This window comes from Manis javanica, chromosome Y (genome assembly GCF_040802235.1).
Source record: "Manis javanica isolate MJ-LG chromosome Y, MJ_LKY, whole genome shotgun sequence".
NCBI lineage: Eukaryota > Metazoa > Chordata > Mammalia > Pholidota > Manidae > Manis > Manis javanica.
In genome coordinates, this window is record NC_133175.1 from 2,631,427 (window position 1) to 2,753,322 (window position 121,896).

A 121,896-nucleotide genomic window follows, 5' to 3' on the forward strand; every position below is an offset into this window, starting at 1 on the left:
GTTTTTTTTCCATTCAGTGACTCTATGTCTTTGATTGGTACATTCAGTCCATTTCCATTTATGGTGATTACCAAAAGGTATGTATTTATTGCCATTGCAGGCTTTAGATCCATGGTTACCAAAGGTTCAAGATTAAGTTTTTTACTGTCTAAAACTCTAACTTAATTCACTTAATATGCTATTTCAAACACTATCTAAAGGTTCCTTTTTCTCCTTTTTCTTCCTTCTCCTTTCTTTATTTATTACGTATCATATTCTGTACTCTTTGTCTATCCTTTGATTGTCTTTGGGTATAGTTCATTTAATTTTGCATTTGCTTAGTAATTAACTGTTCTACTTTCTTTACTGTCATTTTATTACCTCTGGTGACAGCTATTAAATCTTAGGAACACTCCCATCTATAGCAGTCCCTCCAAAATACTCTATAGAGATAGTTTGTGGTAGTAAAATTATCTCTGCTTTTGTTTATCTGGAAATTGGATAATCTCACCTTCAAATTTAAATGATAATCTTACCAGATAAAGTATTCTTGTTTTGAGGCCCTTCTGTTTCACTGCATTAAATACATCATGTCACTCCCTTCTAGCCTGTAAGGATTCTCCTGAGAAGTTTGATGTTAGCCTGATGGGCTTTCCTTTTTTGTGATCTTATTTCTTTTTCTAGCTGCTTTTAATAGTCAGTCTGTCCTTATCCTTGATCTTTGCCATTTTAATTACTATATGTCTTGGTCTTGTCTTCCTCAGGTCCCTTGTGTTGGGATATCTGTGGATCTCCATGGCATGAGAGTCTATCTTCTTCCCCAGATTGGGGAAGTTTTCAGCAATTACCTCCTCAAAGTCACTTTCTATCCCTTTTTCTCTCTCTTCTTCTTCTGGTACCCTTATAATGCAAATATTGTTCTGTTTGGATTGGTCACACAATTCTTTCAATATTCTTTCATTCTTAGAGATCCTTTTTCTCTGTGCCTCAGCTTCTTTGTATTCGTCTTCTCTAATTTCTATTTCATTTATTGTCTCCTCCACCATATTTAATCTGCTTTTAATATCCTCCATTGTGTTTCTCAATGATTAGGTCTCCAACAGGAATTCATTCATGAGGTTTTGAGTATTTTTCTGTACCTCCATGAGCATGTTAATGACTTTTGTCTTTTTTTGTCTTTTTTTTTTACTTCTATTGCAGTTATGGTTGATTTGTTGTCTTTATAGTTTGAAGAAAAGGCAATGCTTCTTAGATATTTCATGTACTTATCAAAAACATTTTCAACTCTTGTCATAGAAACCTGTAAGCAACTGAGCAGCTTCTGTCTCAATCTGTTTATCGTCCTCTATGTGCACTAGATAATCCTTAGCTTTCATTAGCCAAAAAGCAGCAATATTTTTGTTGTGCAGCTTCAAATATGTCTTTCCTAAAAGAAACAACTTCTTGCTGTAGAAGTCTGGATCCACTTGCTCTGCCCTGTGAAAGTAGCCTAAGGCCTCTTCATAGGTGGAACTAGGAATAGGTTCAAAAAGAATTTTAGCAATTCTTCATTGATATCAAAGCATTTCAGCAAATGTGTAACACCAAATATCCATGAGGTGTATTGAGGTAACATCTTTAGGGTTCAGTCAAAAAACTATGAATTACAATAGCAAAGTATAAGAGCTATGTTTGAAGATGGGAAACTTTAAGTCACCTTAATGAAATTAACCATTTTTGTATATACAGATTCTATTGTCAGGAAAAATTAAGAAAGATCAAAAAGCAAAAAATATATTAATGGAAATTCTGACAAGTTTACTCACCAGGGTCATCTCTACCTTTCACAGTCTTTGAATTGTTTCATACTTCTATCTTATGGGTAACTGAAAGCACTACAAACTATTTTTCCATATGCAAATGAAAGACATTTGAATTCCCTTTTCCTCTGTGGAAAAAGCCAGTTTTGAATCTATTTGTAAATTCATTCCATAAGACATTTCTGCTCTTTGAATTTGTCTTGAAACAAAATACGGATCTTAGACCTTTCTGAGATTATCTAAGGATTCAAGTTATATTTCAGTTAACTTTTCTTCAACTTTTTACCTTCCGGGAAGATTACTTATATGCATTTACAGTTAATACTTAACTGTAAATAGTTATGTAATAGTGCATAATTGTAAATAATAAAAATTGAAATAAGTTACATACATCTAAATATGTAAAAATGGTCATGAGAGTAAATAAAATTGTATGTTGCTGAATTTCTCTTATAATAAGGTGGAACTGGCATGAGATAGAATTGCAAAGTCAACTCTTCAGGAACTTGTCCAGGGTCAAAATGCCAGTGGTGTACAGTGTATTTTATGTACTCAAACTGAAGTTGGGGAATGACCTGGATCAAGGAGATAAGACGTGGTCTTGCACTTCAAGAAGACTCATAAATGAAAAGGAAAGAAAGTATTAAAGGGCCAGGCACCCAACTCTGGTCAGGATACTGGTGGTTGAGCATAAATTTCATGGACATACACACACAGTGATTATTTTTCTAAATAAGTGAAGTTGGCAATTTCTCTTCTCAAAGCAATTAATTCATTTCACAATATTTCCTCAAATGAAATTATATTTTTAATGTAACAGTGTATTATTAGTGTATAGGATATGTATATACATATGGACTTTTCCAGTTTGGTAGGATTTACAGGAATTTTAAGTAGATGTTTATAAAATATATATTCTACAGGCTTTCAGCAATTTTATATAAATATACACAGACGCATTTAGCAATTTCCAATATACAGAATGACAATGAGAAAACTGTAGCTAGAATAGACCCAAAGGTAAATAGCTAGTATGGATACTTTGAGAATACTGAAAGAATGCTATGTTGGCCTTCAGCCATGCAATTTAATTTTGATAAGAACAGTTACTGAAAATAATATGTGTGAGTTTGGTATAGGAACCAGAGTCACTTAATGTCTCTGAACATTTGAAGAAACCACTAGAAAAATCATAAGCAAGAAGTTTGATCGCCTGTTTATTATTCCTTGACTCACATTCAATACTCTTGGCCAAAATAGAATTGCTTAATATGATATCCTTGTTTAAAAAATCTCCATTTGGGAAAATAGGCCCAGCAGCAAATGAAACAATGGTCAACTGAAGTCCAAATCAGGGTTTTTTGGTGATGTTGTTTTTCCATCTCCAACAATTTACTATTGAGCTCTCAATCATTAAAGGGAGGGATTACATTTTATGTACGTGAAATTTTGGCAACCAATACAATGTTATTTTCAGGACCACTTAGAAGGACCTTTAGAACAAAAGGTTTCCAAAGTGGATGTGTACAAGGTGTTCCATAAGACATAGGAAGTAAAACAAGAAATTTTCTTTAGATTTTCAATTGATTTTATTGTTTGCGCAGATTTACTGAGAAAACTTACATATATAGTGAAATTCACCTGCTTAAAGTATGAAGTCAATGAATTTTTTAGTATATTCACATTTGTGCAACCATCACCAGAATCTATTTTACATACTCCAAAATGTTAATACTCCAAAAAGAAACCCCATACCCATTAGCAGTTACCCCCAAACCACCCTTCCACCTTTGTCCCATCTCCAGGAAACCACTAATCTACTCTATTGATTACCTGTATGGGACATTTCATAAATGCAATCATATAATATGTGGTCCTTTATGATGGACTATATCACTTACATACAGTTTTCAAGGTTTATCCACATTTTATCCTCTATCAATATTTTGGGGGTTTTTTAAGCCAAAAAATAAATAGTTATTCCATAGATGCCACATTTTATTTATCCATTCATCTTTGGATGAAAATTTGGGTTGTTTCCACTTTTTACCTAGTATGAATAATGTTGCTATGAACATTTATGTAGTTCTTGTTTGGACATCTTTTCAGTTCTCTTGGGTATATACCTAGGAGTGAAATTGTGGATTGTAGGTTATATACTTAACATTTTAAGGAACTGCCAGACTGTTTTGCATGGCAGCTGCATCATTTTACATTTCTTTCAGCAATGTATAAAGGTTCCATTTTCTCTTTCTTGCCAACATGTTATTTTCTGTTTGTTTGATTACAGTTACCTAGTTGTGTGCAGTGGTATCACATTGTGATTTTGATTTATATTTCACTAAAGACATTGTGCACATATTCATGTATTTATTTGCTTTTTGTTTGCTTTTTTTGGAGATATGTCTATTTAAATCCTTTGCCCATTTTCAAATTGGGCTATCTTTTTATTGTTGAATTGTAAGAATTCTTTATATATTCTTGATACCTGTCCCTTCTATTTGTATTTATTTTTATCTTGTTTTATAAGTTCCAATTGTTTAATATGTTTTATAATGAAAATAATAGTACCATAATAAGTGTGTATTATTATAACTAAATTTGGGGAACTACAAAGTATTTTTAATCTTGGAGTCCTGGAATTAAAAGTCCATAAAGTACTGTGTTAAGGCAAAATAATTTTTTTTCCTCCTGCCTCTTTGGGATTTTCCAGAAGGGAAAGCAGAGTTTGCTAAAGAGAAACTTTAGCTTTTACATCTTCTAGTCACTGTCCTATTAATCTGTGCCTGGTAAATACAAAATATTTTAGGTTATACTAGATGATGAACACTTATAGCTTAGAAACCCTAAATATAAGAACTGAAGAAGGGTAACTAAAATGTCAGTGCTACTACATAATGACTTCTCTAGTAAATATCAGTCCAGGTAAACATGATTATATTGATTCTACATATTAGGAGATGAAAAACCATGTTAAGTAACATAGATAAGGTCATACAACTCATGAATAGTTAAGGCAGGAATCTGAATTCAAGTTGACTCCAAAGTCCATTGTTTTCTATGTGACACTGCCTATCAGTCAAATTACAGGAGAGATTTCTGCAATGAGTGGGAAATTGGATATACGACTTCCCTTCCACTTCTGATCTATGACAACATTTTGATGTAAAGAATCATTCAGGTCTGTGTCAGTGGTGATTATCATAGCTAATAAACATTTAGGGGCAAGAACCATCTTATCATACTTCCCATGAATAATAGCCAATACAGCGATGTGTTTAAGTGGAATTAATAACTGTCTACAATGGTAAGCCAACATTAACTTAAAGCTAAAACACATATAATTACTATTTATGGAGTTTTTAATCATTACTTATAGAATAATAAATTTTATTTATACTTATTGAATTTAGAATGTGACTTTGTATTTACTGTATAAATTGTACTTGTACTTACTCAAAATAGATTCCATAAAAATAAATGTGACAAGGAGGATTCAAGATGGCAGCATGAGAGGTGAGATGGAGAATTTCTCCCAAAACCACAGTTTGAAAATGTAGTTAATTGGCACAACTAACCCAAAAACTGCAACAAGGAAGAAGGCTGAAGCAGACTGCATACAAACCTCATGAACAGAAAAGACCTCATGGAACAGGGTAACATACAAAAGCCTTAATAAGGCAGGACGCAGGACCCAAGCCCTTCCCTGACCCCAGCTCACTGGCAGGAGGAGGAGAAATGGAGCAGGGTAGGGGGTGGAAGCCTAGAACTGTTGAACACCTAGCCCTGGAGGTCTGCTTTGGGAGCAGAAACCTACACTGTGTGATGCTCTGGACATTGGGGAGCTCAGGTGGAGTGCTTGAGAGACAGATTCTGGCCATTTATGGAGGAGGAGATCCACACCTGGCCACTCTGGGACAAGGAAAAGGCAGGCGGACTGAGAGGCTTCCTAGCAGAGAGAGGGCTGCTGAAGGAGCTTGCTGTGCAGGGGAGGGGTGAGCTGGACATGGTTGTCTGGGTGCACTCTGCCCAGCTGGTTGAGAAGTTCAGTTGCCCCATCCCCCTGGTGGCCTACTCAGCTCCGAGGTCCCCCACTGTGATATGCAGCGTGCTGGGCCTTCCTCCTAACCTGCCGACACCAGTTCACACACCTGCAGTCACTGTGCTGGCATCAGGCCAGCCAGAGGGAGGCCCTCCTACAACAGCTAGAGACACAAAGCACAGAGGCTTACACCTGTGTGCTTGGCCCACTGGCTCCGACACCGGAGACAGGCACTGCATATGGGAATCAGAAAACAGATGTTTTCTCCCTGCAGGCACCAGCTCCACACCCTTTTGATCCCCAACCTCACTCTAGGGGCTGAGAAGCTCCAGAATCTGGAGCTTCTGGGCACTAGTGGGCACCACACAGAAACATGAAATGTCAAAAGAACTCAGACCAAAATCTCACAAACACCAGAAAAGGGGTCAAATGAAACTGAAGTCACCAATTGGCCTGAAAGAGAGTTCAAAATGAAAACCATAAACATGCTTATGGAGATACAGAAAAATATTCAAGAACTCAGGAATGAATTTAACTCAGAGATTCAATAATAAAGAAATTCCATATCTGAAATGAAACATCCAATGGAGGGATTTAAAAGCAGATTAGATGTAGTAGAAGAGACAATAAATGGAACAGAAATTAAAGAAGAATACAAAGAAGCTGAGGCAAAGAGAGAAAAAAGAATCTCTAAGAATGAAAGAATATTGAGAGAACTATGTAACCAATCCAAACATTGGAACAATATTCATATTATAGGGGTACCAGAAGAAGAAAAAGAGAAAGGGATAGAAAGTGTCATTGAGGAGGAACTTGCTGAAAACTTCCCCAATCTGGGGAAGGAGATAGTATTTCAAGCCATGTAGGTGCACAGATCACCCAACACAAGGGACCCAAGGAACACAACATCAAGACATATAATAATTAAAATGACAAAGATTAAGTGTAAAGACAGACTTTTAAAAACAGCTAGAGAGAGAAAAAATATCACATACAAAGGAAAACCCATCAGACTATCATCAGACTTCTCAACAGAAACCTTTTGGGCCAGAAGGGAGTGGCATGATATATTTAATACAATGAAGCAGAAGGGCCTCCAAAACGGCCTCCAACCAAGAATACTATATCGGGCAAGGTTATCATTTATATTTGAAGGAGGCATTAAAAATTTTCAGAGAAGAAAAAGTTGAGAGAATTTGCCACCCACAAAACCACCCAACAGTGCATTTTGGAGGGACTCCTACTGATGGAAGTATTCCTAATGCTAAACAGATGTCACTCGAGAGATAGACAAAGAGTACAGAATATGGTTTATAACATACAAAGAATAGAGGAGGAAAAAAAAGAACTTTAAGGTTGTGTTTGTAATAGCACACAAAGTGAATTAAATTAGACTTAGATAATAAGGGAATTACCCTTGAACCTTTGGTAAACACGAGTGTAAAGCCTGCAATGACAATAAGTACATACCTATTGATGATTACCCTAAATATAAATGGCCTGAATGCACCAATCAAAATACATAAAGTCATTGAATGGATTAAAAAACAGGACCCATCTACATGCTGCCTACAAGAGACTCACTTTAAACCCAAAGGCATACACAGACTGAAAGTAAAGGGATGAAAAAAGATATTTCATGCAACTACTAGGGAGAAAAATACAGGAGTTGCATTACTTGTATCAGACAAAATAGACTTCAAAACAAAGTCACAAGAGACAAAGAAGGACACTACATAATTGTCCCGACCTGCAGGACTATCAACAGGGGTCGATGACCTGGAGGAGAGAATTGAAAAAAAAAATGGGGCAAGGGACACAAAGAACGACCAGCAAGACAGGATGTCTGATCAAGCTGGCACAGTTTATTGTTTGCAGGCTCAATTTATACAGGTTAGCAAATAAGGGGTGGGTCAGGAGATATTTGGACCTTAGGTGGCGCTGACGGGGAGGTGTAGAGGGGTGATTGGGTCTTGGTTGGTGCCGGCGGGAACGGAGGACCCGGAAGAGAAGCAGGGAGTTCGCCATTTTGGGGGTGGGGGCCTTTGGGAGGGAGGTTTTAAGGGAGGGGCTTTCCCCTGGGCAGAAGGTATTTCTTTATTAACAAAGGACAGAAAAAGCACATGCTGCGAGGTAGCCTAACCACTAGCTCTAACTTAGAAATGCACATGTTGCTAGTAAGCTAACCACTAGCTCTAACCTAGAAAAGCACATGTTGTGAGGTAACCTAGCCACTAGCTCTAACCTAGGAGTTCACTAAATGCGTTTCTTGGTAATAGGGGAAAACTTGTTTCTAACACGTGGATGGATTCATTGTTGCTGACTTTACAGGAAAGACTTTACTCAAACGTTGCTGTTGTCTAAAGGCTTTTGTGACCGAGTCTGCCTAAAGGCCCACAGGTTTGCTCCCAACACATAATGATAAAGGGGTCAACCCAACAAGAGGATATAACTATTATAAATATCTATGCACCCAACACAGGATCATCTAAATAGGTGAAACAAGTACTAAGAGAATTAAAGGGGGAAATAAAATGCAATACATTAATTTTGGGAGACTTCAACACACCACTCACTCCAAAGGACAGATCAACCAGACAGAAAAATAAGTAAAGAGACAGGCATTGAACAACATATTAGAACAGATGGACCTAACAGACATCAACAGAACACTTCATCCAAAAGCAACAGGATATACATTCTTCTCAAGTGCACATGGAACATTTTCAAGAATAGATCATATAGTAGGCCACAAAAAGAACCTCAGTAAATTCAAAAAGATTGAAATTGTACCAACCAGCTTCTCAGATCACAAAAGTACGAAACTAGAAATAAATTACACAAAGAGAATGAAAAAGCCCACAAACATACACGACACGCTCCTACATAATCAATGGATCAATGACAAAATAAAAACAGACATCAAGCAATATATGGAGACAAATTACAATGATAATTCAACAACACAAAGTCTGTGGGAGATACAACAAAGGCTGTGCTAAGAGGGAAATATATTGCAACACAGGCCTACCTCAGAAAATAACAATCCCAAATGAGTAGTCTAAACTCACAATTAATGAAACTAGGAAAAGAAGAACAAATGAAGCCCAAATTCAGTAAAAGGAGGGACATAAAAAAGACTAAAGCATAAATAAATTATATTGAGAAGAATAAAACAATAGAAAGAATCAATGAAAGCAGAAGCTGGTTCTTCAAGAAAATAAACAAAATAGATAAACTCCTAGACAGACTTATCAAGAAAAAAAGAGAGTCTACACACATAAACAGAATCAGAAATGAGAAAGGAAAAATCACTATGGACAAGACAGAAATACAAAGAATTATGAGAGAATACTATGAAAAACTATATGGAAACAAATTTGATAACCTAGAAGAAATGGACAACTTTCTAGAAAAATAAAACCTTCCATGGCTGACCGAGGAAGAAACAGAACATCTGAATAGAACAATTACCAACAAAGAAATTGAATTGGTAATGAAAAAACTAAGAACAAAACCCCTGTACCAGATGGTTTCACTGCTGAATTTTATCAAACACTTAGTGAAGACCTAATACCCATCCTCCTTAAAGTTTTCCAAAAAAGGGAAGAGGAGGGAATACTCCCAAACTCATTCTAATATCAAACTCACTCTAATATCAAAACCAGGCAAGGACACCACAAAAAAGAAAATTACAGACCAATATCCCTGATGAATATAGATGCAAAAATACTCAATAAAATATTGCAAACCGATTTCAAAAATACATCAAAAAGATCATCCATCATGAACAAGTGGGATTCATCCCAGGGATGAAAGTATAGTACAGCATTCGAAAATCCATCAACATCATCTACCACATCAACAAAGAGAAGGACAAAAACTACAAGACATCTCCACAGATGCTAAAAAAGCATTTGACAAAATTCAGCATCCACTCATGATAAAAACTCTCAACAAAATGGGTATAGAGGGCAGTACCTGAACATAATAAAGTCAATATATGACAAACCCACAGGAAACATTATACCTAATAGCGAGAATCTGAAAGCTTTTTCTTTAAGATCATGAATAAGACAAGGATGCCCTCTCTTCCTACTTTTATTCAACATTGTTTTGGTGGTCCTAGCCATGGCAATCAGACAACACAAAGGAATAAAAGGCATCCAGATTGGCAAGGAAGAAGTCAAACTGTCCCTGTTTGGAGATGACATGATATTGCACATAAAAAACCATAAAGAATCCACTCCAAAACTACTAGATCTAGTATCTGAATTCAGCAAAGTTGCAGGATACAAAATTAATACACAGAAATCTGTTGCATTCCTATACACTAATGATGAACAAACAGAGAGAGAAATCAGGTAAACAATTCCATTCATGGTTGCATTAAAAAGAATAAAATACCTAGGAATAAACCTAACCAAGCATGTGAAAGACCTATACCCTGTAAACTACAGTACACTCTTAAGATAAATTAAAGAGGACACTAATAAATGGAAATTCATCCAATGCTTTTGGCTAGGAAGAATTAATATAGATCAAAATGGCCATCCTGCCTAAGGCAATCTACAGATTCAATGCAATCCCTAACAAAATACCTACAGCATTCTTCAGAGAACTAGAGCAAATAGTTCTAAAATTCATATGGAACCACAAAATACCCTAAATGTCCAAAGCAATCCTGGGAAGGAAGAATAAAGCCTGGGGAATTATACTCCCTGACTTCAAGATCTACTACAAAGCACAGTAATCAAGACAATTTGGTACTGGCACAAGAACAGTCCCATAGACCAGTGGAACAGAATAGAGAGTCCAGATATAAACCCAAGCATATATGGTCAGTTAATATATGAAAAAGGAGCCATGGATATAAAATTGGGAAATGGCAGCCTCTTCAACAGCTGGTGTTGGCAAAACTGGACAGCTACAGGGGAGAGAATGTAACTGGATTATTGTATAACTCCATACACAAAAGCAAACTCAAAATGGATCAAACACCTGAATGTAAGTCATGAAGCCATAAAATTCTTAGAAAAAGATATAGGTAAAAATCTCTTGGACATAATCATGAGCAGATTCTTCATGAACATATCTCCCCAGGCAAGGGAAATGAAAGCAAAAATGAACAATTGGGACCATATCAAACTGAAAAGCTTATGTACAGCAAAGGACGCTATCAGTAGAACAAAAAGGCATCCTACAGTATGGGAGAATATATTCATAAATGACATATCTGATAAGGGGTTGACATTCAAATTATATAAAGAGGTCACACACCTCAACAAACAAAAAGCAAATAAGCCAATTAAAATATGGGCCAACAATCTGAACAGACAGTTCTCCAAAGAAGAAATTCAAATGGCCAAAAGGCACATGAAAAGATGGTCCACATCACTAATCATCAGAGAAATGCAAGTTAAAACCACAATGAGATATCACCTCACACCAGTTAGGATGGGCACCATCCAAAAGACAAACAACAAAAAATGTTGGCAAGGATGTGGAGAAAGGGGAACCCTCCTAATTTGCTGGTGGAAATGTAAATTAGTTCAACCATTGTGTAAAGCAGTATGGAGGTTCCTCAAAAAACTAAAAATAGAAATACCATTTTACCCAGGAGTTCCACTCCTAGGAATTTACCCTAAGAATGCAGCAGCCCTGTTTGAAAAAAACATATGCACTCCTATGTTTATTGTAACACTATTTACAATACCCAAGAAATGGAAGCAACCTAAGTGTCCATCAGTAGATGAATGGATAAAGAAGATGTGGTACATATACACAATGGAATATTATTCAGTCTTAAGAAGAAAACAAATCCTACCATTTGCAACAACATGGATGGAGCTGGAGCGTATCATGCTCAGTGAAATAAGCCAGGCAGAGAAAGACAAGTATCAAGTGATTTCACTCATCTGTGGAGTATAACAACAAAGAAAAAACTGAAGGAACAAAACAGCAGCAGACTCACAGAACCCAAGAATGGACTAACAGTTACCAAAGGGTAGGGAACTGGGGAGGATGGGAGGGAAGGAAGGGATAAGGGGGAAAACTGGGCATTACAATTAGCAGACATAATGTAACGGGGGTTGGGGAACATGGGTAAGGCAGTATATAAAGAGAAGACAAGTAATGATTCTATACCATCTTACTATGCTGATGGACAGTGACTGTAATGGGGTATGTGGGGGGGTACTTGATAATAGGGGGAGCCTAGTAATCCTTATGTTGTTCAAGTAACTGTATATTAACGTTATCAAAATAAAGTTTAAAAATTAAATAAATAAAATAAATATGACATATTTTCATTCTAATGAGAAACTCATACTAAATGCCTAAGTGAGCGAGATGAATGAATTACAGCATGAAGATAAATTCATTTCTGCCAACTAATCTTTACAAATTACCACACAAATAATTAGCCACTATTATCAGTATGAATAAAATGGCTTTATTATGTCTGTTTAAATCATAACATGTAAACCTAGCCAATAGTTTAGGGGCTTAGATTATAGCACAACACAAATTAAATCATGAACAATAAATCTATTTCATACAGACATCAAACTAAAAGATAGTGAGCAATCGTACATTATTCTTTATGAAATAGAGTAAGTTCATTTAATTTTGCCCAATATCATAAAACATATTTTAAAACACTTCCTAATTTAGTAAAGCAAAGTCAAGTGAATTATTTTATATACTCAGGTGTTTTTATTTGTTCCCAATGTAGTCATCTTTCCCTTAACCTCCATCATTTTAATGCACTGACTAGTGCTTGCCTTCTTTGGCAAATGTATTGAGAAATATATAATAGTTGGTGTTTTATAATATATAAGATTTCTGTTGGGAATTAATTCTTTACAGATGAAGGTGTTTTTTTCCATTGAGAGATTTAAAACATAATTAGAAAATAGATGGTCTAAATCACGGTGGGAAGATTTTACTTTAATTGGTATTCATTTGTTAGAGAAGCCCATGGAGAAAAGTAGGAGCTGCTTTTTGATGAGGTTAAATTGTTAACTGTGAAATCAACTAAATCACATTCTCACTTAAATATCTGAAATGACTGTCCATTTAATTCCTTTTCTAAAAAGACCTACTAATCTGACTTTAACTGAACAATCCCTTTGGTCACAAAATTCTGAAACCCTTCAGATGAAAATACAGGTTGAATTAAATTTGGAAGGACAGTGTACTCTTTGAAATATTCTTAAATTTACTTTTAGAAAATCACATATTTTACAAATATTTCAAAATGAAATAGAATGTCTCATATTCTGAGGTTTTCTTAGCAGAAAGATTTAGATTTAGACTAATGTCAAAAGAGCCAAGGTTGAAGCTTGCTAGTGGCAGTAAGATTATGCTTGAACTCATTTGTTAAGATAAAAATAATGGCATCTTTAGTCTAGCTGTTTCCTGTCTTTCCATGGCAGGATGAAACCTTATTTCAAGTTAACTCAGATGATATTTACTGAGTACAATTTACATGGTAACCTGAAATTTTTAGGGTAGTAAAGGTAAGAATCAGTCTGCTTGTCTATATGAACCATCCAAATGTCCTGGAAAACCCAAAATATCATCATCCAAACTGTATGTTTTAGACCACATGTTACATACACATGCAAGTAACAAAGAAACTTTTTGCCACAACATGTTTATTATATAAACATACGGTTTTCAACAATTTTTTCCATTGTCAATACTGGATTAACTTTTATTGACCAAAAGTTAAGAACAAGTGCTAATAAAATGCAAGTTACTTATCCCAGGTTAAGGAACATTCCAAATAGCTAAGTAACTGGCAAATATTATCCACATAGATGAAAAAAATGGTACATTATAGGTAAGTGATTTGGTACTTAAAGATAATAAATTTAGCAGAAGAATTCATAATATTTTACATTTATATAATTTTACACAGGCCTTCATTCACCTCTCAGGTTAGCCATCCCTGCATTCTTCCCTAAGCAATCACAACTTCCCGGCTTACCTGAGCTTTCACATTCACATTTTAGTCTTGATTCAATTCATTTCAACAAATATTTGTTGATTATATACTATTTGCAAGGCACTGTGCTAAGTGAAGATACAAAGATGAATGAGATGTTCTCAGTATGCTTAAATCTAGTAAATAAAAGAAGATCATAATACCATAGTATAATATTAGAAGACAGACACAAATAAATATGTGAACACAAAAGAGGGGGAGCAATTTCCATCACAACAGAATCAGAGCAGTATCAGAAAAATTATCCAAAATTTAGAAATAGAGCAAAAAGAGTGGGACCATATATTTTTTCAATGCCAAAAGAAACTGAAGGAAACCAAGGAATGTCTAGGGAATTGATTAGAAAATATTTCTGGTAAAGGTCCAGATAGTAAATATTTTCAGTTTTGTGGGCCATAGAGTCTCACGGGTACTCAACTCTGCCACTGTAGGATGAAAGCAGCCACACACCATATTTAAACAAATGAGAGTGGCCAGATTGGGCCCACAATTTGTAATTGCCAACCCCTGCTCTAGGGGAGCTAGGATAAGAACTCTTTCAACTCAGTGTTTACTATTTCTTTAAAGTTCAAATTTAGGGAAATTGCATGCTAACTTGTAGATTTTTGTCTGCTCTAAACACAAATAATTTCTGTCGGTAGATAGAAAACTCCAAAATTTTAGGTCCTGTTGAACATTACCCTGTTCCTCTCTTATTGTCCTATGAATACTATCTTTTAAAATGTTTTTTAATCCAGTCATGACATCTTAATGGTTCCTTCATTAATTAATGAGCTAGATAAAATAGTTGATATGTGCTCATTTTATATTTGCCCGGGTGTTATAATATTACTTGTACAGAACTTATAATTTGACTGTTTTGGAGGATCCATGGAGGTGCTCAGATTGACTCACCTGACAGAACCAAGTCAACCATTATGGGAGAAATGCACTTCCTAGATTGTTTAAGCCCAAGGACATTTTTCTTGTTTGTCAACGGGAATTTGAAACAGCAACAGAAGTTGAACTTTGGTTATTCTGTTCTTTTAGGTTTTATTTTCTCCTCTCTATTGATTTTTGTGTTTTTGTTTCTTGTTTACACATGACAAAAAGTTATTCCTCCTTGGTGACAGTAATGATTTTGTTTTTATTGTCTGACTATTTCGGGATTTATATTGGATGGGTGATGACAGCTCTCCTTTGTCTGGTGAGAAACAGAGAATCCTGTTTGTTTAGGTTTTTTGTATGTCTATTTGGGAATATAAAATCGATTAGGAACTTTGTGCCCAATATGAAAGTCTTTAATTATCTACACCTATGAGTTTTTGTGTTTAAGTGTTTACTCTTGACCTGTGGGGGAAGTTGTAGAAGTGAAGCTATCAACTCTCCATTTATCTGTGTTTCTGTAAATTGAAAGACCTTTCTTTCTTTATCATGTGGATATGAAATAGTCTCCTACCTATGAAGGGTAATAATAAACTAGATTATGATATCTCTTTAAGGAGGTTAATTATAATTTATTTATAAATTAGCACTTTACAAATCTAATATTTCTATAAATGACAGAAAATTTTTAAATGAACTTCTAATACTTTATATATGCTATATAAATATAGAATCCTTACAGAAATGGTTAGCTAAGGAATATTTTAAAAGTTCATGTTTGCATAATTAATTCTTGGAACAATTTAGATTGGTTTGATTGTTTAGATTTAAGAAAGAAAAAGTAGCTGTAGGTCTTTAAAGTGCACGTTTTATTTTTATAAATTTTTGTCTTCTATGAAAAGATTTACTTAATGTGAATTTCTTAAACTTATATAAAATGTTCATAAAACTCCATTTATAGATTCAGAAATCATATCACTGGTTGTCTGGGCTTAGTGGGTAGAGAAAACTCCTATATTATTTTTAAGGTTTTGGAAAGTGTAAATTTCATTATTATCCTGACAAACTTTTTACATCAACTGTAATTATTTTTTGTAGCTTGAAAATAATTTTCAAGATCCCTATGTAAATTAAACACTTGGATTAATAACAAATCTAATTAATAAATAATCTTTGATTGCTAGATAATTTCTAAGTGAAATGAAATACTGAAAAAATAATTAAACGTAATTTCAAACTAACATACATTTGCTTATTTTTTTATAAGTTTCAGGATGGCTATGTTTTTGATCATGTTAATGGATATGATTATTTTTTGACACTTTGAAGTATAAGAGATTTATGTGACTACAGAAAGTTGTATACTCAAAAGCGTTGCTTTTCTGTTTAACTGTAGTGCATAACAGTTCTCAATTACTTATCTCCTAGTTTTCTGTGAAAAAGAAGTTAATTACTTTGCTTAAAAGTGATGATTAATATGACTATTAATATATAATTAATAGAACAAGAATAACAGAGAAATCAACCAGGGTATATAAGATAATACTTGTGTTTTTGTTTATCAAAGTAAAAAGAGACTTGTTTTTTCTTTAAAGCATCTGATTATTCCAGAATGTAAAAGATGGCAGGGAGAGACAAAGCCTTAATTGTTACACAAAATTGTGTATTTTCAGAAGGAGAATTTTCTTTTCTCTTGGTTATAATGCTGAATCTAAAAAGATGCAATGATATGTGTTAAAATTTTGCTCAGTTTTGGCTCTGTTTTGATGTATTTATTCATAAGAGAAAAAGAGCTTGTGCAATTTTACTGCTAATATTATATTAATGCAAAACTAGTCTATAATTATAAATTGTAGAGGGATAAACTGTAGTCACATAGATCAGTAGAATAGAAACTAGAAACCAGAAATAGATTCCTACAAATATGTCCAATAATTTTTGACAAAGGAGCAAAAGCAATTCAATGGAGGAAGAACAGTCTTTTCAAAAATGGTGATGGACAAATTGGATATCCATTGGCAAAAAAATGAACTTTGACTTAAACTTTATATGGAAATTATCTCAAAATAGATAGTGTACATAAACACAAAATGTAAAACTACAAAATTTATAGAAGGGAATATGGGAAAAAAATCTTTGGGACCAGGTAAGACTAGGCAAATTCTTAGATTTGTCACCAAATAGCACAATGGATAAAATTAAAAATTGATAACTTGGACCTTGTTGAAATGAAAAACTTTCTATTTGTCAAAGATTCTATTAACAGGATGAAAAACAAATTCCAGGCTGGGGTAAAAAATTTGAAAATATGTATCTGATGTGTATATAGACCTTTCATCTAAAGTATACAAATAAGTTTCAAACTCATCATTACAAAAACAAACAACCCAATTAGAAAGTGGACAAATGACATGCACAGACATTTCATCTGAAGATATAGAGATGGCAATAAACACATAAAAGGATGTTCAATGTCATTAGACATTAGAAAAATACAAATTAAAACTACAATGAGATACCTCTATATGACTATCAGATTGACTAAAATAAAAATAATAATAACACCAAATGTTGGCAATGATATAGAGAAACTGAATCACTCAAACATTGCTGGCAGGAATGTAAAATGATAGTCACTCTGGAAAATAGTTTGGCAGTTCTTTTCAAATCTAATAGTGGACTTAATATATGTTCTAGCAATTGTACTTTTGACATTTTTCCAGAGAAATGAAGATTTATGTTCATGAAGGCACTTGTCCATAAATATTCATAGCAGTTTATTCATAATTGTCAAAACCTGAAAACTACCTAAATGTTCCTCAATCATTTATATACCATAATATAGCCCTATTGTCAAGTGTACAATTCAATGATTTCTAGTCCATTTATAGAATTGTGCAACCATCACCAAATCCAGTTTTTAAATATTTCCATCATACCTAAAAATGCTCTTGGGTCCTTTTATAGTCAATCTCCACTCCCCCCACCAAGCCACGTTACCAGTGTGACATACTTTGACTATATAAATGGACTTTTCTGAATATTTTACATAAATGGAATAATGCAATATGGGGCTTTGTGTCTGGATTCCTTCACTTAGCATGTTTTTGAGGTTCATCCATGTTGTAGCATGCATCATTATTTCACTCTTTTTATTGCCAAACAGTATTCCATTGTATGGATATATCACCTTTTTATTTTATCCACTCACAAACAAAGCGCTTTTGAATTGCTCCCCGTTTGTTTTTGTTTTTGTTTTTGTTTTTTGCTATTATGAATAATGCTGTTATAAATATTTACATACAAGTCTTTGTGTGGCATATATTTTCATTTCACTTGGGCAGACTCCTAAGAGTGGAATTGCTGGATCATATGATAAGGTTATATTAAACTTTCTGGAGAACTACCAAATTGTTTTTCAAAAGAGGCCATACCATTTTACCTTCGCATAAAAAATGTATGAAGATTGTCTTCCACACCCTCACCAATACTGTTATTGTTTGCCTCTTCGGGTACAGCCATTTTAGTGGGTATGAAGAGGTATCTCATTGTGGTTTTAACTAGCATCTCCATGACGATTATGTTGAACACCCTTTTCATGTGCTCATTGGCCATTTATTTGTAAGGCTTCTTTGCAGAAATGTCTATTCAGATCTTTTGCCCATTTTTTATTTGTAGTTTTATCATTGAGTGGTAAGAGTACCTTATATATTCTAGATTAAGTCCCTTAACAGTTAAATACTTGCAAGTATTTTCTCCCATTTTGTGGATTGTCTTTAATTTTTTGGTGGTATCCTTTGAAACACAATGGTTTTTCATTTTAATATAGAACAGTTATTTTTATTGTTGCTGGTGCTTTTTGTATCATATCTAAGAAAGCTTTGGCTAAAGGTTAGAAGTATTTTCTCCTTTATTTTAGTTCAGAATTTTTATAGTTTTAATTTTAATGCTTAATTCTATTATCTGTTTAGACTTATTTTTTGTTCATAATGTCATGTAAAGAACTAAACTAACTTTTGGCATAATATGGATAGTCATTTGACACAGAATCATTTGTTGCAAAGTCTATATTACTCTTATTGAATTGTCTTAGAGCCTTGGGGAAAAATCATTTGATCATAAGAATTTATTTCTGGACTCCCAACTCTTTTCCATTATTCTACATGTTTGTCCTTCTACCACTACCACAATGTCTCAATGTGCTTTATTATAAGATTTGAAACAGAATACTAAGAATCTCCAACTTTGTTATTATTTTTCTAATTTATTTTGGCTATTCTAGGACCTCTGCATTTCCATATAAATTTTAGGATTACCTTGGCAATTTGAGAAAGCTTGTAATCTTAACAATATTGAGGCTCCCAATCCATTAACATGGAGTGTCTCCTCCATTTATTTAGATCTTTTAAATTCATCTTAGTAGTGTTCTGTAGTTTTCAGTATACAAGTTTTGTAATTCTTTTGTTAAATTTGTTCCTAACTATTTTATTTTTGATGTTGTTAGGAATGCTTTCCACATAGTTTTCTTAAGTGCATTTTTGGATTGTTCATTGCTAGTATATAGAAATAAATTGATATTTGTATATGGATCTTGTATCTTGTAACCTTACTAAATTCACTTAATATGATTAGTAGTGGTGTGTGCATTTGTGTGCATTCCTTAGAATTTTCTAAGTATAAGATCATGACTGCAAATTAAGATAGTCTTTGCTTCTTCCCTTCTAATCTGAATGGCTTTAAAATAATTTTGTTGTTGCTGTTGCACTGTAGACTTTTCAGTGTGATGTTGAATAGATGTGATGACAGTGGACATTCTTGTCTTGTTTCTGATCTTAGAGGGAAAGTATTCTGTTTTTTATGATTACATACAATAGTAGTTAAAGGCTATTCATAGATTCTCTTTGTCAGGCTAGGAAAGTTACCTTCTGATCTAGATTTTAGAGTGTTTTTATCATGACAGGGTGTTTAATTTCATCAAGTGCTTTTTCTGTGTCTATTGAAGTGATATGTGTTTTTTTCCTCTTTATTCTAGTAATATGGTATATCTACCAACTTGCAATACTGGAACAAATCTAACTTTCTCATGCTTTATAATCCATTTTATATGTTGCTATATTCAGTGTGCTAATACATTTTAAGATTTCTTTCATTATATTAATGAGGAATATTAGTCTTTGGTTTTCTTTTTTCTTCTGATATATTTATATATTTATTTGGAGAATAATATTGGCCTCATAGAAGAAGTTGGAAAGCATTACTCCTTTTTTTGGTGAATATTGGACATTTTAGATAACACAATTGTAACAACTTTGGATTCTGATTTTTCCTTCTGAAGGTTGTTACTGTTTTTTGTTGTTGTTTGCTTGTTTCTTTACTAACTTGCAAGAGCTAAGTTCATGACCTCTGTTTCCACTATAATGAGTTCCTGTGGATTTCTCTGCTCATATTTTCCCCCTTCCTTTTCTTCTTCTTTTTTTTTATTAAATTATCATTGATATTATTTTGGTTTCAAATAAACAACACAGTGGTTCAACAGTTACCCATATTATTAAATCTTCATCCCCTCTAGTGTAGTCACTATCTATCAGTGTAATAAGATGTTACCGACACATTAACAGTATTCTCTGTCCTGTGCTACCGTCCCCATGACCAGCCTATATTGTGATTGCGAATAATAGTGCACCTTAATCCCCTCCCCACTCCCCCTTTGTAACCACTAGTCCCTTCTCTGTGTCTATGAGTCTACTGCTGCTTTGTTCCTTCTGTTTTGCTTTATTTTTATACTCCATGTGTAAGTAAAATAATTTGGTATTTGCCTTTCTCTGCCTAGCTAATTTCATTATCATAATACCTCTAGATCCATCCATGTTGTTCCAAATGGTAGAATTTGTTTTCTTTTTATAGCGGAATAATACTCCATTGTGTCTATGTCCCACATTTTCTTTATCCATTCATTTACTGCTGGACACCTAGGTTGCTTCCATATCTTGGGTATTTCAAATAGTGCAGCAATAAACACAGGGGTGAATATGTCTTTTCAAATTAGGAATCTTGTTTTTTGGGGGTAAATTCCTAGGAATGGAATTATTGGGTCAATTGGTATTTCTATTATTAGTTTTTTGAGGAACTTTCATATTACTTTCCACAATGGTTGCACCTATCTGCATTCCTACCAACAGTATAGAAGGGTTCCTTCTTCTCCACAACCTTGCCAACACTTGTTATTCCTTGTCTTTTGGATAGTGGCCATCCTAACTGGTGTGAGGTGATATCTCATTGTGGGTTTAATATGCATTTCCCTGATTAGCGATGTGGAACATCTTTTCATGTTCCTCTTGGCCACTTGTATTTCTTCTTTGGAGAATGCCTGTTCAGGTCCTCTGCCCATTTTTTATTTCGGTTATTTGGTTTTTGAGTGTTAAGGTGTATGAATTATTTATATATTTTGGATGCTAATCCCTTATCACATGAGTTATTTATGAATATCTTCTCCCACACTGCAGGATCCCTTTCTGTTCTGCTGATGGTGTCCCTTTCTGTACAGATTTTTGTTTAATGTAGTCCCACTTGTTCAGTTTTTATTTTATTTCCTTTGCCCGAGGAGATGAGTTCAGGAAAACTTGCTCATGTTTATATTCAAGAGATTTGTGCCTGTTTTCTTCTAAGAGCTTCACGGTTTCATGACTCACACTCAGGTCTTTGATCCATTCTGAGTTTACGTTTGTGTATGGGGTTAGACAATGATCCAGTTTCATTCTCTTGCATATAGCTGTCCAGTTCAGCCAACATCAGCTGTTGAAGAGGCTGTCATTTCCCCATTGTATATGCATGGCTACTTTAGCATATATTAATTGAGCATATATGCTTGAGTTTATATCTGGGCTCTCTATTCTGTTCCATTGATCTATGGGTCTGTTCTTCTGCCAGTACCAAATTGTCTTGATTACTGTGGCTTTGTAGTAGAGTTTGAAGTCTGGGAGTGTAATCCCCACAGCTTTAGTCTTAATTCTCAGGATTGCTTTGGCTATTCACGGTCTTTTGTGGTTCCACATGAATTTTAGAACTATTTGTTCTGGTTCATTGAAGAATGATGTTGGTATTTAGATAGGGATCACTTGCTTTTATTCTTAAAGACTATCTTTCTATGGATTGCTTCTGTGTCTGCATAGGTTAGTGTTTAGTGAAAGATTGCTCCAAGGTTTTGCTCAAACACCTCTAGCCAGTAATCATCCATTATTTGCTGATGGGTTGGTGTGTGGACTGGGGAACACATTCAAACTTCAAGTCCGTTCTAGCTTTTACTTTCCGTTGATGTGTCTTGCTTCTCTGTGCATTTATATAGGCATTGAACTCCAGCTATGTGTGGGCATGTGCATAGTGTACGTGGATTGTTTATTGAGTCCCATGGCTGTCTTACTTTCTGAGTTTCACTGTAACAGCTCCTGTTAGTTCCTTGCCTGCCCCAAAGAGTCTTGAAACCTCAGGCTAGAAGCCATATATGTCCACTTGCCACTGAGATCACCACTTTAATCAACAGTACTGTACATCAAGAAAGTTTCTTGCAACAGCAGCAGCAGCAGCAACAAAACACTGGTGTTTATTTTACAGTCTGTCTCACCTTGCTTGAAACACTGTGCTAACAGCAGGTGGTAGTGGTGGTGGGAAGTGGGAAAGTTGAAGTTAGTCCATTGTATTAGTCAGGATTCTTCAGAGAAACAGAAGAATAAAACATAGCTATATAGAAAGAGACTTACTATGAGTGATTGACTCATGTGATTATGAAGGCTGAGATGTCCAACCAACTTCTGCCTGCAAGCTTGAGGTCCAGTCAAACTTTGGGCATAGTTCCAGCCTAAATATGAAGGTCTAAGCACCGGAGGAGTTAATGGTGTAACTCCCACTCTGAGTCCTAAGGACAGAACCAGGAGCATCAATGTCGGGGGCAGAAAATGGATGTCCCAGGAGAAGCTGAGCAAATTTGCCCTTTTTCTGTTTTTCTGGCTCTCAACAGATTGGATGATATCCACTCACATTAGTAAAGGGATCTTCATTACTCAGTTTACTGATTCAAATAACAATCTCCTCCAGCAATGTCCTCAAAGACACATCCAGCAATAATGTTTCACCAACTATCTGGGCATCCTTTAGCTCAATCAAGTTGACACATAAAATTAACCACTACACCCAGGCAAGAACACCATGAGACTTGCTCTGTTCTGACCCAAAGTTCAGAAGTTCCCCATTCATTGTATCCTTGGGTCAATTTCTAGAGGGTTGAAGTGGATATTTTTGACAATTTGTTCAGCTATTTAGTTGCTATGTATACAGGCATAAATTCCCCAAACTCAGGAATTTATTTACTCAAATACAGTAGGATTTCCTCCATCAAGGTCAAAGACACTTTTCCAAATGAGGAAGACATCAATTCTTGTCCACCATTAAAGTAGGAAATAATAGTAGGTTTTTTCTACTATTTTACAATACACCCTTTGGCACAAACATATAGAATGCAAGTAATATTTATAGAATATGGACATCAATTGTGATGCACACTTTGCTGAGATGACTTGAACTTGAAGACATGCAGGCAAATCTAGATGTCAGAAGAAAAGAACAGAAGGTCATATGTCTGGGGGATGATAAAGAGAAATTAGAAAAGAAAGGGATAGAGGATAATATGGACAGGGTCTAATAATCATTCTGAAGGTCTTTTATACCTACATCAATTTTTCGATTATTTTGTAAATCTTTCAAAAGCAAAAGCAGTCTTTATGTGTTGTAAAATGTTTTAAGATAATATCAGAATTACACATGTATTAAATTCAAATAATAGTCACCAGCTCCATTGGTGTGGATAGTACTGCAAGTGAGATTTCTTAGTACTATGTAACAGGGAAGCCAAATTCTAACTCTGTGATGTGGTATGTGTCTCCAACTCCCCAGTCTAGATGATGGGGCACTGAGACACTGACAAGTAACAAAATTTCAGACACACAAGAGTCAGATTTTCTGATTGTGCTCTATGTAAACGATATCTAAAAGCAGACATGTTAGGACCAAAAATTGATGAGCTGACAAAATTCAGTGTACTTTGTCATGTAATGAGGAACGTTTAGGTACAGCTATCCTATTTCAAAAACACCCAGGAATACTTAAATATACTAAAAATCATTGTATTGTGCAGTTGAAATGGATGAATTTTAAGATATATAAAATATGCCTCAACAAAGTTATTAAAAATACTGAGGAGACTGAGGGAGAAAAACATATTGTTAAAATATAGATTTTGGAAAATATACAGATGCAAAATTAAGTCAATTAGAGTTGAAAAAGGCAATCTGTTAGGTATTATAGATGTATAATTCAAACAGATGTCTTACACAGCTGTGCTTTATTGTATGTGGAACATGCCACTTTAGAAATGGATTTATTAATGAAATATCATTCACAATTAGAACTCTAGCTATTCAAGAATTAAAATTTTGACAAACCCATTTTTTTCTTTTTCTGGAAAATTTGCCATCATACGTATTTTCAGAAATTTGCAGCTCTTGTGACCACCTCATCAATGACTTTCACCATAGCCAGAGATTTATTTCTATGGAAAAACACAGAAGTATTTGTTAAGTATATGCAATAACTTCCACCTAATTAGTACCTCAGGGTAGGCTGTTTGTAAACAGAAAACAGTAAGGGAGAAGTTAAATATCCCTAGCAGTACTCTTTGCATACTGTAAGGTTTAAAAATACAGAAGACAGTTTGCATTTTAAACAATAAACCAGCTAGCTACCAGATTGCCATTAAGTATCAGAAATCCAACTAGAACAAGTTGTGTTTCATGAAGAAAAAATACTGTCTACAGCTTCATACACTGGAAAAATGAATATGGTTCCTTTTAGCTCCAAATTGGAAATGTGCTTAGAGCACAACATGGACTTAGATATTACTATTTTTATTTTCAGTATTAAAAAAAGAATGTTACTAAAAATATCTCATGCTGGATATGTCTCAACTATTTACATCTCCCACCTTCCAACAGCCAATGCGAAGTGACTACCTAGTATCCATTTACTGAGGTCAATAAAGAAATCAGCCATTAATTAGGGAACATCTGGCTCAGGGAACCTGTAAAGGGTTGCAGAGGATTGCACATCATGTTTCACATACATGTGAGGTTGCCATCTGGTGGATTTTGTCTAAATAAAAGCTAACATTTATAGGCATAAGCAGAGCAATCCTTTTGTAGGTAGGCATGACACTTTTAGAAAACATGTAGTTTAACATTTATTTTATCTGCAGGGGGTTGAGCTTGTTCTCCTTGGTTTGTGTCCCTGCCACAACAAAAAATTGGAGGGCAGAGACACAGTAGTGAACCAGAATGAAAGTTTTATTCAAATATACTCCAAGAGAGGAGCAGACCAGAGTCAAGGTAGACAAACACAGGTTTACTTGAATAAAGCAGAGAGGAAGGAAAAACAGAGGGAGGATAAGGAAGCTCATTGAACTCCTACCTGGCATAGGGCATAATCCCCTTCCAACTCCTAAAGCCAGTATCACCTGGCATCCAGAGTCTGCTTGAATGTGCACTATGGGGAAACTAAGTCCCTACCAGTCCAGAAATTGGGGGAGCCTCAGAGCACTGGATGGAATGAGATTATGCTCTGAGAACTTCGCAAAGGCAAAGAAATATTTTTAGACATGCTACTTTGGAGCATGATCATATAGCCACAGTTCAGTCAAGGCCACTCAGGCAATAGGAACTTGCAAACCCAGAAGAGGGCCCTCAACAGCCCCTCCCTACTTATCTGAAGAAAGACAGCGTGACACCCTCATAGAATGGCTAGTGTGGGCAACTTCAGAGAGGAGAGAAGTGCTTAACTATTTAGACTCTGGAGTTTTATAGTGCTTTTTGGGTAGAAGTCAGTATGAGGCATGATGTATACAGGTGGTTTATAATTCCCTTGAACTTTTGTCTTAAGAATAGGTTTATTTATGTGGAAGCAACCTAAGTGTCTAACAATAGATGAAAGGATAAAGAACAGTGGTACATTTACACAATGGAATATTATTTAGCCACAAAAATAAAGGAAATCCTGCCGTTTGCAACAACATGGATGGATCTAGAAGGTATTATGCTCATGAAATAAGCCAGTCAGAGAAAGACAAACACCATATGATTTCATTTATTTGTGGAATATAAAAACAGATTAAAAGCAAAGGAATCAAACAGCAATAGACTCAGAGACACTGAGAAGTGACTAGTGGTTACCAAGGGGAGGGGAGATAATAGGGCACAAAGTAAGTTGATCACAGGGACTGTTGGACCACCGTGATATATATTTGAAACCAACATAAGATTTTATATTAACAATACCTTTAAAAAAATAATAGGGTTATTTAGGTGACTGTGTTAGCCTAGATCTCAGCATTCTTTGTCCAGGTAGGTTTATTTACACTTTGAGATCTGTCCCCTGCCCTAGTTACAAAGTAACTTGATTAAGGGGCTGTAGGAAGAGGAAAAAAACAGCATATAGGTTAAGTTAAAGAATAAACTGGGCCTTTTCACAGTCGAAGTAGGTTTTACAATGGTATAATCTAATTGATACAATGGAGGCATGGGCTGTGCTCTGATACTTTTCTTTATCTGGGGAACATCCCAGAATTCCAAGTTATTCCTGGCTTTTGGAACTTCTACTAATTAACTCATTAATTCTGTGAGTCCTTTCTGGCCGTCTGGCTGTATCTGGTTAGCTCTTTGGGTCCCTTTTGGTGGGCTCCACTGGCTTTATTCTTCTTCCACCACTCATGTCTATTTTTCTGCCTGATATATCCATTTTACGATTTACACTGGTTAGGTACCTGTTTTTTGTAACTTAAGTATTAGTAAAAAATTACCAGGAAAGCAAGTACACTAAAGTTTGTAATTTAAAAGATAGTAAATGTGGGATGATGTGGGTAAAACTGCAGTATTTCCAGAATTTCTTGCCTGGCCTTGGTTCATCTCCATATCAATAGGTGTTTCCAAGGGGTGAAGAGAAGTAGTCCATCTCCATATCAATAGGTAATTATAAGGGCAAGCAAGGGCATATCTGGACCTGAGGTTGGGTGGGGTCCCTTTTTGCAGTAGGGTCACAAGAGACAGGGGTGAGCAGAAGTGGATGACTGCTTGTAAGCAAAAAATGGGATTCTCCCACTTTATTTCTCCCTTTGACAGATTTTTGTTTCAAAGGTATTTTTTCCTGGGATTTTCCCCCCAGCATTACAGATGAGAAAGATATTCCATGCAGATGGTAACCAAAAGAGAACAGGAGTCGCTATACTTCTATCAGATAAAGTAAACTTTCAGTCCCAAGAAACAAAAAGATCGCTATATAGTGATAAAGGGGTCAGTTCAGAAATAGCAATAAAATAATAGTAGGGGACTTTAGTATGCCACTTTCAACATATATAGAATATCCCATCCAACAGCACCAGAATATACATTCTTCTCGAGCATATGCAGAACATTCTCCAGGATAGACTATATGTTGGGTCACAAAGCAAAACCTAACAAATTTAAGAAGCCTGAAATCATAAGTTATCTTTTCCGACTACAAAGGTACAAAATAAGAAACTAATAACAGTAGTAGATTTTTAACATATCTCAGTTAATCTGAGAAGTCTCTTTTAGAAATGTACATACTTTGTTGCCTTTAGACATTCTTCATGTTCAACATGTATGTCTTTTTCCCCCACTGGAGACCTATCTTTTTTTCCGCTCGATAAATTTCCATTAACAACACCAAATTTTTGTGAAATAAGCTATATCAAAGACAGTTTAAATGAAATTGAGCAAGCAAATACTTATTTACATATACATAAAAATGTCAATAAAAATCTAACACAAATATTGTTACAAATGTGGTAACTACTCCTGGGGACACAATATCACAGTTGCAAATGGCGATGTTATGACAATGGTATTTGTGACTTGAGATAAGGTTTCCTTGACAGTAAGATGATGCAAACAGTTTTGTATATAGAAGTGAGGATAATGTACTCTGGAAAAGCTAGATGACAGGAAGAGATTCTGGTGATGATGCAAATGCTAATGCTGAAAATACATGAGAAGAATTAAACTTATTTCCTGAAATATGAGGGGGGAAAGCAATACAGCTAAATTAATTTATTTATATAATATAGGTTTAGTTATTTTACTAAGTAAAGTTTTAAATGCCATAAGTAGATATTTTAATCATTCATCTATATGCCTAAACATTTCTATAATCCAGTTGACAAGAAAAACTGTTTTCTATCTTACTGATGTCTTCTTATGGTTCATGATTTTTCACACACTCTGATGACTATGTAATCTGTATCTCCAGCCTAACCTTTTCTCTTGAAATCCAGACTAGATATAGACATTTCCACTAGCATGCTGCACAAGAGAGACAGTAGAGCCAAATGGTTAAGAGAGCAGAGTAGGAATTTAAAAAGACGGTTCAATTCCTAACTCCATCATTTACCAGCTGTGTAACATTGAACAAGTTAGTTTCTCCAAGCCCCAGTTTCTTCATCTGTAAAATGGGGATAAAAATAGTACTGACCTCATAGGATTATTGTGAAAATTAAATAAAATATACTTAATGCATTTGGTTGAATGGAATACAGTAAACAATAAGTTATAAGAAACATATTAAAAGAAACATATACACATATCTCTTTGAAACCAGTAATTTTTCCCCTAGTGTGCTAAGAGTGGCAGCTCTTTTTCTAGACTTTCTGTACCTGATCTGGTTTTAATGTTTGCACCTGTTGTCAAAGGACAGCATGCATGACTATATTATACAAAGAACACATATATTTGGAATGTTACCTATATAATTCATTCTATTTATATTGCAAGTTGACAAAACAAAAATAAAAATATTTTGTATGATTTCCGTGAGTCACACATAGTAGTTACTTTGCCTATGTCTTATAGTCAACACTAGAATATGAGCTTATTGATAAAATGAGCAGCATCTTAGACATTTTTATATCCTTTTTCCACAATGCCTATTACAAAGATGTTCTTGTCCTAATCCTTGAACCTGTGAATATGTTACCTTACATGGTAAAAGGGATCCCGCAGATTAGATTAAGTTAAGGATCTTGAGATGTGGTGATTATTCTGGGTTTTCTGGTTAGGCTAATGTAACCAAAAGGGTTCTTATAACAGGGAGTCAGGAAGATCAACGTTAGAAAAAGGAGATGTAAAAGTGGAAGTGGGAGTTGTAGTGATAGTCTCTAAAGATGCAAGAAGGAGCCAGAGCCAAGGAGTACAGGTGGCAATAGAAACTAAAAGGCAAGGAAAATGATTCTCCCCTACAGCTTGTAGAGGGAACTAGCTTTAGGAACACCTTGGCTTTAGTGTATTGAAAGTAAATTCAGATTTCTAATTGAAAGAGAATAAATTTGTGTTGTCTTGAGTCACTAAGTTTGACATACGTTATTATAGTAACAGTAGGAAACTAATACACCAACCTAGAATTCTGTATCAGTTGAACTAAGAATCAAATGAGATATTAGAGCAGGATATTTTCAGACATGCCAAATCTCAGAAAATTGCCATCTTTGTCATAAAGGTATCAGAGGTATTTGTCCACCAAAATGAGGAAGTTAAAACAAAAATGAGAGAAAAGTAGGGTCCAGAAAATAGGATCAAACACAAGAGACAGGCAAAAGACATTTTCAGGATAAGGGTGAGACGATAACCCAGGAAGATAGCTATGCAGAAAGACTAAACCAGTTCAGATTGGAACGGAAGTATAAAAATTCCCATCGCAAATATCTTTTTAAAAAATTAAATTATAGATAATCTGATGTATTTGAACATACAGGAAGATGTATATGTTGGATTCTCCCAGAGGAGGACGCCGCCCCAAATCACTCACCAAAGGCGTCTCTTGATGCAACAAGCAAGAGGAATTTATTCAGGAACCAGCTAGCTGGGGTCCAAGTTAGCCCAACGCAGCGGGTCTCAACAAGGACCCTGAGCAGCTAAAGCTAGAGGTTTTTATAGCATTTTCTAAGAGGACAGTATTGTTCTACAAGCACGTACACATGATTCATCGGCTGGCATCACATCTTGGGGGTGTTCAGTGAGATAAGATTACTCTCAGAATGCTAGGGTGGGTTTCAGCAAGATAAGCTTGGTATGCATGACTATCCGACCAAGGTTAGCAGTCTGAAGGCCGCAGCTGCCCACTACCTGGTGTTCATGATTAACTGATTTGAGGTTAGCTAACTGAAGGTCACTACATTTAACACTGGCTGACTAATTTGTTTTTCAAGATTCTAATAATTTTCTTTCTCCTAGGCTAGAGGGTGGTGTTTAACCCTTTAAGATGGCTGTACTTATGCACTTATGCTAACTTTTGATTTTTCAGATCCTACATATATAGTACTTGGGAAGACCTGTTATGGGATGAGCAAGTGATAGATTCATTTAAGAAAATCCTGAGCAAATAAAAATTAAATAAAATGTGGCAAAGCAAAATTTTTATAGACAGAAAATAGAATAATATACTCTATATGGTTAAACTCTGACTGTTTACAAATTCATAGAAATACATTCACTGAATATTGATTTCACTAAAAATTGTGGGAGAAGTGTGTGTTTATTGGTGCGTGAGAGAGCCAAATTGCCACCTTTCATGATAGAGATTAAATAGACATTATCTAAAAAACTAAAAGTAATCAAGAAATAGCATATATATAAGCATGTTACATAGAAATATGGTAGTAAATACTATAGGGAACAGCTAAAATTGTTGAAAGTCGTTACTTTTCAGAAATCAGAATCAGGAAAGGAGATGGATAGGATAAGAGGACTGTTCTTTTTTCCTGTACTGTTTTTTAAAAATCTATGTACACGGTATTAATAAAAATTAAAATTTTAATTTAAAAATGAATAATTCCTATGAACAATATATTTTTCTGCTTAATTTCTTCTGTGATGTATTGTGTGCATGTTCTAATGTAGATATTAATTTTTGAAACAGGTAAAAATCCTCATATTTTATTAACATTAGTACATTTGCCACTAAGTTTTTAAATATTTTAAATATTTAAAAAAATGTTAGTATATTTGCCACTAAGTTTTTGAGGAAAAGAAATAAAAATCCTTACTATGACTTCTAGGTCTTGTTGAATTCTCTAGTCTCACTGCATGCCACTGGTTCTTTTGTGTATTATGCTCTATATACACTGTCCTTCTTAATTTGTTTAAACAAATTAAGCACGTTTCCTAATGACGTGCTTGTAATGTATTCACTTTGCTTGGAAGACTGTTCTCCCAGTCTTCTGGTCGGTTCCTTATCATTCAAGCCTCAGCTTAAATGTCATTTCTGTAGAGAAGCTTTTTCCAATCATTGAATTTAAAGAAGGTCCCCATGCCAAATCCACACTTCCTGTTATTTTTTGTGGCATTTCCTCCTTTTTATTGCACTTTATCACAATTTTTAAACACATATGTATGTATCTGTTTTTGTTTTCACTAGACTCTAAATTGTCTAGTTTGTGTTTAAAAGAGGGACTCATATAAAAGTGCTCAATGAACATTTGTAATGAGTCTGTTTTTAAGTGATGTATCTATGTCTCTGACATTTATAAACAATGGCATATTCTGTAGGTTTTGCATATGGCAGCAAAAATTAGTCAAAAAGGGTTAAATGAAAAGAAAATAATACAATTCAGACCTTTTGAAAACTTGAATTTTTTAACCTTAAAAATAAAAAGTCCCTTATTTTACCAGCAAAAAGGGTTTTATACAGGAATAGCATAGAATTGCAATTCAGGACCTGCAAGCAACAGCAAAAGCATACGCAAGTCCAGACAACAGAGGGGAATATTCTTTTATAGAGGAAAGGGCGGACTTGGGAGGGGCTGTTATAAACAAAAAGTTCACTGGAGTAAACTGGGAGCTCTAAGTATGGTGGCTTCTCACTGTGAATTGTGACAGTCTCTAATTGGCTAGGATGTCGTTGGGCAGTAAAGTAGTAGCTAAAGCAGTATTGTCTTGCAAGGTCCCTTTCTTCTCTTCAGACTGGGTCTGTAATTATAGACAAGTGATGGGCCCAGGAGCTCCCCCTGCTGGCCTCCCAACACCGTATCAGTAAGGTTTCCCTTTAATTTTCACCAAGTTCTTTAAAAAAAATCCAAGTCTTAACACCTTTGGCCTCATGTAATCATTATCTCTCTTTTATACAATAGATGATAAGCAATTTCTGGAATTACGTTTTACTCTGTAAAGTCTCCTTTAATCAAACATTTTATCATTTATTTATACTTAAACTGATGATGATAATTTTATACATCAGAGGATTAACAATATCACTAATCAATAGAAGAGGCATATATTCATATAATCAGGATCACATAAATGTCTTTTCCTTCTTCCTAAAATAACTGCTAATGAGATGTATAACAGTCTTGTAGTCATTATAACAAAATTAAATGCTACTTTTGTTCCAGTTTCATGCAAACATATATATATGCTAAGTCATGGTGCTCAGTGTATTTCTTACCGTGGGTGTCTCTCAAACCCTGGCTCTTTATTTCCAAAGCCTGAAGAAAATATTTATCTGGGGTATCTCAGATGTTAAGAATAGAGTATTTACCCGAATTCAAAAAAAAAGAATTAGATGCTTCATTTAGGTGACTTGTTGCACACTAAATTGGATTTCATAGTTACTATTTTTATTATTTTTATTTTGGTATCATTACTCTACAATGACATGAAGAACACTATGTTTACTAGGCTCTCCCCTCACCAAGTCCTCCGCACAAACCCTATTACAGTCACTGTCCATCAGCATAGCAAGATGCTGTAGAATCACCACTCGTCCCATCCATGATGTACAGCCCTCCCTGTGCCCACACACACCATACATGCTAATCGCAATGCCTCCTTTCTTTTTCTCCGCCCTTATCCCTCCCTTCCCACCCATTCTCCCCAGTTCCCTACCCTTTGGTAACAGACCATTCTTGGGTTCTGTGAGTCCGTTGCTGTTTTGTTCCTTCAGTTTTTTCTGTATTGCTATACTCCAAAGATGAGTGAAATCGCTTGATACTTGTCTTTCTCTGCCTGGCTTATTTCACTGAGCATAATACCCTCTAGCTCCATCCATGTTGTTGCAAATGGTAGGATTTGTTTCCTTATGTCTGAAAAATATTCAATTGTGTATATGTACCATCTCTTCTTTATCCATTCATCTACTGATGGACACTTAGGTTGTTTCCATTTCTTGGCTATTGTCAATAGTGCTGTTCTAAACATAGGGGTGCATCTGTCTTTTTCATACTGGGCTGCTGCATTCCTAGGGTAGATTCCTAGAAGTGAAATTCCTGGGTCAAATGGAATTTCTATTTTGAGCATTTTGAGGAACCTCCATACTGCTTTCCACATGGTTGAACTAATTTACATTCCCATCAGCAGTGTAGAACGGGTCCCCTTTCTCCACAACATTGCCAACATTTGTTGTTGTTTGTCTTTTGGATGGTGGCCATCCTTACTGGTGTGAGATGATAACTCATTGTGGTTTTAATTTACATTTCTCTGATGATTAGTGATGCCGAGCATCTTTTCATTGTCTGTTCGCTACCTGAATTTCTTCTTTAGAGAACTTTCTGTTCAGCTCCTCTAACCATTTTTTAATTGGATTATTTGCTTTATGTTTGTTGAGGTGGGTGAGCTTTTTATGTATTTTGGATGTCAACTCTTTATTGGATCTGTCATTTATTAATATATTCTTCAATACTGTACGATACCTTTTTGTCCTATTGAAGGTGTCCTGTGCTGTACAGAAGCTGTTCATCTTGATATAGTCCCACTTGTGCATTTTTACTTTTGTTTCCCTTGCCTGGGGAGATATGTTCATGAAGAAGATGCTCATGTTTATGTCTAAGAGATTTTTGCCTATGTTTTTTTCTAAGAGTTTTATGGTTTCATTACTTACATTCAAGTCTTTGATCCATTTCGAATTTACTTTTGTGTATGGGGTTAGACAGTGATGCACTTTCATTCTCTTACATGTAGCTGTCCAATTTTGCCAGCACCATCTGTTGAAGAGACTGTCATTTCCCCATTGTATTTACATGGCTCCTTTGTCAAATATTAGTTTACCATATATGTTTGGGTTAATGTTTGCAGTCTCTATTTTGTTCCACTGGTCTGTGGCTCTGTTCTGGTACTAGTACGAAATTGTCTTGATTACTGTGGCTTTGTAGTAGAACTTGAAGTTGGGGAGCAAGAACCCCACCCATGACTTTATTCTTCCTTCTCAGGATTGCTTTGGCTATTCGGGGTCTTTGGTGGTCCCATATGAATTTTTGAACTATTTGTTCCAGTTCATTGAAGAATGCTGTTGGTAATTTGATAGGGATTGCATCAAATCTGTAGATTGCTTTGGGCCAGATGGCCATTTTGACAATGTTAATTCTTCCTAGCCAGGAGCATGAGATTAGTTTCCATTTGTTAGTGTCCACTTTAATTTCTCTTAATAGTGTCTTATAGTTTTCAGGCTACAGGTCTTTCACTTCCTTGGTTAGGTATATTCCTAGGTATTTTATTCTTTTTATGCAATTGTGAATGGAATTTTCCTAATTTCTCTTTCCATTAGTTCACTTTTAGTATATTGGAAAGACACAGATTTCTGTGTGTTAATTTTGTATCCTGCAACTTTGCTCTATTCCGATATTAGTTCTAGTAGTTTTGGAGTGGAGTTTTTAGGGATTTTTATGTACAATACCATGTCATCTGCAAATAGTGACAGTTTAACTTCTTCTTTACCAATCTGGATTCCTTGTATTTCTTTGTTTTTTGTAATTGTCATGGCTAGGACCTCCAGTACTATGTTGAATAACAGTGGGGAGAGTGGGCATCCCTGTCTTGTTCCCCATCTCAGAGGAAAAGCTTTCAGCTTCTCGCTGTTCAGTATGATGTTAGCTGTGGGTTTATCATATATGGCCTTTATTATATTGAGGTACTTCCCCTGTATACCCATTCTGTTGAGTTTTTATCATGAATGGATGTTGAATTTTGTTGAATGTTTTTCAACATCTATGGAGATTATCATGTGTTTTTTGTCCTTCTTTTTGTTGATGTGTTGGATGATGTTAATGAATTTTCGAATGTTGTACCATCCCTGTATCCCTGGGATGAATCCCACTTGGTCATGGTGTATGATCCTTTCAACGTATTTTTTAGTTCAGTTTGCTAATATTGTTGAGTATTTTTGCGTCTACATTCATCAGGGATATTGGTCTGTAGTTTTCTGTTTTGGTGGGTTCTTTGCCTGGTTTTGGTATTACGGTGATGTTGGATTCATAGAATGAGTTTGGGAGTATTCCCTCCTCTTCTACTTTTTGGAAAACTTTAAGTAGAATGGGCATTATGTCTTCTCTGTATGTCTGATAAAATTCCAAGGTAAATCTATGTGGCCCGGGGATTTTGTTCTTGGTAGTTTTTTATTATTGCTTCGATATCATTGCTGGTAATTGGTTTGATTTCGTAATTTTTGATCATTGTTTTTATAGCTTGAGAAGGACTGTGAAGTGAAGATCAGAAAGGTTCATTTTAATTACGTTAACAATATTGTAGCTTTTGTATGATTTGGAGAGTAATTTTTTACAAGCAGTAAACTCACATACAGATAGGATTTTAAAAATCTTACAATTAAAGCCTGATATAAAGAGATCAGATGTGTAGTGTGTCTACCACCATGCTTGGCACCTCAGGAATGTTCAGCAAAAATTCGTTTATCCCTTCCTCTAATAACCTAAATAGTGTTGTTGCCAAACAGCTGTGTCTGGAAAGGTCTCTCCCTGTGCACTAGGCGAAGCACTTGGAGAAACCTAAACCTGGAGGGTGGTGGGTTTTTTACTCTGGTCGAGAAAGAATTCTCAAACAGGTCAGATGAGTGTAGGTTAGGAAGGAATTCATTAATACAGGAGCAGCAGGGAAGGGCAGCCGCCTTGCAGGCAGCAGAGAATAGGAAAATGCAGAGAGAAAGTTCTCGGCTTAGGGTAGTTTCCCTTGCCAACTCCTGAAGCCAAATCATCTGGCATACTGTGTCCCCTTGGGTCTGCATGGCATGGGGACTAGCCACTACAACTCCAGGGTTTGGAGGAGCCATGGAACACAGGATGGAGTGAAATTATGTTCTGAGAACTTCCCAAAAAAGGAGATTTCCAAGTCAGCTACCAAGAGCAGATCGCACGGTTGCAGTTTCATCCATCCAGGTCACCCAGGTGACAGAAACATGCAGGTCCAAATCTGAGCTTTCAGCACTCCCTTCCTACTTAACAGGAGTAAAGTGGAAATAGAATAAAGACTTGGAAATAAAATGAAAAAGCAAAGAGACAAATTGCAATAATTTGAGCAGTGAGAAAGCTTTATGTGAAAGTATGCAATTAAAGAAAGGAAAATGCAGGTGTTCTCAGAGACGAGGCACACTGAAAGTTTTGGGATTCTGTCTTTTTTACACAGCAGGGGTTAACAATATCACTGATCCATACAAGAGGCATATACTCAAGTAGTGTTGTTGCACTAGGAGAAATCTCAACTTCTACATAACGAACTTTACAAAACTAAGTAATTTTAAAAGACATGTAATGGAGCAAAGGGCAGAGGGTTGGTTGTTGGGCATAGTCTTGACTTGTGGTCTCTAGGTGTTTGCCTTTGGTGAGAGACACCATGTCTCCTCCTTTCCTTTATTATCAGTCCTCCAGCTAATTCTGCTAAACAAACCCAACAAAAGGGATTTATTTATCCTGTTCTTCTCCAAGACAGTGGTTACTCTCAAGCAGTGAGGACATATCAGTTAAGACTGCTTGCCCTGCCTTGAGGTAGACTGTGGTGTTATTGTGTAATTACCAGAGAATATGTTAGAAATTTTACTTTTTAACTCTCTGCTTTTGAAAATGTAATATTAGTCTTAAGATGTGGTTGCTCCTGTTCTTAATATACTATTTACATCTCAGCACTTTCCATCATAGCCAGGAAGTTAATTATGATGCCTGTCCAATGTCCTTGGCCCTACCTCATTGTTGCAACCAGCTGTCATTCATCACAGCCCATTAAAAACCCAGTTTTATACTTCTACAGGTTGTCAACCGAAGCCTAACATTTGGATCCAATTTATTTGAATTAATTGTTTCTGCTTCTTCATTTACTCTTATATATTTTTAAATATCTTTTTAAATCTTGATTTTATTAGCTCTCTTGCACACTCTTGGGTAAATGAAGTTCTTCATTTTACTCACTAGTATCTTTAAGAAACTAGGTAACCTAGCCTGAACTTTTAAAATACCATTGAAATAAAAATATTGATTAGTAAAACAGAGGAAAAAATCTTTTTTGTCCCTTTATATTTCTTGGTTCTCAACCGGGAGCCTTGCAAATTTAGACTGGCAAAAGACACATCAACAAGTGAAAAGCAAACAGAAGTTTATTAATATGTGCATTATGCCCACACATAGGAGTACTCAATGAGTACCTAAAGGGGTAGTTATAACTTGAGCTTATATAGCATCTCAACAAAAAATACATTTTAAGAGAAGAGACATGAGGGGCAGAGACAAGATGGTGGTGTGAGTAGGACAGTGGGAATTTCCTCCCCAAAACATATATATTTTTGAAAATACAACAAATACAACTACACCTAAAAGAGAGACCAGAATATACATGACAACACCCAGAATACATCCACACCTGAGAGAACCCAGCACCTGGTGAAGGGGGTAAGATACAACTGCCAGCCTGGCAGGATTTGAGTGCCCCTCACCCCAGCTACTGGCAGGAGGAGAGGAGTCAGTGAGGGAAGGGAGGGGGCCCCAGGACTGATAAATAGTCAGCCTGAGCCACCTGCATCCAGAGTGCAGACACACAGTATGTGGGGTACTGGACAATAGGGAAACAGGACAGTAAGACCTGTGAGCGGGTCCCTGCAGCTGGCATTCTGGGACAAAGAAAAGCGTGTGCTTTTTGAAAGTCTTAAAGGGACAGGGACCCCACCGCTGGATGGAAGCATCCCAGAACACAGCCCAGCAGCTGGGAATCCCGGGGAACTCTGGGTGCCCTAACCCCCTGGGAAGCAGTTCTGAGACCCCTCACAGTAATAAACGTCCCCCTGTCTGTTCCCCCTCCAGCACCCTGCCATAGCAGAGTAGCGTGTCTGGCCATGCCCACAGCAAGGGAGCTTCCTCCATACCGGCCGGGCAAGATACAGAGACCCAGTCTACATGCAACTGCCCAACACAGGCTGCTAGGGGTCGCAATTGTCCCAGTAATCAAAGGCCAGGAGCAAGTTGAAAGGATCTTGGCTCTCCCGGGTCACAGACAAGTCAATAGCATGCCACTGCATCTATCAACAAGAAGAGGCAAAAAAAATTTGATCCAGACCAGACTAACCCAGACAACTTCCACATCCTCTCATGAGAAGGAACCTGGGGATGTAGATTTAACCAATCTTCCTGAAAAAGAATTCAAAACAAAAGTCATAACCATGCTGATGGAGTTGCAGAGAAATATGCAAGGACTAAAGAGGGAGAATACAGAAATAAAACAATCTCTGGAAGGACATTAAAGCAGAATGAACAAGATGCAAGAGACCATTAATGGACTAGAAATCAGAGAAAAGGAATGCAGAGAAGCAGACGTGGAGAGAGATAAAAAGATCTCCAGGAAATAAAGAATATTAAGAGAACTGTGTGACCAATCAAAACAGAAGAGTATTCGCATCATAGGAGTACCACTAGAAGAAGAGAGAGAAAAAGGGATAGAGAGTGTCTTTGAAGAAATAATTGCTGAAAACTTCCCCAAACTAGGGGAGGAAATGGCCTCTCAGACAGCAGAAGTACACAGAACTCCCACAACAAGGGATCCAAGGAGGGCAACAACAAGACACATAATAATTAAAATGGCAAAGATCAAAGACAAGGACAGAGTATTAAAGGCCATCAGAGAGAAAAAAAAGGTCACCTACAAAGGAAAACCCATCAGGCTATCATCAGACTTCTCAACAGAAACTCTACAGGCCAGAAGAGGATGGCATGTTATACTTAATGCAATGAAACAGAAGGGCCTCAAACCAAGATTTCTGTATCCAGCACGATTATCATTTAAATATGAGGGAGGGATTAAACAATTCCCAGACAAGCAAAAGCTGAGGGAATTTGCCTCCCACAAACCACCTCTACAGGGCATCTTACAGGGACTGCTCTACATGGGAGCACTCCTAAAAATGGCACAGAACAAAACACCAAACATATGAAGAAGGGAGGAGGAGGAATAAGAAGGGAGAGAAATAAACAATCATCAGACAGTGTTTATAATAGCTCAATAAGCGAGTTAAGTTAGACAGTAAGATAGTAAAGAAGCTAACCTTGAACCTTTGGTAACCACAAACTGAAAGCCTGCAATGGCAATAAGTACATATGTTTCAATAATCACCCTAAATGTAAATGGACTGAATGCACCAATCAAAAGACACAGAGTAATAGAATGGATAAAAAAGCAAGACCCATCTATATGCTGCTTACAAGAGACACACCTCAAACCCAAAGACGTGCACAGATTAAAAGTAAAGGGATGGAAAAAGTTATTTCATGCAAACAACAGGGAGAAAAAAGTAGGTGTTGCAATACTAGTATCAGACAAAATAGACTTCAAATCAAAGAAAGGAACAAGAGATAAAGAAGGACATTACATAATGATAAAGGGCTCAGTCGAACAAGAGGATATAACCATTATAAACATATATATACCCAATACAGGAGCACCAACATATGTGAAACAAATACTGACAGAATTAAAGGAGGAAGTAGAATGCAATGCATTCATTTTGGGATACTTTAACACACCATTCACTCCAAAGGAAAGATCCACCAGAAAGAAAATAAGTAAGGACCAGAGGAACTGAGCAACACACTAGAACAGATGGACCTAATGGACACCTATAGAACTCTACATACAAAAGTAACAGCATACACATTATTCTAAAGTGCAGATAGAACTTTTTACAAGAATATACCACATACTAGACCAAAAAAAGAGCCTCAGTAAATTTTAAAAAGTTTGAAATACCACCTACCAACTTTTCAGACCACAAAGGTATAAAACTAGAAATAAATTGTACCAAGAAAGTAAAAAGGCTCACAAACACACGGAGGCTTAACAACATGCTCCTAAGTAATCAATGGACCAATGATAAAATTAGAATGGAGATCCAGCAATATATGGAAACCAATGACAACAACAACACAAAGCCCCTACTTCTGTGGGATGCAGCGAAAGCAGTTTTAAGAAGAAAGTATCTAATGTCCCAATTATCAAATTGGAAAAAGAAGAACACATGAGGCCTATGGTCAGCAGAAGGAGGGACATAATAAAGATCAGAGAATAAATAAATAAAACTGAGAAGATTAAAACAGTAGAAAAAAATCAATGAAACCAAGAGCTGGTTCTTTGAGAAAATAAACAAAATAGCTAAGCCTCTAGCCAGACTTATTAAGAGAAAAAGAGAATCAACACACATCAACAGAATCAGAAATGAGGCAGAAAACATCACAACAGACCCCAGATAAATACAAAGAATTACTAGAGACTACTATGAAAACCTATATGCTAACAAGCTGGAGAACCTAGGAGAAATGGTCAACTTCCTAGAAAAATACAACCTTCCAAGACTGACCAAGAAAGAAACAGAAAACCTAAACAAACCAATTACCAGCAATGAAATAGAAGCAGTAATCAAAAATCTACCCAAGAACAAACTCTTGGGCCAGATGGATGTACTGCGGGATTTTATCAGACCTACAGAGAAGAAATAATACCCAAGCTCCTTAAAGTTTTACAAAAAATAGAAGAGGAGAGAATACTCCCAACCTCATTCTATGAAACCAACATCACCCTAATACCAAAACCAAATGATATTCATCCCAGGGATGCAGGATGATATAACATTCCAAAATTCTTCAACATCATCCACCACATCAACAAAAAGGACAAAATATACATGATCATCTCCATAGATGCTGAAAAAGCATTCGACATAATCAAACATCCATTCATGATAAAAACTCTCAACAAAATGGGTATAGAGGGCAAGTACCTCAATAATAAAGGCCATATATGATAAACCCAAAGCCAACATCATACTGAACAGGAAGAAGCTGAAAGCTTTTCCTTGGAGATGGGGAACAAGACAGGGATGCCCACCCTCCCCACTGTTATTCAGCGTAGTACTGGAGGTCCTAGCCACGACAATTACACAAAACAAAGAAATACAAGGAATCCAGATTGGTAAAGAAGAAGTTAAACTGTCACTATTTGCAGATGACATGGTATTGTACATAAAAATCCCTAAAAACTGCACTCCAAAACTACTAGAACTAATATCGGAATAGAGCAAAGTTGCAGGATACAAAATTAACACACAGAAATCTGTGGCTTTCCTATACACCAAGAATGAACTAATAGAAAGAGAAATCAGGAAAGCAATTCCATTCACAATAGCATCAAATAGAATAAAATACATAGGAATAAACCTAACCAAGGAAGTGAAAGACCTATACCTCAAATCTATAAGACACTCTTAAGAGAAATTAAAGAGGACACTAACACATGGAAACTCATCACATGCTCATGGCTATGAATAATTAATATCGTCAAAATGGCCATCCTGCCCAAAGCAATATACAGATTTGACGCAATCCCTATCAAATTACCAACAACATTCTTCAACGAACTGGAACAAACAGTTGAAAAATTCATATGGAACCACCAAAGACCCCGAACATCTAAAGCAACACTGACATGGAAGAATAAAGTGGCAGGGGGGAATCTCACTCTCCAACTTCAAGCTCTACTACAAAGCCACACTAATCAAGACAATTTGGTACTGGCACAAGAACAGAGCCACAAACCTGTGGAACAGATAAGAGACTCCAGACATTAACCCAAACATATATGGTCAACTAATATTCAATAAAGGAACCATGGACATACAATGAGGAAATAACAGTCTCTTCAGCAGATGGTGCTGGCAAAACTGGACAGCTACATGTAAGAGAATGAAACTGCATCACTGTCTAACTCCATACACAAAAGTAAATTCAAAATGGATCAAATACTTGAACATAAGTCATGAAACCATAAAACTCTTAGAAAAAAAAATGTAGGCAAAAATCTCTTAGACATAAACGTGAGTGACCTGTTCTTGAACATATCTCCCTGGGCAAGGGAAACAAAAGCAAAAATGAACAAGTAGGACTACATGAAGCTGAAAAGCTTCTGTACAGCAAATGACACCATCAATAGAACAAAAAGGTATCCTACAGTATGGGAGAATACATTCATAAATGACAGATCTGATAAACGCTGGACATCCAAAATATATAAAGAGCTCACACACCTCAACAAACAAAAAGCAAATCATCCAATTAAAAAATGGGCAGAGGAGCTGAACAGTTTTCCAAAGAAGAAACTCAGATGGCCAGCATACACATGAAAAGATAATCCACATCACTAGTTATCAGAGAAATGCAAATTAAAACCACAATGAGATATCACCTCACACCAGTAAGGATGGCTACCATCCAAAAGACAACAATAAATGTTGGCGAGATTGTGGAGAAAGGGAACCCTCCTACATTTTTGGTGGGAATGTAAATTATTTCAACCTTTGTGGGAAGCAGTATGAAGGCTCCTCAAAATGCTCAAAATAGAAATGACCCAGGAATTGCACTTCTAGGAATTTACCCTAAGAATGCAGCACTCCATTTTGAAAAAGACAGATGCACCCCTGTGTTTATCGCTACACTATTTACAATAGCCGAGATATGGAAGCAACCTAAATGTCCATCAGTAGAAGAATGGATAAAAATGAGGTGGTACATATACACAGTGGAATATTACTCAGTCATAAGAAAAAAACAGATCCTACCATTTACAACAACATGGATGGAACTAGAGGTGAAATAAGCCAGGCAGAGAAAGACAAATACCAAATGATTTCACTCATATGTGGAGTATAAGAACAAAGGAAAACTGAAGGAACAAAACAGCAGAAGAATCACAGAACCCAAGAAGGGACTAACAGATACCAAAGGTAAAGGTACTGGGGAGGATGGTTGGGAAGGGAGGGATAAGGGAGGTGAAAAAGAAAGGGGGCATTACGATTAGCATGTATAGTGCAGGGGGTGGGGCACGGGAATTGCTGTGCAACACAGAGAAGGCAAGTAGTGATTTTACAGTATCTTACTACACTGATGGACAGTGACTGTGAAGGGGTATTTGTGGGAAACTTGGTGAAGGGAGGAGCCTAGGAGACATAATCTTCTTCATGTAATTGTAGATTAATAGTACCAAAATTAAAAAAAAAAATTGTGCAGCTGGAGAAGGGGAAGATAAGGTACAAGGAAAGAACTGCCCAAACTACACCTCATCATAATCTCATTAAAATAAAATTTACATTGCAAAAAAAAAGAAGGGACATGACAAAGGAAGAGGACTGTGAGTTTCTTGGGTGGCAAATTGTTGGAGGGTAAACAAATGGGAGAAATGGCTCCTAAGTGTTAATTAGTAAAGTTTGCTATGTAGATATGTAGATTCCTATGGTATTCCTATGTAGAATTATCTCTGGTGGTTAGCTTCTTCCTTCCTGGTAGAGTGGAGGGAACACCTTTATGATTACTTCTAGGCAAATAAAGGTAAGGAGAGTGTTTTTCTCATGTATCTGCTTCTTCCCAATAGCCTCCAGCTTAAAACAATCCTTACCTCAAAGCAACATATTTTGGGGTGGGGTATTTTGTTACCCTTTAAATTAAACCATTTTCTTTATGGTTCTCCCAAAATTGACTCATAATTTTGTAATATTATTTTAATCCAAGATTTGACTTGTGTAGCCAAGAAATAATTATTTTGGTGTCCCTAAAAGTAATACAATTGGCATCAACATTTGTGAAAAGGGGATGGAAAGGGAGAGTCAAGTTTTGGCAACTTTTCAAGAACATAATGGATGCACAAACCAAAGATTAAAAGAAAATGTTGTATAACATGCAACTGTCTGCCTGGTTATCTGATTCAATGGTGGTTTGTGCCTTTTACTGGATTTTGAAAGAGCCCTGGCAATGTTGCCTCAGTTCACTGGTATGCTCTGAATGTTATCTAAGTGATATTGTTAGGCAGAAAGACAGAAATGAGCAGATGCAAAGGAGAAATGGCCCCCCCAAAGATGACTCAGGGTGTTGATCAAATAGAACTAGAAAGAAAATGACTCAGAGAGTTAATCAGATGAAGCCATACGGTCCAAGAGTGACTCAGGAAATGTCCAGGGTCCCCCCAGATAAGAAACATCAGAAGCACAGACACTGCACAGCCCCCATTTCACCAATCAGAACAACCTTAGAGAGCCAACAGCTCTCAAGCAAGGACCTCTCTACCCTGCCAAAACCACATAAAAGAAGCCTCAGAATGAGCATCCTGGCCTATCTCACCTTAGGCAGGCCTGCTCTGTTACCCTATGCAGAATGCACTGAAACTTTGCTTTCTTATCTTTGGTCTCTCATCTCATTATATCTGATTTCCCAGAGACACAATGCCAAGTCCTTTCCTTCCTAACAAAATCATTTCAGAACCCTGAACCCCAAGTCTATTATTTGAAGTTCCAATCACTTGAAGTACTTGGTATGGTTCTTTTCTATGAGGTTCTGAAACTGTTCTTTGTTGAAGATACAAATTCTAGTAGTTTATGGTAGAAGCATCAGGTAAGTTTTAGAGTAAGCAAGAACATTAACAGATTTAATGGCTGTAGTTAATTTATTACTATTGCCAATTCTATATTAATAGGGAGAAGTTAAATTCAGTATTGGAGTACAGTATATAACAGTTTCTTAAGAGTTTTGATGAGGTGAGGGATACCCCTGACGGCAAAACAGTACTACCTCTGAATGACAGGGAGGGCACTGACAAATCATCAGGGACTTCCCATAAAGCATATAATTTCTGAAATGTTTATGTAATATCAACATTATCAAAATAAACCTAATTTAGGAGAGGTTGAATGTCTCTTATCTGATAGCTCTTCCCATGCGACTTGATAATAGTAATACATTAAACAAACATGATTCTTTCCCAATATCTGTCTTTATAAGGATAGCAAATCTCATGTATTCCAGAGGCCCTTTGAGAAGTATTCATGGTTTTATGTATAAAATTTCATTTTAGGTATAAAGTATACCCTGAAAATTTTATTTGTTCTGAATTTAGGAAATGATTTTGGGAAGGCAAAATTAAGAGTTTCCAGAGATTTGAGCACTTGATTAGACAGGCTCATGAGTGAAAAACATGAGTGAAAAACCAATTTAATCAAAGCACAGCAGTCCCCCTTACTGGTGGAGGATTCCTAAACCTCAAGTGGGTGCCAGAAACTCTTGACAATACTAAACCCTATATATACTGTTTTTTCCTGTATTTACATATCCATGATTAAGTTTAACTTATAATGTAGGCACAGTACAGATTAATAGTAATTAACGATAACAGAACAATAATAACAATATACTGTAATAAAATTATGTGAATGTGGACCCTCTCACAATATCTTATTGTACTGTATTCACCCTTCTTGCAATAAGTGAATTGATAAAAATCCTATATGATAAGATGAAGTGAGGAGAACAATGTAGGCATAATGTGCATATTAATGAACTTCTATTTGCTTTTCTGTTGTTGATCTGTCTTTTGCCAGTCTAAATTTCCAAGGTTCCAGGTGGAGAACCTAGAAAGATAAAGGGACAAAAAGGATTTTTTCCTCTATGTTTTACTAATCAATATTTTTATTACAACGGTATTTTAAAAGTTCAGGCTAGAGTACCTACTTTCTTAAAGATATGTCAGCAGGATAATCTGCTTCTGGGCTACAGTGGGGAACAAACTGTAGAAAGTGAAACCATGGATGATATGGGGATTACTGTACAAATAAAGATTTGAAAAGAAACAGAAGAAAACACTATTGTAAGCGAAGAGCCTCTGTGCTCTGGGTTTTTTTCCCCTTAAATTATTAAGGACATGATAAAGGCAACATTTTAATTTTAATTTTTTATTGAAGTATAGTTGATATACTATATTATATTGGTTTCAAGTATAAAATACGGCGATTCAATATTTACACACATTAAATCCTCACCCCAACTAATGCAGTTATTAACATTGAAAGATGTTACAGAACCACTGCCTACATTCTCCATGCTGCACTTCCATCCCCATGACCAATTTATATTACAACTGAGATTTGGTGCCCCTTTATCCCCCTTGTAAGATTAATTTCAGCTGAAATAAGCAGGCAGAGAGAGGCAACAAAGGGCCAGGTAATTTATTTGAATGTCCCGGGCGAGGTTCCGTGGCCTTCCTGTCACCGGACAGGGAAGTCACACCCGGTCAGGGAGGTGGGAGCTTATAAGGGGTTAGGATGGGGAGGAGTGGGCAAACTATCCTAGGGGGCATGGAGAGGTATGATTGGCTACAGGTGACATAATAGACAACTAGAAACTCTTTTCCTTCCAAGAGGGAGGAGGCTCACATCGGGGTCTTAGTTGGCACATCAAAAGGATGGAATTCAGGAAGAGTTCTCCCCTTTCCATATAAGGCACGGACCCGGAGGTCTGGCCTGTTTTTCCCCCTATGGCATCTCTCTGTTCTGTTTGCATGCTCTTCTTTTTCCTTCCTCCAGCCTAACACCCCTCACCCACCCTACCCACTTACCCCAGCCCCTCTCCCATGATAACCGCCAGCCACTTCTCAGTGTCTATAAGTCTACTACTGATATGTTCATTCTGTTTTGTTTGTATATTTTAAAGGCAACTTAAGTCATAGAAAATTATTCTTGTAAGACATAGGATCTCTATGTAGGCAAAATTGCACTTAAAGAATGACCTTTCATACTGTAGGAGGAAACATTCATTACTAAATAAAGGAAACAAGACTATTTAAACTGAGGGAGTACTGTAAACGCTTTAATATATTTTATAGCTTTGTTTCAGACTCAGGTATTATAAACCAAGGCTAATAAAATTCACCTTCTAAACTGTCCTTTTTCATACTCTCTCGTACCCTTTTAGAGGATCTGTGAGGTCAAAATAATTTTCATTATAATACTAAAATGTTATTTGTCTTTTTGACTCTCATTCTTTCATGAGCATACTGTATTTTCCAGACGCTATGATAGTGCAATAGATTAAATGCAGAAAAAGATACAAGGATCCATTTCTCTTCTGTGAGCTCAGATAGTAAAGAGATTTGCAAAAAATGTGAAACAATGCTATTCTTTTCAGGAAAATTCTGGTTTGAAAAATATAGTTATTTTTCATAAAAATTAGGTCATTTATTTTAACATGCAATGTGTTCATCATTGCTACTTTCCAATGAATCAATATTTTTAAACTTTCTCATTTTTAGTCTCATATGGTAAATATCAATAGTTATAACTCACATTATAATCCACATAACCAAAAGCTCTTTGAGGTTCTCAACAATTTTTAAGAGTATAAAGGAGTCTGGAAACCAAAACTCTGCTTTAGAAAAAAACTATTCTTTTTCCTTGAAAAACCAAAATACATACATATATACTGTTGTACTTCTCTGTCACTGTTACTGCTTGAAGACCCTCAACAACCTATACTAATTCTAAATTTTAACCAATGTGACTAACTGTGGGTAAAATTGCAGGATTTCCAGAATCTCTCCCCAGGCTTTAGTGCATTTCCATATAACAGGGGTTCCTAAGGGGTGGAGAGAGAGATAGTTCATCTCCATATTAATGGGTAATTACGTGGGCAACCCAGGGCTTATCTGAACCTGAGAGGTTGGAGAGGATGGGTATTTGCTTGCTTCTGACGGAGCAGGAGAGAGACAACCCAGGACCGCTGTTTGTAAACAATCAATAGGTTTTAAACTTTATTTCTCCCTTTGACTTATTTCGGTTTCAGCTAGGTATTTTGGCCTGGGATATCCTCTCCCCGGTGTTACACTAATGTTTATTATAAAAAGAAAAGTGCAGGGTAGATAATTGAGAACTGTCTGATTTATGCAAGCATTTTAACAGGCTAGCAGAGCTTTAGAATGTACATGACAAAATTTTCTATAGTCATCAAACCTTTTTCATAACTTCTTATAATGGGGAAAACGAACACATTCCTCAACTCCAAGATATAGCTTCTCTATAGCATTTCAAAGTATGAAGTAAAAGGATATCAATTTAGCATTATGCTTTGTATAAACCAGTGTTTCAACATTTTACTTATAAAGTAGTTGTTGCAACTAATTTACTCAGTTTAATGTCAGGCCACTTATAGTTGCTTAAAGTTTTGGAAAATATCCTCATGCTGGTATACTATAAAACAATTGTTGTTGAAATAAAGTTTTTAAGAATACTGATTTAATGTAGCTGAAAACAAATTTCTATTTTTCATAATTATATACATTTTCAAGGTAACATTAATTTATTTGATCAGTAAGCATGAATGAGTTTAGGAAAAACACCCAAGTAAAATAAAATGCATGCTTGTATTATATTTAACACTAATATAACAGAGAAAAGACTTGCTAAAATTTTCCATTATGTAATCTTGGATTCTTAAAACATTTGTGGATCAGCTTGTGCAAGATGTTTTATTAAGTCTAGCACATTTAAATTATAAGCTCAATTTTCTTATTTTCTGGAAATCTAAGTGTATTTGACTTATATATATGTTTATTCACTCTATGAACTAATTAAAACAGTGCTCCTTTAATATTTTTCAGATATATGAAAAAATCTTACAGACACAAGAGGTAAAGGCCTTTCTGACTTTCAGAATACTTTGGAATATTTGTTGTCTTTATAGTTTAATAATTACTCATAGTTTATTACTCTTATTGGGCAGAAAATATAAGTATGCTTATGTTTTACTATTTAACCACAGTCTTTCTACATTGGTCATTACGAACCTTAGCTGCAGTGCATCACTACTTCGTGAAATTTGGCATCAAGAAAAGGATAGAAAAATATCACTCCTCAAAAATGCAATTAAACAAGCTACAATATATAAAGAATCCAGCAGAAATAGACTGGGTTTTTTCAGCATATGTTTTAGCCCTAATTCACCTTCAATCTTGTTTCTCATTCAAAATAATTTCTTCTCACAGCTTTCTTCCTGCATATGATCAGGCAGGACAAAGCATAAATACGGGTTAAAGGGAGATTTTAATCAGGAAATACAGAAGACATTAGAATGAAAAAGAGCACCTGACGATCTAATGCTGGTAGGAGAAGTCTTGAGAAATCACCTCTCCTGTACGTGGCTACCTGAGTGTAATTATCTGTGCTGTTTATTCATGCTAATGTATAACTTTAAATTTCATCATACTTTATCATAGCTTTACATTTTAAATGGTTTAATGGATGGGTTCAATGAATTATAGATGTAGGTTTCAGGCCTTAATGCCTCTTATTTTACACACAAAACTTGCTAGTGGAGTTTGACTCTGAAGCTTCCCAGGGACCCCATAAGCGCTCTGGCTTCTTGAGAATCACATTTGTAAGAGACCATTGCCAATTATTTTGAAATGGCATTATTTTTGGATTGCAGTCAACAGACTTGAGGCAAAACCATCACTCAAATGTATATGGGCAGAACATGTTCGCAAATAAAGAATCCCAAACCTTAGTATCATTGAGAAGATTTGTGGTATCCAACCAACTACGTAAACTCTTAGGATAGGGCATGAGGCTTCACTGTTCTTTCTTAACTAGGACGTTTTAAGAGGTAAATTAAGCCTGTCAATTCCCTCCTCCTCCTCCTCGTGAGGCTGCCCTGACTTTTACACGCAAAGGGTTATCATTAGTGGCCAGCAGGTGGGCCATAAATAGTCTTTGACTCCACCCTCCCCGCCTCAAAGATCTGATTTCCATCGCCCTATGGCGGCCGTGGCGTACTTCCGCCTCCCGCACTCCCCACGGCCTCTGCGCTCCTGGATTCTCCTACGTCATATCCGGCCATTGCGGTTCAGGGAACGAGCCCGCACGACGAAGTTGCTGTAGGGACCACCAGCTTTACGACCTCGTCGCGTGCGTATCGGCGCACGCCAGTCGGCAAGTGACTTGAGGGGGCGAGCAGGCGGGCAGCGGCGTTGTGCGCTGTGCTCACCGCTTGTAGCTTGCCACCACCAGCCTTACCGCTAGCCTCGGAAACCTCGGCCTGATCGCAGCGCTCACGCAGGTGCCGCCGCCCGCTTAGCTAGCTCCTCCCCGCGCCCGGCGGGGCCTTCTTGCGGCTCCCTCGCCCCTCAGGGCCCGCTGCCTCCTCGGGTCGCTCCCCCGCCCTTTTCCGGCGCCGTCTCCCTGCCCCCGGCTCTTTTCCTCAGATTCTCCGCCTCCGCCTCTCTGCCCAGTAACTTCGCCCCTTCTTCCTGAGGGCCGGGGCTGCTCTCGCCGGCTCCTCCGCTGGCTCGCCTTGGGCCGCGTGGTGGGCGCCGGCCGCCTCCGCGCGCTCCGCTGGGCCTGCCAGGCGCGTCGTCTCCGCTCCGGCCCGCCGTGCTGGAGCCGCGTCCGCGCCAGCCGCCTCAGGCGCCCTCGCGGCACGCGTTTTTGGGCTCGCGGTGACTCCTGAGCGCGCCTTCTCTTCAGGCGCATAGTTCGCGCAGCCCCATCCGGGAGGCCGAGCGGGCCAATTACCTTGTCTCCTCACTAGTTTTCGACACCCTTTTCAGAGTCTTTGCCTGATCTCATGCCCCTCGAGTGGCCAGTTCTTTCACGGCTTGGTTAACCAGGTCGCTTACGTCCATCCCGGCCAAGTGAGCTAACTTGCTGTGCCCAGTACAGGGAAAAGTCGTTTTGGAAAACTTGCTGAATTCGGACATTGTTTGACAGCCCGTGCTCTGGCCTGAACACCGACCGGAGGGTTCGTTGTTTGCTGTTTTCACAGTAGCCTGTTGAAAAAGCCCGCTTTTTTTTCTCTTTTCTCTGTTCAGATAATCAAGAGACCTGGTTACAACCGGCTTGTCCTGCAAATAGGTAGAGGGAAGGTGGTACCTGAGCCATTCAGTACCAAGTCATTTACTCTGGATGTTTACAGGTACAAGAATTCCTTGGAAGAAGACCTTGGGATAGCAGATCTTGTTATTAGTGGTGCAGGTGAAAGTGTTTTAGAATCTCAAAGAGTTCGGTTTTTGGTAGACAGTAACAAATCTGAACCTTTTGAGGCACAGTAAAATCGCTAGAGTAACTCACTGTAGCCCTTTTGAATGTAATGCTTGAATATAACAATTGAGAACTTTAGTGGAGAGAATTTATTTCTGGGTGATAGAAGCATGAGAAAAATTAAATCACCAACCCAACTTTAAGAAACCCTTAACACAGAGGGAAAAAATAATTTACTTGATGACACATGCAAAGAGTTGTCAAACTTGAAATTACTGTTTGGGCTTAAGCAGGAGTGTTCAGCCAGCCAGTTGGTTGGATTGGTCATGGAGAAATTAGCTTAGAAAGATTTTATGCATATTTGTTAAAATTGAGTGTGAAATGAATGCTTTCAAAAATGTTCTTTAACAATCACATACCGTGTAACTCATTGCTAGCTTTTTAGAGAACCATCCTGTTGTAGTTAGACTGCCAGTACCTTCAAAAGAACTGTTTTTGGGGAGGATTGTAATTTTGACTGCTGGAAAAGTGAGGGAGTAAGTTTCTTGGTTTTTAAAAAGCCTAGTTTGAAGAGAGGTCTTTCAGAATAGACATTACTACCAGATTTGGTGATTAGAAATGTATACGATAGTAATAGATTTTGGTATGGTTTTGCATGATTTGTGTATATAACTTGTTGAATTCTCCCAAACACTCCTATGAACTGTAGTGTCTGCATTTCACAGGAAGAAACTGAGACACAGAGGTTAAGTAACTTGTCTAGTTAGTAAATGCTAAACAGTCTGCTTTTAGAGTTTGTTTTAACTACTACCCTAGCATCTAAAGATTTTGCCTAGTCACTTATCAGTCTCTTTGCTCCCACTTAAAATAGCTAAATGACTTTAGATTTCAAAGTTGAATTAACCCAAGTATTGTACATATGAACATTAGTGGAGATTTTTTCTTGACTATTTTTAGGGTGTACCTCACAGGCAGAATCATAAACAGTGTTAAAAATTTTTCTTTATTGGTGTGTCTTCCTATTGAAGGCTTGCTTTTTCTACTTATGTTTGAATGAAAGTGCATTCAGTTTCATGTACAGTGTGGTGAACCTAAGTCTGATTTAGATTCAAGACTCATACTTCGGGCATAGTACTAGAGGGCAGGTGGCAAAGCACTCAGTCATGGGTCATCAGTGGCAAAGAACGTTTTCCAAGTAAGTTTTATAACACTTCATTAGAGAGCAACTGATGATTACATTTTTGTCATTTTAACGGTATATAATTAAAAGGCCTGGATTGTAGTGTTGCAACTAAGTTATATTTTTACTTTTTAAAAATTTTGTTATCATTAATCTACAATTACATGAAGAACATTATGTATACTAGGCTCTCCCCTACCCCAAGTCCCCCGCACAAACCCCCATTACAGTCACTGTCCATCAGCATAGTAACATGTTGTAGAATCACTACTTGTCTTCTCTGTGTTGCACAGCCCTCCCCTTTCCCCCAGCCCCCACATTATACATGCTAATCATAATACTGCCTTTCTTCTTCCCTGACCTTATTCCTCCCTAACCTCCCATTCTCCCCAGTCTCTTTCCCTTTGGTAACTGTTAGTCCATTCTTGGGTTCTGTGATTCTGCTGCTGTTTTGTTCGTTCATTTCTTCCTTTGTACTCATACTCCACAGATGAGTGAAATCATTTGGTACTTGTCTTTCTCTGCCTGGCTTATTTCACTGAGCATAATACCCTCTAGCTCCATCCATGTTGTTGCTATTGTAGGATTTGTTTTCTTCTTATGGCTGAATAGTATTCAGTTGTGTATATGTACCGTATCTTCTTTATAAATTCATCTACTGATGGACACTTAGGTTGCTTCCATTTCTTGGCTATTGTAACTAGTGCTGTGATAAACATAGGGGTGCATCTGTCTTTTTCAAACTGGAGTGCTGAATTCTTTGGGTAAATTCCTAGAAGTGGAATTCCTGGGTCAAATGGTAAGTCTGTTTTGAGCATTTTGAGGAGCCTCCATACTGCTTCCCACAATGGTTGAACTAATTTACATTCCCAGCAGTGTAGGACGATGGTTCCCCTTTCTCCACAACCTTGCTAGCATTTGTTGTTGTTTGTCTTTGAGTTGGTAGCCATCCTTACTGGTGTGAGGTGATATCTCATTGTGGTTTTAATTTGCATTTCTCTGATAAATAGGGATGTGGAGCATCTTTCCATGTGTCTGTTGTCCACATGAATTTCTTCTTTGAAGAACTGTCTGTTCAGCTCCTCTGCCCATTTTTTAATTGGATGAATTGCTTTTGTTTATTGAGGTGCATGAGCTCTGTATATATTTGGATATCAAGCCTTTATTGGACCTGTCATTTATGAATATATTCTCCCATACTGTAGGGTACCTTTTTGTTCTGTTGATGGTGTCCTTTGCTGTACAGAAGCTTTTCAGCTTCTGATAGTCCCACTTGTTCATTTTTGCATTTTGTCCCCTTTCCCGGGGAGATATGTTCATGAAGAAGTTGCTAATGTTTATCTCCAAGAGATTTTTGCCTATGTTTTTTTGTAAGTGTTGTATGGTTTCATACCTTACCTTCAGGTCTTTGATCCATTTTGAATTTACTTTTGTGTATGGGGTTAGACAGTGATCCAGTTTCATTCTCCTACATGTAGCTGTCCAGTTTTGCCAGCACCATCTGTTGAAGAGACTGTCATTTCCCCTTTGTATGTCCATGCCTCCTTTATCAAATATTAATTGACCATATATATTTGGGTTAATGTCTGGAGTCTCTAATATGTTCCACTGGTCTGTGGCTCTGTTCTTGTGCCAGTACCAAATTGTCTTGATTACTATGGCTTTGTAGTAGAGCTTGAAGTTGGAGAGTGAGATCCCCCCAACTTTATTCTTCTTTCTCAAGATTGCTTTGGGTATTCGGGGTCTTTGGTGGTTCCATATGAATTTTAGAACTGTTTGTTCCAGTTGGTTGAAGAATGTTTTTGGTAATTTGATAGGGATTGCATCAAATCTGTATACTGCTTTGGGCAGGATGGCCATTTTGACTATATTAATTATTCGTAGCCATGAGCATGTAATGAGTTTCCATGTGCTGGTGTCCACTGTAATTTCTCTTAAGAGGGTCTTATAGTTTTCAGGGTATAGGTCTTTCACTTCTTTGGTTAGGTTTATTTCTAGGTATGTTATTCTTTTTGATGCAATTGTGAATGGAATTGTTTTTCTGATTTCTCATTCTGTTGGTTCATTGCCACAGATTTCTGCATGTTAACTTTGTATCCTGCAACTTTGCTCTATTCCAGTATCAGTTCTAGTAGTTTTGGAGTGGAGTCTTTAGGGATTTTTTTATGTACAATATCATATCATCTGCAAATAGTAACAGTTTAACTTCTTCTTTACCAATCTGGATTCCTTGTATTTCTTTGTTTTGTCAATTGCTGTGGCTGGGACCTCCAGTACTATGTTAAATAGCAGTGGGGAGAGTGGACATCCCTGTCTTGTCCCCGATCTCAGAGGAAAAGCTTTCAGCTTCTCGCTGTTCGGTATGATGTTGGCTGTGGGTTTATCATATATGGCCTTTATTAAGTTGAGGTACTTGCCCTGTACACCCATTTTGCTGACGGTTTTTATCATGAATGGATGTTGAATTTTGTCGAATGCTTTTTCACCATCTATGGAGATGATCATGTGTTTTTGTCTTTCTTTTTGTTTATGTAGTGGATGATGCTGATGGATTTTCAAATGTTGTACTATCCTCGTATCCCTGGGATGAATCCCACTTGGTCATGCTGTATGATCCTTTTGATATATTTCTGAATTTGGCTTGCTAATATTCTGTTGAGTATTTTTGCATCTGCATTCATCAGGGATATTGGTCTGTAATTTTTCTCTTTCGGTGGGTTCTTTGCCTGGTTTTGCTATTAGGGTGATGCTGGCTTTATAGAATGAGTTTGGGAGTGTTCTCTCCTCTTCTATTTTTTGGAAAACTTTAAGGAGAATGGGTATGATATCTTCTCTGTATATCTGATAAAATTCCGAGGTAAATATTTTATTTATTTCTTGGGTTTTTATTTCTTGGGTAGTTTTTTGATTACCACTTCAATTTCTTTGCTGGTAATTGGTTTGTTTAGATTTTGTGTTTCTTCCTTGTTCAGTCTGGAAGGTTGTATTTTTCCAGGATGTTGTCCATTTCTTCTAGGTTTTTCAGCTTGTTAGTGTATAGGTTTTCCTGACTCTACTATATTATTAGTAGTCTCTAATAATTCTTTGTGTTTCTGTTGGGTCCATCATGATGTTTCCTTTCTCATTTCTGATTCTGTTGATGTGTGTTGATTCTCTTTTTCTCTTAGTAAATCTAGGTAGAGGCTTATTTACTTTATTTTCTCAAGAGAACCAGGTCTTGTGTTCATTGATTTTTTTCTGTTCTTTTATTCTTCTCATTTTTGTTTATTTCTTCTCTGATCTTTATTATGTCCCTCCTTCTGCTGACTTTAGGTCTCATTTGTTCTTCTTTTTCCAAGTTTGATAATTGTGATGTTAGACTATTCATTTGGGTTTGTTCTTCCTTCTGTAAGTATGCCTTGATTGCTATATACTTTACTGTTTAGACAGCTCTCACTGCGTCCCACAGAAGTTGGGGCTTTGTGTTGTTGTTGTCATTTATTTCCATATATTGCTGGATCTCCATTTTAATTTGGTCATTGATCCACTGAGTGTTTAGAAGCATGTTGTTAAGCCTTCCATGTGTTTGTGAGCCTTTTTGCTTTCTTTGTACAAGTTATTTCTAGTTTTATAACTTTGTGGTCTGAAAAGTTGTTAGGTAGAATTTCAATTGTTTGTAATTTACTGAGGCGCTTTTTGTGGCTGAGTATGTGGTCTATTCTAGTGAATGTTCCATGTGCATGTGAGAAGAATGTGGATCCTGTTGCTTTTGGTTGTAGAGTTCTGTATATATCTATTAGGTCCATCTGTTCTAGTGTGTTGTTCAGTGCCTCTGTATCCTTACTACTTTTCTGTCTGGTGGATCTGTCCTTTGGAGTAAATGTTGTGTTGAAGTCTCCTAAAATGAATGCATTGCATTCTATTTCCTCCTTTAGTTCTGTTAGCATTTGTTTCACATATGCTGGTGCTCCTGTGTTGGGTGCATATATATTTGTGATGGTTATATCCTCTTGTTGGACTGAGCCCTTTATCATTATGTAATGTCCTTCTTTATCTCTTGTTACTTTCTTTATTTTGAAGTCTATTTTGTCTGATAGTAGTATTGCAACACCTGCTTTTTTCTCTGTTGTTTGCATGAAATATCTTTTTACATTCCTTGACTTTTAGTATGTGCATGTCTTTGGGTTTGAGGTGAGACCCAGCATGTAGATGGGTCTTCTTTTTTTATCCATTCACTGACTCTATATCTTTTGATTGGTTCATTCAGCCCATTTACATTTAGGGTGGTTATTGATAGGAATGTACTTATTGCCATTTCAGGCTTTAGATTCATGTTTACCAAAGGTTCCAGGTTACTTTCCTTACTATCTAAGAGTCTAACTTAACTCACTTAGTGTGCTGTTACAAACACAATCTAAAGGTTCTTTTCTATTTCTCCTCCTTTTTCTTCCTCCTTCATTTTTTTATATATTATGTATAAAATTCTGTACTTTTTGTCTGTCCCTTGATTGAGTTTGGGGATAATCAGTTTAATTTTGCATTTGCCTTGCAATCAGCTGCTCCACACTCCCTTCCTTCGTTTGACTACCTCAGGTGACAGCTACCCAAGCCTAGGAACACTTGCATCTATAGCAGTCCCTCCATCATAGACTGCAGAGATGGTTTGTGGGAGGTAAACTCTCTCAGCTTTTCCTTATGTGGAAATTGTTTAATCCCTCTTCAAATTTAAATGATAATCCTGCTGGATAAAGTAATCTTGTTTCCAGGCCCTTCTGCTTCATGGCATTAAATACATCATGCCACTCCCTTATGGCCTGTACGGTTTCTACTGAGAAGTCTAATGTTAGTCTAATGGGCTTTCCTTTGTATGTGATCTTATTTCTGCATCTGACTGCTTTTAACAGTCTGTCCTTATCCTTGATCTTTCCCATTTTAATTACTATGTGTCTTGGTGTTGTCTTTCTTGGGTCCCTTGTGTTGGGAGATCTGTGGATTTCCATGGCCTGAGAGACCATCTCCTTCCCCAGATTGGGGAAGTTTTCAGTAGCTACTTCCTCAAAGATACTTTCTGTCCCTTTCTCTCTCTCTTCTTCTGGTAACCCTATAAGGCAAATATTGTTCTGCTTGAATTGGTCACACAGTTCTCTCAATATTCTTTCATTTTTAGAGATCCTTTTTTCTCTCTGTGCCTCAGCTTCTTTGTATACCTCTTCTCTAGTTTCTATTTCATTTATTGTCTTCTCCATTGTATCCAACCTGCTTTTAATACCCTCCATCGTTCTCTTCTACAGTTCGATCTCCAACCTGAATTCATTCCTGAGTTCTTGGATGTCTTTTTGTACCTCCATTAGAATGTTGGTAATTTTTATTTTGAACTCCCTTTCAGGAAGAGTCTTGTGGTCCATGTCATTTAAATCTTTCTTGGGAGTTGTATTAAAATTTTTACTCTGGGCAAGGTTCCTTTGGCGTTTTGTGATTGTATATGGGGCCCTCTAGTGCCCGGAAGGTGTATTCTGGATCTGCTCAGCCTCTGAAGCAATGTCGGGGTCGCAGGGGAGCGGTACCAGTGCCTTGGGGGAGGAAAGAGCTGTTCCCCGCTTCCCGGCTCCTGTGCCTGTCTCCACTGCCTGAGCCAGTGGGCCCGGCACACAGGTATAAGTTTTTGTCCCAGAGCAGCCGGATATGGATCCCTGCTTTCCACAAGTAGCCAGAATCCTATTCTCCCCAGGAACATTTGTGTGTATTAACTTTCCAACCCGGTAGTCATGCGAGTCTCATGAAAGCACCATGAAATGTAGGTTTGTACTCCCAGAGCAGATCTCTGGAGCTAGGTATTCAGCAGTCCCAAGCCTTCCACTCCCTCCCTTCTCCGTTTGTCTTCCTCCCACCAGTGAGCTGGGGTGGGGGAAGGGTTCGGGTCCCGCAGAGCCACAGCTCTGGTGCTTTACCCTGTTCCGTGAGGTCTGCTCTTCTCTCCAGGTGTATGCAGTCTGATGCCGTCCTCTTTCCTGTTGCTCTCTCAGGATTAGTTGTGCCAATTAAATTTTCTCATTGTAGTCATTTTTAGGAGGAAGCCTCTGTCTCTCGCTCCGCCATCTTTAACCATCAGAATAGCTCTTCTTCAAGTTTTTTATCTTTTGAGTCCTAGCTGTAAAGCTTGGTGCAACACCTTAATTTTTTTACAACTGTATTAACACATTTGATTTACTTTTGTAGGTGCAGGAAGTTGTTTGGAGACTCTTGAAAAAGGAAAGCCACTTGTAGTGGTTGTAAATGAAAAATTGATAAGCAATCATCAGCTGGAATTGACAAAGCAGTTCTACAGAGACGGACATCTCTTCTATTGTACGTGCAGGTATGCTAGAGACTGATGATTTTACTTATTTAATCTCTCCGTAGCTCTTGCCTACCTGTCTAACCTTTCTGTCTTTTTGACCTCCTACCTTTTCCCACTTCAACTGTGATTTTGTGTTGTATTTCTTTCAAGTATAATTTCATTGCATGTAAGTATGTGTGTGTGTTTTTGTGTGTGTGCCCATGTACGTATATTCATCTGAACATGGCAAGTCACAAGAACATAGTTTTTGAATTTGTTTAGATTTTCGTTATCCAAGGAATGCATTTGCTTATTAATTGAAGTTTTACCTTCAGTAAATGCACTGGAATCCCTAAATTAAGTTTTTACTCATTCATTATTTCAACTAAACCTAATAAGTGGCATCCATTACCTTAGGTGCTATGGATACAGGGGAAATACAAGAGAAAAAGTCCCTTCTTTCATGGTGCTTATGTTCTAGTTGTGGGAGTTAGTAAACAGTTCATAAATAAGCCATCAGGATAGTTTCACATGGTGAAATGTGTTATGAAGAAAGTGAGGCAGAATGATGGAATGGCTGTGGTGGGTGAAGACTAATTAGATAAATTCAGGGAAGCCATGATCTGGGTATGTAACATTTGAGGTGATACCTCAGTGACAAGGAAGAACTAGTAATGGGAAGCTCTAGAGGCAGGAGGAACAGCAGCAATTGCAAAAGGCCCTAAGTTAGGAATGAACATGGAGTTTGGTGCATTTGAGGAACAGGGAAATTTAGTGTGACAGAAGTATAGTGAACAAGGAAGAATGTAGTGTAAGATGAGACTGGGTGGGGACAGCTCGTGTAAGAGTTCTGATTTTATTCTGTTCAATACAGAAGCCGTTGGAATATTTTAAGCAAAGGCATTACTTTATGGTAAGGAGTATTATTTTCTAGAAATATATTAGAATTCTGCAAGAACTGATAACATCATGATAGAAGGATGAAGAAAATTGCTGTTTTTTTTCCTGACTAATGCTTCTTGAGACCATAGAAGCTTGATAAAGGGTCAGGTCAGTAATTTCCAATTGTTTGAGTTTAAAAGCTATACTAATTTAATGTTTTAAAAAGTAAAGACCTCAGTGAAGTATTACAAAATAGATAATTTTTAAGTTAAAATAAGATAAATGAATCTTAGAAGAAACTGGCTAGAACATATTGAGCTTTTCTTTTAATTTTATGTGTCTCTTAGGCAATTTAAAATAAAAATAAACACCTGTTTATCATTAAATATTTATTACATGCCTACTATCTGCCAGGCATTATTATGGGCACTTAGCATACATCAGTGAACAAAACAAGATTCCTATTCTCATGGAGTGGAGACAGATTTATTGATTGTTTCAAGAGCAGTTGTTGGTGTCCTATTCCCTATAATGATGGAGAAGAGGGAATTTCAGTGTGGTTTTATAATAATAGAAGCCATTCTAGAAAGCATTATGAGTCAGGGGAGAAACTAGTTAATCAAAATTATGTGGGCTTCAGATAATGGACATATCTGTCCCTGGGTAGTTTAGATTATTAGTGGTTAACAGGCATTTCTAAAGAGAATAAACTGTCACCTTCCTAATTGGTTTATGCAAATCAGTTTTTCCCAGTCACTTTTGATGTTTATTTTCATTCTAAATGTTGAATCAGCTTCAATTTTATGTTGGTACATTAAAAAAGAGAAAACATTGATTTCATAAACATATCCTATACTTTGGTTGAAGAGGAGGAAGCTATACAAGTCTCCATTTTATTCATTTTTTACAGTTTTTTAGAAATCTCTTCTTATATTAATTTCAAGAAAGTCATACACATTAATGCCATAAGAATCAGTAATTGGTTGTATTTTTATTTTAGGTATATCATTTATTTGCCCCCAAATCTGGGCTGGGTGGTTGTACGTCTATTCTGATTTAAGTGACTGGTTGAACTAAATTTCTGAATAGCTGTATGTTGTGATTTGGAACCTTATTACCAGTGTGCATGGTGGCTGTGCATTGCTTAATCGTATGTGTATTTATGTTAGAAAATCATTGTCAGAAAAAGTTTTTGCACAATCTTCATGCATGGTTTAGTCGTCTCCCCAGCTTATTGTTCTTATCTGGTAGCATTTATTCTGTTTTCATAAATTAATTTTACTTCCAATTACATATGCCCAGTCCTGAGAAGTGTTCCAAAGCCATGTGACCACATCTTCTATGAAATAACATTTCTGAAATATTTTAGTTGACATAAGAGAAAAGTATGTGTTGGATTGATATTGACATATAGTCTCTTCATACTGCTTTAATCTTGGTGTGTATATCTGTAGTATTAAAATACTTTTTCACGTGCAGTTTGAGAAGCATCACAGTGTGCTTGGAAGTTAGATTCAGTCATCAAGTGGGTAGCAGATGAATTATGGGATTTTCTCCCATGTTACCTAATATTTTTCTTCTATTGTTTTAGCACACTTCCTTGGTTATTACAGCCAACGGACTTATCAACACTGAAATATTTTCCTCCTTGCTTGCCAGAAAAATTTTCTGCATATTCAGATAAAGTTGTTGGATTACAAAATAAACACTTAAAACTCTGAACACTTTAAAAACACCCTCCAAATCCAGCATATGGAATATGGTTAAGTCAAATTAAATACATAATACATGTTTGCAGAATAATATAAATTAATAAGTTTCCTACATTTATATGATGTATAGAAAATTTTATGGTGTAAATATTAGCATTTGGGTCCAAATCCTAATTACAATTTAATAAATTGATTAGATTTTTTTCTCATCTTTTAGTAAAAGAAATATGTTTATAAGCATTCATAGGTTTTATCCTAGAATCCTAAGTGAATTTATAATCATGAAAAAATGAACAAAACTTAAAATCTTGGACAAGAACCTCAAAGATAGTTACTAGTTTGAATTTTAAAAATGAAATAGTAACAAACTTCTAAAAAAAAGAGCACCTTTAGCTTCTTAATCCAAGGAACCAATTTTTTTTAAAGAGACAAGCAAAAATGATGGATTGTGCTCTGAAATAAAAAGCTCAATAGTTACTAAAAGAAATGAACAAGAGTAAGTATCAAGTCATTTGATGTATTGTACTTGGAGAAACTCTTTTTATCCGGAAGGGTGAAGTGGATGTGTTTGTTCACTTTCCCCTAAAATAACAAATAGAAAGTGACAAAATAATCTTGCTTGATATCAAAGCTTTACTGGTTTGAGAAGAGTAAATCAGAAAAGACTTACGCCCATAGGACTTGATGTTATTTTTTAAGGCCCTCTCTTGCAGTGGTATTGAAACATTTATTGTAACATCAGAGAAATTCCTAATTTATGTACTTAGAAAATTAGTTGTCCAAATGTGTAAGTGATCTGATGTGTGTAATGCCTAAATACATCTTTTAGAGTTCACACAATTCAAGATAGACATATATTAAGGAATTCTGATGAACAGAGATTACTTTTAAGACCAAAAAGTAAACCAGATTAGCCATAAGTGTTCATAGTTTCCTGGTGGAAAGTTTAGGTATAATCCATTCATAAAAAAAGAGCATTCACTATGAAGACCTACTTTCCACTCTATTATCCCAAAATGTTGAATATTTTAAATATTTGACTGGGGATGCATTATGTGATGTTTTTGTAGATTTATTTTCCTGATTGTGTTTTACTTGAGCTAATGTTTATTAAAAATAAATTCTTAGTAATGGTAGAAGGTGGTGGCTAAGAAGTACTCTGGGTAGCAGGAGGAAGCCAACTTGGATTACAATTTTATTGAGAATAAGCTTAAAAGTGAGTAATTTGCATCTGTATGGGTAGGAATTCACAGCACCATAATCATAATTGTATAGTATTTCGATGTGCTCATGTTGTAGAAAAGGCCCTATTCAAATATATGGGGAGAATTTGACTTCTGGGCTTTTGAAGTGTTTCTCTAGTTTGAGAAAACCAATTGTGGCTTAAAATTTATGTTTACTCAATCTTTAATCATTTTATGTCATGAAGGACTAACCATAGAGAGACAGGAACAAGTGAAAGGGTTTACTTAAAACATCAGCTAAAAAGCAACATAGGGCGCCACAACCTTGGCTTCTCTCCTTCCCTAAGAATACATAACCCAGATTCAATTTTTTTGTTTAAAAGAAGCTTGAGTAATGGTGTAGACTGTGTATAATGACATCCCTCTGATTACATATTTGTGAGAATTATATCAGTTGTGGGGTTTAAAAATCAAAGGATATCTTCGCATCTATTTAATTTGGCGGGAATCCTCAAGATCGTCTAGTCCAATCTCATCATCTTCTCAGTTGAGAAAGAACGTCAGAGGTTATGGCTTGTCTAACAGCCTTTGGCAGAGTTGCCATTAGAAGCAGCTTCTCGACTCCTACTCCTGTGCTCTTTCTACCTTACCATAATATATGGTGAAGCTTTTTGTTTCTTTATGTTTGTTTAGTGTTTAGTTACTTTACTCTTCAGAGGAAACTTGTTCATTTCCAGAAGCTGTTCAGCTCTTTTCAGTTGTAATTGAACACTTTGCGTATTTAAGTTTCTGTTGGTGTATGACAACCTTACCTCAAAATTAGAATTCTGTGATTCCTGAGTGTTTGAAGTCTAGCAAGATGCTCTGAGTGGGATTGGTACTAGATTGAAAGAGTGAAGGCTTTAAGACAAATAACTAGATTTTTGGAGTTGGAAGAGAATTTTAAATATACCAAATGCAAACCACTCATTTAACATATAAGAAAAGAGGCAAAGATGAATTAATTGCCAAGTTTACATGGCATTGGTCCTCATGAAAAAATTAATGATAATCAAAATTCTATTAGAAATAATTTGCTCAGTGGAGTGAAATCAGTTTGGTGTTATTACAAGACAGAGCCTTCAGGTTCTTGAAAGCAGTGCGTAAGTGGAGTGCACTTTATTTAATAGCAGCTTTCTGCTGCACATATTTCAAGTTCCAGGAATAAGAAATCAATAGAGAATGGTTAGTATTTTGAGAAATTTGCATCGTGGATAGGTTCAGAGGTGGAAAAGTAATAGAAAGTTGATGTTGGAGTAGATAAAAGATGATGTGAGGTTATAGGATGATGGGAAAGATTTTAGATTACTGTGCTTACAATTTGGGATGAAATGTAAGAGCTGGTAGGATTTGGTGTTAGGTAAGAAAGAGTATATGAAAGTACTATCAGGTTTTTTAAATTTCAGGCACCTTAGAGCACTACCTTGTATGCCTTTAATGGCAAATAATGCAGACACACGGGGCAGTGTAAAAATATGTTAATTCTTATATTTTTAGTCTTAGAAACTCTTCCTCAGACTAAGTCATTAATGACTAGCGGTGATCTATGTAATTTTCTTGGCCCTTTATTATGGTATAATCATTTAATCCCACTGATTTGTTCACATATAAAATTTGCAGAGATGACCAAAAATCTTTACACAGTCTCAGAAATGACATGTATTGGTGAATTATTAGAAATTAATTTTTGAGAACAATTTGGAATGAGTAGTCCTGATAGCTATGCAGTAATCAATTTTCTGCTGTACAATTAGTTGCATATTTCTGTGGGGGAGTAGGGAAAGAAAAATAATGCCTGTTGTGTGCTTAGAAATGTATCAGGTCCTATTCAGAGCACTTTAGACAAATGAGTTCATTTAATCTTTACAATAACCCTATGAAATAGTTACTATTATCTCATTTTACAAATGAGGAAAATGGGCTCAGATCATAATGTGAAAAAGGAGTTTCATGTTAAATGAACTGTCCAAAAGATGGCTTTGGAATTGTAATTGGAACACTGAATTATATTTCCACCATTTGTGGGGATAAGAAGAGAATATTCGAAATCCAAGAAATTTTGATTGTATGATAGCCACAGGTATTTAATATACTTCAGTTTTTACATTGCTATTTATAATCATAAAATTCATTTAGAGAAATTATCCCAGTAGGTTTACATAGTTGCAAGTTCTTTACTGTTTCTTTTGTTTGCTCTTTAAATATTTATGTTTTAGCTTCTATTTTTGTTCTTTAATGTAATTATTTTTCCTTGGTATTTTTATCACTTCCACAGCTTCTACTACTGATTGCCCTATCTATACTCCTCCATCCAGTTGCCTGTTGGTCTTGTTTGTCTGTTAACTCTCTAGGCACCTTAAACTTGATGTGCCCCAAACTAAAATCATATTTCTCCGTTTCATCCTTCTGAGATCCTTATCATCATTTAGTGGTAATAATGGTGTCACCATTTAGTCATTCCCCTATGCTTTAACTCTTAATCTTCAACCCTGTATTGGTCACCATGTATTTAGAGCTTTACTTCCTAAGTGTCTCACGCCCATTTATTTCCTTATTTAGTCTTTTAACAAAAATGCATAGTAAGACTTTACTTTTTGTATCACAGGACTCAAGACAGGATTCCTGCCCTGGAGGAATGCTCATACAGTGTAGTTGAGGATGAACTGTTTTACTCATTCTTGAAGCCTCTGCCTGAAACTCTTTAGGCTTTCCATAAACGATAAGTGTACTTTTGTAACTTAGTATTCTTTTTTCATTATCTTGCTTAGGAGTTGGTACTGGTTTTAGGAAATACTGTCATCACACACATACTCATTTCATACAGTCTTTGACTTGACTCCAAAGTATTATGTCTCTTGTTCAGGAGGAAGTTGTGACCCTCACATTGTATGGTGAGTTTGTAGCATCAAGCATTTATAGGAGTAGCATCTAAAATGTAGCAGTGCTTATCCTGTGTAATGTCTTAATGGTATTTAAGGGTCTGTCATAATGTTGCTTATTGGGGATATTTTGGTAAAATGTGATGTAAGTTAGTTTTATTAAAAGTAGTAGCTATAGTGTTTTCCAGTAAGAAAGGTTAAGGATAACTTTTGAATGACATTTAATTTTGTTCCCTGTTAGTTGGTAAATTCCTGAAATATTTTAGCACAATCTTAATATTGTATGGTCTTTTAATTCTTATAATTTTTGTAGGTGTTTAGACAAAAGGCGAGCAAATCTAGTTAGCTTCCAACAGGAATGTAGAATATATTCTTCTTGATTGATACTGATTCCTGTAAAATATTTTGAGATGTTTATATATTGTTATACACCATCTATTTTAATATTTTGGAAACTTTCAGATCTTTATTATCTTTATGAATTTTACCACAATCTGGTCAAAATTATTTATTATGATTAACATTGATTTTATTTTAATGGCTACAGTCCTATTCTTTAAGGCAGTAGTTCTTAAGCTTCCTTGGGTTGTGCAGCCCTTCAAAATATTTAAAACTATTGCTTTTCTCCCTACTGGCACATATACACATTTTGCAGTGAATGAAATTTCAGGGAGTTTAAAGATGCCTTGAGACCCTAAGTAAAGAATCCTTAGACTAAGGGCAACTTCAGTAACTTCATTCCTGATTGTAGGAGTCATAGGTCATTGCTTATTATAATTATTAGACTCCTTTATAATTAAATACTTTTGTTAAGTACACTTAATTTTAGTAATTCCCAGTTTTTAAAATAATATAGCAAATTATGAACTTTTCTCATCAAGTTTAACACATAACCAAACAACATGTTTTGAAACTAACCTTCATATTATTAACCCATTGTTTATAACCCCTAATGGCTTGTGTAGCACTGTTTCTAATTGGTAAAAGGAACCAAATGGAATTTAGTAATTAGTTTTAGCTTATTTGGTAAACCTGTACAGTGATTTAGTTATTAACTGCCCAGTGTGGTTCTAAAGTATTTTGTTTCCTGAGCTGGTAGTCACTGTTGGAGCTGTCTGTGAGAAGCCACATAGTGCATCTTTTTTACTGTTCATTTTCTCTTTTGTACAGAACGTACTGGTTGTTTCTCCACTGCCAGTAGGAAGTGGGTGGATAATAAGTGCATAGAATTTAGGAGTGAAAAACATTCCTAAATCCTTAGCCTAACTAATATTCTGGATCTTAATTTCCCCATTTGTGAATTAGTAAAACTAACTTCCTTCACTGGTGTTTTCTAAGATATAAAACCACTTATGTGGAAAGTTTGAAAATAAATGTCAAAATAAGACATTTTCTCTTGGTTAAGAGATTTTGTTTTAAGAAATAGGAATAGTCTTAGAGATAGTTCCCTAGAATTCACAGTAGACAGCCCTAAGTAATACAGAAAGCAAAGTCCTCATTGACACCAAATTTCATTGTTAAATTCATATTCTGTCTCTGGTTGGGGTTATAGAAAATTAAAGTTAATGGGTATTTCCAGCGCATCAAAAGAAAAGAATGGTCTGGTCTTTATTCTCTCTTTCCTCAGTGCCCTGTCTGTCTATAGAGTGATGAGACATTGCAAATAACATAAATCAAAAATGAAACCAAAACAAAAATCCTGAGTATTTCTGTGTAAATATGATATATTTTTAAACAAGTACCATTTTCCTTTTTTCTTATCTGTATTAGCATGCTTCAGGTGGAAGTGGGGAAGAGAAGAAAATGAAAGCAAGTAGTTCTTGGTAATGTTTCTTCTGTTTCATATATCTGAGAAGCATCACTGCTTTATTGGAAATCAATTCTTGCTTGTCTTCGTTGTCTTCATTAAACCTGAGGAGGAGGTTGAATAGGGCTGGGTGGCCATATTTTTTGTAGAACCATTGTGTTCCCTTACAAATAGTGCCTTACTAATTCTGTTTAAATGTCTACCATGAAAGAAAGTGATGGGTTCTGGTTGAGGGTGCTGTTAAAAAGTGTTTTTAAAGAACTTTACCATAATATTTTTCATTAATGAAAGACTTTAAAAATAAGTTATCTATAGAGTTTATGTATTCCCCAAATTGGCCCCATGTTTTTTGGTGCTAAAAATAATTAAAATAAATGGTTTAGTATTAGTTTCTAAAATACCGATTGTCTTTTCAGCAGGTTCTGCCACAAATTGTTATGTACATGTGTTTGTTATCTTTTTTTACCAGTTTTATTTACATACAATTGACATACAATTGACTTATACAATTGTATATGTTTAAGGTGTACAGAAAAATGGTTTAGTATATGTATATATTGCAAAAAGATTACCATAGTAAGTTTAGTTAATACCCATCACCACACAGTTACAAGTTTTGTTGTCTTTTTAAAAATCTAGGCCTATTTCTTTCATTTAGTAATGCAAGATTTATTATTCATTTTTGTGGCCAAGGTAACCCTACATTTTGCTAGAATGTTAATTCCCCTGTAGCCTGTTTTCATGGTTAATGTGGATCATTAATTTGACCATCTAAATCTATTATCCATCATTGAATCACAGAGAATCAGAGTTCCTTAGACTTGAACGGGTGCTTAGAGATCATGCAGCCCATCTCCTTTATTTTGCAAATGAGGAAACTGACCCAGAGAGATTAAAGTGGCATAATCAAGTTCATAACACTCTTTTCATGGTACCATGATGCCTCTCAGAAACTAAAATAATTCAAGAGCATCATGTGCCATATACATTTACAACTATACTTTGTATATTATAAGTAATACATGCTTTAGAAATATTCCAAGCATATACCTCATTTGTTTGAAATATGAAGGGGTGTTCTGAGAGTTAAAACTGCTAGTATTCATATGTTGTCCTACAAAGAAGAAATAGAAATGAAAACAAATTACATTTTTTTATTTTGTTATCATTACTCTACAGTTACATGAGGAACATTATGTTTACGGGACTCCCCCCATCACCGAGTTCCCTCCACATTCCCCATTGCAGTCATTGTCCATCAGTGTTGTAAGATGTTGTAGAATCACTACTTGCCTTCTCTGTGTATACAGCCCTCCCCGTGCAAACCCCCCCACATTATACATGCTAATCATAATGCCCCCTTTATCCCCCTCCCCACTCATTCCCTCCCTTCCCACCTGGTCCTTTTCCCTTAGGTAACTCTTAGTCCATTCTTGGGTTCTGTGAGTCTTCTGGTGTTTTTGCTCCTTCAGTTTTTCCTTTGTACTTATACTCCACAGATGAGTGAAATCATTTGATACTTGTTTGTCTCCGCCTGGCGTATTTCACTCAGCATAATACCCACTAGCTCCATCCCTGTTGTTGCAAATGGTAGGATTTGTTGTCTTCTTATGGCTGAATAACATTCCATTGTGTATCTGTACCACATCTTCGTTATCCATTCATCTGCTGATGGACACTTAGGTTGCTTCCATTTCTTTGCTCTTGTGAGTAGTGCTGGGATAAACATAGGGGTGCATTTGTCTTTTACAAATGGGGCTTCTGCGTTCTTAGGGTAAATTCCTAGAAGTGGAATTCCTGGGTCAAATGGTATTTCTATTTCTAGTTTTTTGAGGAACCTCCATACTGCTTTCCACAATGGTTGAACTAGTTTACATTCTGACCAGCAGTGTAGGAGGGTTCCCCTTTCTCCACAACCTCACCAACGTTTGTTGTTGTTTGTCTTTTGAATTGTGGCAATCCTAATTCTGTGGTTTTAATTTGCATTTCTCTGATGACTAGTGATGTGGAGAATCTTTTCATGTGTCTGTTTGCCATCTGAATTTCTTGTTTGGGGAAGTGTCTGTTCAGATCCTGTGTCCATTTTTTAATTGGTTGATTTGCTTTTTGTTTGTTGAGGTGCGTGAACCCTTTATATATTTTGGATGTCAACCCTTTATCGGATCTGTCATTTATGAATATATTCTCCCATACTATAGGATGGCTTTTTGTTCTATTGGTAGTGTTCTTTGCTGTACAGAAGCTTTTCAGTTTGGTATAGTCCTACTTGTTCATTTTTGGTTTTGTTTCCCTTGCCCGGGGAGATATGTTCATGGAGAGTTTGCTCATGTTTATGTGCAAGAGAATTTTGCCTATGTTTTTTTCTATCTAAGAGTTTTATGGTTTCATGACTCACATTCAGGTCTTGGATCCATTTCAAATTTACTTTTGTGTATGGGGTTAGACAGTGATCCAGTTTTATTCTCTTTCATGTAGCTGTCCAGTTTTGCCAACACCAGCTGTTGAAGAGGCTGTCATTTCCCCTTTGTATGTCCATGGCTACTTTATCATGTATCAACAGACCGTATTTATATCTGGACTCTCTGTTCTGTTCCACTGGTCTGCACATCTGTTCTTATGCCAGTACCAAATTGTCTTGATTACTGTGGCTTTTTAGTAGAGCTTGACATTGGGAGCCAGACCCCTCACTTTATTTTTTCTGCTCAGGATTGCTTTGGCCATTTGGGGTCTTTGTGGTTCCATATGAATTTTAAATATATTTGTTCCAGTTCGTTGAAGAATGCTGTTGGTATTTTGATAGGCATTGCATTGATCTGAAGATTGTTTTAGGCAGGATTGCCATTTAGACAATATTAATTCTTCCTAGCCAAGAACATGGGTTGAGTTTCCATTTGTTAGTGTCCTTTTTAGTTACTTTAAGAGTGTCTTGTAGTTTTCAGGGTATAGATTTTTACTTCCTGGGTTAGGTTTATTCCTAGGTATTTTATTCTTTTTGAATGAATTGTGAATGGAATTGTTTTCCTGCTTTCTCTTTCTGCTAGTTCATCGTAAGTATATGGAAGCAACAGATTTCTGTGTATTAATTTTGTATTCTTCAACTTTGCTGAATTCAGGTATTCTAGTTGTTTTACAGTGGAGTCTTCAGGGTTTTTTATGTACAATATCATGTCATCTGAGAATAGTCACAGTTTGATTCTTCTTCTCTTTACCAATCTGGATTCCTTACATTTCTTTGTTTTGTCTAATTGCCCTGTCTAGGACCTCCAGTACTATGTTGAACAACAGTGGGGAGAGTGGGCATCCCTGTCTTGTTCTCGATCTTAGAGGAAAAGCTTTCAGCTTCTCACTGTTAAATATGATATTGGCTGTGGGTTCATCATATATGGCCTTTATTATGTTGAGGTACTTGCCCTGTATACCCATTTTGATGAGATTTTTTATGATGAATGGATGTTAACTTTTGTTGAATGCTTTTTCAGCATCTATGGAGATGATCATGTGTTTTTGTCCTTCTTTTTGTTTATGTGGTGGATGATGTTGATGGATTTTTGAATGTTCTACCATCCTTGCGTCCCTGAGGTGAATCCCACTTGGTCATGGTGTATGATCCTCTTGATGTATTTTTTAATTCAGTTTGCTAATATTCTGTTGAGTATTTTTGCTTCTATGTTCATCAGGGATATTGGTCTGTAATTTTCTTTTTCGATGGGGTCTTTGCCTGGTTTTGGTATTAGAGTGATACTGGCTTCATAGAATGAATTTGGAAGTATTCCCTCCTTTTCTATTTTTTGGAAAACTTTAAGGAGAATGGGTTTTATGTCTTCTCTATATGTGTTATAAAATTCAGCAGTGAATCCATCTGGACCAGGGGTTTTGTTCTTGGGTAGTTTTTTGATTTACCGCTTCAATTTCGTTGCTGGTAATTAATAGTCTGTTTATATTTTATGTTTCTTCCTTGGTCAGTCTTGGAAGGTTGTATTGTTCTAGGAAGTTACCCATTTCTTCTAGGTTCCAGCTTGTTAGAATAGATTTTCATACTATTCTCTAATAATTTTTTCTATTTCTGTGGGGTCCATCCTGTTTTTTCCTTTCTCATTTCTGGTTCTGTTGATGTGTGTAGATTCTCTTTTTCTCTTGATAAGTCTGACTATTGGCTTGTCTGTTTTATTTTCTCAAAGAACCAGCTCTTGGTTTCATTGATTGTTTTTTGTATTGTTTTATTCTTCTCAGTTTTATTTATGTCTTCTCAAATCTTTATTATATCCATCCTTATGCTGACTTTGGGCCTCATTTGTTCTTCTTTTTCCAGTTTCAATAATTGTGACTTTAGACTATTCATTTGGGATTGTTTTTCCTTCTTTAAGTAGGCCTGGATTGCTATATGCTTTCCTCTTAAAACTCTCTTCACTATATTCCACAGAAGTTGGGGCTTTGAGCTGTTGTTGTCATTTGTCTCCATATATTGCTTGATCTCTCTTTTAATTTGGTCATTGACCCATTGATTATTTAGGAGCATGTTGTTAAGCCTCCATGTGTTTGTGAGCCTTTTTGCTTTCTTTGTACAGTTTATTTCTAGTTTGGTAGAACTAGTTGGTTGGTAGGATTTCAATCGTTTGGAATTTACTGAGGCGCTTTTTGTGGCCTAGTATGTGGTCTATTCTGGAGAATGTTCCATGTGCACTTGAGAAGAATGTGTATCCTTCTGCTTTGGGGTGAAGTGTTACATGGATGTCTGTTAGGTCCATCTGTTCTAGTGTGTTGTTCAGCGCCTCTGTTTCCTTATTTATTTTCTGTCTGGTGGATCTGTCCTTTGGAGTGAGTGTTGCGTTGAAGACTCCTGAAATGTATGCATTGCATTCTATTTCCTCCTTTAATTCTGTTAGTATTTGTTTCACATATGTTGGTGCTCCTGTATTGGGTGCATATGTATTTATAATGGTTATATCCTCTTGTTTTACTGACCCCTTTATCATTATGTAATGTCCTTCTTTATCTCTTGTTACTTTCTTTGTTTTGAAGTCTACTTTGTCTGATATTAGTACTGCAACACCTGCTTTTTTCTCCCTATTGTTTGCATGAAATATCTTTTTCCATTCCTTGACTTTTATTCTGTGTATGTATTTGGGTTTGAGGTGGGTCTCTTGTAAGCATCATATAGAGTGGTCTTGCTTTTTTATCCATTCTCTTACATTTTTTCTTTTGATTGGTGCATTCAGTCCATTTACATTTAGGGTGATTATTGAATGATATGTACTTAATGCCATTGCAGGCTTTAGATTAGTGGTTACCAGACGTTCAAGGGTAGCTTCTTTACTACCTCACTGTCTAACTTAACTCGCATATTAAGCTATTATAAACATAATCTGATGATTCTTTATTTCTATCCCTTCTTACTCTTCCTCATCCATTCTTTATATGTTAGGTGTTTTATTCTGTTCTCTTTTGTGTTTCCTTTGACTGCTTTGTGAGTAGTTGATTTTATTTTTTGACTTTAGTTTGTGTTTAGTTGTTCTGCTTTCTTTGCTGTGATTTTATTTTCTCTGCTGACATCTATTATCCTTAGGAGTGATTCCATCTATAGCAGTCCCTTTAAAATTCCTTGTAGAGGTGGTTTCTGGGAGCTTAATTTCCTCAACTTTTGCTTGTCTGGGAATTATTTAATCCCTCCTTTATATTTAAATGATAACTGTGCTGGATACAGTATTCTGGGTTCAAGGCCCTTCTGCTTCATTGCATTAAATATATCATGCCATTCTCTTCTGGCCTGTAAGGTTTGTGTTGAGATGTCTGATGGTAGCCTGATGGGTTTTCCTTGGTTGGTGGTGACCTTTTTTCTCTCTCTGGCTGCCTTTAATACTCTGTCCTTGTCCTTGATCTTTGCCCTTTTAATTATTATGTGTCTTGGGGTTGACCTCCTTGAGTCCCTTGTCTTGGGAGATCTGTCGCCATGTTCTGAGAGACTATTTCCTCCCCGAGTTTGGGGAAGTTTTCAGCAATTATTTCTTCAAAGACACTTTGTATCCCTTTTTCTCTCTCTTCTTCTGGTACCCCTATAATGCAAATAGTGTTCCGTTTGGATTGGTCACACAGTTCTCTTAGTATTTTTTCATTCCTGGAGATCCTTATATCTCTCTCTGCCTCAGCTTCTCTGTGTTCTTGTGCTCTGATTTCTGTTTCATTAACAGCCTCTTGCACCTTACTCAGTCTGCTCTGCAGTCCTTCCAGAGATTGTTTTTCCTCTGTATTCTCCCACCTAACCTGATCCTTTAGCTTTTGCATATTTCTTTGAAGGTCCAACAGCATGGTTATGACCTTTATTTTGAATTCTTTTTCAGGAAGATTGGTTAAATCTATCTCCCCAACCTCCTTCTCAGGGGTTGTCTTGGTGATTCTGGACTGGATCAGATTCTTCTGCCTTTTTACGGCTGTAGAGGTAGTTGTGGGTAGTTTGCACATGTGTTGGCTGCAAGAACAAAGTCCCTTCATGCTGGCTGGTCGCCTTGCCCTCCTCACTGCCTCTGCTGTTAAGCCACCCACAGGTAGCAGCTTCCGGTTTTATTTCCTGAGCCGTGATGGGCGTGGCAGGCATCAGAGCATCCCAGGCTCTACGGGGAGTTGCAGGCACGCTGGGTACACTCTGCTGCGTGAACTGCAACCTTTAGTGCCTTGTCTCGGCTTCCTCTGTTTGTGCATGCCGTGGAGGGGCGGGCCTCTGAGTCTGGCCCAGGTGGCTGCAGAGGATTCTCTGGGCAGTTGCTGTGGGCACAGCTGCTCTCAGGCTGCTCACCTGCTATGGCAGAACTGCCCGGATGGGGAATGGGCGGGAGCCTGTTTGTCACCATGAGGGGCTTCACATCTGCGCTGCCTCCCTGGGGGCTGGAGTGCCTGAATTTCCCCTGGATTCCCAACTGCTGGGCTTGGTGTGCCGGGATGCTTCCATCCAGCTGTGAGGCCCTTGTCCCCTTAAGACTTTCAAAATTCACTCGCTTTTATTTTGTCCCAGGGGAGCCGGCTGCAGAGACCTGCTTGCAGCTTTACTGTTCTGTTTCCCTAATATCCAGCATACCACGCAACGTGTGTCTGTGCTCCCAGTACGGATGACTAGGGCTGGGTGTTTAGCAGTCCTGGGCTTCCACTCCCTTCCCACTCTGACTCCTCTCCTCCCGCGGGGGAGCTGGGGTGGGGGGTGGGGTGGTCGGGTTCCACCGGGCCGCGGTTTGTATCTTACCCCCTTCATGAGGCACTGAGTTCTTGTCGATGTAGATGTAGCCTGGCTGTTGTACTGTATCTTCTGGTCTTTCTTCTAGTAATAGTTGTATTTGTACTTTCCAAAATATGTATGGTTTTGGGAGGAGATTTCCACTGCTGTACTCACCCCACCATCTTCGCTCCTATGTTATTTATTTTTAAATTTAAATATAACAAAGTATTTTTCTTTAACAGTTCGGTAAGATTTTACAAATGCATAATCGTATAACCACTACTGTAGTCAAGGTTCATAACTCCATTATGTTCTTTCTGCCATCCCTTTTTAGTCAGCCCTTCCCTACAGTCCTAACTAGTGACAACTCATCTGTTTTCCCTTCTTATGGTTTTGTCTTTTCCAATATATCATAAAAATGTAGTCATAAAGTGTGTAGCCTTTTGAATCTGTCTTCTTTCACTTGCCACAATGCATTTGACATTCATGCATGTTCTTGTGTATATCCATACCAAACTTTTTATTGCTAAGGAGTATTCTGTTGTATGAATGCCATAGTTTGTCCATTTACCAGTTGAAGTGTTTTTGGATTGTTGTTTTAGGGGAATCATGGTTATGAATAAAGCTGCTGTAAACACTGATGCATGGGTTTTTGTGTGGACTTCAGTTTTCTATTTCTCTTGAACAGATAGCCAGAAATGGGATTGCTGGGCCATATGGTAACTCTCTCTTTATAAGAATTGCCAAACTATTTTTCCAGAGTCCTGTATTGATTTATAGTCTTAACAGCAACATATGAGAGTTCCAGTTGCACTGCATCCTTGGCAACACTTCAATTGGTACTATCAGTTTAAAAAAATGTGTTTTAGTCATTCTATGATGTATGTAGTGGTATCTCATTAAAGATATGCAGATGGCCAATAGGCACATGAAGTATGCTCAACAATATTTGCCATAGAGAAATGCAAATCAAAACCACAAAGAGATACCACTTCATATCTACTAGGATGGCTAAAGAGATAACAGTAAGTGTTGGTAGGATGTGGAGAAACAGGAACCCTCAAAATGCTGGTAAAAATGTAAAATGGTGAAGCTGCTGTGGAAAAACAGTCTGATCGTTCCTTGAACAGTCAAATGTAGAGTTATGTGATTCAGCAACTCCATTCCTAGGTATTACCCTATAAAATGGAAACATGTCCAAACAGTAACTTGTCTATGGCTTATAATAGCATTAGTCATAATAGGCAAAAAGTAGAAGGAACCCAAATGTCTATCAACTCATAAATAGATAATTAAACATAGTTTATACAAAGGGTTTAGATACTGGTAAATGCGACAGCATGGGTGAACCTTGCACTTCACTTCATGCCAAGTGAAAGAGTCTAGTTACACAGGACTAAGTACTGTGTGATTCTATTTGAAATACCCAGAATAGGCATATAGAGACAAAGTAGATAGTGGTTGCCTGGAATTGGTAGGGATACGGGTATTAAAGATTGATGGTAGTGGGTGTGTGGGGTTTCCTTTTGGGGTAATGAGAATGTTCTAAAATTGTGGTGGTGAATGCACAACTCTTAAATATCCATTACATGCTTCGAATTGTGTGATTTGTGAATTTCAAAGCTGTTAAAATTACTAGTTTTAAATGTATAATTAAATTTTTAGTAAATATACATAGAACTGTGCAAACATTACCACAAAACAGTTTTCAATATTTCTGTCACCCCAGAAGATCCTTTCTTCCTGTTTGTAATTAATAACTATTAACATCCCACACCAGGAAACCAGTGATTTTCTGTCTCTACAGATTGGTCTGTTTGTTATATTTCATGTGAGTGGAATCATTTATCTTTTGGAATCAGACTCCTTTGCTTCTGGCTTCTCTTAATAAGGTTCCAGTTTCTGCATGTCCGTGCTAACACTTGTACTGTTTGTATTTATTATAGCCATCCTAGTGGGTGTGTAGTGATGGTCTCATTGTGGTTTTAATTTGAATTTTCGTACTGACTAATGTTGAATATATTTTTACATGCTTATTAGCCACTCCTATATCTTTGGTAAAATGTGTGGTAAAACTTCCCATTTTAAAAACTGTTATTGTTGACTTTTTATAGTTCCTTATATATTTTGGCACAAACTTTTTTTTGTCAGATATGTGATATACAAATGTTTTCTTCCAGCTGTGGCTTGTTATTTTCATTCTAACGTTGTAATTTGCAGAGCAGTTTTTAATTTTGACAAAGTCCAATCAATTTTTTATTACATTGTATTGTAGAAATCTGCCTAACTCAAGGTCCACAAGATTTTCTCCTATGCTTGTGTTTAAAAGTTTCAAAGTTCTACAGTTAGTTCTTTGATCCATGTTGAGTTAATTATTGTACAGGACGTGAGGTGCAGGTTGAAGATCATTTTTTTTCTTTTGCATGTAGATGTCAATTGTTCTAGCACATTTGTTGAAACTACTATCATCTCTTACTGAACTGCTCTTGCACCTTTGTTAAAAATAAATTGACAGTATTTGTGTGGGTCTTTTTGTGCTTTCTCTGTGTTTTCCTCTCTTTTTGTCTGCTTGTCTTTTTCTTGTCTTTGTTCTCTTCTCTCCTATTAGACTCTCTCTCCATCTCCCAGTTTTCCCTATTATCTTCCTCATGGTGAAATATATTGATTAGTATTAATTTAATTTTTATATATGCAGCTATAAATATGCAGAATTGTATCTTTCTCTTCAGGTAAAAAAAAATACCAGAAATGATTAACTTTTTATTATAACCATTAGTTTTTCTCAGTGAATTTGTGGCCTTGAAGAAAGATGGTGGTCCCTCTTCCCAAACCATGTTTCAGAACTTTTGCAAAAAGAGTCATTTTCCCAGTGTTACAGTTCCTTTAAAAAAAATTAGTTACGGTAATTTCAAATTGTTATGCTGAAGGGAGTCAAGAATTCACTCTTTTTTCTAAAATGCCTTTAATTCATCCCTTAATTATAAGGTTGATTACTGACACTTCTCCTCTAGGTGGCAGTCATGATTACTACTGGATCCACAGATACGTGAAAGTTTTCAAAAAGCAGCTTAATTTTGTAACTTCTCCAAAGCCAGCTTTGATCTATATTTTTTAACACTTAAACCAATAAAGGAATTAGAATTTTGTATTTAAATAAAAACGAGAGACTTGACAATGAAATCAAGTGATACAAGTGACCGGTCCTGGCTTTGAACCCTACAAAGCACAGTCATATTTTATTTTGGTTTTCTCAGAATCTAGTTTTTCCGAAAAGTGCCCTGATACATTGAAACATGTCTCTTACATAGTTTCTTAGAAAGTTTGTGGGCACGATGTTTCCTTCATGCTGCTTCAGTTGAAGTTTTCATTGTTTCTGTTTGTTTGGAAACACCCTTTTTTTGTATTTACTCTTTGTTAGTGCTGTACAATAGTTTGGAGACAGTAGTTCAGAATTCTGTCAGCATTTCCTAGCATAATTAAGGAATTTAATTTCTGTGTTGCTAGCAGAGGGTTATTATTAACTGGGAGAATGAAAGGAGATTACATAAACCCCATACCTGAAATCTCCAGCTGCTTGCTTTTGGCACTCTGCCTGAACTGTGATTTCTGCCCCTTCAGGTTAAGAGAGCCTTTTCCCCAACCACAGTCAGTTTCTCTGTTTTTTAAGATGTTCTTAATATTAAAGCTTACTAGTTCATTAGTTTCCAATTTTTTTCCTCATCTCCATGAAACTATGGATAGAACAGGGAACTTGGCAGAGACTGTTGTGGAAAATTTGGGCAGAGATCTTAAAGCAATGTAATGTGGGCCAGGCTGCGTCATGACACACCTGAGCCTTATTGCAGACCTTTGCTGCCTCCTGCAGCAGTTGCCTTGAGTTAAGAAGCAAACTCCGCTTCTTTTTGGTCCAAGCTCAGCTGTTTATGCATATTTCTCAACCTTGGGCTGATTGGATTAATTCTGCCCTTCCCCAAAAAGGTAGCTGTGCAAGTACCTTCCCCTTCCCACATCTTCTCAAGTCTAATTCTCTATACCTAGGAGCTTTGGCTCTTCCTCTTCTTTTCACAGGGTCGGGACTTGTCCTGGGCAAGCCAGCCCTTTGCTTCTCCTGCTCCTGAGAAGTGCCAAGATTCTACAGTGCGGACTCCCATCTGCCTTCTCATACCTAGACTTTGGGCTGCTTTCCAGATACCTGCATAAGCAAGCCCTTGTCACTGCTCCCCATTCCTACCTGCACCCTTTTCCCTCTTTGCCACCCTGTTCCTTTATCCTTCCCTCCCACCTCCACCCTCTCATGCACGATGTATAAAGGATGGAAAAAGTACTACGCCCAGAAGTCTCTGAGAGAGGCATCAATGGATGAATATTTAGGCAGCTTAGGGCTGTTTCGGAAGCTGACTGTCAAGGATGCCTCTTGCCTCTTTCGGGCTATTTCGGAGCAGGTAAAAGGAAAACAAATGTGTCTTCCCTGTACTGAATTTTCAAAGTTTGAGACATGGCTTGGTACTGTAACTAGAAGACCTGTAGCCCACCAAAACAAAACTCCTTATCCCTTCCCTAGTAAAAACATCAGGTGTATAAGCCAGTTATTACCTTGCTGTGTGCCTTTACTCGTTATTCCAAATCTATTGCTTGCTTTTGCTATCTTAACTTTTCTAAGTGCCACTTTGGAATGTAAGGAAGATAATGGGGTTAAACAATATTTTGAAGTGTATCTTGATCCTTTTCAGCAACGTTCCACTTCTTCTAAATTTTATGCCTAAGGAAAAATTTATAGGCTGTTCCCCGACAGAGTAGAAAAGCAGGGGGGGGCGGGCATTGACAGAATCATCTCCCCTCATTCTCATCTCACTAAAGGAATCACAGATTTTAGTGAGGACTTAATTTCCTAATTTCCTACATACGTTCTGATTAAGGGATAATGAAGTGTCCAGTTCATAGTCTTAATTTAGAAGCTTCTGTGTCAAATTACTGCTGACAGTGAGCTGGTCTTTCTCTTCTTTTAGTTGTTTTGCAGCCAGGTCCATCATTTGGAAATCAGGAAGGCTTGTGTTTCATATATGAGAGAAAATCCACAACCTTTTGAGTCTGTAAGTAGAATACATACCCAAGGGAGAGTATATAGCAGGTGGGAAATGAATTTTGAGCTTCTATGTATGAAAATTACATCATTCTCTCAATAGCAAATATTTAATTTCCAGCTGGCTTCCTTCCCCCTGGCTAGCCATGCGCTGGACCTCCTTCTGTAATTAGACTGTTTTGTACTCCAGTTAAAAGTTGAGAAGAAACAGTTAATCTGTATACTTTGAACTACTTTCTCCCCCACACCAAAAATTCCCCAAAGACTGCTGTTTTTTATTATCCAGACCACTGTTTTCTTGAACAATTAATCATAGTTCACAAAGGTTTGGCTATGCAACTGTATATTTAAAAATATATACAAATACAAACCTCCTCTGCTTTAATTCTGTGCACAATGCTCTTCAGCCAGCCAACTTATTCTTATAAAACTTAATTGTAAGGAAACAAATTAGGAAACCTATTTTCATGTGACAAATTGGTAATTGAAGCACTGTCACTAATGATTGACTTTAAAACAACTTAGAAGACATCTTTGTATATGTTGAAGCATTTGAATTCTTGGAACAAAATTAGGTTTTATCAAGGCGTTTTTTGAAGTGTGTCTTGTGTGGCTGTTGTGTGTTGTGTTGTTTTTTTTACTGTGTTTAGCTTTTCCAGTACTATTTGTTTTCTTCTGACCAAATTTTGCGTATTTACCTGCTGTTTGAGGTTTACTCTTAATTTTCTCAACAGGTTTTGGTGAATTTTAAAACTACATAAAGGCTTTTTTACTTTAAAGCTATTACCTTGAAATTAATCACTATCTTCACCCCACCTGGGGAAGGATTATTCGTGAAATTACTTTAAATGCAAGACGATGGTGTAAAGCAGTGCATCTCAAGTACTTTTGTGCATACAAATCACTTGGGGATTTTGTTAAAATACAGATTGATTGAGTAGGTCTGAGCAGGGCCCATAATTTCTGCATAGTTAAACTCCCAAGTGATGTTTGCTCTTATTTGTGCATGACATTTTGAGTAACAGAGATGTGTGTGTGAAATTTTAAAACTATGAGGATGAATCTCCAAATAATTATGCCAAGTGCAAGAAGCCAGAACCACCCTCCCACCAAAGTACATACCATACAATTTCCTTTATTAAAACTCTAGAAAATGAAAACCAATCTATTGTGACAGAAAGCAGATCAGTGATCGCTTTTGGGTCGGTGGGGCTAAAGAGGTGCAAAAGGAAACTTAATATTCACTATCAAGATATCATGGTGGTTTCATGACTGTGTACATATGTCAAAACTTAACTGCATTTAAATATTTGCAGTTTATATGTCAGTTGTGATTCAAAAAGTTGTTAAAAGGGTTTGAGGAAAAATTAAAATTTGATTTCACATCTTGTGATATATTTGCATGGGACTAGTCATATAGTCCTTGAATTTTTATTTTTATTTAGGTACTTTACATACAGTAAAATTGGCCATTTTAAGTTAAGTGTTACTAGTTTTGGCAATAATATGCAGTCATATAACTGCCACTGTAATCAAGATAGTGAACAATTCCATCACCCCAGAAAGTTGACTTGTGCCCTGGGCTTTTTTGAAATAAATTTCCTTTAAGATTCCTCAGTTTAACTTGGTAAATGCATGTCTCCTGTCAAGTATGAAATTATTCTAATTATTGGACTTGCTTGATTCATGAAAATGTCAGGTTACTTAAATAGGAATTTCAAAACTAAAAGGCATACTATTGGATGAAATGCACAGGTAGGTGAATAAGCCAGGATCAGTTCCAAAGATGATTGTATAGTCCATCTTTTCTCCACTCAAAACTTTGTGTATGTGCAAACCTTCTTGAGATGCTGTGCAAAGTCATAATTGAATACTGAGATTGTTGAGTTGAACAAAAATCTATTGGAGGATAATATTGAAGAATATAATCAGATTTTGGTAATAATATGTAATTGTTTAAGTCAAGATTTTTTTTATTTTTGAAGTATGTAGAGGGATCTTTTGAGAAATACCTGGAACAGTTGGGAGATCCCAAGGTAAGATTCAAACATGGGGGTTTACACTTTTCAGAGTATTTGGAATAGTAACCTAAATATTCATTCAGCTGTGTCACTTTAGCTAGACTCAACCTATTTTCTTAAGTAGCCAGCTGATTTGAATCAAATAGTTCTTGCAAAAGGTTAGAATCTGGCTACAGAACTGTTAAATTGTGTCGAATAGTGAGAATTGTGTGTTAAGAATTTTATCCTCCATAGACTAGTGAAAGAGTACACACTGGCAACAGGACAAGCCTAAGCCTTTTCACTCTAATCGGGGAGGGGGACTGGTAATGAATGTTACTAGGAGGTTGTTTCTTAGAACTCTTCTGATTTGTAGTTATCTTTTTATGTGGGCGTAAGATCCATAAACACATTTATTTAAAATAATTTATGTGATTAGTTCCATAGTTGTGGACTTAAAACTCTTGTGCTAAATACCCTGCTGACTTCATATTCTTATGCTAATTCCATTTTTATTATGCCTTTTAAATCTTCCATAATAATTGTCCTTGTTAATAACTAACTAAGGTTGTCTTTAGGTCTACTTTTTTCAGACTAAGTTTTTGTTAATGATTAACTATCACAATATCCCAAGCCTCAAAGCAAGTTATAGAAGTTCTCCATCTAAAGTAGTGCTAAGTATCTAAAAACACAATTGTTAAACTTGGAAAAACTACCTCCTAGCTGCAGAACATTCTTAAAACTTTATGCGCTGTTTATGTTTAGGAAAGTGCTGGCCAGCTGGAAATAAGAGCTCTTTCTCTAATTTATAAGTAAGTTGAACCTCCTTTTTTCAAAAAGAGAAAATGTGTGTGTGTGTGTGTGTGTGTGTGTGAGATTTCTATTAAAGTCCCCTTAGTATTGGGAAAATTTGAGATTTGATGTATTGATATATAGAATGAAGAAACCTAAGGAAAGTCAGTTGGTACAATTTTGGGGTGGAGAACCTCTAGCATTTTGTACATTTGAATGGAAGAATAAAGGACTTTAAGAACTGCTGGTATTATTCCTGTCGAAAGTCAGAATATTTATCTTAGAGTTTTTATGTATTTAACTTTGTGCCTCTTTTGCTTGCATCCTCAATGGAACAGTATCACTTCTAAAATAAATTTGTTCTTAAGGACAAAAATATTAGATATTACAATGATGGTTTGTGGTTCTTCAAAGAATTACAATACATAAGTGTACAGTGTATCTGGTATTAAAATTTCATAGGGAAATTAAGAAAAGCCTAAAAAGGCTTTTTAGGGAGGTGATAATGGGAAATTTGAGAAACACTGCCCTACTGCTTTTGCAAGTTCTATTTTGGTCTTCAGAACTGAAAAAGCATTTTTGAAAGTTGTGCAATTTTGAAAAATAGCTACATAATGTAGGTTGGAGGTGTGGAAATCTTGTTCATTTGAGAAGTTTAATCTGTTTTGACTCCTTAAAAAATTTTAAGATGGTGAGATGGCATAAACTTTGGTAGGGTTAGAACCCTGTTTTGGGGAGTTATTCAAGTTAGTATTTTGCAATCTGCTCCTTTCTTAGTAAGTCCAGCAATAAGTAGTATTGAAGAGGCATTGGGCAGGCTGATGTCAGTTGTTGGCTTTTAACTCACTGGCACCCAGCTTGTAAATTGGCCTGCTTCTGTTTTTGTGTGACCCTCAGGCTAAGAATGCTTAAAAAATTTCTTTAGATGGTTAAGAAATCAGAAGACTATTTCATGGCATGTTAAAATTACATGAAATTCAAATTTCAGTCTGCATAAATAAAGTTTTATTGGGACACAGTTATCTGCATTTGTGCATTGTCTCTGGCTGTTTTCAGAGCTACAATGTCAAAGTTAAACCATATGGCATGCAAAAACTGAAATGCTTAGTGTCTGGTCTTTACCATGAAAAAATTTGTCGACCCCTACCTTAAATAAATGGGAGCCCCCAAAACTCAAAAACATACATACACTTGTTAATCTGTCTTTGCTCTTTCTCCCATGTTAAGATACATATATTAAGCAATCCACTGGACTTGACCTACCTTAATTTAGCATTCTTTAGTCTTTTAAACATTTGGATTATTTTATATAAATGAAGTATGCTGTTTAAAAGCACAAATACTTGTTCTTAGAAGTTTCTCATTTATATACTAAATTACCTGTTCTCGCCCACCATTGTTTTCTACTCACGTAGACGGGATTTCATTCTTTATTGCTATCCCGGAAAGCCTCCAATTTATGTCACAGATAATGGCTATGAAGACAAGGTAAGAAGATGAGTGAGTGTTTACTAAAATAAACTGAATGATACTGCTGGCTTACCAGGGCATCAGAAATCCTTTTTTTTTTTACCTAATTAATGGAAAAAATAAGCATAGTCTAAATGAGAATTTTCTCTGCTACCAGCCTTTTCCTCTCCAGTCAGTCCTCCATGCTTCCAGATAGTTTTCCTTTGTATCTCAAATGTCAGTTCTTTTGAAACCTTCCCAGCTCCCCTGGAGTTATTTCCTCCCTTTGATTTCCTCTAACATGACCTGAAGTAATTATAATATTTATCACACTGTATTGTTTTCATTTCTACGATCTCATTAGTCTGAAGAGTGTGCTACTATTAAATCAGTAGGGTGCTTGTAAAATAGTAGGCTCTTTTGTTGGTTGAGAACTCTGAACAGGTAAACAAATTGTTCTTCAGCATACAATTTTTATTTGAAGAAGATTTTAAGAAAAGCCTTTTGTCCTGATTACAGATTTTAAGAAAAGCCTTTTATCCTGATTATTTGATTAGTAAATATAGACTGCACAGTATTTGAGTTTTGTAAGTTGTTTTGTTCCATGGAGCAAAATTCAGGCAACGTTTTTATTATGGTGAGAGAAGACCAGACACTGAGAGAACTGTTAAGATGTTTAAGTAATCTAGATAAAAGATGTCAACTACACACTTGGCATTAGGAATAGGGGAAGGCCAAGTGGGCTGCAAGAGATAATTTGGAAAATAAGTATAAATTGGGGCGCATTGTTTTACTAATGGTACTTCCATCTGTTTTACTCAGCAAACATTAATCCTCTGTAGTGTACCAGACACTTTACTGGGCTTTGGGGATACCAAAGTAAATACAACAAAATCCTTGCCAGGGGTCTTAAGGGGTTATCAAGACAGACATGTAATAGTTAACTACAGAAAAGTAATACATTTTATAAAGAAGTATGTACAAAGAGCATAGGAAGAAAAGCCCTTCACTCTCCTTGAGTTTAGGAAGTTTCATGGTGGTAGTGACATTTATGGGGAATACCAAAAAATGAATCCAACAAGTATGAAAGCAATCTGTTTAGAGGAAACATACGCAAAGGGATGGATGCAAGAGATAATTGGGTGGGGAGAGGTCAATGCTGAAAAGACAGGCTAGAGTTACATGAGGGGTGTTAGAAGGCCATCTTAAGAATTTGGCTTTTTATTGTACAGAATAGTCAATTGAAGTTTTCTTCTACTATTTTATTATTAAGCTTTTAAAACATACAGAAAACCTAAAAGTATTTTACAGTGTGCATCTATATACTCACCACCTAATCTGCTGTCAGTGTTTTGTGTCCTTGTTTTATCATATATCTATCCCATCTCTGTTTACCAGTCCAACTTAATTTTTGGTGTCTGAAATGTACTTAAAATACATCAGTACAAGTGCCCCTAAACAGTTTTTAAACAAAGGTGTGACATACTCTGAATTGTCTGAAGAGAAGGAGTGTTAGCTTTTTGGTTTTAGCAATTTTACACAGCATTGCCTGAGGAGATTTAGACATTTAGATCTTTATTAGGACTCTTTAGACCTGCAATTCATTTTTTTCCTGGATATTTTATTCTTAAAATTTTCATATAGAGAAAAGTTTTGAAAGAGTTGAGTAGTGAATATCCATATACCCAGCCCTTAGTTCCTACAGTTACACAGCTCTATTTTCATATGAGTCCTATACATCTTAGAGATATTATTGAACTAATTAAGGGGAAAGCATCATACACTGGGAGCCATGATACTACAAAAATGTAAGGTCTTTTGAGTATGCAGCCATGAGAATAGCATGTATAAATCTCATCCTTGAGCTGATGAGACTATTATTAGCTTACATAGAGCTAATACTTATCAGCATTTGTGTATTTACATGCAAAGGATTGTGTATATATGTCTAATTTGGGAGTGTATAAGTGTGATTGTACATTCTGAAACTTAAGAATGGGAAAGCCAGGTGACAGCAGAGTATTTTTGTTAGGTGACACCTTGATTTGCCTTAAACTTGTACTGTATCTCATTTTAGGCTCTTAAGATTTGTATTTGAATTGTTTGGGTTTTCAAAAATGACTATCAGAAACAGTGAGCCTTCCATAAAATATATTTTAGAGCAAATTCTGAAATAAATGCCTAATGGTCACCTTGGTTCCTTTCATCATCTATATTGACTTAACTCTGTATTTTACATAGTTATCCAGTATCAGAGAAAATGCTACTGGAAACTAGCCATCTTCACTCAGCACATTGGTCTATCTAGAAAGAATAGAAATAAATTAATATATTAAAAACAAAATAAAACTTAAACCTGGGCGTGTAGAGTAAAAAATCAAGTCCCCGTTCATGCTCTTAAGTCTCATGCTTTAAACTAGTTTGGGTGAGTATCCCTCTGTATCATTCTCTTTGCATTTATTTTCTAAATGTAGATGGACTCAACTTAACATTCTGTTACTTGTTCTTTTCAAATATCTATCCTCATCAATAATACGGATCTACTTCATTTTTTCACTACTTTACTGCCATTACATCCCACCCGCCTACCCCCAACAGACAGACCACCCACAAGTTTATATGAAAGAATTATTTTATGTTGGGATGCCACCCACAACATGAAAGCCATCATGCCTAGTTTTGCCTCTTCTGTCAAAATTGAACTCATTGCTACTTGAATAGAGAAATTGTACAGTCATATTTCTTCTTCCCTGCTTGTTCATCAGTTTTGGATCTGGCAACGTTTTCATTATGTTTTATTAGTTTATTACGTTTAGTTTTATTTCAACTACTCCTTAACAACTACCTTCAGTTATTAACCTTTCTTAGTTTGAGTTCCCAGTTCTAGTCCAAAATAGAGAGGCTTCTCTGCTCAAATCTGCTTACTGTTCCTTGTGTATTAAAAAACCCCTCTTAACTGTAAATACCCCTTGGGGTGGGTAAAACTTAAAAAGTTAAACTTTTCTGTGAGTAACTTTAGCTTGACACTTGCCCTCAGTTCTCTGAATTGGATTATACTGATGGGATTAAAGTTGTGATTTCAAACAAAAGGCTAGGGAAGAATGAAAAATCTAGAATCAGAGAATTTGATTATTGGGAGAAGTTTGCCCAGGGTAGTGTAAGAAGGTAGAAAAAAAGTAAAAAATAAAAATTAAAAAAATTAAAAAGATAATTTCCTGCCATGGAGCTTTGGTGGCAACATCTTCCCGTAGAACCACCTTTGGTACTTCAGGTTGCTGATAACCAGAGATATCTTCAAATTAGGCTAAATCACTAAGGATTACATCTCTTACACAAGACACAGGGTTTTGAACAAAAATTCAGAAAGGTTTTGGAGCAGTTTATAAACATATTTCCTCACATGGAACCAGGGGGCATTTTTACTGAAATAATTTAGTTAGTGAACATGGCCTTTGAATTGGTGTTGGGAAAAACTAGAAGTCAAAGGAATCAACATTAAATTAACTCATTCTTTAGCCATCTCAGTGCCTTAATTCATTAAGTAAGTCTCGTTAGTAGTATTGATAGCTTGGTATATTGCTATTTGGTACAGTGGAAAACATATTTAATACAATTGATGTCCCTTCCCAATCCCCTCTACTCTGGGTTTGGGGTATTTGAGTATTTGACCTAATTTTTCCAGTCGTTTTTAGAAGTTAAGCTAAGTCTTTTAACTTTTGGTAGACTTTCTGTTTTATTTACCCAATTTGTAGAAGTTCCCATGTTTTGCAAATCTGTACATCAGTACTTGTTTCTTGTATTTACAAGAATGTGATCGAGGCTTACAGTGAAGTCTTAGCAGGCGTTTTAATTTTAACCTCGGCATTTAAAAGTCACTGTCAAGAAAATCTCTGAGGTATAGCTTGCATTTATCTATATGTAAATTTTAAAAATCATTTTTCTTCAGCTTTATTGAGATACAGTTGCCACATTATGCTGGATGAAATAAGAGACAAACACTGTATGATATCACTCATATGTATAATTTAGAAGTCACTGTTTTTAAAAAACAGTTTCTGATTAGCAACTTAATTTCAAGTAGTTCATGGTTGTAAGATGTGTAACATTCACGTAATTGTTTTCTGTGTGCTTTTTTCTTCAGATTCTACTCTGCTCTTCAAGTAATGGGCATTATGATTCAGTATACTCAAAACAGTTTCAGTCAAGTGCTGCTGTTTGTCAAGGTACTTGAAGACTTTATAAATGTTCTGGTGTGATTTCAGGTGATTTGTTGGCCATCTTTAAATTGAAGGACCCACCATGAATAGCTCTTTTAAAACCCTGCTGACACCTGTTAAATTTGTATACTGGTTAATAGCTGTTTACATGGTTATAGAACCACCTTATTTTGATAATTTGCATTTTGGTCATTTCTTCCTTTAGCTATATTGTATGAAATTCTCTATAAAGATGTGTTTGTTGTGGATGAAGAAAAGTTGAAGACTGCAGTTCAGTTGTTTCGAAGTAGTTCCAGAAAGAACAGAAACAATGTGACTGGCAGTGAGGATGACCTTATTGACTACAAGAGTTCAGCTCAGGATAGGTAATAAAGGGAAAGGGGAAGTCAATCACGAGATCGTTATGTTCATGTTTCTATGCATCATCATTTGAAAGTGGAAGGGACCTGGAAGCTTATGACTTAGACTACACATATGAATGTATGTATATGTGTATTTATAAGGATATACATTTTTTTAATGAGGAAAGAGAAGTTTTACCAAAAAGGCAGCCTGTACTGTGAGTTGCTCAGGCTTTGTGGGGTTTGGTGCAAGTTGGAATCTAGTTTTTTTATTGCTAGAAGAGACTTTAGAACTATCAAATCCCATGATTCTCAAACTTCAGTTGTATACAAAATATTTAGGGTGCTTGTTAGAAAGGCAGATTCTTGGGCCTACCTTCACAAAATTTGATGTCAGAGTGAAGTTAAGAATCTGCTCCTTTAACAAGTATACCCAAGTATTCAGATGTAGGTAAGCTGTGGACCACATATTGACAAAAACTGATTCAGAACCACCACCATCATTCTGTAGAAGGTAACTGAGGTTCAGAGTGGTTACTTGACACACATCCATCTAGTAAAGAATCTCTCAGGGTAAGACTAGTTTTAGAAGCTTTTGAGTGTCTGCTTTGCGTACTCCCTAAGTATGTAGATTGAGGCAGCCATTAAACAGATTTAGTCAAAAACTTACATTTAAAATTGTAGTTTTATATTCTTGATTCCTAGTTCTGTCTGGAAATTCAGAGAGGTTTGGTTCCAGTCAGGTATCACATTGTCTTTTTGTCATGAAGTTCTATTTCTTGGATGTTTAATGCTTGCGATTATTTTCTTTTTTTGGTAGAAGAGGGTTTTTTGGGTGTTTGTTTTAAAGCTTATATGGGAATGCAGGAGGTAGCTGCCATATATCAGGGTGAAAGTTTCTTTTCACTGATTTTGTCTTAAGGGCTTCAGGCTTACAGAAACTACAGTAGTAGGAAGTCAAGGTATATTGGTTATCTATTGCATAACAATATTACCACAAACTCATCAGCTTAGCATAACACACTTATCTCCCAATTTATGTGGGTTAGGAGTCTGGGTATAGCTTAGCTGGGTTTTCTGCTTAGGGTCTCACTCTAGTCTGCAATGAGGATGTTAGTATTGAGTTCTTACCTGGAGTTTTGACTGGAAGGATCCACTCCCCTACTCACATGGTTCTTGTCAGCATTCCGTTCCTTTCAGCTGTAGGACTACGATTTATTTGCTGGCTGTCAGCTAGAGGTAACCCTCAGCTCTTTACTACATGGGGCTGGAGAACATGGCTGCTTGTTTTCTTAGAGTCATAGAGCTACCAGCAACATAGTCACTACATTCTTATGTTAATGTAATGATACACATCCTATTGGTTAGAAGCAAACTAAGGGAGAGGGGGATCACACAAGGGCATGATTATAGGGGCCATTCCCCACAGATTATAGGAGGTAATCTGCTGAGTATACTTTCAAAAAAGGAAGCATAAAGGTAAATGTTGGGATGAAATACTATTTGCCTCATTTTTAGAACTGAGCTACTTTAACCACTAGGTGGTGGTACAGATGTCAGGCTTAAGACTTCTTAGCTTCTGCATTTATATGAAGCTCTTTGTTCTAAATCTTTTTAATTAGGACTGAAGAGTTAGGTGCCTGCTGCGATGCTGAAAATATACCAGAGGAGTACAGTGAAGGAACAGATGAAGCAAAGGTTTGAGATTTTCTAGGGCAAAGAAATTTCATATTCTTGGCATATGGCATCATAACTTAAACTAGTTAAGGTCAAATAAGTCCATTCTAGTTAAACGGGGTGGTGGAAAAGTTGATGTCTTCCTTTGTGGAAGTCTTAATCTGAAAATCTAAAATACGTGCTTAATGTTCTCTCTATTTCTATTCTTCAGGAATTGTAGATTTTTTTTCAAAGTAATCCAAACCCTTGAGAAATTTCAGCTCTTTTCAAGTTATATTTCAAACCCAATAGATAATTAGTTTGTAATCAGTCTTCTGATGCTAAGGTTTCTTTTTGTCATTAAAAAATATAATAACCCTGTTCTGCAAAGAAAATGGTTGATAATCATGGTTGAAGAAACAGGAGAAATGTTACCATCTGTATAGGCATAAAATCAAGCAGACCTTCCATTTGAAGCTAGCTATGTAGGACATTATTACAGTAATCACTGTGTATGCTTCAAGTGCTGATAATTTGGGGAAATAATTGAACAAAAGGAAGTAGAAGAGTGGAAGAAGGCAATTCCTTTGGAAATCGTAACAAATTTTGACGAAAGCAAACTTTTCAGATTTTTTCCCAGTTATTTTAGGGTATAGAAACACTTGCACCTCTGTGTGCATATCAAAATGAGACTCGTTGAATATTTGTGATTGAATCTTTAATGTTGGTCTGTATTGCATTGATTTATATGTGTCATGTCTTGAGTTGTTGGCTGCTTTAGACAAAATTTCCCTTATGCCATATTTTTAGATCGTTTGCGTAATTGCTTCTTTAGTCTCCTCACCTTTCAGATGCAATAAATAAAATTTATTGTGGCATACATTTATTCTTTTAATAAAGAAGGAAAGGAAGCCACATGTACATACTTTTTTAAAAAAAGAAAAGGAAGAAAAGAACCTGATTCTTCCTTCTTCATAGAAGGAAGACTCAAGCTAAGGATGGGGAGTTTGTAGCATGATTATTTTTTATTTTAGTCTCCAGGAAACCAGTCAAAGATGCCCTTCCCTTACAAGGTGCTCAGAGCCCTGGATCCGGAAATCTATCATAATGTAGAATTTGATGTTTGGTTGGACAGCAAAAAAGGTAATGACATGTCAACAGAATACTTTTGAATCCTGACAGATCCAGGAGAATAATTTTGCAGATTGTTTCTAACAAGAGATGTTATTAGATGTCAATGTACTGTTAGGTTAAAAAAAAAAAAAAACAGCCGGGAACTTTTTAGCTTAATACGTGGTTTAAATCTAAAAGAGGAAACAAATAGACTTAGAAGTGAGGATGGATCTTAGAATCTGATGTTTATCTGGGACATCAACTTTGAAAAGACTGTGTGGTGATAGTGTGTAGATAGCTAGGAGTACCAGAAACTTAAAACTGGAAATAAGCTTATTTAATTTGTTAAGACTTCCCTCATTGATAATACATCAGGTGTCTGCAAACCATGGCCTGTGGACCAAATCTGACCTGCCACCTGTTTTTATGTGTTCCATGAGATAAGAATGGTCTCTATATTTTTAAGTGGCAGAAAAACATGAAAGAACAGTGTATTGTGACACATGAAAATTAAATGAAATTTAGATTTCAGTATCCAAATTTCAGTGACAGAGTTGAGTAGCTGGAACAGTCTTTGTGGCCCACAAAGGTTTAAACATTTACTATGTGGCTCTTTACAGAGAAATGTTGCCAACCCTTAAAATAGGTCGTTGTTTTCTCCTTTTTTGGTAGCTAAGTTGATCAAAGTAAGCCTTAAGTTCTGCCTTCAAGGTAGCCCTTAATGTTTAATATTCAAAAACTTGAACTTTGATGAACCTAGCTATAGTTAATAATCTAGAATGAGGTTATGACCTCATGGAACACAAAATGTTGTTAACAATAAGAGACTGCATGAGGAAGCTGTGTAGTGATACTTTTTTTACATTTTTTTTCTTTAATTGAGCTGTGTTACTTTTAAATGGTACCTTATTGGTGTTTGACCAATTCTAAGATTACAACCTCCAGTTTCCACCTATTTGTGTTTTGTAGAACAAAAATATTCTGGCAGGTCTCCTTAAATTGATTTAGAGGAAAACCCATGAAGAGGAATAGAATGACTCATTAAAACTTTTTAAAAGAAACTTAGCTTATGGTGGTAGCATTATCAAAGACACTGATAAAATATACAAAATCAAATGATGTAGAGCACTTGAGCTTGAATCTTCATTTTTTTTAATAGAACTTCAAAAATCTAATTACATGGAGTATGCTGGGAGACTGTACTATTTGGGAGACAAGTGTCAGGTTAGTTCTTTCTTTAAAGAATTAGTAATATGTTCCTCCAAATAATTTGTGGCTTTAGTTACTAACATAAAGTTTAGAAAACTAATTTACAAAGTGCTAGAAAAATGTGCCTTCTCATGTTTGTGTTAAATTTTAATTACAAATGTTTGTGATTAGATATAAGGCTCTTTCAGCATGTGCTGCCTCCATTGAACCAGACTGCCAGTGTTGATTATCAACTGGTTTAATAAGTACACATCTGAACTCCATTTGGGAGAAGTGATCTTTTTATTTGGCAGAAGCCAGATAATGTCTGTCAACCTGAGACTAGATATATTCTTACTGTCTCTTCCCATTTCAGGTTCACTTGGATTCAGGTGGAAGATACTATGATGCTCATATTCAGGAACTTGGAAATGAGAACCATTCAGTAACAGTCTTCATTGAAGAACTGGCAGAAAAGTGAGAATATAATAAGTTGTTGAATTACCAAAATCTGTGGCTCTTGATGCTTTTTTGTTGAGAATTACCAGCATGCTAGTAAAAGAACCAAAGTTATATCTGGTAGAAGCTTAAGATAACTTACTTCAAATTGTAAAAGCATATGCTGAAGTATGATGTTTCGGTATACTTACTTGTATAAAAGTTTCTAAATCCTAGGCATTAGCAAACTTATTAGGAATATTAATACAACAGAATTCTGGTATAAAACTGTTCAGATGAATTAGAAAGCGGCTTTGCTAACTGAGCCTCTGCCAGTTGAGAACATTAAACTAGATTATGCTGTCCTAACAACCAAAGAAATCTCAGGCTTAAACCAATAATATTCATTTCTTGTTTAGTATGTTTACAGTCTGTCAGCAAAGAGGACCCAGTCCAGCAAAGGCTCTATCTAGGCATATGTTCCCATGATCACACTTAGGGAATGAGACCAGGACAAATCATGTGCAGGTTCTTCAGGTATCTGCTCACATTTATAGGCCAAAGTGGGTTACACAGATGAGCCTGAAGTCAATGGGGGTGGGAAAATACAATCCTCTTCCAAGGAGAGGGAACAAGTATTTGTAAACTTTTCTACCACAATCTCTCCTCTGGAACAGGATACATACTATAAAGAGCTATGAAATCGTACAAACTATTGTTAGATTTTCTAGTCTGAATAGAAAACCTTAACGGATAGCTAGTGTCAATGTTTTAAGTAGAATACACTTGAAAATGAAGCAAGAGGGGTTGGGATATGTGTAACTACTAAGAATCCAGTCTTGTTGCAATGGCTTCATGGTGACATCTTTACAATTTTAAGGCATGTTGTTCCACTGGCTAACTTAAAACCAGTTACCCCAGTGTCACCTGTTCCTGTCTGGAATCCTGTGCCTGTTCAGAAAGGAAGAGGTTACCAGAAAACTTCGGGGATCTATGGCCCAGAAATGGGTTTGTATGCTGAAGGTTTTATTATTTTCCCCTTCTTGTACTTGTCTATATTGTATTTTTTTTAAGGTATAACATAAGTCTTGTTCTAAGATAGAGTTTCTCAACTTCAGCACTGCTGACATTTTGGGACAGATAACACTTTGTTTTGGGACGTGGTCCTATGCATTGTAGGGCGTTTGCCTGCATCTCTGGCCTCTGTCCATTGAATACTGGTAGCATCCTCTCCCCCAGTTGTGCCAACGAAAAATGCTTCCAGACATTGCCAAATGTGCCCCAAGTAGCAAATTTATCCCTAGTTGAAAATCAGGTTCCTAGGGGATTTTGTATAAAGTTAAGCTGAAATAGATTTTAGAGACAAGATTTCTCAAAAGAATGAGGAAAAACACCTCACAGAAGCAGCCAGGGATATTAATAGGCATAATTTCTTGGTAATATTAATGTAAGCGATGAGAATGACTTTTTTGAGGAGCAAAGTTGCCTATACAAAAGATAAAGTTGAGGTATCTATTGATAGAGATTACCTGCTGGTTTTGCTCTTCCATCCAAATACAAAATTTCCCTCCCTGTATTTATTTGGTTTGTTAAAAAAAAATCTGAGAGTCTTAGGCATTTGTGAGAGATGGGAGGAGACACTACATCTTTTGCTTTGGTTATGAAGTTTATTTGCTGCTTCTTGGTTTGCCTGAAAGCTACGTCAGACGTGAGCATGAAGCAACGGAAGAAGACGGTCAAGAAAGATAGAGGAAAAGAGATTCATATGACTATGGCTTACAGCAAGGGAGACACTCCCTTCCCGCCAAGACTTCAGCGGAGTATGCGTTACGGGCATGACCACTCACAGAAAGCTGGCAATACTATGTCTAGTGAACATTCTCATCCTCAGCATTCATCTCAGAGACTCAGTTGGATAGATGGGATGCCCAGGTAAGGCTTTACTGACTTTAAAAATAATGTACATCTCTATTTAAATACTGTAAATCATTCCTGGACAGAATTACTGTAGAATTTAGAAATATCTTAATAGTTTAGATTTCTCTTATAATATCTGCCTAAAGGGAGCATAGAAGATAGAAGTTATGTATACTTAAATTCTTGTCTAATAGATGTATTGGAAGATAAGTATTCTCAGGGTCTAGGGAAATATGGAGCATTTGGAAGAGATGCTAGGTGATAGAATGCTATCAAGGTGAGTGCCATAAATGTGGCATTATATTCTTGCATGATGGATAGACCTAATACCAGTAGTGAGGAGAGCAAAGCTGTATTTGGATGATTTTAGAAAGATGTTGTTTATTCTGTTTAACTTCAAGAACTGACTTCTCAAGCACTACTAAATAAAGAATTATATTTTCCCTTCCCTCTGTTCTGAGGGATTCATCTCGCTTTATAAATAGGCACAATATGGAGGGCCCTAAAGTTGGTTTTCACCCTGGCCCAGATAAAAGGTGCTACCAGAGCTATGATAACTTCTCCTATAGATCTCGGTAAGTGAATATGCTGTGTTGAGAGAGAAAATGGGTAAGTTTGGCTTCATTGCTAAGTAACAAATACGTGATCTAAATTTTTTTAAAGTTTCAACATTGAGATGTTTGAATTGTTATTTAGAAATTAGAAACAAGATACTACCATGTTCTGTCATTTTTTTCTCCTTCTCATACTCTGAAATACTTGTTCCTTTAGGCGTAGTCAACGCCAAATGCATTGTGTGAATAAGGAGAGTGAGAATAGCTTTGCTCCCGAGAATGGACAGATGCCCAGGGGATTGGAAGAAACCATTACTGTTTGTGAAGTTGAAGAAGAGAGTGAGACTGCTTATCCAACTCTACCTGTAAGTAGGTCAAAGCTTTACTCAAAAAGCTGTTTACCTTTCCCTTTTCCTTTTTTTTAAAATAAAGGCTATGTGGATGTATTTTAGCTTTTTATACAAACAACCAAATAAAGCCCTTTTGGAAAACATGAGTTTTGCATCTTAGAGCTTTTAAAGGTGAAAAACTTTTTTTGAAGCTGTGCTTAGAGATTTGTTGATAGAGGTGGACAAATAATTTGGGCAGTATTTTCTGTTTTCTTTATTATTATTTCTTCATTTTTCTAATGTCAAGTACATTTAAAATACTTATAGCTCTTTTCTTCTGACTACAGAGGGAGAGAACTGCATGTGTATGTTTATGTGTGTGTGTGTGTCTTTGGTACAGAATCATGGAGGACCCTCTACAATGGTTCCTGTTCCTTCGAGATACTATGTTGCAAGGCAAGGATGTAGCTCAGGCACACAGACTTTGAATTCAGAGGAAGGCAATGACCAGAATGACAATGGTGAGTCAGTTACAATTAAATAAATGTTTTGTTTTGAAGATGATTCTGTGGCATTGTAGATTCAAAGTTTTGCGGGTATCTGTTCTGGTTTTTGAAAGTTAACCAGTTCTTGTCTTAGAGCTTTTTAAGTTTTTGAAGATGTTTTGGTATTTCTTAGAAGAACAGACTTCTATTTCTGTAGGCCACTAAATTGTTATAACTTATTTTCAGGTCTCTGCATATGTCTTTAGTGAATTTGATTTGGTGGGACTCCTGTATGGAAAACAACTATTCCTTATTAGTAAAACACTATTCATGTTGTCCTCACAATTTGTATAACTACCTTAGGCTTTTCATATGACTAGCTATTATTTTACGAGACTTCTGTGAGATAACTCTTTCATCCGAGGTAATCTACTTTATGAACATTACTATTCACTGAATCCTATTGACCATCCACTGTACTAAGTAAGTATATTGATAATTTAATAAATTACTTTATCCCTCTGATGGATGTGGTGTCCTCATTTTGTATATGAGGAAACTGAGATAGAAAGGGTAAGTGAATGGCCAAAGTCATACCCTTGGTAAGTGGCAGAGATTTATATTTTTAATAATTGCTTTATTTAGATATCTGCATACCACACAATTCACCTATTTAAAGCATACAATTCAGTGGTGTTTAGTATAGTCAGTGTTGCATACCTACCATCAGCACAATCAATTTTAGAATATTTTAATCATCCCAAAATGAAACCCCGTACTCACTAGCAGCTGCGCCCCATTTTCCCCCCATCTGCCTCCACCCAGCCCTAGGAAACCACCAGTCTGCTTTCTGTCTTAATGGATTTGTCTATTCTGGATATGTCATGTAAATGGAATCATGTAATTGTGGTTCTTTGTGATTGGCAGAGATAATTTTGAATTTAGGTTTGTCTGGCTCTAAAACGTGTGTGTGTGTGTATATATTCTATATATATGTCCTTAACAGTTGTTACAGTGCCTCTCATCACAAGTGTGCTTATTTTTACCATTTTACTGTAAGGTGGCATGCCAGCTGTAGCATTTCTGGAGGAATTGGGTGATTAAAGAGATGCAAAGGAGTCTGAATGACTTACCAGTCAAGTTGCTTATTTTCTTGTGATGATCCTCTTTCTGTTACTTATGTAGAAGGAAATAGATATTTCTAGAAATTTAATACAAAAACATCTAGCACAGGATCAATCTGGGAAGATTTTTTAGGTGCATGTGTTTAAGGATGTGTACTCTCTGCTCTTTTTACTCAGCATGGTCCTTTTGTCTTCTCTCTTTAGCCTGGTGGGTTCCTTCAGATGTACTGCTCACTTGTAGTGGCATAACACAGTCTTTGTTTCTCACCTTAAATCCTAATGTTTGGAGTGGTTGCATGCATGCGTGTTTGATAAGTGATGTGTTTAAGAATCAAATCCAGTTTTGACCTGTGGGATTTTGCTTGGTGGAAAACTATCCAGTTGAAGATTGACTTTCTCTGCATTTCAGTGGCATAGCAATCTTAAAGCAAAGTACCTGAGTCAGTACCTGAGTCCACTAAGCCATCCTTTGAGAACAAACCGATTTTAAATGTATTATTTACCTGAAACAGGTGGAAAAAACAGATGAGGCATGACATATCTGTAATGTCTAACCTTAGCAAACTGTGGGTTATACTCAGATTACTTTGTACACCATTTACTCTTATGTCAAGCACTGTGTTCTTTTCACCCATCCCCACCTATTGATGAGCTAGGTACTGTTATCCATGTCTTATGGTGAAGAAATTGAGATACAAACTAAATAACCTGCCTAAAGTAATACAGTTAATCAGGATTCAAATCTAGACAGTCCTAACTCTAGAGCAATGAACTTAATCACTGGAAAAATTGGACATAGCTGTTTTTCTTTTTATAACCGCTGTCTGACATCTAAGAACTAAGGGAATTTTCAGAGGAGAGATTTGTACTGTTTACAGCCAATTTCTGGCTTTAATATCTCAAATCACTTGTTTCAAGGATGTATACATTTTGGCTTTGAACACGTATCAATAAAACTTGAGAAAAAGCAAGTTTTATTTGGCCATTTGGCTCTGCTGAGCTAAAAAGCCCTACACGAACATCCTCCGTCTGTCTTACGTATAAATACAAAGAATATATGTATCCTTCAGGTCAGTGAGATCTAGATGTAATCTGACATTAATCATTATTTTAAGAAATTTCAAACTCTAAAATAATGCTCACTTTTTACTTTACTTTGGCTATATTCTCTAGAACCAGACTACGAAACTTCAGATGTTCATAGCACAACTGAATCTACAGCAAACTTGGTAGGTATTTAATAATAATGGCCAGCACCTGTAGCTCCTACTATGTACTAGGGCACTGTTCTAACAGCTATACATATAAATATATTTTAATCATAACAATCCTATAAGGTATTTAGGGTATCATTCCCATCTTATGGATGAAGACACTGAGATCCAGAAATTAAGTAACTCATTCAAGATCACACCTCTTTTCTGAAATTAATCTGTTTAGAGATATTCCTAATACATTTCAATACAAGAGGAAATTAAAACATCAGGCATGATATTTTAGAGGATTTTATCACGCTTTTTGTATTAGTAGGAATGGTCCATAATCTCACTTAATATAATGCAAGTTTGCTTCTTGGTTATGCTGCATGTCCAGTGGAGGTCTGCAGGAGGGCTCTGCTCAGGGACTCAGGCTGATGGAAGCTCCATCCACGATTGCCAAGGCAGGAACCAAAAGGTAGTGAATGGTGCACTGCCTCTTACAGCTTCCACCTGGAGATGATATGAGTCACTTTCTTTGCATTTCTTTTTCATCAGCCAGAGTATGTCCCACTAAAGAATCTAGTTTCTCTGTGCCTGGAAGTCAGAAAGTTGGAAATATTTTAAAAGCACTTAAGGACTAAAACAGTTCAACTCAAACTCCCTCCTATAGGCAGAATACTTGATTTCACCTCAAGGGTGTCAACCCCAAAATCCTGTTCAGTGTAATTAACTCAGCCCAAGGTTTCTGGGAAATGTGTAGTACTTTTTGTATTGTGTCCAGATGGGGCTCCTCTTGATCTGGAAGCCTAAAATTAAAAGAGACAAAGTAATTTACCTCCTACACACCCAGGTTATAACAGGGGAGTGGGGACTGAAAAAATTGCAGTAAAAATTCCCAGTTGGGGAAAATGGGAGAAACATTACCTGCTTGTAACAAGTTTGTTACAATAGACAGACATTGTGAGGACCCTCAGCTGAGGCATAGGGACTGCTCCCCAGAGGGGCTCCCTCGTTCACTGTTTTCTAGAACTCTTGGTTACTCAACCTACTTTTTACTTACAGGAAATTGGGGGCCCAAGGGACATTTTGTCTCAGTTGCACAGTTTAGTTGTTATAGATTCTTCAACTGATTTACTATGCTGCTGCTTTGGTTCCTGTTAGTTTCAAGTGCCAATAGCCATACTGCCAGTTCTTTTTTTTTTTAATAGATATACTACTTAGATTTGCTATAATTCTTTGCTTTCTTATTCCTATGTCTCTCTCTTACCTAACTGCAGATACCTTGAGCTTATCAGGAATTGATGGAAGAGCCATCTTTGGATGCTTTTTCGTGAGCCATTTTGTTCAAGTTCAAGATTCATTGGGTGCTATATACTTAGTTTGGATTCTTGCTTTGAAGCCAAGTTTTAACTGTTCTTTGTTGTTCAGAGCATCTATCAATTTTATCTATACCGTACAAGTTTCTATATTCAAGGACTCTATTCCCTTTCATTTTTGCCTGCAAACTACTTCTATATACATGTCTGTCTTAGGATACCTTATTAAACTTGTCTACTAGTAATCACAATATGAAACTTACATTGTTTTCTAAATCTCTTCCCCTAATAGCTTCAAGTTCATAATCTTCTCAAGTTAGGTTTTTGTTACAGCTGCACCCTACTTCTAGTTACCAACTACTGTTTAGTCAGGTTAGCTGTAGTACCAACCTCTGAACATCTCAGCAGCTTCACACAGGACAGTTTTCTTGCTGATATTGTATGTCCAGTGCAGGTTAGTTGCAGGCCTTTGTTCATCATAGTCACTCAGGGACCCAGACTGTTGGACTTGGGCTTTCAAAGTCACCTTGGCAGGGCTAAAGATAGGAAATTGAACACTGGCTTGTATTTCATTGGCCAAGCAAGTCACATGGCCATACCTCACTTTAGGATGAGGCCAGAAGAGCAAGTACCATGTACCCAGGAGAACTGGAATATTTGTGAATAACTTGAATAACTACCCTCTGTTCTCTAACTGATTAGTTTTAACTTTGATAGCTTCAGGAACAAGATTTTTGTTTTTACTGTTTAGGCCATCTTAGGAAGGTGAAAACTATGATGTGCAAGTCTTTTCCCCTTACTTCTCCTTTCCTTTTTTTGCCCCATCTAGAGAAATTGGTTTTTCCCCCTCCTTCATTAGTAGTCTCATATCACATGTCTCTTAAAATAGCCTTTCACTTAAAATAGCGACTTGCACAAAAAAGTGAAAAAAACAAGTAAAAATCTTAACATCAGGGACAATAAGAGTAGACATTTCTTTCTGTTCACGTAATTTCACTTGCCACATGTTCTTTTTTGTTCTGAATTTACTTTATCATACATCACCAGTGGCTTTCAATCTCTTCATAATGTGCTCCACTTCTACCCTGTAGTCACCAAATCCATAGCAAGTTCCTAAGTAATTTTTTCACAGCATTCTGAGGGGAGAGGACCAATGCAGGACTTAAGAGATTTCTGGGCCCAGAACTTCTGAAAAACCATGAACATTTATTCTTACATCTTATTTCCATGCCCAGTTCTCAACTAAATATTTTCCTAGAGTTAAACATTGATACTGGATCTTCAGAGCCAGGGCCAAAGATTGCTTTTCGGCTGGTGCCTTGTCTGTAGTTGAACAGACTTTAGAAACATGCAATCTTATGTCCATGTAAGTTAGGCTTACCTTTGTCACAGAGTGATTCCTCTTGTTTCCTGTGATTACTTCCCTTGATTCCCTCTGCATTATCATTATTACCAATTTCCACTGCTAGTTTTTCTTTCTGTCATGACAATTTGTCATGCATAACTAATCATTTTTAAATCATTTTACTTTGACAAAGACAAGGTCTTGAACCAGAGGGGAGCAGCGTTTGCACTATACCACATCCTTCTTGGATAGGATGTGGCTGAACAACCAGATACCTACCTTTGTCTTAAGTTGCATCTTCAAATGGCATGCTTTCTTTTAGCAAAACTGTTGCTGTTCCTACTGATGTTGAAGCTTTTAAGGCAAGGAAAGGCACTAAGAAAGTGTTTACATTACAGTCCTCCATTTTATTTTAGTATCTACTTTGGGACTAGAGTTGCATATGATCAGGATCTCTGTAGATCAGAAATAGAGCAGTCACCTCAGTCAGGCAGCAGATTGATACCTTCTGGAATATTACCTTAGTAGTCACTTCCAAATTTTAATACTTTGAGGGTATACAATATTCACTTAATTTTAGGAGATGTTGAAACACAGCAGATTTTTTTATTAATGTGTTGTTTGGTTTCTTGATTTCCATTTATGTAACTATATTTCTGTATTCATTAAAGTCTCTTCAGGACAGAGGACCATGTTCTATGTCTCCTCAGGACACATTTACCTCATACAACTACCCCCAGAAGGTAATCTTCATTGTGTTATCAAGCAGTTGCAATGGTCTGAACAGAGGAAAACGAATTTTTTCCTCTTGTTCACTTTGTCCTCCATCATACTTTCAAGAAGCTGCTTATATTTCTATATTAAGTATTATTGTACTTTGTGGTGCCTGGCACAATGAGTAGTAAATTCATTCAACAAATTGAGCATCTGTTGTGATCCAGACACTGTTCTGTGTGCTGGCATTAGACTACACTCATATTCTACTCTGGATCTCTTGTATAATGAGTAAGCTAATACAAATTACCTGTCAAGTCTATGTCATTTACTAAAACTTCCCAAAACTTCCTTCCCATACAGGGTTTACATAAAGATTGACTTCTCGATGTTTTAGTTGTCAGAATACTATTTCATGAAATTTAGGTTCAGGTAAGAGACCAACATTGTTTGAAAAATTGAACTTAGAGTTTTAAACTTTCTTCCACACTTACAGGTGATGGTAAATTCTGCAGCAGTTGCAGCTTCCTGTGCCAGTAATGTTCCAGCTTCAGTCCTATCAAACTGTGCAGCAGCTAATCAAGCTGGAAATACCACTTCAGTTCCCTCAGAGAATGTTATGCAGCCTCTATTTGTATCTCCACCTACACAAGGCAGGCCAGGTAGGTTGTCAGTGGTTGCTACTTTGGAAACCTCTTTTGCTATTCATGAACATGCACATACAACAATTCCACTGATTCGATAGGATTACTTTAATATCCAGTATTAAATTTAAGCTAGTTAATAAAGTATGTTCTATAGTTGAGGAATCCATGATATTTAAGAGGCAGAGTTTCAGTTTTTTTCTTGCAGATTTGGCTTTGATATGATTTTATAGCTATTTTGCTACTCCATTGAGAGTTTAGAGGACTTCACAAGTTTCTTAGACTTTGAGTCAAGTTTTATTGTACAGGAATTAGAGATGTTTCACCCTTCACAGATAATTCCTAAAAAGTTTTCTATAAAATACTTGCCATATAATGAATCATTTTCCCATGAACGTTGTAATAAATAATTATGGGTTCCAGAATTTAAGAAATCTAGGCTTGAATCTTGGTTTAACAACTTAGTAGCTATGTAATTTTGGGTAGGATTTGAACCTTTCTGATCTGTGAATTTGGGCATACTGATAGTAACAACTTACAAATGTAGAATTCCAGTGAGTCAATTAATTGAAAGTTCTCAGAATTCTGGAAAGGTGATGTCAACAGCATAGGTTTTCAATCTGAGTCCCCAAATAAAAATGGAAATAGCAAAACCAAACCATGGACAATACTTACAACAAAACCAGGTGACCAAGGCATCACCCTGAAGCCCCCCAGATTTAAGCAGGTCGGGACAAACCACCAGTCACAAGACTTGCATGCTATCAGGTCTGTGTGGGTGCAAGAAAACAGAAGCACTGGGGCTGTTGTCTGATGGACCTGAGAACAGAAGAACTACAAAAGCGCTAATAATTCATGGGAAAGTGAGGTAGCCAGTTTGGAAGGAGCAGCTAAGACTGGGAAGGGATTTGACCTCTCCAATACTGGGTGAGTGCTTTGGGTACATGGTAAAGGAATTGAAGGGCTTGGAACAATTTAGCCCCTAAGAACACTCAAAACTGACATGCCAAGGAGAAACTGCTGAGAGTGCAATCAAAATTGATCAGTATAGTAAAAAGAGCAGGTCCTGAGTAAAGTTGAGAACAGAGTCAAGCATCCTAGAAAGCATTCATGGTTTTTAATACTGCACAAGAAAATAAAGTCCTATGAAGTTAGAAAAGCTTTCCTGTACTCATTCTAAAGTTCATGAAAAATAATTTCACTTAAAAATGAATGGAAGAAAAGTGCAAAATAAAATTCTGTACAAAGATATTTTGAGGGTAAAGAAAGAATAATATCCTTAAAGGCATGAGGGATGTCAGAAATATGCTTACTTAATTAACTATTTTAGAATGAGCTAAAGACATTAATAAAATGGTATAAAAATAGCAAATGAGTTAGAAAAATTCGTATGTGGCAGACCTCAGGAAAGCATTAGAAATGGAAGAAAGTAATTTCAGTAATGAAGGCAAAACTATAACAAACATGACCAAAAAATATACAACAGATAATGCTTTAAGAGAAAGATGTAAGAAAGAAGGGAAATCTAAAATGAAGAAAAGGAAGATTAAAAAAATCACAAGTGATGTATTAAAGTTAGGCAGAGAGACTAAGCACTGTAGAAGTCCTCCCTGAAGAGGAAAACCAAAGTAAGGAGAAAGAACAAATGATAACACCTGTAATTCAGAAAACTTTTATGAAATTGAAAAAGCTTTAAAACTGTATACTGAAATAGCACTCTGCATACCTGAGAATATTGACCTGGAGCAAGCAACACCAGAACATTCTAGTGTCTGGACTTTAAAGAAAAAGTCCTTTTGTAATCTAGATGAAAGAGCCTATGGGACATAAAAAAAAATGAAATGCAATTCATCAAACTTGATAGTTTCTGCCAGAAGAAAATGGAGGAACATTTGAGATAATAAATAAGAATGTAAACCAAAGATTTTATATCTAATTAAACTGAATATCAGGCCTAAAGGCAGATATAAGAATTGAGAGAATGTTCGTTGCATGAGCCCTTCCTGAAGAACCTACTAAAGCCATGCCATCAAGCAGGGTAATCACTAGCCACATGTGACAATTTAAATTTCAGTTAATTATAGTTGAATAAGCTTTCAGTTGCTCAGTCACCAACCACATGTCAACTGCTCAGAGTCACATGGAGATAGAGGCACGTATATTGGACAGCCCAGAAGTGCTATTCCTGCCATCACAGAGAGTTGCATTGAATGGACATCAGTGTACTAGAGAATGAGCTTTGACTTTAAGACTACTAAAACAATTAGAAACATCAGCATAAGATCTGGTGGTATTAAATACATAATTACTGGAAGAATTGAGACAAACAGGTTAGAGGTTGAGAATTTACTGTTTAATAGCAACAGCCGTATACTTAGACATTGTAGATACAGCATAGGTATTTTTAGCAAACCAGGAGTCTCAATATGGAAGAAAGGTAATACAGATGTGATAAAGAGGCTGAGTAAAAGCTTCTGTGGTCCTTTGAAGGTATCAATATAAACTTAAGGTGTTTTATCTTTAAATATATGTGTATTTTTTGTAGCTTTGTCCACAGAAAAGGCCTAGAAATGATGAATAACCTTAGCACTCAATCTGTAGTCTTGAAATACTATTCCTCACTTAGAAAAAAGGTGGGGGATTTGTGGAGAAATGGCTGCAAGAAATGTTCAAGATGAGCATGGATCATTCTGTCATGGCAGATAGCTAGGAAGAGTTACTGGACTCATGTCAAAACGACTTAGGAGCTGTCTTGAACAGGTTCCCACTGGCCAAAAATGGAGTAATTTAAGCCTCAGCAATGATAATTACAGTAGATTAGAACAAATAAAATGTGTTAAATTTTAAAGTTCTTAATGTTTTTAAATTGGTTACCTTAAGAGGATGATAGGAAACCAGTTCATTTTCTTGAACACTGCAAAATTAAGTGAAAGAAACATTTATCCTGCTTGCCTTGTATGAACTGAACCAATGTGTAACCAAATAGTAGTTGAGGGCAAATGTTTTTGTGTGTGTGTGTGTGTGTGTGTATAGTTAGAATACTAATATACATATACACACACACACACACATATAATCACTGAATAAAAGGGGCAGAACATAATCATTTTGTAGTCCTTACTGAATGGATGGGTATTAAGCAGAAATAGCTGCTGAGATTGCAGAGGTAGTCACGTATTACTTACAGAAGCACCAAGGGAATTAATCCTGAGTCTGATCCAGCCTCCTGGATCCAACTGCCCAATTGCAGGAAATGTGGGAGAACATGTTGAAGTGCACCAAGGGTATGTGATCAGCAAAATCCAGACTGGGAAATTTAACAGGTCCAAGGGCCCAGATTCTTCAAAAAAAAAACTGAAAGGAAATGACAGAGGTGGAGTATGGACCAACAGACTTAAAAGAGATTCAAGACGTGGACTTAAAAAAACTATCTAGGGATACATATTTGAATAACAAAACCCCTAAGACCATAAGGAAATGATATTATGAAAGGATAACAGTTAATTATGGTGGGAAAGGGAGGGTTATGATTGAGCTGGGGCACATGGAATTTTTCTTGAATGGCTGGCAAAGTTTTACTTGATCTTCATTGTGTCCACTTTAAAATAATTCATTTGATGTGTTTTCTTTATGTATAACTTAAAAATTAACTGTTTAGCACAGTGCCTAGAACAGAACCATGCAGTATATGTTAATTACCATAGAAAATTTTCACTGCAGATGTTAAAGTAGACCCTGATTTACTACTTTGTGCTAATTGTAAGGAAAACCCGCTCTGTTTTTAGCAGATGCATGAGCTTGAAAGAAAATGAAGTAACAGCTGAATTAAACATTGTAATGCCTCACTTACAGTCATGGAACGCTTACTCTTTAAATGCCAAATTGTGTTCTATGTAGATATTTCTAAAAATTTATACTGCCTTCATTTATTTTACTTTTTGTTTTTTGTGTCACTTAGGAACCTCAATTGTAAGTCTACTAGTTCATGACTGCTTTTTAGTTATTCTTTATCATTCCCATCAGTCCTCTAGATGAAACAAATCATATTTCGCATTGTGTTATGTGTTTCTCTGGCACCCCATTCCATCCTGTTTTAAGCCACTTCTTACCTACTAGATGCTATGATTGCCTTTTAACATTAGTCTCCTCATAAGCATTAAATCCTGTCAACTGAGTTGTGGTAACTTCGAAGGTGCTTGTCAGAGCTGCGACTAGTGACTCATTTGCCTTGGATGCAAGATTTAAGGAAGTGCCAAAAACCCACAATAATCAAGATAGTACTTTAATGCAGTATTTAAAAAATAAAGGTTAATGCAGAACATATCCATGATAAAGTATTGAAACTTTAAATATACAATCTGTGTGTCAGGCTTAGGGTGAGTTGAATGAGACATTCATTCTTGGGGTTCAAGCAGGTGCAGGCTTGGATCCTGTCTTAATTTAGAATTTTTATATTTTACTTACCATGGGTTATTTTGAGTGTTAACTTGGTGGCCCCTTCAGTTTTGCACCTCGCTACACCTAGGTCCAGGCCTGATCTGTAAGAAGCCGAATCTTACTATGCATATTCATATTCTCCCCAGAAATGTCCTGAAGCAAACTGCACCTACAGAGACAAGGGGGAAAGCACTTTTAGTACATTACATTGGTTTCCATTAATACTTTAGAAAAGTTCCCTTGTCCTGGAGTTACCTCTTGAATTATATACCCTTTAAGCCTATAGAGCCCTATTAAAACTGTGAATGAGAATTCTCATGTATCTCTAGAGAGTAGCTAGAAATTATAAAAGCTTTTTCTTAGGGGGTTTATTACATTATGTATTTACAAGTAAGGTGAGTTCAGATAAAGTTAACCTCCGTATCTCTTCTGCCCTTGATCCTCTCAAGCCCATGAGAACTTACTTAGCTACCTCTGTGTCTAATACTTGGTTTTTATTTAGTGATCATCACCACATTCTGTCTTCAGCTGAGTGAATTTCCTCCGTTTGCTTTTTTAAAATGGTGTGATTTGAGTGCTAGTTTAAGAGGAATAAGAGTAAACAAATCCATGAGGTCTTCAAAGCATTTGGAGATGTTCTAAAAATTAGATTCCTTTTCTAAAACTGTACAAGTGGATATTTCTTTATGCAAAACAAAACTCCAAGACAGGAGCAAGTTTTTAAAGTTTAACTTAGAAACAATAAAATTTGTCTTTTGGTGCCCAGTTAAGTTTTGACAGTGCATAGAGTTGTATAACACCACAACCAAAAAAGAGGTTTCATCACCCCTAAAGAGCTGTTCATCAAGTTTTATATTGCCCTAAGACACAGATTTCCTATTACTATTAGCCTGTAACCGTATAAAGAGTATAGATAAGTGTGTTATTAATATTTATGTCAGTGAATGAAAACAGTGTGGTTTACTTCTAATACTTGGCCTTATTCCTCATTATATTACTAGGATAACAAATACAGCTTGTGTGGACTGTTAGTTGAACTAAGTGTTCTAAAACTGAATTTAAACCTTTATTGAGGAACAAGACTAAATTTTCTATACTTTACAGGATTAAAATTAAAGTGCAGGTAACAATGATAAAATTTAGTACTTGACTTTCTAAGTCAGCTAAAATGATTCAGTTAAACTTGAAAGGTTCTGTCACTCCCCTTTTGTCAAAAATGTAACACATTTTCTGGCATACTGTGCATATATAGGGATATTTTTACTAGGTTGGAACTGAATTATTTCCTTTATCATCATAGAGAAATGTATTCATATTTGAACATATTTGTATTTTAATTGTCAAAAACTGACTCCTATATGAATATTGTTCTTAAAATGTAGTAAAAGGTGTAGAAAGTTAAAGGGATAAGGTATTTCAGCTAGCCTGTTTTAGATTCTGTACATGCTTAGAAATGGAAATATCATGATTTAGAGTTCCTTATGTTACTCCAGTGCTACAACTAGAAACCTTCAAGGATTACTTTATCTGTAATCTGTGCAATTTAGTCTCTCTTACTAGCTAGCTTCTTAATGATCTAAGAGTGGCAGATGTCTGAAAACATCCTTAATTTTATATAAAGCTAAGTAAAAATTTTGCTTTAATGGTATTTTATTTATGTACCTGTTAGCTAATGTTTAAAGTCTTTGGTAGTAAAAGTTCTTTGGTTTCAGTTCTTTTTCTCTTAATTTCAAGTAATTTACATAACTAAAACTAATCTGTAATAAATCCTAGTTTTTAACTGGCTTGTCTAAGAGAATATGGGCAACTTACCTTCCAAGTTTTTGATTTTAAGTCAAAACATAAGAATTAGAGTTGTTTGACCATATTGGGGGTGGAAGAGTAGTAGACAGTGAGCTATTGCTTGTAAGTTGTGCATTGCTACTTTTTGTTTCTTTTTTAGTGATCACCTCACCATCCTGCCCATACCTCTCTGCTCCTATTCCTGCTGCCTATCTACCACCACCACCTGTTTCTCCTCTTCCTCCTACTTTTCTTCCCCCTCCTCCTCCTTTTCCTCCTCATCCTTCATATCCTTCTTATCTTTCCTATTCTCTTTATCCTCTTGAGGTGGGAGAGGCTTCAGATTTACCACCTCCACCTCCACCTTATTCCTGTGATCCAAGTGGCAATGATCTGCCTCAAGGTAAGTAGATTTTGAGACTTGGGTGAGGGTTATTCAGGTCTGAGATGTTTGTCCCTGAAGAAGATTCTCAACTGAGTATCTTTGATTTCTCAACTGTTTTTCTTGAAAAGCAGGAGTCGATAACAAATTTTCTTCATTTCTTAAGTTCCTACCATAAGTGTATGAAATTGTTGTATTCTTTAGGATTTAGGATTACATACCTAGATGTAATTCCAACTTAATTTAAAAGATTTGGAGAATGTTTTTGTTTGGAGGAATTGGGGGTCTGATTTGTCTTGATTTCAGCCATGTGTTGTTTCCTCCATCAAAGTAAAGAGCAGTTTCCCATAGGAAATTCTTTTACACCTCTGTTTGGAAGTGTTTCTCAAAAGAGAATTGTAGTTGAAAATTGTAGCTTATTTATACTTTCCTTACTGTAACGTTATCTTGATTTTTTTAGCTGCTTCTCTCTTCTGTTTTTTTTTTTTCTCCCTAGCCCCTATGGTTGTTACCAAGATCATCTTCAGCTCCATTCTTTTCTTTTTCTTTACCTTAAAACTTCATTATCACCTTTTTATAGATGGTTCCTAAATCTGTCTAGCCCTGCCCTCTGAATTTTCAGGTACTTGTGTCTAGCCCCTTGCTACATTTGGCTTTCTTACTTTCAAACTCAGTCTGTCTATAATGAAATTCATTGTTATCTCCCTTTTTTCTTCTCTCCAGGCCATGTAAAACGTTGACTCTTCTTGGTTTCCTGTTTTGTTAATAATGTGTCATTTCCACCAATTTACCCAGTATCTAAACCCTTACTCCTTCCTTTCACTTACCTACCCCTGCCCAGGATCTACTCAGTTGGCACATAATGCTAATTATACATATTCCAGCATTTTATGAAAATGTTCAAACATACATGAAAGTTGAATTTTAAAATAAACATTGATATATCCACTACCAAGATTTTATCATTAACATTTAACTCTACTTCATGTATCCATCTTTCCCTTCAATCCGTCTTATTTTTGGTGCATTTCAAAGTAAATTGTAGACTTCAATGTGCTATTGCATAAAAACTTAAGCATACATATCTTTAACTAGAGTTTGATATTTATTTTTTCTTCTGATGTAAAGTTTACATATAATGAAATGCACAGATCTTAAATGTACACTTGCTGAGTTTTGACAAATAGATACTTGCACCTCTGTAACCTAAATCCTGGTCAAGGTAGAAAATACTACCATTATCCTACAAAGTTCCCTCATGCCCCTTTCTAGTCATTCCCCACCCCTAGCTCCACTTCATTTAAGAGGCAGTCACCGTTCTTTTTTTTCTGCCAGTTTTACCTGTTTTAGAACTTCATGTAAATATAATCATACAGTATGTGCCCTTTGTGGAAGGCTTCTTAAACTCAGCATTATGCTTTTAAGGTTTTTCCATGTTGCTGCATATGTACCAGTGGTTGACCATTGCTTACCAGTATAATTTAATTGTATGGATATTCCACAGGTTGTCCATTCTATTAATGGACATCTGGGCTATTTACAGTTTGGGGCTTTTATGAGTAAACCTTCCATGAACATTCTCATAAAAGTCTTTGCGAGCATGTTTTCATTTCCTTTGGGTCAATACCTAGGAGTGGAATTGATGGGGCATAGATAGGTGTTTGTTTAGTTTTGTGTAAAATAGTGGAACCTTATCTCCTCCTACTTTCTTTTTTCCCCAAACTTGAACGTTAGCACCTACTTTACAAGAACACCTACTTTATTCGGCTGAATAATCCATTATGTAGATATGCTGCATTTTTATCTATTGGTTTATTGACATTTGGGTTTCCACTTTTTTGCTATTGTGAATAATACTGCTCATGATATTTTTTTGAAGAATCATAGTTATACCATCTTATGAAGGTTCCACATGAACAACATTGTGGTTTCAACATTCACCTGTATTATCAAGTCCACACCAACCCCCACCATTACAGTCACTGTCTGTCAGTGTAGTAAGATGCTGTAGAGTCATTGCTTGTCTTTTCCATGCAGTATTGCCTTCCCCATGACCTACCTATACTGTGACTGTGAATTATAGTGCCGCTTAATTCCCTTCTCCCTGTCCACCCACTCTCCACAACCCCTCCCTTTTGGTAACCCCTAGTCCTTTATGAGAGTCTGTGAGTCTGCTGCTGTTTTGTTCCTTCAGTTTTGCTTTGTTGTTAGATTCCACAAATGAGGGAGATCATTTGGTCCTTGTCTTTCTCTGCCTGGCTTATTTCACTGAGCATAATACTCTCCAGCTCCATCCATGTTGTTGCAAATGGTAGGATTCCTTTTCTGCTTATGGCTGAAAGATGTTCCGTTGTGTATATGCCACATCTTCTTTATCCATTCATCTACTGATGGACACTTAGCTTGTTTCCATATCTTGGCTATTGTAAATAGTGCTGCGATAAACATAGGGATGCATATGTCTTTTTGAAGCAGGGATCTTGTTTTCTTCGGGTAAATTCCTGGGGTGGAATTACTGGGTTCAGTGGTATTTCTATTTTTAGTGTTTTGAGGAACCCTCCATATTGCTTCCCACAATGGTTGAACTAGTTTATGTTCCCACCAGCAGTGTAGGAGGACTCCCCTTTCTCCTCATCCTCACCAGCGTTTGTTGTTTCTTGTCTTTTGGATGTTGGCTATCCTAACTGGTGAGGTGATACCTCATTGTGGTTTTAATTTGCATTGCCGTGATAATTACCTGTGTGGGTCACCTTTTTGTGTGCCTGTTGGCCATCTGAACTTCATCTTTGGAGAAGTGTCTATTCAGATCCTCTGCCTATTTTTTAATCGGGATATTTATTATTTGGGTGTTGAGGCATGCTAGCTCTTCATATATTTTGGATGTTAACCCCTTGTCAGATAAATCATTTACAAATATATTCTCCCATGCTGTAGAATGCCCTTTTGTTCTTCTGATAGTGTCCTTTGCCATACAGAAGCTTTTTAGTTTGATGTAGTCCCGCTTGTTCATTTTTTATTTTGTTGCTGCTGAGGATATTTGTATACAAGTTCTGGGTGACTATATATATATATATATATATATATATATATATATATATATATATATATATATATATGCTGAGGAGTAGAATTTCATGCCATTTGTGAATTTCCTGCTATTATCTTTTCATATTTTTTAGCTAGAGCATTAGGCTTTATACTATACTCCCACAAAATAGTCAAAATACAAGCTGATTCTTCAAAGTGGTGTTGTGTATGATTTTACTTAGAGTTTTCATCTTAAGAAAGTTGTTTTCTGAGAGTTCATTTGTTATTGGAAGATGTTACCTTATTTATGAGAATGTGTATGTATCCCAGGTCAGTCAGTGAAGATAAATACAGAGAGAGAATGGGAATGCTATGACTGTTTCCCCTCCTACCATACATCTAGTTTTTGTTCACTTGTGAAATATTTTAGGTTCTGTGTCTGGAAAAATTTTATCACCTTAGGGTATAACTTCTTTTGAGTTACCTTCTTAATTGCCTCCTCTTTTTGGAGTTCTAGGGGTTGTAAATTGGTCATGTTAAATAAAAGCAGGATGAATTGTTTCATACACTTGTCTCAATAGGCATCACTAATCTTAGCATTGGTAGAGCATTCATTTGTACAGTGTGGAGCTCCACTAATAGAGGACCAATATGATTGCTTATGTAGTAGATTTGTATTAAAGTAAAATTTTATCTTGAGACAAGCAAGAAAATAACCTCTACTGGATTTTTTCTAAATACTAGCCAAAGTGGCATTCCTGTAATGTCTGCCTAATATTAAGAATAGAAATAAAATACGTATTTGGTAAATTAAACTTTGGATCAGAAAATGGTCTCTATAGTGATAGGTAAGTGGTCATTTACATTTACTAAGGGAGAATTGAGGGTGATGTTAATGTGGTGATAAGGTATGTATCTACCTTAATACTCAAAGGAAAGCTTCTAAGTGTTCTAATTGCTTATGTCATGTAATCACTAAAATTAAAATTTTTCATTTTAGATATGAGAGTTCTGCAGTACTATTTCAATCTGGGATTGCAGGTAAGAGTCATGTTAAAATTGCTTTGATAAAGTCAATATTAAAAATGAAGCTGTTTTGATAATCAGACTCTTGAACTTTAATAGCCAAGAATACTGCCAGGGGCCTAAAAGTTTTATTCCTGTCTTTAATAATGTATCTCTGAATAATGTATACAGGTCAGTTTTCTACTTTAGCCTCATAGTGCTTCAGTTTCTCTTAAAAATAGTTGTTAAGTTATGGTGAGTAGGGGCTCTAAGCACCCCAGCTTTGGCATATATTGGCCTCCACATTTAATATATGCCAATCCTTCATTATGTTGTTCTGTCTCAAAATAATAAATGGATTATTTATCCATACTTAAAACATTTTTATGACCATTTCTGCATTTCAGTGGAAAAGTAATCAGTCTAATTCAAAGACATTTAAGGAGCTCTGTTATTTTTAAAGTGTTCATGTACATAGGTAATGTCAAACACTGATTTCACTGCCCTGAATTGTTTAAGGGGGGTTCCTGACAGATACGTTAATGTCACTGACAGGTGTTTCTGATTTCAGGAGATACCTCTTTTATCATTTCAGCCATCATTTTCTCCCTGAAATATATTTGACTTCTGATACAACAAGATGGCGTATTTCCTGAAAAGGAATAATACATCTTAAGGTCTGGTGAATGATCCAGTCTCCTGGATAATGTTCAGAATAGTTTGTATTCCCAAACATGGATTCCTCTAAAACCTTGGACATACCATTTCCAGAAAACTATATTCTCCAACTGTCACACATTTTTAAATTGAGTAGTAGAGGGTGTTTTGTTCTTCAAGACTATATTTCTTAAATGTAGTTTCAAGAATTGAAAAATAAACTATTTTCCCCTTCAGTTATGTTAGTTTATTATAGTCACATATGGAAATGTAACTCATTCCACACGGTGTGGCATTTAAAATATTCTGCATTTCACATAATCGGTATGCAAATAAATGCAGAATAGATATTTTAAAGATTTTTCATATTAAAGGTAATAGCATTCATTGTCATAAATCTCAAAAATGCTAAAACAGCCAAATTATAACTTCTGTACACTGATGTTTCCTTACAGCTTATATACTTACTTTACAAAATATGCGCTGCTATATAATCTTATAAATTTTTAAGTTAACAATGTGAGCACTTTTTTTCTATTACAGCATTTTAATATTGCATCTATTTGAATTCATCATTGTGTTTCCTGTTGTCAAAGAGTTGTGTTGTTTGTTGTTTTTTTGCTTTTAAAAATGATGCTATAAAAGACATATTTGTATACAGGTCATTGTGTGTATTTCTAGTTAGGATGCTTTCTTAAAAGAATTTCTAGGGCCAACTATGAGATTGGGATGCTGGAAAATATCCTAAAAGTTATAATATAATAGAGAACAGATTTAATAAATGTCATGTCTTTTAGGTCAAAAAGTCATTGCTACCCCACCTAAAAATAATGGCCCAACCTTTTTTTAAGTGAGTAGCCATACTATTTTACCAAGAGATAACAGTAAGCATGTGTGTTTTCCCTCTCTTATCTAAAAGTGCTATCACCACAACTACTGGTGCTCCTTGGTCTATGTGCCATATATGCACCAGCAGCAGCAGCTTCATGTACAGAATTACCCAGGCTATACTGAGACACCTTCTCTGGCAGACCAAACCAGTTCTCAGTTGTACAGTGAGGTGGAGAGTCAAGATGGCACACAGGCAGAAGCATCAGCAAGTGGTGAGTATATAGTAAGATTGCCTGCAAGAAAGACAATTAGATTTTATTGTAAATAATAGTCTTCAGGTATTTCATTAGGTCTATATACTAGAGCAGTGTTTCTCAAAGCATGCTATGTGTGTCCTTTAGGGTCTGTGAGATCCTTTTAAGGGATCCATGAGGCCCAAAGTATTCATCATCATACACAGATTTTAATTGTCTCTTTCACTGTGTTATATTTGCACTGAGGGTGCAAAAATCAGTGGTGGGTAAAACTGCTGGTGCCTAAGCCCCAAACTAAGGCAGGAGCAATGAAACTGTGTGCTAGTAATCAGTATCTTGTCCATTCCCACACCCCATAGTACAAAAAAAATGCCAGTTTTATTTTTTGTTTCATCAAAGATACTCTTATTTCTATTAAATCTTTATCATTGATTAATTGTACTTATTCTGTGTAACAAAATGGTAAGTAGTAATAAGCACTCGGCATATTGATGACTACCTTAAAAGGATTTGTGAGGCTGAGTTCTGAGCTGAACTAGCTTTTTTCATAGAACACTATTTTGACTTGAAAAAATGATGGACTGACTATGGTTATTCAGACTTGGGGATCTGGCAGACATTTTCTCAAATGAACAATGTGAGCCTGTCATTTCAAGTAAAACTACTGGTAGTATTTGTTGTCCAAGGTAACAATTACAGTTTTTGAATAAAAACTAAAATTTTTGAAAACTTGTCTGCCACTATGAGTTTGACAGCTTCCTAGTACTTAACTGTCATAATAAGATAGATGGGTCTATTAATGAATGTAGTTTTTTTACACTGTATATTGAAGTGTGTCAACATTTGGGAGCTCTGTATTATCTCAGTGAAATAATATTTTCTCTTTTACCAATGTATAATGTCACCTGTGCATGATTTTGTAACATCTATCAAAAGTACAAGATAAAACTGTATTTTAATACTGACAGAGTACAAAAAGTCCACATTGCTACCCACCTTTAAGAAACTACCACTTACCTAGTTTGGGTGTAGTGTCAGAAGTTACCTACAATTATCTGGAAAGGCTAGTTATTTGAAAGACTTCCCTTCTTTCCAACTACAAATCTGTATGAGGCCAGATTTTCTTCATATACTCCAACCAAAACAACATTATCATGATAGATTAAATGCAGAAGCAGATAAGAGAACCCAGCTGTCTATATTCAGCCATACATCAGAGATTTGCACAAGTGTAAAACAATGCCACTTGTCTCAATTTTTGTTTTGGAAAATATTTTTCTGTAAAAATTTTGTGTTACCAATAGTGGGCTTATTTTTAAATGAATTAAATATTCTTAACTTTCTTAGTTTATATCCTAATACAGTAAATATTGGTAGTTATAACCCACATAAGCAAAAGCTATTTCAGATCCTCAATTTTTAAATACATAAAGGAATCCTCAGACTGTTGTACCACACCGTAAAGATGGTTGCTCTGTCTGTGAGTTCACAGTATAATGTTGAGGAGGCATTTTGAAGGACTTACAACAGGATCTTTGGACCGCCCTTGGAAAGAGTCAGCAGAAGGTGGAATAAAGGATGTAGACTAACCTAACCAAATCTGTTTCCCATCCAGCACTGCTCGCTTGATGGTTGCGATCTTGGCTGAGTTACTTAACCTCCCTAATTATCTGTAAAATGGGAAATACTTGATTTGCCAGGATTATTCTAAGAACTAAATGAGATAGATACACTGTATATACCAAACGCATAAGTATACTGTGTCGGGGTCATGTGAGGAATATGAATATCCTTCCTTCCCTTTTTATTTTAAAACATACTAATGGTTTTGGAACTTTAGCCTTATGGAATCTTATTCCTAGTCTGGTGGTGTGATGTGCCCTGTGGTAATAAAAATTAAAAAGTTTCAACCTTTCATGTATTTTTGTACCATGTACCATTTATAAATTTTCAATTGTAGTAAACCATGAGACCCTGGAAGTCTTAATTTCACAGAATGAGCTAATCTATGTTATCCCAAGTAATGAAGGACTCCTTTTTGTTTACTACTTATATAGTCACTATAGCAGGGTCAGAACAGCATCTGTGTCCACTAAAACTGACTTAAGGTAGCTAAAGTGCTGTAAAACTAAAATTATGCTAATATCTTTATGACATTCAAGACATGACACTTAAATTGTTGGTCTTTTAGGATGCTCTTTAGACCTGTACCTTAAAGTATAGGCTACATGGTATAGACACCCAAGTTTTTTTTTATTAAGGTATCATTAATATATACTCTTATGAAGGTTTCATGTGAAAAACAATGTAGTTACTACATTCACCCATTTTATCAAGTCCCCCCTATACCCCATTGCAGTCACTGTCCATTAGTGAAGTAAGATGCCACAGAGTCACTACTTTAAGACACCTGAAGTTTTAATTGCTTAAGAAATACAGAATAGTCATTTGGATGATATGTGTTAAACTGAAAGCTGTTGAATCACTTAATTGCAACTGACTCTTAAAATAATTTAATTGACTAGAAGGACTCTAGAGAATGTAGCATCTAGTCTGTTTTGGTACTTAAATGATCCCAGAGAGATAGTTGTCTCTAGGTAGAATATATTTGACACATTATATACACACAACACAAATTTTTTAAGGAAATTTTCATACAATCTTCTGATAACCTGTCCTAAATTACCAACGTTGATATCTAAAGTGCTCCCACCATAATTGTTGTGATCTTTCCTATAGTTAGTGATAAATTTTATTTTTACCTGTAAGATCATCCATTTATGTTGGTGTTTTGTGTATCTTTGTATATAAAGCATACTGTTCACATTCTTTATTTCAGATACTTTTCCAAATGCTGACCCTGCATCTGTGCCTCATGGAGCACAGTGATGTCAGTGATATCCAGTGATGTCAGATCCCTTTGGGAAGCCGTCTTTGCTTGGTTTTGAATCCTGCCTCCCTGTTTTGCCTCGTGTCCCTTGGCATCCAGTTGGTGCAGCATGTGGTGGTTCTTGTCATATTCATGGTACTATGAGACCTGGGCCAGATGGCTATATTGCTTCATCTCCATTAGCTTCTCATCATGTACCTCAGAATATGTAAGATTCAGCAGTATGAAGCATTCTTAACACTGCCATTTTTCTTGCTGTTCTGGTTTTTAAAAATTGTTTTATGTTAGTGTTTGAATTAGGTGGTGAGAGTGGTTACTATTATATTTGTCTTTAAAATTGTTTTATCTTCTGGTTTAAAATAGTACTTTAAAATAAAGGAGTATTACTCTGGGTGTGTTAAGGAAATTGAGCCACATACTGAGCATACTTCATTGTATTCAACTGTTTTCCTATCAGCAGGCTTGTCAACTTTGTATTAGCTGATGGTACCAACTGACAAGAAGAATAAATCACATGAACTATATCCTTGGTTCAGATATTACATACCATATTAAACCATGAAAAGTGCAACAACTGCTTTTTTATGAAACCAAGAGCATTTTGCTTCTGGGTAACTAGCAGTATTGAATTATTTCTTAATTGTCTGAACTGAGTTGTGTTCTGTGATAACCATTTCAAAGGCACATGGTGCTGTGCTTTAGATTTATCCCATATGCTCTGTTTAATTCTGGATTTGTGTAAGTGTTTTACGGCACACTACTGAATTGGTGTTCTTTGCAGTTAGCAGTGAATAAAATTAGCATTTAAAATTGCTAAAATTAGTGTGATTTTCTTTTCAGTTTTTCCTGGCAGCAAAGATAATAGACATTTGATTGTTCCAATATGTTTTCTTCCACTTGTACTTTGGTTGCAAAACAACAAATTTATGGCAAGAATTGATGGGACCAGTTGAAATGTTATTCAATCGTAAGATACTGCAATGCTTGTACTACGATATCTGGTTGTTTTCCCTTGAGAATGTTTCTTTTTAGGTTGCATTTTTTTACATCTGTTTACTTCATTCTTGAACTTTGATCTAGACTTACTTTTTCATTGTACTGTACTTCCAGCTGTTGTTATATCTTTCAGTTTTTGTTTTTAGACTTGTATCTCTCCAGGACTGCCTTGTCTCTGACTTTGTGAGATGTATTTCATCAGTCTTTCTGCCTTCTCCCTTTCATCTACCTAAAGACCACAGATTCTTCTGAGTCAGTTCTCTGAGGACTAATCGATCATGAATGCTTTGCAGTTTCTCACCTGACAGACATCTATTTAAAGTGTATTCTTTGGTTGCCACAAAAGTTATTTATATTGTCTTAATAAAGTCTTTATATTAAGATCATTAATGCTTGTCCTTTCCAACCTTGAGTTATACCCCAGGCAAAAAATATTTGAGACTTTGGGAGTTGAGGTGCTATAACAGCTGAAAGAACTGAACTGGAATCAATTTCAAAAAAGGTGTCATATCTTCAATGTGCTGTTCTTGAGACGAATGATATTAATGAGTTCCAAATCAGTGACCTAGTTAAGGCTTGTGCTTCATGAGACACGGAACTGCTTGTGTTTTGTTTTTGCATCCTTGATCTTAAATCCTTGTTGTACCAGTATGTGACAACTTTAGTAAAGAAAGATGGAAGGCAGTGAGTGTACTGGCTTCATAACAATTTGTCTATTAGTGTTTCAGCTTCTCTGCTAATATCCTGTTTTATACAGGTACAAATTGTTTTATGTTTTAAGGGAAGATTTACTTTAGTCAAGCTTCAAACATGGAGCAGTCTCTTTCTAACATTTTCTATGCTAATGTTTCTGAAATACACATGATTTTCAACAAGTGAATTGTCCTGTACCTTGAACTGTCAGTGATTCACTAAATTAGCTTCTAAGGGGTGTTTTAGAGGGTTGTAGTCTTGTCTTGAGAACGTGGGCCTGGAAACTGGTTTTAAGACAAGCACACTTGTCTTAGGCTTCCACTTGGTTTGTTTTTATTTTTAAACTTGTAGGACTGTGGTCTGTTACTATAATGCAATTTGATGAGATGCTTGTTAAATTAAAAACCAGGGATCAGTGGTGTCTACTAGATCAGCTTAATTGTTACTGTCACCCGTGTTGAAGTCCCCAATATTTATGGTCTGTTTAAATCATACAAATACAGTCTACACTTGTTTATGTATTACAGTCTTCTCAGAGAAATAGTCAAGGAGTATACACTGATCCTTTTATTGTTTTGGGGATAGGGAAGATGGAGGTGACCTGTTGTCTTGCCAGTGGGTTTCAGCCCTGGGCAGGTTTGCTGTGGATTCAGTGTGACCAAAGAAATTGACAGCAAAACGTTCTCTGGGGTGAAAGGGTTTATTACCCGCCTTGTTCTCTGGTGGTAGGTCGAGCACTAGCATCTCTGCCTCCACTCAGGGCACTGGGCCAAGCTCTCTATATAACGCAATTATAGCTTACTGCCTAAAGGTGTGGAAGCAGCAGCCCAGCAACAGGCCAGGTACATCATCAGGTGGTTTGAATACTAAAAAAATTAAGCATAAGATTTTAGAGAGGGTGACATGGAATGTCTATAGGTAAGTACCTTGTTCATGTATCTTGGGGGTTAAGGCAACCCTATACTGTAGGCAGGTATTGGTAAATTCTGTAATTCTCAAGAATATTCACTAGATACATGTAGAAATTAAATTTTTTGAATCCATGACATTTATTTGTAGTTAAAACTATTTGAAGTGAGCAAACCATTTTAGGCTTACTGCTTCATTGTGTTTTCTAATCACCACCACTCTGAGTTCACTTTTCTTCTAATGTTGCCAGACTAGAGTTTAGAGCTTGGAAACCAAGAAATCCTTTACTGTTGAACAGCTTTTTGTTTTTTATTTATTTTAACTCTTTCTTGGTATGTGGCTCTTGCCACTGACTAAACCTTTTGTGAAAATGGAGTGATTTCAACAATATTAAACTGAATAAATTCTTATGAATTCAGGCCAGTCAATAAAAGATCTATTTTAGCCAGATATTACTGATTAACAATATTGATTTATTGGTGTTAAGTGAGTGGTCAGTCCTTGTACCCAATCAACAGGCAGATCTTTTCTTGGAGACCTTTTGGCTTTTTCAAACTATGTAATACAGGCTTTTCACATTGTTTACAGAATTATAGAAAAATTTCTGTCCTAGTAATAGGGTAGTAAAGTTTTAGACTTAAAAAAAAAACTAATGTGTTTTGCAACACCATGGATGAATATAGAGGGTATTATGCTCAGTTAAATAAGCCAGGTAGAGGAAGACAAATACCACAGGATTTCACTTACTTGTGGAGTATAACAACAAAGCAAAACAGAAGAAACAAAATACCAGTAGGCTCATTGACACCAAGAAGGGACTAATGGTTACCAAAGGGGGAAGGGGTTGGGGAGCATGGGGGTGTGGCTGGAGGAAGGGGACCAAGGGGCACAATGGTTCACAATCATAATATAGGTTGGTCACAGGAACAGTACTACAGCATGGAGAATACAATTAATGATTCTGTAATGTCTTCCAGTGTTGACCAATAGCGATTGCACTAGAGGGGGATGAGGACTTGATAACATGGGTAAATGTTGAACCACTGTGTTGTCTATTTGAAACTAACGTAAGATTGTATGTCAGTGATACTTTAATAAACAAAAAACCTAATGTTTTGTTTCTTTGTTGGTATATTAGCCTGATCAAAGTGACGATTTTTATCCTGATAAATTTCAGTTATGTAAGATGAATAAGTTCTAGAGATCTGCTGTACGAATTTCTGTCTATAGATAACAATACTGTATTACACTTCAAAATCTGTTAAGAGGGTAGCTCTCATGGTAATTGTTCCTACCACAATAGAAATAAAATGTTCTATCACATGTATAGCCCTACCAAAAAGAACTCCACCATTTTATATTCCGATGTTTTGGTTGCTTTTGCAGTTGAACTTTGTTTCAATTTTCTTTCATTCCTTTAGCTTGCTGAAATAGTTTCAGCTACCCAGAAAGTTTTCCTCCTAGTTGTTTTGAAGCATAATGTAGATTTGGCTTTTGTTAACCTAGTTCCTTTCCTATGCTCACTGCTTATTTTCCTGTGTTTTATTTTGAAAAAATGTAAACATAATAGGAAGTTGTAATAATTGTGCAATGAGCATCTGTATATCGACCACCTAGATTCTACAATTAACATTTACTATACCTGCCTTATAAATCCTTATTTTTGATGCATTACAAAGAAAATTTGCAAACTTAAGTACAGTTCACCCTTAAATATTTCAGCATGCATCTTGTTAACTAGAAGGCAGTGTTAAAAGGGTCTTTTTTTTTTTGCTCTTGTAAAGTTTCCATGCAGTGCAATGCATGAATAGGTGTTTGATGCAGTGAATTTTGACAAAATGACACATCTGTGAACCCAAGCTCTTATCAAGGTAACATTTTCATGATTCAAGAAAATTCTGCCATGCTCCTTCTCAATCCCTGCTTCCGTGATCCCCACCCCTATTCAACCACTGTTCTTCTGATACTTCCCCCATCATAGATTAGATTCTATTTTTCACAGTGTATGTAAATGAATCAGAGTATGTGTTCATTTGTATAAGGCTTCTTTCAGC

The 121,896-nt window shown here is 36.2% G+C and overlaps 1 protein-coding gene across 1 annotated transcript; it reads left to right on the plus strand.

Moving 5' to 3' along the window:
- Nucleotides 1-49,017: 49,017 nt before the first annotated feature.
- Nucleotides 49,018-118,575, plus strand: LOC140847577 (UDP-N-acetylglucosamine transferase subunit ALG13-like). Its single transcript, XM_073228278.1, is given in 31 exon segments — nt 49,018-49,023; nt 49,771-49,813; nt 49,816-49,856; nt 50,731-50,893; nt 58,275-58,413; nt 78,147-78,180; nt 78,183-78,224; nt 78,226-78,303; nt 78,305-78,520; nt 79,085-79,168; nt 81,144-81,194; nt 81,924-81,970; nt 83,366-83,438; nt 87,541-87,622; nt 87,822-87,981; nt 89,580-89,655; nt 90,648-90,756; nt 91,886-91,950; nt 92,291-92,391; nt 93,233-93,360; nt 94,050-94,284; nt 94,755-94,843; nt 95,031-95,188; nt 95,553-95,673; nt 97,935-97,990; nt 101,293-101,364; nt 101,832-101,997; nt 108,359-108,601; nt 112,608-112,648; nt 114,189-114,372; nt 117,194-118,575. Coding segments are annotated over 31 exon segments (3,366 nt in total). The 3' UTR covers nt 117,457-118,575.
- Nucleotides 118,576-121,896: the final 3,321 nt, after the last annotated feature.